Source organism: Scyliorhinus canicula, chromosome 13 (genome assembly GCF_902713615.1).
Source record: "Scyliorhinus canicula chromosome 13, sScyCan1.1, whole genome shotgun sequence".
NCBI lineage: Eukaryota > Metazoa > Chordata > Chondrichthyes > Carcharhiniformes > Scyliorhinidae > Scyliorhinus > Scyliorhinus canicula.
The window spans coordinates 3,688,072-3,800,162 of record NC_052158.1 but is presented as its reverse complement, the minus strand read 5'-3'; the positions used below and the strand labels follow the sequence as shown (position 1 = coordinate 3,800,162).

The window sequence follows — 112,091 nt, the reverse complement described above, 5'->3', positions numbered from 1 at the left end:
TCCGCTGTTGAGTTTTCTCCCCTGACTCTGCGTCAATTCTGAACTGGGGAGGGTACCAGGGCGTCGCCATCTTTTCTCCCTCTTCGCATTCTTCCAGAAGTTTCTCTGGCCCTCAGCCAATGAGGTCACTGGGTTGCGGTTGCAATATCCAATGGATACCGATTGCATCTCTGCGGGAAACCAGGCACCGCCACACCCCCCCCCCCCCCCCCCCCCCTCTCCTCCCCCCACCGGTATATCTTCAGGTACATTGTCTGCACGTAACCTTGTTCCACATAAGGTAACAGTGGAAAACCTAAATGCCAGAAAGTCTGGCTTCATCTGGCCAATGCACAACAATCGATCCATTTGAATGGGGCCGATTGTTTTCCGATCTCCTGTTTATAGAACAAGCCCAGGCTTGCCCCAGCTGTGCGTATTCAGGCCCCTGACCTTCCTGTTGCTTGCCATTTTAACAGAAGACCCTGCTCCCATGCCCACATGTCTGCCCTTGGCCTGCTGCAATGTTCCAGTGAAGCTCAACGCAAACTAGAGGAACAACATCTCATCTTCCGGTTAGGCACGCTACAGCCTTCCGGCCTGAACATCGAATTCAACAACTTCAGATGATTAGTTCTACCCCACCTCGACTCCTGTTTTCATTTCATTTTAACTGTCTTTTACCATTTCTTTCTTTCTTGACTTTCTTTATATATATTTACCCCCCACCCCCCCCCATCTTATCCACCTTTCCTTACCCTTTCTCCCCTTTGCTTCCCGCTTCCCCTCACCCCACAGCGGGGCTGTACGTCATGGTCAGCGGTGTCCTGGATGGGGCACCAGTGGTCCTGGTAAACGTGTAAGTGCCCAACTGAGACAACACGGAATTTCTAAAGAAAACCATGGCCGAAATCCTCGACATAAATACCCACAGACTAATCATAGGAGGGGACTTTAACTGTGCATAGGACCCTCTGACAGGTTAAACCCTAAAACAGGAAAAATGGCAAACATGGCGAGAGAACGAGGGACATTTATGGAGCAGATGGGGGCGGTGGACCCATGGAGGTTCATGCACCCGAGTGAAAAGGAGTTCTCATTTTTTTCACAAGTTCACAGGGTCTATACCCGCACCGACTTCTTTGTGGTGGGGAAAGCGGTGTTTCCAGGGATAGTGGGAGTGGAGTACTCCGCGATTGTTATCTCCGACCATGCTCTACACTACATGGATGTGAGGCTGGAGACGGGCTGTGCCCAACACCCCCCGTGGAGGTTTGTCACGGTCCTCCTGGCTGACAAGGTATTCTACCAGAAAATATCTCAGTCCATAGACGAGTACACAACTAACAACTAAAAAAGGGGAGGTCTCCCCCTCCACCTTCTGGGAGGTGCTGAAGGCTGTGATCAGAGGAGGAATTACTGCCTGCAAGGGACGCAGGGACAGGGAAGAGAGGGGGGTCTTTCTATGAACACAGAGAAAAAGCCAGCCACCTGCTGGACCACCAGCTGGAGAAAGCAGGCAGCCACGAGGGAAACAGCCCAGGTGAAGGATAACAAAGGTAGACTGGGAACCAAACCAAAATAAGGTCAACGGAGCATTTGAGACCTTCTACCTGGGGCTGTGCACCTCTAAGCCCCCCTACAGGGACTCGAGGATGAAACAGTTCCTCGATGGACTGGACATGCCAGCTGTGGGGGATGATGGGAGAGGGGGCTGGAAGCACCACTAGAACTGATATGGTATTATACATGCCAGTAAAGTAAGGGTTAATAAAATGTAATGATGTGGAGATGCCGGCGTTGGACTGGGGTGAGCACAGTAAGAAGTCTTACAACACCAGGTTACAGTCCAACAGGTTTGTTTCAAACACGAGCTTTCGGAGCGCAGCTCCTTCCTCAGGTGAATGGCGAGGTATGTTCCAGAAACATTTATGTAGACAAAGTCAGAGATGCTGGACAATGCTTGGAATGCGAGCATTTTCAGGTAATCAAATCATTACAGATCCAGGGAGAGGGATAATCCCAGGTTAAAGAGGTGGGAATTGTCTCAAGCCAGAACAGTTGGTAGGATTTTGCAAGTCCAGGCCAGATGGTGGGGGGTGGATGTAATGCGACATGGATCCAAGATCCCTGTTGAGGCCGCACTCATGTGTGCGGAACTTGGCTATAAGCTTTTGCTCGGCAATTCTGCGTTGTCGCGTGTCCTGAAGACCGCCTTGGAGAACGCTTACCCGGAGTTCAGAGGATGAATGCCCTTGACTGCTGAAGTGTTCCCCGACTGGAAGGGAACATTCCTGCCTGGTGATTGTTGCACGATGCCCGTTCATTCGTTGTCGCAGTGTCTGCATGGTCTCACCAATGTACCACGCTTCGGGACATCCTTTCCTGCAGCGTATGAGGTAGACTACATTGGTCGAGTTGCACGAGTATGTGCCGCGTACCTGGTGGGTGGTGTTACCACGTGTAATGGTGGTATCCATGTCGATGATCTGGCACGCTTTGCAGAGATTGCCATGGCAGGGTTGTGTGGTGTCGTGGTCGCTGTTCTGAAGGCTGGGTAATTTGCTGCAAACAATGGTTTGTTTGAGGTTGCGCGGTTGTTTGAAGGCCAGTAGTGGGGGTGTGGGGATGACCTTGGCAAGATGTTCATCTTCATTGATGATGTGTTGAAGGCTGCGAAGAAGATGTCGTAGTTTCTCCGCCCCAGGAAAGTACTGGACGACGAAGGGTACCCTGTCAGTGGTGTCCCGTGTTTGTCTTCTGAGGAGGTCGGTGCGGTTTTTTGCTGTGGCGCGTTGGAACTGTCGATCGATGGGTCGAGCGCCATATCCCGTTCGTACGAGAGCATCTTTCAGCATCTGTAGGTGTCTGTTACGCTCCCCCTCGTCTGAGCAGATCCTGTGTATACGGAGGGCTTGTCCATAGGGGAAGGCTTCTTTAATGTGTTTCGGGTGAAAGCTGGAGAAGTGGAGCATCGTTAGGTTGTCTGTGGGCTTGCGGTAAAGCGAAGTGCTGAGGTGACCGTCCTTGATGGAGACGAGTGTGTCCAAGAATGCAACAGAATTTGGAGAATAGTCCATGGTGAGTCTGATGGTGGGATGGAATTTATTAATAAAACGTACGCAGAGATCCGCTAGAGGGAGCTAGTCTCAGAAGTACATAAGGGATGATGGGACAGAAGGTTGGAGTAGGAGGTAGGAGCAGGAGCTGGCTAGGAGGAGTGGAGATAGTGAGAGCGCAAGAGAGTAGTTTAATCTGTTAGTGAGTTGGATGTCGATGAGTATAGTGAGCATAGTTTATGTGTCATCAATTAGCTGATTGTTTCTTCGAGAGAAGTGTCAAATCCAGTTAGTAGTGTTCAATAAAATAGTTTTGTTGGTTCACAAGACTCATTGTTCTCTGATTAAGACTACACATCAAAGCCATCCAGATAGAGCAAGGCAGAAAACAACACAACTGGGAGAAGTCATGGAGAGCTTCAGCTCCATGCAGGCGGGGAAGGTGCCAGGACCAGATGTGTTCCCGGCTGACTTCTACAAAGAATAAATGATAGCCCTGGCGAGGTGCACCCTGCCTCCAATGCTGGCACAAGTCACTATATCGCTGATACCCAAGAAAGACAAAGACCCAACCGAATGTTCTTCCTACGGACCCATTTCACTGCTCATTGTGGATGCAAAAGTACTCGCAGAAATCCTGGCCAGGCGATTGGGGAACTGCCTATCAGAAGTGGTCGCAGAAGGCCAGACGGGCTTTGTTAAGGGTAGACAGCTAACAGCGAACATCAGTTGACTTTGAAACATGATGATAACTCCATCTGGGGAGTGAACACCAGAGGTGGTGCCTCCTTGATGCAGAAAAGGCCTTCGACAGAGTCGAGTGGAAGGACATCATTGAGGTACTGGTGCGGTTTGGGCTGGGGACAGAGTTCACCTTGTGGGTGAAACTCCTGTACAGAAGCCCCATGGCGAGGGTTTGGACCAACACCACCAGCTCTGAATACCTCCAGCTGCACGGAGGCACAAGGCAGGGATGCCCGCTGACACCGTTCCGATTTTCCCGGGCAATCGAGCCGCTGGCGAACACCCTCAGAGCGGGGAAAACCTGGAAGGGCATCCGAAGAGACAGAGAGCAGAGTCTCACTCCACACGGGTGACCTGCTCCTTGACATCTCGGACCCGCAAAGCAACACGGATGGGATCATGAAGCTTCTCTTCGGGCTACAAGCTCAACCTGAGCAAGGGTGAAGTCATCCCGGTGAACCCGAGAGGGGGAGGGGCAGAGCTGGAGGGACGTACATTCAAACCAGCCCAATGCAAATTCCTCTATCCGGGAATCCAGATTGCCCACCACTGGATACGGATCCACTAATGGAACCTGACCAGTCTGGTGGAGGAAATGAAGAAGGACCTGCAGAGGTGGGACACACTCCCACTCTCCCAAGTGGGGAGGGTGCAGATGGATCCCCAAAAAGGTCCTACAGAGAGACAGAAGCACGGGGGGGGGGGGGGGGGGGGGGGGGGGGGGGGGGGGGGGGCTGGCCCTCCCAAACCTACAACACAACCCACTCCCACAGCAGAAAGAGGAGGGGATGGGTGAATGAACCGGAATGGGGATGGAGGAGAGCTCCTGTATGGACATGCCCTCCGAGCCCTCACCACGCGGCACTACCATCCTCTACAGCCAAACACTCAACAAGCCCAGTGGTGGTAGCCACACTCCGAATCTGGAATCAAATCAGACAGCTCCTCGGCTTCACCAAAATGTCCACTATGGCCCCATCTGTGGCAACCACAGGTTCGCGCCAGCCATGCCAGATGCCACCATTTACAGGTGCAGACAGGACGGGGGAACGCTGACTGTTAGGGACTTTGACATGGACGACAGAGCAAGGGGGGTGGAGTGCATAGGGGCAACTGAAGCATCAAAGAACAGGAAGAGGGAGGAGAAGAGGGAGGGGTGAAGGGGAGGGAGGGGGTGATGGGAGCAGCTGGAATAGAGAACGGAGGTGGGCCGAGAACAAGGCCACAAAGAGTGGCCCTACGGTAGGGATGATGGGTCCCAGACCAGAATGGGGGCCGCAACATCCTCATTTTCCAATTTAATTTGAGGTAAGACAAATTCACAGTCATCTGGATTTGGTTCGTCACTTTGAGTCAGAATCATTAAAACCTCCTCCTTTTTCTCTCCTTCCCTTTCAAAGTACCTTTTAAGCATATTCACATGACACACTCAGTGAGTCTTCCTTCTATCTGATGTTTTTACCACATAATTCACCGCACTTAATTTCCTTTCAATCCGATAAGGTCCACAAAACCTTGCTTTTAAAGGCTCACCTACCACTGGTAACAATACTAAAACTTTATCTCTACTGGCAAAACTACGAACTTTGGATTTCTTGTCAGCTACCCATTTCATCACATTTTGTGCAACTTTTAAATGTTGTCTAGCCAATTCACCTGCTCTATTTAATCGTTCCCTAAAATTTGACACATAATCCAATAATGTAATTTCCGATTTCTCACTCACCAATTTTCCCTTAATCAATTTAAGTGGTCCTCTTCCCTCATGACCAAAAATTAGTTCAAAAGGACTGAATTTGGATGACTCATTAGGTGCATCCCTAATTGCCAACAGTATGAATGGAATTCCTTTATCCCAATCCTCTAGATAATCGTGACAATAAGCCCTCAACATTGTCTTTAGTGTCTGATGCCACCTTTCTAATGCTCCCTGCGATTCTGGATGGTACGCAGTTGATTTAAATTGTTTTATTCTTGAGCTATCCATAACTTCTTTGAATAACTTTGAGGTAAAATTTGACCCTTGATCCGATTGTATTTCTGTGAATAGTCCATGTCTGGTAAAGAATTTAAGTAACTCCTCCACAATCTTTTTAGCTGTAATATTACGTACTGGAATGGCCTCTGGAAACCTTGTAAACACATCCATCATGGTCAAAATATATTGATTCCCACTTATTGTTTTAGGAAGCGGTCCTACACAATCAATTAGGATCCTTGTAAAAGATTCCTCAAATGCTGGAATTGGTATTAAGGGCACTGGTTTTATCACTGCTTGAGGTTTCCCTATCACTTGACATGTGTGACTAGATTGACAAAATTTAACTCCATCTTTATGTAATCCAGGCCAATAAAAATATTTTTGGATTTTAGCTTGAGTTTTCCTTATTCCCAAATGACCTCCCACTGGTACCTCATGTGCAACTCGCAACACCTCCTTTGTCTGCCCTACCGACAATACTACTTGATGAACCTCTGCCCACTTTTCATCCGCCTGCATATGTAAAGGTCTCCATTTTCTCACCAAGACATCACTTTCACAGTAATATCACTCTGGTATACACACTGATTCCTCTTCTGTGTATGCTTTCTGATACATCCGGTTTATTTCTACATCTTTCTGTTGTAACTCCGCCAATTTTGCTGAACTAAAAATATCCACCTCATCCTTCACCTGTTCTTGTTCAACCATCTGATCAAAAATCGTTTCTGATAATTGCACTTCAACTTCATCTTCACTCTTTGATTTCTCCTCTTGTCTTAACCTGTGACTTTGCGACCCTGTTACTACACAATGCGGAAAAATCCCAGGGTATTCGTCCTTCAACACTTCAGTTGCCTGATTTTCCACTGGCTTACCAACCACAGTAGGCATCACTCCTACCTGCGATCCAGCTGTATCACTACCCAAGATAAACTGTATTCCTGGACAAGATAGTTTCTCTATTACTCCTCCTACCACTTCACCACTCGCCACTGGACTTTGCAACCTTACCTTATATAATGGAACACCACTCCTCTCACCCTGAATTCCACATATTACCACCTTTTCTGGCAACATTCTTCCACTCAAGAAAAAGATAATATTGAGGAGGAGAATGCTGAGACCCAGGCTATTAGAATAGATGGCACTGAGGTGCGTAGGGAAGAAGTGTTGGCAATTCTGGACAAGGTGAAAATAGATAAGTCCCCGGGGCCGGATGGGATTTATCCTAGGATTCTCTGGGAAGCCAGGGAAGAGATTGCTGAGCCTTTGGCTTTGATTTTTAGGTCATCATTGGCTACAGGAATAGTGCCAGAGGACTGGAGGATAGCAAATGTGGTCCCTTTGTTCAAGAAGGGGAGTAGAGATAACCCCGGTAACTATAGGCCGGTGAGCCTCACGTCTGTGGTGGGTAAAGTCTTGGAGAGGATTATAAAAGATACGATTTATAATCATCTAGATAGGAATAATATGATTAGGGATAGTCAGCATGGTTTTGTGAAGGGTAGGTCATGCCTCACAAACCTTATCGAGTTCTTTGAGAAGGTGACTGAACAGGTAGACGAGGGTAGAGCAGTTGATGTGGTGTATATGGATTTCAGTAAAGCGTTTGATAAGGTTCCCCACGGTCGGCTATTGCAGAAAATACGGAGGCTGGGGATTGAGGGTGATTTAGAGATGTGGATCAGAAATTGGCTAGTTGAAAGAAGACAGAGAGTGGTAGTTGATGGGAAATGTTCAGAATGGAGTTCAGTTACGAGTGGTGTACCACAAGGATCTGTTCTGGGGCCGTTGCTGTTTGTCATTTTTATAAATGACCTAGAGGAGGGCGCAGAAGGATGGGTGAGTAAATTTGCAGACGACACTAAAGTCGGTGGAGTTGTAGACAGTGCGGAAGGATGTTGCAGGTTACAGAGGGACATAGATAAGCTGCAGAGCTGGGCTGAGAGGTGGCAAATGGAGTTTAATGTGGAGAAGTGTGAGGTGATTCACTTTGGAAAGAATAACAGGAATGCGGAATATTTGGCTAATGGTAAAATTCTTGGTAGTGTGGATGAGCAGAGGGATCTCGGTGTCCATGTACATAGATCCCTGAAAGTTGCCACCCAGGTTGATAGGGTTGTGAAGAAGGCCTATGGTGTGTTGGCCTTTATTGGTAGAGGGATTGAGTTCCGGAGCCATGAGGTCATGATGCAGCTGTACCAAACTCTGGTACGGCCGCATTTGGAGTATTGCGTACAGTTCTGGTCGCCTCATTATAGGAAGGACGTGGAAGCTTTGGAACGGGTGCAGAGGAGATTTACCAGGATGTTGCCTGGTATGGAGGGAAAATCTTATGAGGAAAGGCTGATGGACTTGAGGTTGTTTTCGTTAGAGAGAAGAAGGTTAAGAGGTGACTTAATAGAGGCATACAAAATGATCAGAGGGTTAGATAGGGTGGACAGCGAGAGCCTTCTCCCGCGGATGGAGGTGGCTAGCACGAGGGGACATAGCCTTAAATTGAGGGGTAATAGATATAGGACAGAGGTCAGAGGTGGGTTTTTTACGCAAAGAGTGGTGAGGCCGTGGAATGCCCTACCTGCAACAGTAGTGAACTCGCCAACATTGAGGGCATTTAAAAATTTATTGGATAAGCATATGGATGATAAGGGCATAGTGTAGGTTAGATGGCCTTTAGTTTTTTTTTCTCCATGTCGGTGCAACATCGAGGGCCGAAGGGCCTGTACTGCGCTGTATCGTTCTATGTTCTATGTTCTAACTCCTCATCTTTTGCCATTAAAGATTGACTAGCTCCCATATCTCTTAAAATTGTGACTTCTTTACCTGCTCCTCCTGATACACATGAGTAAACTTTACCCACACAAGTAAATTCTTTAAAGAGATCTGGCACCTTCTGATCAATCACGTCTTGATCAGGCTGTACAATCTTTTGCCCCTCCTTCGCTTCACTTGGTCTTTCCTTTACCACTTTAACAAACTCCACTGTCTTATCCTGTTTTACCACTTCAGCTTTCCCAGTTCTTTTCTTCAACCACCAACACTGTGACTTTACATGGCCTAGTTTATTACAGTGAAAACATTTGAAATTTTAATTTCTTTTCCACCCTCCTGGATTTCTTTTTTAGTCTGAGGTACACTCTCCTTATTATCTCCCATCAGATCACCTTTACCTTCACCACTTGAGTATTTCTCACATCCCCAGTTTCTATCCCTCACAGGCTGAAACTGATGTCGGAAACCAATCTTTGATTTATGAACTAATTCATAATCATCTGCCATTTCTGCTGCTAATCTCGCAGTTTTAACCCTCTGCTCTTCCACATGAGTTCTCACTATGTCAGGAATTGAATTTTTAAACTCCTCCAAAAGTATAATTTCTCTGAGAGCTTCATACGTTTGGTCTATTTTCAAAGCCCTTATCCACCTATCAAAATTACTCTGTTTGAGCCCTACAAACTCCATGTATGTTTGACCAAATTCTTTCCTTAAATTTCTAAACCTTTGTCTGTAGGCTTCAGGCACTAGTTCATATGCATCTAAGATGGATTTCTTCACTTCCCCATACGTCCCAGATACCTCCTCCGGTAGTGATGCAAACACGTTACTATCCCTACCTCCCAGCTTTGTTTGAATCGGTAATACCCACATGTCCTGTGGCCATTTCATTTGTTTAGCCACCTTCTCAAATGAAATGAAAAAGGCTCCCACCTCCTTCTCATCAAACCTTGACAATGCTTGGACATATTTAAACAGATCCCCACCAAGCCTTCGACTATGACATTCTTTCTCACTATCCCCATCACTATCCTCCAACTGTACGTTTCCCTTTACGTCTGCCAATTTTAACTGACTGTCATGTTTCATGGCTATTTTGTGAAGTTCAAAATCTCTCTTTATCTTTTTCCCTGATCTGTATCTCCCTTTCTCTTTCTTTTTGTTCTGCTCGGGTTATTCTTTTTTCCCTCCTTTCTTCTCTCTCCATTTCTTTGTCTTCTCTATCTCTTTCTCTTTCTTTTTCCACTCGCTCTCTTTCTTTTTCCTCTCTTTCGTATTCAAGCTGCTTTAATTCTTTCTCATGTTCCATTTATTTAATTTTAATGGAATTTTTGCCATTTCCAATGAGTCAAACTCTATCTCAGGCAACTTTAAATGCTTAGCAACCACCATAATTACCTCATCTTTTCGCATTTTGTCAGGTAATGTTAAATGCAATGTTTTTGCCAAATCTAAAAGTCTGTTTTTAGACTCTGTCTGTAAGGTACTGCGTGTGACCGTCTCCACCACCCAAAACTTCAGAACCTCTGAAAGAGCCATTGTCCACAAACACACTCCCTACTTAAACTAGAATAGCGTACCTGAAAAGCACCTACAATATGCTCACCCCTCACCTTCTTTAAGTTCACAAAGCCAATCCAATAGATAGGCTTTTCTCCCGGATGAGCCCCAATTTGATATGTACCAGGGTTTAGAAAACCCCAAAGTGTATCATGGAGTTCATCTTACCCACAACTTTTAATAGATTGTGGTATGGGGAGCACACGGCCCACTCTACAGGGGTGGGTACAGCAGGAATGGAGAAGTATTTTTAAAGCAAAACAATGTTTATTCTATGAACTCAAGTTAACCTTTTTAAACTTACTGTGAACATCTGAGCAACCATTAATTCAAATACAACCCCCAAAGATTACAACACGAAGTAATCTTTAAGCTGTCCTTTCAACATCCATAAGACTTTAAAAAGAACCTTTAAACAGAAGCACATCAGGTTAAAGTCACTACTGAGAGCAGTTATTAGTTTTAAATCACAAAAGGATTGATTTACAGTCTTTAGATTACAGAGAGAGAGACTAATACCCCTTCTGGCCGTGACTGCAGCTATCCAGCTCTGAAAACAAAACTAAAACCCACCCTGCAGCAAACAGTCTAAAACGAAAGTAAAAAGCTGACAGACAGCCCAGCCCCACCCACTCTCTGACACCACTGCAGCAATAAACGCCTATTTCTTAAAGGTACTCTCACTACAGATATTTATATACACACCCATTTCTTAAAGGTACTCTGTCATGACATAGGGAAGTGTTCTACGTAATGGTGGGATGGCAGGATTGGGCTGGAGTCAGGGCCACCACCTCCTGAAGCAGGCCCAAGGGAGGAATGGAGGAAGCCGATGCTGAAGTGGACGGGATTGAAGATCCACTTCTATCTGCTGGGACATCAGCTCAGTTCCGAACATGAGGGTCAGGCAGCACTTACCACTCACGTCGCTCCACCACTCCCCACCCTCCACCCCCCAAGACCTCTCCATTCCCGCATACCCACTCCATATCCCCATGACCACATGCACTGTCAGGGGGGTAGTGCACCGGGCATCACCCTCTCACCCTGAGTGACGCACTCACCTGAGCTCCTCTGGGAGGTTTGCTCACCAGCAGCACGCTGTGGGAGAGCAGGCGTAACTCACACCGGTCGGCCCTCACGCTGATGTGAATGGACTTTCTTACTGGAAAAGTGGTTCAGTTGAGGGGCCGTATCAATGTACCTGAGCAGTTGAGTGGACAGTCCGTAGATTTGTCCCTGCACATTGTTAAAGGAAATTATCCAGCATTAATGTGGAGAACCTGGCTGGAAAAGATTAAACTAAACTGGGCCCAGGTGAATCTCACGTCAGATTCCGGAGCAGGTCACCGAAGATTTTAAAGAAACAAACCATTGTCTTGAATGGAGAGTATGAGGGAGATCTCAGTCAAGTTAAAGATTCAGTCAAGCAAGATGCTTAAAGGTGAGGTAAGTGCCTCTGCCTCTGATTGATGGTTTATTCACTGGGTTGGCTGGAGGCCAACGCTTCAGGAAAATTGACCTCAGTCAAGCTTCTCTCCAGATGAATGTGGATCCAGATTAACAACTATCTTTGACAATCGTGACACACAATGGGCTGTCCAGATATTAAAGTCTTCAATTTGGTGTCACGTCCACACCTGAGATGTTCCAACGTGTCATGGATCAAATTCTAAGTGGATTAGGAGGCCAGTTTTACTGAGATGGCATCTTAGTTCCTGGAAAGAATGAGGAAGAATCTCCACAGCCTAGATGCTCCACTCCAGGGCCTAGAAGATTATGGATTAAGAATGTGGAAAGACAAATGTGAATTTTGCCAATCTTCTATTGAATATCTGGGTCACGTCATAGAAACAAAGTGACTGCACTAATCACCTTCAAAAGTCAACACCATTACTGAGACATCTACGCCTCAAAATGTCAACATTTATTCTTTTTTGGGATTATTAAATGTTTTTGATCATGTTATGGTGATACTGCAGTGTAAAGATGTAGCTGGGATTTCTTCTGTGTTTCCATTTCTCACTCGGCTCCTACACTTGACTCCAGCGCCTTTTGTGACCGGTGATCACAGTGAAAATTCAGCCCAGAGAGTTGAACTTTCCCTTGCAGTTCATTGTAGTGCCAGTTTCAGCCAGAGGATGGTGATGTCGAGCTGTACGAAAAGCAGTAAAGTTGTGCAGCGCAGTATCGCCACCTGCTGCTGGATACCTGAACTTCCCACTTCCATGTTCCTGTCACACACCGAGTTCCTATCGAGAAATTCCACACAGCCAGTCTGGACAACGTTCAAAAAAGCCCAGTTTGGGAAAGTGAAATTTCCCAGTTTGGGATCTTGCTGTGTGTCAGGAGCTGAATTCACAAATCTGGGCCTGTATTCCGAGTACAGAGAGGATAAGAATGTCCTCCTGGTTTAATAACTGGGACATTGGTGGATAGTTAGAATGTGAGAATGAAAGTGAAATTAGACAGAGCAACACCACCTCCCCCTGGCTGAGAGTGGTATTGTAGTGTATAAATAACGTTTAATTGATGCAACAACATTACTTGTCAGCAAAACAGTAAACCTAAACCCACAAACTGTCTATGGATTTATTTTTATCCCAGTAATTTCTCAGAATCCTTATGTTATTCAGTCCCTAAAATTTATTTCAATGTTCAATTAGTTCACACAATTTCATTTCAGTCACTAATATCTGATGATCTCTCTCCAGGGTTCCTCTGTTTTGTTCTTTATTCAGGTAAATGAATAAAAACATTTTAAGAATAAAAATCTTGTTTTGCATGGAGCAATACTGCCACCCGCTGGCTGAGATCGGGACTCCACAGATTTATTTTTCCTGCATTAGTGACCTTGGTCACTTGGTGGCGCTAGAACACAGTTGAATGCCAGAGGTGAGGTGAGAGTGACTGCCCTTGACATCAAGACAGGTGAATCATTCACCATATCGCTATCAACCTGCTGGAACTCTCTCACTCAATGCATTTGTTTCACAAACATTCACAGCAATGGGCATTCTAGCATCGCTGAACTGAAAAGTAAGATTGTTTCACATTGGCTAATATAACACGGCAAATGGGAGTAGGGTTAAAGGGAGTTGGTTCAGCTCAGTTGGCTGGATGGCTGGTTTGTAATGTAGAGCGATGCCAGCAGTGTGGGTTCAACTCCCATATCAGCTACGGTTATTCAGGAAGGTTCAACCTTGCTCCTCGCCTGAAATGTGGTGACCCTCAGGTTAAACCCACCACCAATCAGCTCTCTCTCAAAAAGGGGAAAGCAGCCTCTGGGACTGCAGCAACTTGTGTTTCTATTCAGTGTCTGAGAACCCTGAGGGGTGGGGAAGCTGACAACTTAACTTCAGTTTCAAATAAAAAAGTTAACTTTCTTCAAAGCTGCCTTTTACTCTGCTTAAAACAGAGATTTAGTGCCTTTTAACAGTGATATAAAATAAACTAAATTCACACCACACACATCATTTAAAGGAAAATTCTCCATTTGTTTCATGACTTCAAAGGTCAATTAGCATCTAAAAAATTTCACAGCCACATTGATTGAGAGATAAATATTGACCAGGACACGGGGAGGAACTCTCCCCCACTCAAAATGATTCAGTGGGATCCTATATATCCACCTGAGTAAGCAGGCAGAGTCTTAATCGCCCAACATTCAACATCGTAGCTAATAGGGTGGTTTAGCTTAGTGGGCTAGACAGCTGGTTTGTTAATGCAGAACAAGGCCAGCAGCACGGGATCAATCCCTGTACCAGCCTCCCTGAACAGGTGCTGGAATGTGGTGACTAGGGGCTTTTCACTGTAACTTCATACTTGTGACAATAAAAGATTATTATTCAGATATTGAAGCAGTTCATGTCCAAATGCAGCAATCTCCAGGCTTTGTAACAGTTTTTATTCTTCCATTATGGGTTCTGGACATCGCTGGCTAGGTCAGAATTTATTGTCCATCCCTAGTTTCCCTTTGACAAGGTGGTGGTTGAGCTGCCGTCTTGAAGCCGCTGCAGTCCCTGGGGTGCAGGTACACCCACCGTGCTGTTCGGGAGGGAACTCCAGGATTTTGACGCACGTTAGTGAAGGAAATTCTGATATGTTTCCACGTCAGGATGGTGAATGACTTGGAGGGGAACCTTGGGGGTGATCCCAGGTATCTGCTGCTCTTGTCCTTCTAGATGGTGGTGGCCATGGGTTTGGAAGGTGCTGCCTGAGGAACCTCGGTGAGTTCCTGCAGTGAATCTTGTCGATGGTGCACACGGCTGACACTGTCCATCGGAGGTGGAGGGAGTGAATGTTTGTGTCCAAAAAGGTTACTGGGTTACGGGGATAAAGGGGATAGGGTGGTGGTGTGGGGCTCTTTCCCAGAGCCGGTGCAGACTCAATGGGCTGAATGGCCTCCTTCTGCACTGTAAATTCTATGATTCTATGGGTTTTGCTTGATTGGAGATAAAAAGATACCAGTTAGGAGTTAAAGTGTTTCACTTTCTTGTTAAGCATTGTAAGCTATTTTTTATATGACGTTAAAGTTAGTTTAAGACTGTGTTAGTAATAAAGTTTGTTTCAATATAACATATCCTTAATTGTGTGGAGTCACACTTCGAGCAAAGTATCCTTTCCTCGCATCTTACAAATTAAATGAAACATTGGGGTTTCTGTCTGGATCCCAGCAACTATTGGGGTCTGGTCTGAGATTGTCATACCTGTATCGCTGTTCCAATTTCAAAACCCATTTCCTATTCTGACAAAACTTTTCTGAGGATTTGTTAAACATTTCTACAGGTCTCCCAGTTAATTTCCAGCAATTAGCTTTAGTTTGTCCAGGTTTATTTCAATGTAAGTATATGACCATTTTCCCACATGTAACTAGCTGTGTAAATATCAGCCAAAAGCGCTACTTCTTGGGTCTTTAATACTTAATGCTCATCGAAATTGATTATAATGGTTACTGGAATGTTGTTTCAGAATTCTTCTGGAATGTACGGAAATTAATGTTAAATGATTAGTTTGGTTAAGTTATAATCAAACAATTAATTGATTAAAATGTGAGTATCGTGTGACTTATCTTAAAAGCTGTCAGTGTTATTTGCAGGGTGCTGTTATATCAATGCAAGGTTTGCAATTGTTCAAGTTTGAACGAACAACAATATCCTGTCACTTTGCTGATTATTGCTACTCATGACTATCGTCCATTTTACTGCAAAACTCCGCACAGGCAGTGATCCCAAACCCATGGCCACCACCATCTAGAAGGACAAGAGCAGCAGATACCTGGGATCACCCCCACCTGGAGGTTCCCCTCCAAGTCACTCCCCATCCTGACTGGGAAATATATCGGCCGTTCCTTCAGTGTCGCCGGGTCCAAATCCTGGAGCTCCCTCCCTAACAGCACGGTGGGTGTACCTACACCTCAGGGACTGCAGCGGCTTCAAGACGGGATTTTCACAGTAACTTCATTTACTTGTGACAATAAAGATTTTTTTTAAAAGTCCAGGCTAATGTTTATTTTCCCTCCTTTGTTTCTGATCCAATTCTCTTTCAGTTGTGAAGAAAGGTCCTGCCTGAATTGTCAGATCAGCGAGTGTTTGAGCATTTTTTGTTTTTGGTATTCCTGCCAGTACCAGGTATCCAGCAGCAGGTGGCGATACTGCGCTGTAAAACTTTACTGATCTTTGTACAGCTCAACATCACCATCGTGTGGCTGCAATTGGCACTACAATGAACGGCAAGCAAAAGTTCAGGATATTTAATTTCGTTTTTATTTTAATTCTCTGACATTTCTATTTGTGTTGTTCTTATTTACAGTCTGATTGAGGTTTTACAATTTGGAAATTAAATGACTCATTTAGTACAACCTGTTGTCAAGAGTGATTCCTGACGCCCGACCCCTGACCTTGTGAGGTCAGTGATGATGTCACCACCCCGAGGCCCCGCCCCTTTCCCGATCAGGATCAGAACCGGAGCAGATTCTCAGAAAGTGGTTTACATCCTGAGTCCCAAAGAAAGGATAAAGTTTCTCAGTGAATTTATTCCCAGTGAAGGTGTGGAGATGGGACTTGGTGTCCACGTTGTAAAATGAAACTGTCCCAGACTCATAACTGAGATAAACTCCCACCTTCCCGGGGATCTGACCGACAGGGAGAGGGGATTCAGGAGAGGAATTTATATAAATCTGATCCTCAAACTGCCAAATGGTCCAGAATCCAGTCTCTGGGCTCAGGCTGAACCCTCTCTTCCTTTCCACAGACTCTGCGGCTACTCCCAGACTCTAGCCCCAATTCCCCGTCACCTCCACCTCCCAGTAATGTCTCCCCGATGTGAATCCCTCTGATCCCAGCGCACAGAGACAGTGTGTAAACCTCTTCCTGGTGTCAGGGAGACTCCTCTGGGTCCCGGTCCGTCTCAAACTCTTCAGATCCTCAGACACCTCGAGCCGGGGATTCGCTGTTTCCACATCCAGGGTCACAGAGACTGGGTGAAAAAACAGAAAATTAGAGACACACTGGGGATCGGGGAGACTCACTGGGGATCCGGGGGAGAGACTCACTGGGGATCGGAGGGGGGAGACTCACTGGGGATCGGGGGAGAGACTCACTGGGGATCATAGGGGGGAGACTCACTGGGGATCGGGTGGGAGGGACTCACTGGGGATCGGGGGGAGAGACTCACCGGGGATCGGGGGAGAGACTCACTGGGGATCGGAGGGGGGAGACTCACTGGGGATCGGGTGGGAGGGACTCACTGGGGATCGGGGGGAGACTCATTGGGGATCGGGGGGATACTCACTGGGAATCGGGGGGAGACTCACTGGGGATCGGGGGAGAGACTCACTGGGGATAGGGGGGAGACTCACTGGGGATTGGGGAGACTCATTGGGGATCGAGGGGAGAGACTCACTTGGGATCGGGGGGAGAGACTCACTGGGGATCGGGGGTGAGACTCACTGGGGATTGGGGGAGAGACTCACTGGGGATCGGGGGAGACTCATTGGGGATCGGGGGTGACTCACTGGGGAACGGGGGCGACTCACTGGGGATCGGTGGAGACTCACTGGGGAGAGGGGGAGAGACTCACTGGGGATCGGGGGTGACTCACTGGGGATCGAGGGGAGACTGACTGGGGATCAGGGGGGAGACTCACTGGCGATCGGTGGAGACTCACTGGGGATCGGGGGGAGACTCACTGGGTATCAGGGGAGAGACTCACTGGGGATCAGGGGGAGAGACTCACTGGGGATCAGGGGGAGAGACTCGCTGGGGATCGGGGGGCGACTCACTGGGGATCGGGGGGAGACTCTCTGGGGATCGGGGGGAGACTCACGGGGATCGGTGGAGACTCACTGGGGATCGGGGGGAGACTCACTGGGTATCAGGGGAGAGACTCACTGGGGATCGGGGGAGAGACTCACTGGGGATCGGGGGAGAGACTCACTGGGGATCGGGAGAGAGACTCACTGGGGATCGGGGGAGAGACTCACTGGGGATCGGGGGGGAGAGACTCACTGGGGATCGAGGGGAGAGACTCACTGGGGATCGGGGGGAGAGACTCACTGGGGATCGGGTGGAGAGACTCATTGGGGATCGGGGGGAGACTCACTGGGGATCGGGGAGAGACTCACTGGGGATCGGGGGGAGAGACTCACTGGGGATCGGGTGGAGAGACTCATTGGGGATCGGGGGGAGACTCACTGGGAATCAGGGGGAGACTCACTGGGGATCGGGGGGAGAGACTCACTGGGGATCGGGTGGAGAGACTCATTGGGGATCGAGGGGAGACTCACTGGGAATCAGGGGGAGACTCACTGGGGATTGGAGGGAGAGACTCACTGGGGACCTGGGTGAGGAGGCGAATCAGGCTGGACCAATTGATCCGGTGACAGCGATGTGATTTGGCGAAGACAGACAAGGCACAACGAAAGATGAAAGTAAATTACTGAGGATGCTGGAATCTGAAACCAAAAGAGAAAATGCTGGAAAATCTCAGCAGGTCTGGCAGCATCTGTAGGGAGAGAAAAGAGCTAACGATTCGAGTCCAGGTGACCCTTTGTCAAAGCTGGACATCTGGACTCGAATCGTTAGCTCTTTTCTCTCCCTACAGATGCTGCCAGACCTGCTGAGATTTTCCAGCATTTTCTCACAATGAGGATTTGGATCATCTAGTTCAGTAATTGAGTTTTTGCCGCGTTAATCCAGGACCTCATGGCCGCACTCCTGCTGCTCACTCCTACTTCACCAAGTTCACTCAGTTCTCCTGTGTAATGACAGAAAGTTTAGTTTTCGCTGGGGGCGGGGAGAAGCAGCCTCCTCTTCGTTCTTCTCGCGCCCAGCAGAAACAGGACAGAAGTGGGGGTGTTTGCTGACACTGGACTTCTCTCGGATCCTGAAGCAGACCATGTCCATATGCAGCAAGTTCTGAAGAATGTTCGGGCTTGGGTTGATAAGGGATAAATGAGGAATTTCTTCAGCCAGAGGGTGGTGAATCTGTGGAACTCTTTGCCGCAGAAGGCTGTGGAGGCAAATTCACTGAGTGTCTTTAAGACAGAGAGATAGGTTCTTGATTAATAAGAGGATCATGGGTTATGGGGAGAAGGCAGGAGAATGGGGATGAGAAAAATATCGGCCATGATTGAATGGCGGAGCGGACTCATGGCTGTCACCTAATCTGTCTCCTATCTTGTCATCACTCTCTTCTTCGCACATGTGTACCTTCATGACCATCATCCTCTGTCCTCATCTCTTGACCTTAATCTCTGTGCACTCATGTCCCCACTTCCTATACCTATTCTCTTGACCAGTCCCTCACTGGACTCTCCCTCTCTGTTCATACTCTCTATCCCTCTGTCCCTCACTCTCTCTGTCCCTCACTCTCTCTGTGTCCCTCTCTCTCGCTGTGTCCCTCTCTCTCTCACTGTGTCCCTCTCTCTCGCACTGTGTCCCTCTGTCTCTCTCTGTGTCCATCTGGTTTAGCACACTGGGCTAAACAGCTGGCTTGTAATGCAGAACAAGGCCAGCAGCGTGAGTTCAATTCCCGTACCGGCCACCCCGAACAGGCGCCGGAATGTGGCGACTGGGGGCTTTTCACAGTAACGATAAGCAACAACTTGTGACAATAAGCAATTATTATTATTAGATCAGTTGCTTGGTGTAGTGCGGAGATTAACTCACCTCCTGACTCTCCAAAGCTTGTCCGCGGTCTACAATTCAGGAGTCTGATGGAATACTCTCCACTTGACTGGATGAGTGCGGTTCCAAAAACACTCAAGAAGCTCAACAACATCTGAAAGAAAGGAGACCACTTGTTCAGCATCCAAAACATAGAAAATAGGAAAAGAAGTAGGCCATTCTGCCCTTCAAGCCTGCCCCACCATTCAATTTGATCATGGCTGATCTTCTATCTCCTGCAGTCTCCCCATATCGCTGACACATTTAGAGTCCAGAAATCTATTTTCTTCTTATATTCAGGTGACTTGGTCTCCCACAGCCATCTGTGGTAGAGAATTCCACAGGTTCACCACCCTGTGTGAAGACGTTTCACCTCATCTCAGGCCTAAATGGCCAATTACATATCCTGAGACTGTGACCCCTTGTACTAGACACACCAGTTCGGGGAAAACAACATCCCTGCACCTAGTCTGTCCGGTCCTATCAAAACTTTATTTCTTTCAATTATATCTCCTCTTTCTTCTAAACCCAGTGAGTAAAGGCCTAGCCAACCCAATCTCTCCTCGTGCTTCAGTCCTGCCAACCCCGAAATCAGTCTGGTGAATCGTCACTGCACTTGTGTCATGTGACAGTACCTTTAAGAAATGGGTGTTTATAAATGGGTGTGTATATAAATATCTGTAGTGAGTACCTTTAAGAAATAGGGTGTTTATTACTGCAGTGATGTCAGACAGTGGGTGGAGCTGGGCTGTCTGTCAGCTTTTTACTTTTGTTTTAGGCTGTTTGCTGCAGGGTGTGTTTTAGTTTCGTTTTCAGAGCTGGATAGCTGCAGTCACAGCCAGAAGGTGTATGAATCTCTCTCTGTAATCTAAAGACTGTAAATCGATCCTGGTGATTTAAAACTAATAACAGTAGTACCTTTAACCTGATGTGCTTCTGGTAAAAGGTGTTTTAAGTCTTATGGATGTTAAAAGGAAAGCTTAAAGGATTACTTAAGTGTTGTATTCTTTGGGGGTTGTATTTGAATTAATGGTTGCTAAATTGTTCACTGTATGTTTTAAAAAAGGTTAACTTGAGTTCATAGAATAAACATTGTTTTGCTTTAAAAAATACTTTTCCATTTCTGCTGTACCCACACCTGTAGAGTGGGCCGTGTGCTCCCCATACCACAATCTATTAAAAGTTGTGGGTCAGGTGAACTCCATGATACACTTTGGGGTTCTCTAAACCCTGGCTCATAAAACTTGTTTATGGCAAATATATAATTTCATAGATAAGGAGATTAAAACTGCACACAATACTCCAGAAGCTATCCCACCAAGGCCTTGTACAACTGCGATGTCTTCTTTGTTCTTATATTCAAGTCCTCTTGCAATGAAGGCCAACATACCATTTGCCTTCTTAGCTGCTTGCTGTACTTGCATGCTTGCTTTCAGTGGATGAGTGCAGCTCTAACAACACTCAAGAAGCTCAATATAATCCAGGGCAAAACAGCCCACTTGATTGCTTTTAAAAATAAATTTAGAGAACCCAATTATTTGTTCCCAATTAAGGGGCAATTTAGTGTGGCCAATCCACTTGCCCTGCACATCTTTGGGTTGTGGGAGTGAGACCCACACAGACACGGGGAGAATGTGCAAACTCCACACGGACAGGAGATTCAGCTCTCAGAGCTCTTTCTCGGTGCATCGGAAAGGCTGGACGTAGGAGGAACCAAACAGAAGATCGAAGCTAGCGGGAGAACACAAACAGGTAAAGAAGAGAGATTGTCACGGAGGCATGGAAATCTGATCAAGCGACCAGGAGAATCCACAGTGACCCAAGCTGGGAATCGAACCTGGGACTCTGGCGCTGTGAGGCAACAGTGCTGACCACTGTGCTACCATGCCGCCATGGGGAAATCCCTCTTTAATTCCATTCTGCATGTATTATGGCAGTTGGTTACCTCTTTAATCAGCGTAACGAGCCAATTAGCTTAGCATTGCATGAGTCAGCTCTTGATTTTCAGACCCGCCCGCTAAAGTATTTTATCCCAGACTGGCCTATCACCGAGAATGCAACCTGATGTTGTCGCTCCCGATAATATGTCGGTCCATGCACATCTCACTCGTTAGCAGCACATATTATTCAGCCCTATCTTGGCGCTTTTAGGAGTTTTTTGAGGTTTTAAAATATTGTGACAAAGTTGTGTTGCAAAGTAGAGACTGAAACTATATTTTATTGAAAAGCAGCAATTCAGCAGTCTTCAGACTTGCGGAACGAGGAAACACAGATGCAATTGCGAACCATTCAGTCTTTGTCCTCTGGATTCATCGACGTTGTGTTGCACAGACACTGGAGGGCTCCTCACTGACAGCGAACACATCAGTTGTTCAATCATCCCACTCTGTATTAAATCGTTCTCCTAAATATGAATTTTGGGTCATTGTTCATATGGTGCAATGTCAAAAACATGTTAACAAGGGCTGAGGCAGTCACCAAAATCAGTTTGATGGTCTGTAGTGTTTTAAATAACTAGAAGGTACCTGGCTGTCAAATTAACAATATTGCACCATGTTGGGCGGCAAGGTAGCACAGTGGTTAGCACTGTTGTTTCACAGCTCCGGGGACCAGGTTCGATTCCCGGCTTGCGTCACTGTCTGTGCGGAGTCTGCACGTTCTCCTTGTGTCTGCGTGTGTTTCCTCCGGGTGCTCCGGTTTCCTCCCATAAGTCCCGAAAGACGTGCTTTCGTGACGTAAGACCTGCCCCCCACGCCTCCGCCTCGGGCTCGCCCCCCCCCCCCCCCCCCGCCTCCGCCTCGGGCTCGCCCCCCCCCCCCCCCGCCCGCCTCGGGCTCGCCCCCCCACAAGGTCGCCGAAGTTCAGCTTGCCCGGGGCGCCAGCAACCCTAGGGCCGGCGCTGCCGGTACCCAGGTGGCACCAGCAGGGCCAGGGCACTACAGACTGACACACCCAGCAGCCACCTGGTGACCTCCCTGAGAACCTCTATGGCAGCAGCGTCATCAGAGCGGGGTGGGGGGGGGGGTGGGGAAGGACGCGGGCGCTGATTGGTGGGTCGGCGAAGGGGCGGTGTTGGCGTTCAAACCTCAACTGGAAGAAAACGCGCCAGCGACTGAAAGATAAGTGAGGGGGGGGGGGCGACAGCCGGTGATTGGCGGGGAGGGTGAGGGGAGCGCCACGGCGGGGGCGGTGCAGGGGGAAGGTTAGACTGTGATTGGAGGGGAAAGGGGGTGAGCATCACGAAGGGGGCGGGGCCGGTGGAAATTGAGACTGTGATTGGAGGGGAAGTGGGTTGGCATCACGGAGTGGGGCAGGAGGAAAGTCAGACTGTGATTGGAGGGGAAGGGGGTTAGCATCACGGAGGGGGCGGGGCTGGGGAAGGCAGACTGTGATTGGAGGGGAAGGGTTTGAGCATCACAGAGGGGGCGGGGCAGGGGAAAGGCAGACTGTGATTGGAGGGGAAGACGGTGAGTGTCTGGGAGAAAGTCAGACTGCAATTGGAGAGGAGGAGAAGGTGAATGACACGGTGGGCTGGTCAGGGGGAACATTAGACTGTGATTGGAGGGGAAGGGGGTGAGCATCACGGAGGGGGCGGGGCAGGGGGAAAAGCAGACTGTGATTGGAGGGGAAGACGGTGAGTGTCAGGGAGAAAGTCAGACTGTGATTGGAGAGGAGGAGAAGGTGAATGACACGGATGGGCTGGTCAGGGGGAACGTCAGACTGTGATTGGAGGGGAAGGGGAGGTTGGCGTCACGGAGAGAGTGGGGCATGGGGAAAGCCGGACTGTGATTGGAGGAGGGGGGGGGTGGGCGCCGCGGAGGGGGCGGGGCAATGAGGAAAGTCAGACTGTGATTGGAGGGGATGGGGAGGGGAGAGGCACGAAGACACCAGGGTGCTGGAAGTCAGACTGTGATTGGTGGGGAAGGGGGGCGGGAAAGGGGAACGTCAGACTGTGATTGGAGGAGGAGGGGCAAGGTAGCGTCACGGAGGAGGCGGGGCACGGCGAAGGTAAGACTTATTGGGGGGGATTGGGAGAGGGATCGCCATGGAGGGGGCGGGTCTGTGAGAAGTGAGGCTGTGATTGGAGGAGGTGGAGGTTAGCGTCATGGAGGGGCGGGGCATGGGAAAAGTGAGGCTGATTGGAGGAGGGGAAGGTGAGCATCACGGAGGGGGCGGGGCAGAGGGAAAGTCAGACTGTGATTGGAGGAGGGGGAGGTGAGCATCACAGAGGGGGCGGGGCAGGGGGAAAGTCAGACTGTGATTGGAGGAGAAGGTGGTTGGGCGGGGTCCGGCGTGGGGGGAAGGGAGGGAGAGCACGAGGATGTTGCACTCCCCAGTGAAAAAACAGGAATGACTGAGGGAGGAGGGAAAATGCCAGAAGGAGGCCATTCGGCCCGTCCTGTCTGTACTAGCCCTCCAAACAAGCACCATGTCTTAGTGCTGTTCCCCTGCCTTTTTCCAAACCCCTGTACATTGTTTCCATTCAAATAATCACCTAACGCCCTCCTTAATGTCTGGGTTGAACCTGCCCCCAACACACTTCCAGGCCGCACATTATGGGGAGAATATGTTTCAGGCAAGTCTGAACCGGCCCTTGGAAAGAGCACCGTACCCGAGCCCACACCTCCACCCTATCCCCGTAATCCAGTAACCCCACCCCATCTTTCTAGACACTAAGGGAAGCACGGTAGCATTGTGGCTAGCACAATCGCTTCACAGCTCCAGGGTCCCAGGTTCAATTCCGGCTTGGGTCACTGTCTGTGCGGAGTCTGCACATCCTCCCCGTGTGTGCGTGGGTTTCCTCCGGGTGCTCCGGTTTCCTCCCACAGTCCAAAGATGTGCATGTTAGGTGGATTGGCCATGCTAAATTGCCCTTAGAGTCCAAAATTGCCCTTAGTGTTGGGTGGGGTTACTGGGTTATGGGGTAGGGTGGAGGTATTAACCTTGGGTAGGGTGCACTTTCCAGGAGCTGGTGCAGACTCGATGGGCCGAATGATCTCCTGCACTGTAAATTCTATGATCTATGATCTAAGTGCAATTTAGCATTGTTAAACCACCTAACCTGCACATCTTTGGGCTGTGGGAGGAAACCAAAGCACCTAGAGGAAACTCACGCAGACACGGGGAGAACGTGCAGACTCCGTACAGACAGTGACCCAGCGGGGTATCGAACCTGGGACCCTGGAGCTGTGAAGCAACTGGGCGAACCACTGTGCTACTGTGCTGCACGAGGTGTGCTGGGCAAATCAGAAGCCATTCGCCAGCAAGTAGAGACTTGCCTAAAAATAATGTGGTGCTGAAGATTGTGAGTGCTTCCTGCAGCTAGGTAGCAAACTAACCCCGAAATGCTGTTCACCAGATACATATCATTCATATTCAGTTGTCAAACACGTCAGCACTTTGAAATGCAAACGCATTACAATTATGCTCCCAACATTGGACGTACCAAACGCAGACTAGTGATTCAAAACAAACCTGTTGGACTTTAATCTGGTGATGTTAGAAATTTGCATAAGGAGATACCCAGGGACCTGGATTTTCAGCTGGTTAATTTATGCAGCTGGTCAGTGTCAGAGTAAGTTTGGGAAACTCGATTATTGATCTATATCCATATATATTGGGGTTCCCAGTCTCACAGCAGATGGCCGACGTTCTATTATTGTTTATTTCTCTAGAGAGAGAGACGATGATTGGGGTCTCTCTCTGTCCAGAATTATTACTATATTCTGATTTAGATTTCAGAGTTCCTCATGTGGCCCTGATTGCCCAGTGGGTAAATGCACTGACTGGTGTGTCATGTGAGAGTACCTTTAAGAAATGGGTGTTTATAAATGGGTGTGTATATAAATATCTGGAGTGAGAGTACCTTTAAGAAATGGGTGTTTATTACTGCAGTGATGTCAGAGAGTGGGTGGAGCTGGGCTGTCTGTCAGCTTTTTACTTTTGTTTTAGGCTGTTTGCGGCATGGTGTGTTTTAGTTTCGTTTTCGAAGCTGGATAGCTGCAGTCACGGCCAGAAGGGGTATTAGTCTCTCTCTCTGTAACCTAAAGACTGTAAATCAATCCTTTGGTGATTTAAAACTAATAACTGCTCTCAGTAGTGACTTTAACCTGATGTGCTTTTGTTTAAAGGTTTTTTTAAAGTCTTATGGATGTTGAAAGGACAGCTTAAGGATTACTTAGTGTTGTATTCTTTGGGGTTGTATTTGAATTAATAGTTGCTAATATGTTCACTGTATGTTTTAAAAAGGTTAATTTGAGTTCATAGAATAAACATTGTTTTGCTTTAAAAAATACTTTTCCATTTCTGCTGTACCACACCTGTAGAGTGGGCCGTGTGCTCCCCATACCACAATCTAGTAAAAGTTGAGGGTCAGGTGAACTCCATGATACACTTTGGGGTTCTCTAAACCCTGGTCCATAACAGGTGTGATACTGAGACTGAGAGAGCAGGGAGGTCTCCAGCCTGCGTTGAGTGAATTGGTCTGAGCCAGAATAGTGGTGTGGCTACAACAGTTGTCACAGATAATTGTCGGTGATAGATTTCTATTATAAATGGTTAAATATTACAGCACATAAATTGTCCATTCAGTCCCATGTACATCTCTGCTGAAGTGTGTGAATCCTGGGGATGAGCATGGGCTTTCCCAGTCAGTCTGAGTCTGGAGTCTTGGGAGCACATTTTTTGCACTCTGTATTTAGTTTATTTGTTACGATAAACAGTTTGTTTAGTTACTAAACTTGTGGTCATCAATCTCTGATCTCACACCGTCAAACCAGTAGCTTATGCCCGGTTCAATGTAGAGCAGTGTTTTTCAAAGATTTTTCCAGGGACCCATTTTTACTAACCGGCCGACCTTCGCGACCCACTGCGGCCGACCTTCGCGATGCACGCCGGCCGACCTTCGTGACCCACCATTTTCTCTTACCTTGTTTGCTGCTGGCAAAATATCGCAATCGCACCCAAAGCCCGTGATGTCGACATTCAGGGAGCGTGACCTGCTCTCTGCCTCCCTTCAGGCAGGAACATTAAATTACAACTTAAAGAAGAATCTTCTCCTGCGTCTCCGTTTGCGCAAATTTGTGCGCAACAGGCGGATTTTAACAATGCCGGCTGCAAGCCGCCTTCAAAATGACGGCAGTGCACCCACAATTTTTTATATGGTCGTGTGGTGAATGTAATATATATATGATAATTCACACTGTCTTTGTAAGCGCAGTAGCGCTATCCTACCACTAGGGGGAGTAGCTCTGGGAGTACTCAGGAACTTGTACTGGGCTCCACCCTTGGCTCCGCCCATGACTCCTCCCCCTAGTGCAGCTGTATAAATACCCTTGTCCAGAGTCAGCCTGAGTTCACTAAGAGTTCATCAACGGGTAACAGGCTGGCTCTGAAGTAAGTCGATTAAAGCCTAGATTCATATCGGAAACACGTGTCTGGTGAATTGATGGTTCCATCAGGTCGCAGCCGTCATTTTGAAGGCCGCTCGCAGCCAGCATTGTTAAAAGCCGGCTATTGTGCGCAAATTTGCGCAATCGAGAACGCCGCGATGGACGGCTACGCAACCCTCCCGTCACCGCCCCGTGGGTCACAACCCCGACTTTGAAAATGCCTGATGTGGAATACAGGAGGGCATCCAGACGCAGCACTGGGCAGAGCTAAAAATGAGGTGTCAGCCTGGTGCACGATAACACAGGCCTACTTGCGTGGTGAAGGGCATAAGCAGCAAGTAATAGGCAGAGCTAAGCGATTCCACAACCAACAGGTCTGGTCTGTCGCACTCCTGAAACACTTCTAAAAATCATCTTCAATGACGGGAGAGCACAGCACATCAGTGCAAAAGATAAGGTTGAAGCATTTCCAACTGTCTTCAGCCAGACATGTCGAGTGGATAATCCACCTCGGCCACTTCCGGAGGGCCCCAGCATCACAGAAGCCAGTCTTCAGCCAATTCGATCCACTCATCGTGATATCAAGAAACCCTTTGTTGACAAACGAAGGCTCGGGGGACGATTCTGGCCCTGAAAAAAATCCCCATCAGTCGGCTTTCCACCAAGCGTGAGGACATGCGGGTGGTATAGAATGTGGAATTTCTGCTTCATCCCTCACATTGTTCACGTTGCTTTCATGGCCCACACCTGGTAAACCCTTCACCATATCGCTACCAGCCTGCTGGAACTCTCTCACTCAATGCACTTGTTTCACAAACATTCACAGCAATGGGCATTCTAGCATCGCTGAACTGAAAAGTAAGATTGTTTTACATTGGCCAATATAACACAGCAAATGGGAGTAGGGTTAAAGGGAGTTGGTTCAGCTCAGTTGACTGGACGGCTGGTTTGTAATGCAGAGAGATGCCAGCAGTGTGGGTTCAACTCCCATATCAGCTATGGTTATTCAGGAAGGTTCAACCTTGCTCCTCACCTGAAATGTGGTGACCCTCAGGTTAAACCCACCACCAGTCAGCTCTCTCTCAAAAAGGGGAAAGCAGCCTCTGGGACGGCAGCAACTTGTGTTTCTATTCAGTGTCTGAGAACCCTGAGGGGTGGGGAAGCTGACAACTTAACTTCAGTTTCAAATAAAAAAGTTAACCTTCTTCAAAGCTGCCTTTTACTCTGCTTAAAACAGAGATTTAGTGCCTTTTAACAGTGATATAAAATAAACTAAATTCACACCACACACATCATTTAAAGGAAAATCCTCTATTTGTTTCATGACTTCAAAGGTCAATTAGCATCTAAAAAATTTCACAGCCATATTGATTGAGAGATAAATATTGACCAGGACACGGGGAGGAACTCTCCCCAACTCAAAATGATTCAGTAGGATCCTATATATCCACCTGAGTAAGCAGGCAGAGTCTTACTCGCCCAACATTCAACATCGTAGCTAATGGGGTGATTTAGCTTAGTGGGCTAGACAGCTGGTTTGTAATGCAGAATAAAGCCAGCAGCATGGGTTCAATCCCTGTACCAGCCTCCCCAAACAGGTGCCAGAATGTGGCGACTAGGGGCTTTTCACTGTAACTTCATACTCGTGACAATAAAAGATTATTATTCAGATATTGAAGCAGATCATGTCCAAATGCAGCAATCACCAGGCTTTGTAAAAGTTTTTATTCTTCCATTATGGGTTCTGGACATCGCTGGCTAGGTCAGAATTTATTGTCCATCCCTAGTTTCCCTTTGACAAGGTGGTGGCTGAGCTGCCGTCTTGAAGCCGCAGCAGTCCCTGGGGTGCAGGTACACCCACCGTGCTGTTAGGGAGGGAATTCCAATTTCAAAACCCATTTCCTATTCTGACAAAACTTTTTTGAGGATTTGTTAAACATTTCTACAGGTCTCCCAGTTAATTTCCAACAATTAGCTTTAGTTTGTCCAGGTTTATTTCAATGTAAGTATATGACCATTTTCCCACATGTAACTAGTTGTGTAAATATCAGCCAAAAGCGCTACTTCTTGGGTCTTTAATACTTAATGCTCATCGAAATTGATTATAATGGTTACAGGAATGTTGTTTCAGAATACTTCTGTAATGTACGGAAATTAATGTTAAATGATTAGTTTAGTTAAGTTATGATCAAACAATTAATTGATTAAAATGTGAGTATCGTGTGACTGGTTTAGCTCACTCGGCTAAATCGCTGGCTTTTAAAGCAGACCAAGCAGGCCAGCAGCACGGTTCGATTCCCGTACCAGCCTCCCCGGACAGGCGCCGGAATGTGGCGACTAGGGGCTTTTCACAGTAACTTCATTGAAGCCTACTCGTGACAATAAGCGATTTTCATTTCATTTCATTTTCATTTCATTTCACTTATCTTAAAAGCTGTCAGTGTTATTTGCAGGGTGCTGTTATATCAATGCAAGGTTTGCAATTGTTCAAGTTTGAACGAGCAATATCCTGTCACTTTGCTGATTATCGCTACTCATGACTATCGTCCATTTTACTGCAAAACTCCGCACAGGCAGTTATCCCAAACCCATGGTCACCACCATCTAGAAGGACAGGAGCAGCAGATACCTGGGATCACCCCCACCTGGAGGTTCCCCTCCATGTCACTCCCCATCCTGACTGGGAAATATATTGGCCGTTCCTTCAGTGTCGCCGGGTCCAAATCCTGGAGCTCCCTCCCTAACAGCACGTTGGGTCTACCTACACCTCAGGGACTGCAGCGGCTTCAAGACGGGATTTTCACAGTAACTTCATTTACTTGCGACAATAAAGATTTTTTTTTAAAAGTCCAGGCTAATGTTTATTTTCCCTCCTTTGTTTCTGATCCAATTCTCTTTCAGTTGTGAAGAAAGTTCCTGCCTGAATTGTCAGATCAGCAAGTGTTTGAGTATTTTGTGTTTTTGGTATTCCTGCCAGTACCAGGTATCCAGCAGCAGGTGGCGATACTGCGCTGCAAAACTTTACTGATCTTTGTTCAGCTCGACATCACCATCGTGTGGCTGAAATTGGCACTACAATGAACGGCAAGCAAAAGTTCAGGATATTTAATTTCGTTTTTATTTTAATTCTCTGACATTTCTATTTGTGTTGTTCTTATTTACAGTCTGATTGAGATTTTATAATTTGGAAATTAAATGACTCATTTAGTACAACCTGTTGTCAAGAGTGATTTCTGACCCCCGACCCCTGACCTTGTGATGTCAGTGATGATGTCACCACCCCAGGCCCCACCCCTTTCCCGATCAGGATCAGAACCGGAGCAGATTCTCAGAAACTGGTTTTCATCCAAAGTCCTGAAGAAAGGATAAAGTTTCTCAGTGAATTTATTCCCAGTGAAGGTGTGGAGATGGGACTTGGTGTCCACGTTGTAAAATGAAACTGTCCCAGACTCATAACTGAGATAAACTCCCACCTTCCCGGGGATCTGACCGACAGGGAGACGGGATTCAGGAGAGGAGTTGATATAAAACTGATCATCATCCCACTCAATGGTCCAGAATCCAGTCTCAGGGGTCAGACTGACCCAGCCCTTCCTCTCCACAGACTCTGCGGCTACTCCCAGACTCCAGCCCCGATTCCCCGTCACCTCCACCTCCCAGTAATGTATCCCCGATGTGAATCCCGCTGATCCCAGCACACAGGGCCAGTGTGTAAACCTCTTCCTGGTGTCAGGGAGACTCCTCTGGGTCCCGGTCCGTCTCAAACTCTTCAGATCCTCAGACACCTCGAGCCAGGGATTTGCCGTTTCCACATCCAGGGTCACAGAGACTGGGAGAAAAAACAGAAAATTAGAGACTCACTGGGGATCCGGGGGGGAGGCTCACTGGGGATCTGGGGGGGGGGAGAGACTCACTGAGAATAGGGGGGAGACTCACTGGGGATCGGGGGGGAGACTCACAGGGGATCGGAGGGAGACTCACTGGGGATCGGGGGGAGACTCACTGGGGATCGGGGGAAAGACTCACTGGGGATCGCGGGGAAAGTCACTGGCGATTGGGGGAGACTCACGGGATCGGGGAGAGACTCACTGGGGATCGGGGGATACTCACTGGGGATTGGGGGAGACTCACGGGATCGGGGGAGAGACTCACTGGGGATCGGGGGGTGGGGACTCACTGGGGATTGAGGAGAGACTCACTGGGGATCTGGGGGAGACTCACAGGGGATCGGGGGGAGAGACTCACTGGGGATCGGGGGAGAGACTCACTGGGGATCGGGGGGTCTCACTGGGGATCGGGGGGACACACTGGGGATTGGGGGAGAGACTCACTGGGGATCGGGGAGAAACTCACTGGGGATCGGGGAGAGACTCACGGGATCGGGGGAGAGACTCACTGGGGATCAGGGGGAGACTCACTGGGGATCGGGGGGAGAGACTCACTGGGGATCGGGGGAGAGACTCACTGGGGATCGGGGGGAGAGACTCACTGGGGATCAGGGGAAGATTTCACCATTTTTGATTTGATTTCCTGTTCCTCAACATCAAAATAAGCCGACCTGATGTGTTTGTGTGTGTGTGAGAGAGATCATCAAAATAAACCAATCTCTTCTCAAATTTAGAAGAAGATCTCAACACCGAGTTATTTCCGTTCTGCTCCGGCGAAACAAATATGGCGGATTCTCCGCTTCACGACACCGGAAGTGCGATCGGGCGGAGAATTGGGCGTAATGCACAAATCGAGGTTTGTGCCCGGCACTGATTCCGACGCCAGGCTCCAGTCCCTCCCTGGCGGTGAAATCAAAGTTTCTGCCCTGCAGCGGGCCCATGTAAAACCTCATTTACATAGATTTAAATCTAATCAGCGGATTGGACACAGTATGCTCCGCCCTTCCACGATGCTCCGCCCTCTCAGGCAGAAGTCACGTGGGTGTGAATTAGTGCAAATATTTCCAAACGGGGACTGGGCTCCATGGCTGCTGAGGGGCAGAGAGAGGGTAATAAACTCTCAAAAAGCCTCAATAATTGTCGGACTTCCTGGGGGGGGGGGCTGCCTGGGCCGGGGGGAGTAACAGCAAACCCCACTGGAGGAAACAGGACACGGGCCAGAGAGCCTGTCGCTGACACGGGTTTCGTCACCCACCGGTACCCCTGTCGACAGGGATGGTCGGTGAGGATAGAGCCTCCCCACATCACAGGCCCGGTGCCCCTCACTGATGGGGACAGGGGTGCAGTGCGGACGGCAACATATCGGGCGGAGCGGCTGAGGGGTGGGGGTGGGGTTTGTGGGGACATGTGGAGGGTGGAGCTGAAGTACAACTCAGGGTCACCGTGTAACCTGTTGGATCGGGATGGGTTCAGGAATACTCATCGTGCTAACATGTCTTCTCTGGGGCAGCACGGTGGTCTAGTGGTTAGCACAACCGCCTCGCGGCGCTGAGGTCCCAGGTTCGATCCCGGCTCTGGATCACTGTCCGTGTGGAGTTTGCACATTCTCCCCGTGTCTGCGTGGGTTTCGCCCCCACAACTCAAAAACGTGCAAGCTAGGTGGATTGGCCATGCTAAATTGCCCCTTAATTGGAAAAATGATTGGGTACGCTAAATTTATTTTTTAAAAAATATTTTTTTAAAAAAACATGTCTTCTCTATTCCGCTTTGCGGTGAATGAATTTTGGAGTCCAGCCAGGAATGCTCGCTATCTACCTGGCCACAGCTGCCGTTACGGACACACGGAGGCTGGAGGCACAGGGCCTGCTCAGGGAGGACCCTGCACAAGAGGAGCCGGCCCCAGATGAGCAGGGCCCAGCCGGTGAGGCTCGAGGGCCGTCCGTTCAACAGGCCGAGGAGGAGGTGTGAAGGAGGCGCCGCATCAGGGCACGTGTTTACCATCGGCGCCTGTCCTTCGAGGAGCTGCCGGACCGCCTGTGCCGCCGAAGACATCGGCTAACCAGTGAGACCAGGTGCCACCTGTGCCAGGCAGTGGTGCAGCTGGCACCGCTGGGGTTTGGAGGAGGTCACCCGCTCCCGGTGGTCGTCACGGTGACGGTCGCCCTGAACCTCTCTGTCTCTGGGACTTTCCAGGGGCCGAGCGGGGACCTGTCTGGGATCTCGCAGACATCGGCTCACAGGTACATCCGCGCGGTGACGGATGCCCTATGCACCCGGGCAGCGGACTATATAACCTTCAGTCTGGACCAGGCACACCAGGATGCCCGGGCAGCAGGATTTCCCTCCATCGCTGGCATGCCCCAGGTCCAGGGGGTGATCGATGGTACGCATGTCCCCCTACAAGTACTGGATCATCAGGGGGGCCCTTCATCAATAGGAAGGGTTTCCACTCCCTGAATGTGCAGTTGGTGTGTGACCACCAGCTGTACATCACACACGTCTGCCCCCGATACCCAGGCAACGGGCACGACGCTTACATCCTGGCGCACTCGTCAGTTCCCGGCACCTTCGAGGTGCTCCCTCAGGTGAGGGGTTGGCTCTTTGGCGACGAGGGTTAACCGCTGAGGTCATGGTTAATGACACCAGTCCAGAGGCCCCAGACCGACGCAGGGACCCGTTATAACGAGGCCCATGCAGGACCTGTAGCGTCATTGAGCCCTGTCCCACCTCCCATACCAACCCACCCACTTCCATGTGATGCCCCCTTCCCCATAGCCGCTGACACCTTCCCCGTCCCTCCTCCCTTCACTGCACCTTCCCCGTCCCTCCTCCCTTCACTCCACCTTCCCCGTCCCTCCTCCCTTCACTCCACCTTCCCTGTCACTCCTCCCTTCACTCCACCTTCCCCGTCCCTCCTCCCTTCACTCCACCTTCCCCGTCCCTCCTCCCTTCACTCCACCTTCGCCGTCCCCCTCCCTTCACTCCACCTTCCCCGTCCCTCCTCCCTTCACTCCACCTTCCCCGTCCCTCCTCCCTTCACTCCACCTTCCCAGTCTCTCCTCCGTTCACTCCATCCCACTACCCCAGCTCCCCCTCCATCCCTCCGAGGGCCCTACCAGTATCCCCACAGGGTGTTGGCGCTGGGTTGGCAGTATCAGCGGGTCTTGTCCATGGGACGGAGGATGATGACGACTCGCTGGGAGATGAGCTCTGGATCTCCTCATCGTTTGACACAGTCTGACTCCTGCCTTTAGGATCACATTCCACTGTCCGCCCGGGTCATCCCTGCATGTGTGCCGGCCAATCCATCTCACAGGCCCATATAGCTTGTGGGGAGGGGGTTTCGGGAGATAGTGAGTGGTAACGGCTCACTCACTGGATAAGCTGACATACACGGCGGCCTCACACTTCTGGCCCCGTTTCCTGCCACCTCTCACTGAGGGTGACCCCAGGTTCAAGTGTCCTGGGGCCCTGCCCCCACCATACATCCCAGAAGCTCGATACCTGTCCGGGCTACAGCTGCTTCCTGGGATCGGGCAGCCCTCCAACCGCCCGCTCCCTCGGGAGTCCCTGCCTCCACCTGATGTGCTGCAGCCTGTGTGAAGTGAGCACCAGAAGGTGACCCAGAAGCCTCTTCACTAAAATGCCCCCCGAGGTGATAGTCTCTGCGATGGTGGAGGGTGCAGGTGACAGCAGTGACGAGGAGTCGGTGTCTTCCCCGGACTGGTGCTCCGGGGAGTTCTGGGGATGTGGCTGGGGGTCAGCTATCCCGGACGGCCCGGACTCATCTGATGGTGATCCCGCAAGACAAAAGACAAGAGACACGGTGAGATCTTGGGAAGGAGAGGTCTGTGGGAGAGGGGGTCACTCAGTTGCTGTTGGGACATCAGCTTTGCATTGGGCTCTCACTTGGTTACCACATGCCGACCTCTGTTTCTGAGACGGCCCTTTCCTCTGCCTCGCCCGCGAGCTCCATCGCCTTCTGTTCCCCGGGGGTTTGCACTCTCAGGTCTGGGATGCCCCCGCCGGTTTTCTGCCGCTCCCGGTGATTGTGGGTCACCTTGTCCTCGGGAACACATAAAGGACATGGTGAGACGCATGGAGGTGAGTTCTACGGGAGGTCTGTAGCTGGTGGCATGTGTGTGCCAGGCACCAGGCCAAAGAGGACAATACAGGTGTTGGGGTTTGGTGCAGGGTGGGGTGTGAGGGAGATGCAGGCAGGTGGGTTGTGAGGAGTGAGGGACAGGAGTGATGCCAGGGACACAGAGGTGGTGACTCACCCGAGCTGCCCTCAGGAGATCGTTCATCGTTTTTCGGCCCTGGGCCCCAGTCCTCCTGGTGAGGTTGGCAGCACTGACCATCTCTGCCACCTCCTCCCAGGCCCTGTTGACGATGGTGGGCTTGGGTCTCCTGCCCACCCTGGGGAAGAGGGTGTCCTGCCTCTGCTCCACCACGTCCAGCATGCGATTGGCCACGGACTCAGAAAGTCTGGGGGCAGGTCTCCGTGGAGCCACCTTCTTGGCTGGAATGGGAGTGTTTGGGGAGCGGAGCGTTTATAAACAGCTCCAGCTTGTCAGGCTCTCCAGCGCTAATTCAGGCCCCAGCGAATCAGACACCAGCGGGAATGGGAATTGCTCTAATTCCCGTGGGAAGAGCACTGGCTCATTTGCATGTCCTGACTCGCTTCCTGAATAGCGCCCCCAAGGGAACGGGAAGAGCCGTAATTCAGTCCCCACGACAACACTCAGGGCGCGATCCAATGGCCACGCTGCGCCCGAAAAGCAGCTCACCGCGGCTCAGCGTGGACGATAAAAGCCAGGAGACCCCGCTCTCGGGATCTACCCGGCTCACAACGCCCCGTGACATCTAACGTGATCTCTCGAGACGTTGTGATGTGAATCCAGCCCATTGTGGGCGGGGTCACTTTGCAGAAATTGACATATTAAAGCGAGGCAGCTGGTCTCACTTTAATATGCAGATTCCTCAGTTTCCCGAGGTGTGGGATCAATCTCCCTTCCCCTCGGAGACCTCGGGCGGGCGCCGTTCGGTACTGATTTCCACAAACAGGTACCAGGCAGAACGGCATCGTGGGGGGTCTCCCAGGGGATCAGAGGCCCCCAGGGGCACGCCCACTGGGCAGGGTACCTGTCACGATATGCAGACATGCAGATAATGATATACAGACTGAAGGACCTCAATAAGAATATAATGCGTGAACACTACCCCATCCCAAAGCGGGAGTAACTCACCAGTCAGATGGCACACGCACGTTCTTTCACCAAGTTAGATGCGTCACATGAATTTTGGCAAATCCAGCTGGATGAGTCCAGCAGGAGGCTCTGCACCTTCAACACACCTTTTGGCAGACACTGCTATAACCGCATGCCGTTTGGCATTGTCTCGGCATCAGAGATCTTCCATCGCATCATGGAGCAGATGGTGGAGGGTATTGAAGGGGTTCGTGTGTACGTGGACGACATCATCATATGGTCCACGACCCCTGAAGAGTATGTTTCCCGTCTCCAGCAGGTATTCCGCCGTGTCCATGCCAATGGCCTGAAGCTGAACAGGGCCAAATGTTGCTTTGACATGTCGACACTCAAGTTCCGAGGTGACCAGATCTCTCAGCAGGGCGTGCGCCCGGACACAGACAAGGTCAAGGCCATCAAAGCCATGAAGGTCCCTGAAGACAAGAAGGTGGTGTTGCGCTTCCTGGGCATGGTCAATTTTCTGGGCAAGTTCATCCCAAACATGGCCTCACACACCATGGCCCTACGAAACCTGGTGAAAAAGTCCACTGCCTTTGAGTGGAAGGCAGCCCATCAGGCAGAGTGGTTGGAGCTGAAAGCCAAGCTCACCACTGCACCCGTTTTGCCATTTTTCGACCCAGACAGGGAGACGAAGATCTCGACAGGTATGAGCCAGGATGGCATCGGTACGGTGCTGCTTCAACGCGATGACCCTTCATCCTGGGCACCAGTAGCCTGTGCATCGAGGGCCATGACGCCCACCAAAACAAGGTATGTGCAAATAGAGAAGGAATGCCTGGGTCTTCTCACTGGCAATCTCAAGTTTCACGACTATGTCTACGGCCTGCAGACATTCACTGTCGAGACGGATCATAGGCCTCTGGTCCACATTATCCACAAGGACCTGAACGACATGACGCCTCGGTTGCAACGCACCCTCCTTAAACTCAGAAGGTACGACTTGGCAAGGAGCTCATCATCGCTGATACATTGTCCCGCTCCCTCACATTGCCTAGTGAACCGCTGGAAATCATCCGGCAGATTGAATCACAGGTCCAGCTTTGTGCTAGCACCCTCCCGGCGTCTGATGAGAAGGTGGTTCGTATCCGTGAGGAGACAGCCAAAGACCCCCTCTTGCAGCGTGTCATGCACCACCTCGCCAATGGCTGGCAGAAAGGGCAGTGTCCTCAATTTTACAATGTAAAGGATGACCTGATGGTGATTGATGGTATCATCCTCAAACTGGACCGGATTGTCATTCCACTCAGTCTCCAGAGCTTGGTGCTCTGCCAAATCCATGAGGGACACCTGGGTGTCGAGAAGTGCAGATGCAGAGCCGGACAGGCTGTCTACTGGCCCGGTATTAGCCAGGACATCTTGGACATGGTCCTCAACTGTGCGAACTGTCAACACTTCCAGCCAGCACAGAGCAAGGAGACGCTCCAGCAGCATGAAATCTAGACCTCCCTGTGGTCCAAGGTTGGCATCGACCTCTTTTGTGCGAATGGTCGTGACTACGTTTTGATTATTGACTATTTCTCGAACTACCCTGAAGTCGTGAAGCTCTCAGACCTCACATCTCGGACCATCATCAAGGCCTGTAAGGAGACGTTTTCCCGGCATGGTATCCCACACTGTCATGAGTGACAATGGCCCGTGCTCCAGCAGCCACGAGTGGTCTATGTTGCCAAGTCATACCATTTCAAACATGTAACTTCCAGCCCACACTATCCACAGTCCAATGGGAAGGTGAAAATGGGGTGCACATTGTGAAACAGCTCATCTGCAAGGCCGCGGATTCTGCTTCTGATATCTACCTTGCGCTGCTTGCGTACAGGGCATGTCGCCGGCTCAACTCCCAATGAACAGGGACCTGCGGACGACACTTCCAGCCATACACTTGCCCAACCTGGCTCACCTCCCGGTGCTGCAGAAGGTGCAGCAGCTCCGAAACCAGCAAAAGCAGGGCTATGATGCTCATGCCACTGATTTGCCCGTGTTATCCCCGGCAGACACTGTCAGGATCAAGATACCGGATGGTGGCTGGTCAGCTCCAGCTGTCGTTATTCGACAGGCAGCGCCCCGCTCGTATGTTGTACGTATGGCTGATGGTTCTGTTGTGAGATGAAACAGACGGGCACTGTGCAAAGTTGCCTGCCCGTAACCGCTTTCTTCTCCATTTCCGTCTGTTGTTTTTCCACCTCCTGATACCTCGAACTACGAGGCCAGCAGTCAGGCTTCTATCCCGCCTGTCAAGGCCCCGTCGTCCCCACCACCACCTCTCCGGTGGTCGACAAGGATCAGACGCAAGCCCCAGAGACTGGACTTGTGAACATTTGTTTTGTTTGCTCTGTTCTGTTTTCTCACATTAGACAGCTGTCTTCACATGTAAATACGTTCACATATGCCACCGCTTGTAAAGATGTTAATATATGCCACCACATGTAAGTATGTTCCCATATGCCATAAAAAAAGGGGAGATGTCGCGATATGCAGTATGCAGATAATGATATACAGACAGGCAGCTAATGAACACAGAGAACAGGACATGACCAATGAGCAGGCAGGACACTGAGGGGTGGTATCTCACTGTAAAAGGCACGAGGCACTCACACTCCGCCTCTTTCCACTGATGAACATCTACAGAGTGAGTCAGGGTGTATGTACAGTATCACACCTTCAGCACGTGGCTAAGAGCTAGTCTGGTTCAGTCAGACAGAGTAACCACATTTAGGTTGGCAGAGAGTCAAACTCATAGAGAACTGTGCTAACTGTGCTACTGGTTCAATTAATCAGATTGAACTCACTTCAGGGTCTGGAGTATCTTTTGGTGAAAGCTGCATCCAGTTGCAGCCTGTGTTATCCCAGAGTACATAACACATCAGTACCCTGACACTGCTGGTGCCACCCAGGCACCCTACCACTACCAGCCTGGCATTGCCAAGGTGCCCAGGTGGCACGGCCAACCTGATTCTCCACAGACAAACCTCTACCTTAATCCTCTCCCTGGATGTATAAAAGATATTCATCCAGAGTGAGTGCAATGTTTCCTCAAGACAATTGAGAAAATGGGCTTTGCTGACACTTTCAGGAAATGGATTGCAATCCAGGGCTTGTTCCCCAGGTCCACAGTGAAGACCAGCTGACTCCATCCCCCTCACCACTCCTCCTCCCTCAACAGGCAGACAAAGCCTCATTCCCAGGCTTCCTGTCCTAACCTTGGCCATGGACATGAGTCTGGTCCACAAGGTGGAGATGTATCAGGAGGATGAGGATTGTAGAGGAGGAAAGGTTCAGCTGGGAATGGCGGAGTTTCCACTTGCTGAAGTTTGTAAAGTATCGATGGGTTCTGGAGACAGAGCTGCATCTGAGAGTTCCTGTATTGGTGATGTTTAGGGAGCTGACAGTTTCAGCTGACCAAGCTGAGAATGATTTTTAGAAAGTGGATTAGTTGCATGAATCAGACTTTAATTCCAATCAGGACCATTTTTATCCACATTTCTTTACAACAAAGCCCTTAAACATTCTCTCTGCCGACGGATTCTCCGTTGCGCCGGCAGCGGGTTTCCCGGCGGTGTGGGGTGGCCACAATGGGCAATCCCATTGGCAGGTGGCAGAGACGGAGAATCCCGCTGCCGGTGAGGGCCGCCGCCCAGGAAAAGGGAGCTGGTGGACCGGAGAATCCCGCCCGGTGTCTGTGATATTTATATGGATAATGATTCAAATATAAGATATAAATCAGGACAGAGGGACTTCCGGTGGCGACCATGGAGGAGTAGGTCGCACATTTGACAGCTCCCGCCTGTGACGGACGTTTGGACCTTTTCCCCTGTTTCTTCTGGATATTATTGGATAAATCAGTGAAGAGTGAGACAGGAGAAATCCCCCTCCGGTGTACGGAGAATTGGACCAGAAGTGGCCGTGTGAGAAGACAAAGTCCTATAAGGAAGACGCGAGCAGAGCCAGCAACGCGGGAAAACATGGCGGAGAAGCAGCTGGTGGAGTTTTTTGAAGATTGCTTCACCAAGCTGAAGGAGAACACGCTGGGCCCGATTAAAGCTCCGATTGATCAAGTCGTGCAGAATCAGGACCCACGGGACAGCGATCCAGGAGGTGGAGAAAAAGGTGTCCGAGCACGAGGAATACATAACCGTGCTGGAGACCAAGGTGGGGATGATGAACGACCGCCAGAGAAGAATGCAGGAGAAGCTGGAGGACCTGGAGAACAGGTCCAGGAGGCAGAATCTTAGAATTGTCGGCCTCCCTGAAGGCAGTGAGGGATCGGATGCGAGGGATTATGTGACGGACATGTTGGAGAAGTTGATTGGGGCTGAGGCGTTCCCTCGGCCCCTGGAAGTGGACAGAGCTCACAGAGCCCTCGCGAAGAAGCCCCGAGCGAACGAGCCGCCGAGGGCGATGGTGGTACGCTTTCACCAATTCCTGGACAAGGAACACGTTCTGCGGTGGGCCAAGAAGGAACGGAGCAGCAAGTGGGAGAATTGTGAGCTGTGCGTTTATCAGGGCCTGGGCGCGGATTTGGCCAAGAGGCAAGCTGGATTTAATCGGGCAAAAACGGCCGTCTTTAAGAAGGGGGTGAAGTTTGGGATGCTGTACCCAGCCCGTCTGTGGGTCACACATGAGGAACGGGAATTCTACTTTGAAACACCAGACAAAGTATGGACTTTTATTAAAGAAAAGAGGCTGGAGGTGAATTAAAGAACACTGAAGCCTTGGAGATTACTGTGGTGGTGATTTGTTGTGCTGGGCTGTATCAGTATCAGTAGTGCTGTGTGTAACAAGGGGCTGTTTGGATGGCTAAAGGTAACTTTGTCTTGCAGGGAGCTGGTTAGAGGGGGGTGGTCTCTGGGGTTGGTTCTGTTTTTTGGGTTTTTGTTTCTAAAGTGGCCGTTCCTTCACTGTTTTTTCTGATGTTTGTTTCCTGGGGAATGTGATGCTTTTAATATGTTTGTCCAAGTGGGGGGAGAGGGGAGAGAACAATGGGGAGACAGACTGCTTGGTGCCAGGGGCGGTGCTATCAAGTCAGCATGGGTCAGCTCACTCTCGGAAGCACAGTGGGGGGTGAGCAGGTGTTAAGCTGGAGCTGGACTTGGGGGGTTGGGTTGCTAGTGTTGTTGCGAGGGGGGGAGGGAGGTGGGTGGAGCTGCTTTGCTGACTGGGAGAAACTGTTGCTAAGGGACAAATGGGAGGTTGGGAAAGGCGAATGCCCGAGGACGGGGGGGCTCGAGGAAGCGGAGGGCGCGATCTAGAGGCTGGCCTAAAAAGAGTGATGGCTAGTCAGCAGGGGGAGGGGGAGGGGCGGTAAGCCCCCCGACCAGGCTGACTACATGGAATGTCAGAGGGCTGAATGGGCCGGTCAAGAGGGCTCGCATGTTTGAGGGGGCTGAAGGCGGACATGGCAATGCTACAAGAGACACACCTAAAGGTTACAGACTAGATGATTTAGGTCGTGTGGAGACTTAGGCGGAGCGATGGCAGATGGAGTTTAATCCGGGCAAATGTGAGGTAATGGATTTTGGAAGGTCCAATGCAGTTTGGCTATATCCAGTGAATGGTAGAACCCTCAAGACTATTGAAAGTCAGAGAGATCTAGGTGTAGAGGTCCACAGGTCACTGAAAGAGGCAACACAGGTGGAGAAGGTAGTCAAGAAGGCATACGGCATGCTTGCCTTCATTGGCCGTGGGCATTGAGTATAAAAATTGGCAAGTCATGTTGCAGCTGTATCGAACCTTATTTAGGCCACACTTGGAGTATCATGTCAATTCTGGTCGCCACAGTACCGGAAGTATGTGGAGGCTTTAGAGAGGGTGAAGAAGAGATTTACCAGGATGTTGCCTGGTATGGAGGGCATTAGCTATGAGGAGAGGTTGAATAAACTCGGTTTGTTCTCACTGGAACGACAGAGTTTGAGGGGCAACCTGATCTGAGGTCTACAAAATTATGAGGGGCATAGACAGAGTGGATAGTCAGAGGCATTTTCCCGGGGTAGAGGGGTCAATTACTTGGGGGCATAGGTTTACGGTGCGAGGGGCAAGGTTTAGAGGAGATGTACGAGGCAAGTTTTTTACATGGAGGGTAGTGGGTGCCTGGAACTCGCTGCCGGAGGAGGTGGTGGAAACAGGGACGATAGTGACATTTAAGGGGCATCTTGACAAATACATGAATTGGATGGGAATAGAGGGATACGGACCCAGGAAGTGTAGAAGATTTTAGTTTAAACGGGCAGCATGGTCAGCACAGGCTTGGAGGGCCGAATGGCCTGTTCCTGTGCTGTTCCTGTGCTGTGCTTTTCTTTGTTCTTTGTTCAGACAAGATTGAGAAAGGGGTGGGTAAGCCAAGTATAGGGGCTGCTTTAGCACAGGGCTAAAGAGTTGGCTTTTAAAGCAGACGAAAGCAGGCCAGCAGCACAGTTCAATTCCCGTACCAGCCTCCCTGAACAGGCGCCGGAATGTGGCGACGAGGGGCTTTTAACAGTAACTTCATTTGGAGCTTACTTGTGACAATAAGCGATTTTCATTCATTTCATTTCCACTCAGGGCTGGACTCAAAGACCAGGGGGGTAGCGATCTTGATCAACAAACGAGTGGCATTCGAGGCTGAGAGAATCGTGTCAGACAAGGCGGGGTAGGTACATAATGGTGAGTGGGAAGTTGGAGGGGGTGTGGGTGGTACTTGTGAACATATATGCTCCGAATTGGGACGATGTGGAATTGATGAGGTGGGTGTTTTGTAAGGTCCCAGACTTAGAGTCACATAACTTGATCATGGGAGGAGACTTTAACACAGTCATTGATCCGGAATTGGAGCGGTCAAAATCCAGGAGAGGGAGGAGGCCGGCAAAGGAATTGAAGGGGTTTATGGAGCAGATGGTGGGAGTAGACCCATGGAGGTTTGCACGGCCCAGGGTGAAGGAGTTTTCCTTTTTCTCACATGTCCACAATGTATGCTCTCGCATCGACTTTTTTGTTCAGGGCAGGGCGCTAATACCGGAGGTGGTGGATACTGAGTACTCGGCAATCGCAGTGTCGGATCAAGCCCCGCATTGGGTGGATCTTTTTAAAAAATAAATTTAGAGTATCCAATTCATTTTTCCCAATTAAGGGCAATTTTGCGTGTTCCATCCACCTACCTTGCACATCTTTGGGTTATGGGGGCGAAACCCACGCAAACACGGGGAGAATGTGCAAACTCCACACGGACAGTGACCCAGAGCTGGGATCGAACCTGGGACCTCGGCGCCGTGAGACTGCAGTGCTACCACTGCGCCACCGTGCTGCCCTCATTGGGTGGATCTACAGATTAGTGTGGAGAGAGGGCAATGCCCACTGTGGAGGCTGGATGTGGGGTTGCTAGCGGATGAAGCGATCTGTGGGCGGGTTAACAAGTCCATCCAGAACTACCTGGAAACAAATGATACAGGGGAGGTCTCTGCAGCCACGGTTTGGGAAGCTTTGAAGGCAGTGGTCAGAGGGGAATTAATCTAAATACGGGCCCACAGAGAAAAGGGGGACCAGGCTGAGAAGGACAGGTTAGTGGAGGAGATACTCCAGGTGGACAGGAGATACTCGGAGGCCCCGGACACGGGGCTACTGAGGGAGCGGCGGAGGTTACAGGCGGAGTTTGGGCTGTTGACCACAGGGAAAGCGGTGGAACAGTTGAGGAAGGCAAGGGGGCGATTTATGAGTACGAGGAAAAGGCAAGCAGAATGTTAGCGCACCAGCTCAGGAAAAGGGAGGCGGCCAGGGAGATAGGTAAAGTAAAGAGTAGAGGCAGGAATACTGTCCTGGACCTAGCAGGGGTAAGCGAGGTGTTAAAGGACTTCTAGAGTAAATTATATGAGCCAGAACCCCTGGCTGGGGTGGAGGGGATGAGGCAGTTTTTTGATCAGTTGAGGTTTACGAGGAGAGATGAGGATCTGGTGGAGGGGCTCGGGAGCCCCAATTGAGATTGAGGAATAATCAAGGGGCTGGAGGGCATGCAGTCGGGCAAGGCCCCGGGGCCTGATGCCTACTCGGTGGAATTTTCTAAGAAGTTTTCAGAGATATTGAGCCCACTGCCGGAGAGGACATTAAATGAAGCAAGAGAGAAGGGAGTCCTCCCCCCAACAATGTCGCAGGCCTCGATTTCATTGATCCTGAAACGGGAGGAGGATCTGGAGCAATGCGGGTCATACAGGCCAATTTCTCTACTGAATGTGGATGCCAAACTGCTGGCTAAGATACTGGCCACAAGGATAGAGGACTGTGTCCCGGGGGTGATAAGGGAAGACCAGACGGGATTTGTAAAGGGCAGGCAACTCAAGGCCAATGCTCGAAGGCTTCTGAATGTTATTGTGATGCCCTCGGAAGGAGAGGAGGTGGAGGTGGTGGTAGCGATGGATGGGGAGAAGGCTTTTGATCGGCTGGAGTTGAATTACCTGTGGGAGGCGCTGGGAAAGTTTGGGTTCGGTGAGGGCTTTATTGACTGGGTGCGGTTGCTCCAGGTCTCGCTTTACTCAGATGACCTGCTCATGTATATTTCAGACCCGTTGGAGGGGATGGGGGAAGTGATGCGAATCCTGGGGGAATTTGACAATTTTTCGGGGTATAAATTGAACATGGTGAAAAGCGAGATGTTCGTGATCCAGGCAAGAGGACAGGAGAAGAGACTGGGAGAGCTGCTGCTTAGAATGGTAGGGAGGAGCTTTCGGTATCTGGGAATCCTGGGGGCCCGGGAATGGGAGGCACTGCACAAGTTAAACCTATCCCGGTTGGTAGATCAAATGGAAGGGGACTGTAAGAGATGGGACATGCTCCCGCTATCACTGGCGGGGAGGGTGCAGACCGTGAAAATGACGGTGCTCCTCAGGGAGGGGTCGGCATGGGAGTGGATGGAGGCGGCGTCATGTAAAGATACCAGTTTGGGAGCACTGATAACGGCACCTCTTCCGTTCTGGCCGGCCCGATACTCCACAAGTCCGGTGATGGTGGCGGCTCTGAGAATCTGGGGGCAATGGAGGAGATATAAGAGAGTGGAGGGAGCATCGGTTTGGACCCCGATTTATAATAATCATCGGTTTGTTCCGGGTAGGCTGGGTGGTGGGTTCCGGAGGTGGCAAAGGGCAGGAATTAGAAGGATGGGGAATCTATTTATAGATGGGAGCTTTCCCAGCTTGAAAGCCTTGGAGGATAAATTTGAATTGCCAGCAGGGAATGGGTTTAGGTATTTGCAGGTGTGAGACTTCCTGAGAAAACAGGTGCCGGCCTTTCCGCTGCTGCCGCCATGGGGGATACAGGATAGAGTAGTTTCCAGTACCTGGGTGGGAGAGGGGAATGTCTCAGATATTTACCAGGAGCTTTCGGAGGCGGAGGAAACTCCGGTGGAGGAGCTTAAGGGCAAGTAGGAGGACGAGCTAGGAGGAGAGATAGAGGCGAGTCTATGGGCAGATGCCCTAAGCAGGGTTAATACCTCCTCATCATGTGCCAGGCTCAGCCTGATACAGTTCAAGGTAGTCCACCGGGCACACATGACAGTGGCTAGGATGAGTACGTTTTTCGGGGTAGAGGATAAGTGTGCGAGGTGCGCGGGAAGCCCAGCCAATCATGTCCACATGTTTTGGGCATGCCCGAAGCTTAGAGGGTTTTGGCAGGGTTTCGCTAAGGCAATGTCCACGGTACTAAAAACATGGGTGGTGCCGAGTCCGGAGGTAGCGATCTTTGGAGTGTCGGAAGAGACAGTAGTTCAGGGGGCGAAAGAGGCCGACGTCTTGGCCTTTGCCTCCCTGGTAGCCCGGAGATGGATTTTGTTAATGTGGAGGGACTCGAAGCCCCCGAGTATAGAGACCTGGGTTAGTGACATGGCTGGGTTTCTCAGTCTCGAGAAAATAAAGCTCGCCTTTAGAGGGTCAATGGTCAGGTTCACCCGGAGGTGGCAGCCGTTCGTCGACTTTCTCGGGGAAAATTAAAATGTCAGCAGATGCAGAATTCCAAGCAGGAGGCGGAAGAGAGGGTCGGATTGTGGTTTTATGGTTGGGGTGTGTGAAGATTGGGATGGGGGGAGGTAAATGTTTATTATACCATGTTGATGTTATTGTTGATGTTATTATTATAAAAGTTTTCAAATACATTAATATTTTTTTTTTAAATAAATAAATCAGGACAGAGGAACTTATCTGAGTTTTACCAGGGTTAATGACATCCAGCATTTCTCTCCACACTGGGAACGGTAAAGGGCTGTTGAATTTTCCGATGGACAGGACACCATCTGCTAGTGACAGCTTTTTACCCTCATCGCTAATCCTGTAAATATTAAAGAGTTGATTATAAATTGACCATAAACACTTTGCTGAGTAATTTTACCAACTTGCCCTGAGTTTCAGTAAAGTTCATGTCCTACCTCCTCTTCCCAGATCCTTCCTCCTGAAATAAACAAAACACAAATCTGAGTTGACAGAGACGGACTGTCTATATCCAGAAAGCAGAAATGACCCTCTCATTGTTACAAGCTGCTGAGAATTGTCAATTCCCATTGCTGCAGACATGGAATAGAAAGAGGATGTTCCACAAAGGATATTGAAGCACAGGAGAAAGTATCAAAAAGATTGACAGCAACTGAGAGGCTTCAACTAACAGCAAAGATTGATCAACTTTACTGTAGAAAAGAGAAGAGCTGATAGAGATCTTTCAAATGATGAAAGGGGTCGGGTTTGAGAGATTCAGTGAAGATGTTTCCACTTGTAGAGAATCCAGAAAAAGGGACAGAAATGAAAAATGAAATGAAATGAAAAATGAATATCGCTTATTGTCACGAGTAGGCTTCAATGAAGTTCCGATGAAAAGCCCCTAGTCACCACATTCCGGGAGGCTGGTACGGGAATTGAACCGTGCTGCTGGCCTGCTTGGTCTGCTTTAAAAGCCAGCGATTTAGCCCAGTGAGCTAAACCAGCCCCAACATACTATAGTTACAAATACATCCAATGGGGAGTTCAGGAGAAACTTCTTTCCCGGAGAGTGATGAGAATGTGGAACTCACTATCACACGGGGTGGAATTTACTCCAGTCTGTCACAGCAGTGAGCATGGTGTCCGGACATAGGGGGCTGGATTCTCCGATCCTGCGGCTATCTCTGCAGGATCCACCTGGTCTTATGACCAGAAAGTCGGCGCCACCACCGCACCGATCCTCTGCCCGGTGGGGGGGCTCACAGCCGCGCAGGGTGAAGCCCCCAGCTTTACCTGCGGATCGGGCTGGGGAATGGCTGAGTCCGTGGCCGCGTATGTGCACGGCAGCGGCCTGCAGCAGCCACGCTGGGCAACACGGCGCCGGCTGCCTGCAGACCCGACCTGCCAAAAACTGCTCCCCCGTAATCAGCCTCGCCAGCTCCCACTCCCTGTCATTCTGGAATGCTCCATGTGCCTATCCAATAACCGCTTGAAAGTTCCCAAAATGTCCGACTCCACGATCACAGCAGGTAGTCCATTCCACACCCTAACCACTCTCTGAGTAAAGAACCTACCTCGGACATCCCTCCTATATCTCCCACCCTGAATCTTATAGTTATGCCCCCTTGTAACAGCTACATCCACCCGAGGAAATAGTCTCTGAACGTCCACTTCTATCTATCCTCCTCATCATCTTATAAACCTCTATTAAGTCGCCTCTCATCCTCCTCCGCACCAAAGAGAAAAGCCCGAGCTCCCTCAACCTTTCCTCACAAGACCTATCCTGCAAACCAGGCAGCACGGTAGCATGGTGGTTAGCATAAATGCTTCACAGCTCCAGGGTCCCAGGTTCGAATCCCGGCTGGGTCACTGTCTGTGCGGAGTCTGCACGTCCTCCCCGTGTGTGCGTGGGTTTCCTCCGGGTGCTCCGGTTTCCTCCCACAGTCCAAAGATGTGCGGGTTAGGTGGATTGGCCATGCTAAATTGCCCGTAGTGTCCTAAAAAGTAAGGTTAAGGGGGGGGTTGTTGTGTTACGGGTATAGGGTGGATACGTGGGTTTGAGTAGGGTGATCATGGCTCGGCACAACATCGAGGGCCGAAGGGCCTGTTCTGTGCTGTACTGTTCTATGTTCTATCCTGGTAAATCTCCTTTGCACCCTTTCCAATGCTTCCATATCCTTCCTATAGTGAGGTGACCAGAACTGCACACAATACTCCAAATGTGGTCTCACCAGGGTCATGTACAGTTGCAGTGTAACCTCACGGCTCTTAAACTCAAGCCCCCTGTTAATAAACGCTAACACGCTATAGGCCTTCTTCACGGCTCTATCCACTTGAGTGACAACCTGCAGAGATCTGTGGACATGAACCCCAAGATCTCTCTGATCCTCCACATTCCTCAGAACCCTGCCTTTGACCCTGTAATCCGCATTCAAATTTATTCGACCAAAATGAAAATGAAATGAAATGAAAATCGCTGATTGTCACAAGTAGGCTTCAAATGAAGTTACTGTGAAAAGCCCCTAGTCGCCACATTCCGGCGCCTGTTCGGGGAGGCTGGTACGGGAATTGAACCATGCTACTGGCCTGCCTTGGCCTGCTTTCAAAGCCAGCTCTTTAGCCCTGTGCTAAAGCAGTCCCTATACTTGGCTAACCCACCCCTTTCTCAATCTTGTCTAATCACCTCGCACTTATCAGGGTTAAACTCCATCTGCCATTTTTCGGCCCAGCTCTGCATCCGATCAATGTCTCTTTGCAGCCTACAACAGCCCTCCACCTCATCCACTACTCCACCAATCTTGGTGTCATCAGCAAATTTACTGACCCACCCTTCAGCCCCCTCCTCCAAGTCATTGATAAAAATCACAAATAGCAGAGGACCCAGCACTGATCCCTGTGGTACACCGCTGGTAACTGGTCTCCAGTCTGAAAATTTTCCATCCACCACCATCCTCTGTCTTCTATCTGATAGCCAGTTACTTATCCAATTGGCCAAATTTCCCTCTATCCCACACCTCCTTACTTTCTTCATAAGCCAACCATGGGGAACCTTATCAAACACTTGGAACACTTCCTCAGTGCTTCCCCCCTACCCCCTCCTCTAACCAAAAAAAAAACCAACAACCGCGGTCGTTGGGAAGCGGGAGCGGTCTCCGGATTTTCAGCAGGAGCAGGGGCCTGTCGTGAAGGTGAGTGAGTGCCTTTAAATTTGCTTAACTTTCAGCAGGAGCGGCCTCCGGATTTTCTGCAGAATGTTTGAGGTGAGGGACGCCGTCAGTGTCCCTGCTGATTTCATCTGTGGGAAGTGCACCCATCTCCAGCTCCTCAAAAACCGTGTTAGGGAACTGGAGCTGGAGCTGGATGAACTTCGGATCATTCGGGAGGCAGAGGTGGTCATAGAAAGAAGCTTCGGGGAGGTAGTTACGTCAAAGAATAAAGATAGATGGGTGACGGTGAGAGGGGCTGGGGGAAGCAGTCAGTACAGGGATCCCCTGTGGTCGTTCCCCTTAGTAACAGGTATACCGCTTTGGATACTGTGGGGGGGGTGGACTTACCAGGGGTCAGCCATGGGGTACGGGTCTCTGGCACAGAGTCTGTCCCTGTTGCTCAGAAGGGAAGGGGGTAGAGGAGAAGAACATTAGCATTGGAGACTCCATAGTTAGGGGGATAAATAGGAGATTCTGAGGGAACGAGAGAGACTCCCGGTTGGTGTGTTGCCTTCCAGGTGCCAGGGTCCGCGATGTCTCGGATCGTGTTTTCGGGATCTTTGAGGGGGAGGGGGAGCAGCCCCAAGTCGTGGTCCACATAGGTACCAACGACATAGGTAGGAAAAGGGATAGGGATGCAAGGCAGGAATTCAGGGAACTAGGGTGGAAACAGATCCAGGACAAAGGTATTGGGTGGGATTCTCCCCTACCCGGAGGGGCGGGGGGTCCCAGCATAGCGGAGTGGCGCCAACTGCTCCGGCGTGGGCCTAGTGGTTGGCACCACGCTGATTGGCGCCAAAACCAGCACCAACGGCCTTTGACGGCCGCCGCCCGGGCTGGCCAAAAGGCCTTCGCCGGCTCGCGCATGTGCCGGTGGTGATGTCACTGGCAGCTGCTGCTGACATCACCACCGGCGCATGCGTGCTGGAGGGATTCTCTTCCGCCTCTGCCATGGTGTCGGCCGTGGTGGCGGTGGAAGAGAAAGAGTGGCCCCACGGCACTGGCCCGCCCCGCCGATCGGTGGGCCCCGATCACGGGCCTGGCCACCGTGGGGGCACTCCCCGGGGTCCGATCGCCCCGCGCCCCCCCAGGACACCGGGGGCCCGCTCGCGCCGCCGATCCCGCTGCCACCAGAGGTGGTTCAAACCTCGGCGGCGGGAGAGGCCTCCCAGTGGCGGGACTTCGGGCCATCGCGGGCTGGAGAATCGCCACAGAGGGCTCGCCGCTCGATGTGGCGCGATTCCCGCCACCGCCAATTCCCGGGTGGCGGAGAATTTCTGCCACGGCGGGGGCGGGATTTTCGGCAGCCCCGGCCGATTCGCCGACCCTGCGTGGGGTCGGAGAATTTCGCCCATTATCTCTGGGTTGTTACCCGTGCCACGTGCTAGAGAGTCGAGGAATAGGGAGAGAGAGCAGTTGAAATGTGGCTGCCGGGATGGTGCAGAAGGAAGTTTTCAGATTCCTGGACAATTGGGGCTCATTCTGGGGTAGGTGGGACCTCTACAAACGGATGGTCTACACCTGGACCAGAGGGGTACTAATATCCTGGGGGTGGGGGAGGTTTGCTAATGCTCTTCGGGAGGGTTTAAACTAGTTCAGCAGGGGATTGGGAACCTGAATTGTAGCTCCAGTACACAAGAAGCTGAGAGTAGTGAGGTCATGAGTAAGGTTTCAAAGTTGCAGGAGTGTACCGGCAGGAAGGAAGGTGGTTTAAGTGCATCTACTTCAATGCCAGGAGCATCCGGAATAAGGTGGGTGAGCTTGCGGCATGGGTTAGTACCTGGGACTTCGATGTTGTGGCCATTTCGGAGACATGGATAGAGCAGGGCGAGGAATGGTTGTTGCAGGTGCTGGGGTTTAGATATTTCAGTAAGCTCAGGGAAGGTGGTAAGAGAGGGGGAGGGGTGGCATTGTTAGTCAAGGACAGTATTACGGTGGCTGAGAGGACATTTGATGAGGACTCGAATACTGAGGTAGTATGGGCTGAGTTAAGAAACAGGAAAGGTGAGGTCACCCTGTTAGGGCTTTTCTATCGGCCTCCGAAAAGCTCCAGAGATGTAGAGGAAAGGATTGCAAAGATGATTCTGCAAAGGAGCGAAATTAACAGGGTAGTTGTTCTGGGGCACAATGCAAATGTGGAGCATGTTCAAGGAACAGCTACTGCGTGTCCTTGATACGTATGTACCTGTTAGGCAGGGAGGAAGTGGTCGAGCGAGGGAACCATGGGTTACTAAAGCAGTTGAGACACTTGTCAAGTGGAAGAAGGAGGCTTATGTAAAGATGAGACGTGATGGTTCAGTTAGGGCGCTTGAGAGTTACAAGTTAGCTAGGAAGGCTCTAAAGAGAGAGCTAAGAAGAGCCAGGCAAGGACATGAGAAGTATTTGACAGGTAGGATCAAGGATAACCCTAAAGCTTTCTGCAGATATGTCAGGAATAAAAGAATGACTAAGGTAAGAGTAGGGCCAGTCAAGGACAGTAGTGGGAAGTTGTGCGTGGAGTCCGAGGAGATAGGAGAGGTGCTAAATGAGTATTTTTCGTCTGTATTCACACAGGAAATAGAAAAAGTTGTCGAGGAGAATACTGAGATACAGACTACTAGACTGGAAGGGCTTGAGGTTCATAAGGAGGAGGTGTTAGCGATTCTGGAAAGTGTGAAAATAGATAAGTCTCCTGGGCCGGATGGTGTTTTATCCTAGGATTCTCTGGGAAGCTAGGGAGGAGATTGCTGAGCCTTTGGCTTTGATCTTTAAGTCATCTTTGTCTACAGGAATAGTGCAGAAAACTGGAGGATAGCAAATGTTGTCCCCTTATTCAAGAAAGGGAGTAGAGATAACCCCAGTAACTATAGACCAGTGAGCCTTACTTCTGTTGTGGGAAAAGTCTTGGAAAGGTTTATAAGAGATAGGATGTATAATCATCTAGAAAGGAATAATTTGATTAGAGATAGTCAACATGGTTTTGTGAAGGGTAGGTCGTGCCTCACAAACCTCATTGAGTTCTTCGAGAAAGTGACCAAACAGGTGGATGAGGGTAAAGCAGTTGATGTGGTGTATATGGATTTCAGTAAAGCTTTTGATAAGGTTCCCCATGGTAGGCTATTGCAGAATATACAGAGGCATGGGATTCAGGGTGATTTAGCAGTTTGGATCAGAAATTGGCTAGCTGATAGAAGTCAAAGGGTGGTGGTTGATGGGAAATGTTCTGATTGGTGTCCAGTTACTAGTGGTGTACCACAAGGATCTGTTTTGGGGCTGTTGCTGTTTGTCATTTTTATAAATGACTGGAGGAGGGCGTAGAAGGATGGGTGAGTAAATTTGCAGATGACACTAAAGTTGGTGGAGCTTGGCTGACAGGTGGCAAATGGAGTTTAATGCAGAAAAGTGTGAGGTGATTCATTTTGGAAGGAATAACAGGAAGACAGAGTACTGGGCTAATGGTAAGATTCTTGGTAGTGTGGACGAGCAGAGAGATCTCGGTGTCCATGTCCATAGATCCCTGAAAGTTGCCACCCAGGTTGAGAGGGTTGTTAAGGAGGCGTACGGTGTGTTAGCTTTTATTGGTAGAGGAATTGAGTTTCGGGGCCATGAGTTCATGTTGCAGTTGTACAAAACTCTGGTGCGGCCGCATTTGGAGTATTGCGTGCAGTTCTGGTTGCCACATTATAGGAAGGATGTGGAAGCATTGGAAAGGGTACAGAGGAGATTTACAAGGATGTTGCCTGGTATGGAGGGAAGATCTTATTAGGAAAGGCTGAAGGACTTGAGGCTGTTTTCATTAGAGAGAAGAAGGTTAAGAGGTGACTTAATTGAGGCATACAAGATGATCAGAGGATTAGATAGGGTGGACATTGAGAGCCTTTTTCCTCGGATGGTGATGTCCAACACGAGGGGACATAGCTTTAAATTGAGGAGAGATAGATATAGGACAGATGTCAGAGGTAGGTAAGGGTGTGGAATGCCCTGCCTGCAACAGTAGTGGACTCGCCAACACTAAACGCATTCAAACGCATTGGATAGGCATATGGACTATAAGGGAATAGTGTAGAGGGACTTTAGAGGGGTTTCACAGGACGGCGCAACATCGAGGGCCGAAGGGCCTGTACTGTGCTGTAATGTTCTATGTTCAAACGCCTTACTAAAATCCATGTATACGCCATCAACTGCCCTTTCTTCAACTACACACTTAGTTACCTCCTCAAAGAGTTCAATCAAATTTGTGAGGCAAGACTTACCCTTCATGAATCCATGTTGACTATCCCGGATTAAGCTGCATCTTTCCAAATGGTCATAAATCCTATCCTTCAGGACCTTTTCCATTAACTTATCGACCACCTAAGTAAGACTAACCGGCCTATAATTACCAGGGTCATTCCTATTCCCTTTCTTGAACAGAGGAACAACATTCGCCACTCTCCAGTCCTCTAGCATTATCCCGTGGACAGTGAGGACCCAAAGATCAAAGCCAAAGGCTCTGCAATCTCATCCCTTGCCTCCCAAAGAATCCTTGGATATATCCCATCTGGCCCAGGGGACTTGTCGACCCTAAGGTTTTTCAAAATTGCTAATACATCCTTCCTCAGACAGTCTACCTCCTCCAGCCTACCCGCCTGTATCACACTCTCATCCTCAAAAACATGGCCCCTCTCCTTGGTGAACACTGAAGAAAAGTATTCATTGAATGCCTCTCCTATTTCTTCCGACTCCATGCACAAGTTCCCACTACTGTCCTTGACCGGCCCTAACCTCAGCCTGGTCATTCTTTTATTTCTCACATAAGAGTAAAAAGCCTTGGGATTTTCCTTGATCCGACCCGCCAAGGACTTCTCATGCCCCCTCCTAGCTCTCCTTAGCCCTTTTTTTTAGCTCATTCCTTGCCACCTTGTAACCGACCCAACTGACCCTTGTTTTCTCATTGTGGTAGTCACCACTGTTGTATTATATTGTATATACTGGTATTACGGTAAGGCCCCTGTACTACAGGTACGGGGGTAGATCCCTGCCTGCTGGCTCCGCCCAGTAGGCGGAGTATAAATGTGTGTGCTCTCCGAACAGCAGCCATTTCGCCAGCTGCTGTAGGAGGCCACACATCTCTGTGTAATAAAGCCTCAATTACTCTCTACTCCCGTCTCGTCGTAATTTATAGTGCATCACTCATCCTTACATACGCTTTCTTTTTCCTCTTGACAAGACATTCAACCTCTTTTGTGAACCATGGTTCCCTCACACGGCCATTTCCTCCCTGCCTGACAGGGACACACCTATCAAGGAAACGCAGTATTTGTTCCTTGAACAAGCTCCACTTTTCATTTGTGCCTTTCCCTGACAGTTTCTGTTCCCATCTTATGCTCCCTAATTCTTGCCTAATCACATCATAATTACCCCTCCCCCAATTATAAACCTTGCCCTGCCGTATGGCCCTATCCCTCTCCATTGCAATAGTGGAAGACACCAAATTGTGGTCACTATCTCCAAAGTGCTCTCCCACAAACAAATCTAACACTTGGCCTGGTTCATTACCCAGTACCAAATCCAATGTGGCCCCCGCTCTTGTCGGCCTATCCACATATTGTGTCAGGAAACCCTCCTGCACACACTGTACAAAAACTGCCCCATCATAACTGTTCGACTTATAGAGGTTCCAATCAATATTTGGAAAGTTAAAGTCACCCATGACAACTACCCTGAGACCTCCACACCTATCCATAATCTGTTTTGCAATTTCTTCCTCCACATCCCTATTACTATTTGGGGGCCTATAGAAAACTCCTAACAATGTGACCGCTCCTTTCCTATTTCTAACTTCGGCCCATATTACCTCAGTAGGCAGATCCCCTTCGAACTGCCTTTCTGCAGCCATTAAACTATCCTTGATTAACAATGCTACTCCTCCACCTCTTTTACCACCTTCCCTGCTCTTACTGAAACATCTATATCCCAGAACTTCCAACAACCATTCCTGTCCCTGTTCTAACCATGTCTCCATAATGGCCACAACATCGTAGTCCCAAGTACCAATCCACGCTCCAAGTTCACCGACCCTCAACAGTATCCAAAACGGTATACTTGTTACTGAGGGGAACGACCACAGAGGATCCCTGCACTGACTGCTTCCTCCCAGCCCCTCTCACCATCACCTATATATCTTGATTCTTCGGAGTAACTACATTCCTGAAGCTACTATCTATGACCACCTCTGCCTCCCGAATGATCCGAAGTTCATCCAGATCCAGCTCCAGTTCCCTAATGCAGTTTCTGAGGAGCTGGATATGGCTGCACTTCCCACAGGTGAAATCAGCAGGGACACTGACGGCGTCCCTCACCTCAAACATTCTGCAGGAGGAACATTGCACTGTCTTCCCTGCCATCCCCCCTAGATAACTTTTTAAAATAATATTTATTGTTACAAGTAGGCCTACATTAACACCGCAATGAAGTTACTATGAAAAGCCGCTTGGTGCCACATTCCATCGCCCCTTCAGGTAAACTGAGGGAGAATTCAGAATGTCCAATTCACCTAACAGCACGTCTTTCAGGACTTGTGGGAAGTAACCGGAGGACACCGAAGAAACCCACGCAGACACAGGGAGAACGTGCAGACTCCGGACAGACGGTGACCCAAGTCAGGAATCCAACCTGGGACCCTGGCGCTGTGAAGCAACAGTGCTAACCACCGTGCAAACCACTGTGCCACCCTATGTTTTTTTATTAAATCCTCGAGTCAAGACCATCAGTCAGAGGAAACGGGAGCGTGAATCTCTTACAGTCCCTCAATCAGGTACACAGTGCAACTGAACAAGGGCATTCCCGCTACATCCTCAATCCCACCACCTCTCCCTCACCCCCTCCCAGAATCCCACCAGTAATCCCAACAGGGTTTGATTTTCAGGCTTCCCGTATTGTGAGACCCCTGCTCATTGCTGGGGGAATACCAGTGACAGCAGGATGAGAACATTAATTGCCCTGTTAAGGGGCTGAATTGGTTACAGGAAGGCTGTCCCACAAGACTTACCACCACGGACTTAATCTGTGTAGAGATGGAAAGACAACAGAAACTCCACACAGTGTCATTCCCCATGTCCCCTTCCACTCACCCCACACCCTGACTAAATGTACCCTGGGGGGGACAGCATTTAATTCCACCCACCCAGGGAAAGGCAGGGATACATTTAAGGAGAAGCTGGATAAACACATGAGGGAGAAAGGAACAGAAGGATATATTGACAGGGAAATGAAGTAGGATGGGAGGAGGCTCGTGTGGATCATGTTGTGACTGTGAACTTTCACTGAACTAAACTGAAATATAATCCCTCACCTTCAGAAATCTCACTCCGTCTTTTTGTTCCAACTGTTTCTCCAACCTTGAGAGTTTCTCCTGAATAGATTTAAATTCTCCTGAATTTCACAAAGATTTTCCTCCATTGTTTTTAGAATTTGTTTCCTCTTCTTCCCTGAGATCTCGGATTAAACGCTGCTCTTTCTCAGTGAGAATCTGGTGCATTTTAGTGAACTCGGATGTGATGTGGCTCTGCAGACTGACCGACTGTTTCTATAAGAAGAAACATTAAAAATAATATGTTTCTGTCATAAAACAACAAAATAATGAATTAAATTTGGAAGCTCAGCACAGGGAGACTTTACCCTAATTTGGGAAATCTTCTGTTTCTGCTGCTGCTCCATTTCTAGAACCGTCGATTTCTTCTGTGTGAGAGAATCTAAGGAAGATTTCACCCCATCCTGGGATTGGGAGAGAAAATCAGAAAATAAAAGTGTTAGACCCTGAAAATGTGATCAAATAATCAGTGGATCAAATCTGTTTCCTTTTACCTTGTAGATTTCAACAGCTTCTTTAATCGGGATGAAGCGGTGTTCTCTGTGTTCCTGTGAAACTACACAATTCACACAGATCAATTTCTTGTCAATTTCACAAAACAGCTTCAGTTCTTCCTGATGTTCCTCACAGTGAAGTTTACTTTCCTTCTCTTTCTGATTCAGCTTTAATTTTCGAGCTTTCTCAGCCAGATTCACTAAGACCCGATTGGCTCTGAGGTTTCTTTCTGGAAACTCCTGTCGACATTCCGGGCAGGAGATTCTCTCCTTTTCCCAACACTGGGTGATACAGGAGCGGCAGAAGTTGTGTCCACAGTCCAGTGAAACCGGATCAGTGAAGAAATCAAGACAAATGGGACAAATTAAATCCTCGGACAAACTCTGCTCGTGCTGTCTGGAAGCCATGTTCACACTCAGCACTTCCTGATTCAAACCACTTTCAGTTCCAATGTTCCTGCTCTGCTGCTGAACACATTCAGTTCAGTAACTCCCTCATGACGTTCACTGCAATCCTCAAGGAATTATTGTTATTTGCTGCTCTCGGTCCCATTGCTTTGGGAGTTGGAGATAAAACCTGGAGCGGAATTCAGAATAAACCGGGTTAGAGGGAGTGACAGGGAATAATTGAACCCAGGCGATGAGAGTGATGGTCTGTTGGTGGTGGGGGTGGGTGGAGAGAGGATGGGAGGAGGTGGGGATTTTGTCCTGTGAGTGAATGGCAGCCTGCTGCTCTCCTTCATTAACTTCTGTCTCAAAGCAGCCCCAGGCATGGATGGTCAAACTGTGTTTTACTTTGTGGGAAACACAAACTGAAACATATTGTCCAGCTCCTCCTGACCTGTCCCTTTACGTAAACCCAGCCTGACTCCAACTCAAGTTAGATGTTTGGTATTTATTTGTTATGAATTTTGACTGAAACTTATATCACTGTGAAAATGAAGATTTTTTCATAAAAATCAGCGTTGGAGAATTACACGGTTGTCTGAAATTTTTCCAAGAATATTTGAATTAAAAACGAGTCTGAAATGTCTCTGCTGCTGGCTGACTCCTCCCCCAGCCCTAAGGGCTTTTCATGTTGATGATGGGGGTGTTGGTTTGTTTGAACAAGCTGCACAGTGAGTATATGGAAGTGGGTGCGGTTTGTACAGAGCCGCTCTCTGCTCTGAGCTGCTGTAATGTGTGTCACAGTGTAGCAGCTGAAAGGCTGCAGCTTTTAACTTTAGACTTGTCCTTTTCCTCGATACTGAACAAGCTGGAGAGCCTCAGCAGCTGTTTCTACACCCAGACCATTGGCCTGTCTCCTTCCGCACTGTCAGCCAATGAAGACTTTACTATTTGACCCATGGCTGGGGTTTCAAATCAGAGTTTTCCTTCTGCAGGGCAGGCTGCCAATCAAAGCTGCCAATGGGGAACGATCTGGTTTTGAGGAGGCAGACACTCACTTTCACATCTCTGCCCAAACAGGGATCAGCGTGTGAAGCTGGGCACAGGCAGTTTGATTCAGACGGACTATTCCACACACTGACCAGATTGGACTTTCTGTGAATGACGAGAATCTCAACTCTCTTCAGCATCCTGGTCATTCCTGACCCTTTTTCCCAATCCATCAGGAATTAACTCCGTGCTGCTCTTTGACACATTGGGTGGGATTTTTCTCTCTGTGCACAGAGAGCTGGGGCAGGATTCTCCGCCCCCCGCAGGGTCGGAGAATCGCCCGGGGTCGCCCCGCCGTGGCCCGAATTCTCCGCCACCCGGGAATCGGCAAGGGCGCGAATCGCGCCACGCCAGTCGGCGGACCCCCAGCGGCGATTCTCCGGCCCGCGATGGGCCGAAGTCCCGCCTCTGACAAGCTGTTCCCGCCGGCGGGAATCAAAGCACGTCTGGTGCTGGCGGGATTGGCGATGCGGGTGGGCGGCGGGGTCCTGGGGGAAGGAGCGGGGCGATCTGGCCCCGGGGGGTGCCCTCACGGTGGCCTGGCCCACGATCGGGACCCACCGATCAGCGGGCGGGCCTGTGCCGTGGGGGCACTCTTTTACTTGCACCTCCGTCACGGTCTCCACCCCGTGCATGCGCCGGTATGACGTCAGCAGCCGCTGACGCTCCAGCGCATGCGCGGAATTACGCCGGCCCCATCCCCTGGGGATACGGGGAACCCCCGCCCCTACAAGCACAAGGAAAAACCCGCCCCCCACCAAACCTCACACATAAACGTAAAAACATATAAAAAAGGAGCAGGAGGCCATTTGGCCCTTCGAGTCTGCTCCACCATTCAATATGATTGTGTCTGATCCTCTATCTCAATGCCACATTCCCGCTTTCTCCCCAAACCCCTTGATGCCATTGAAATGTAAACAATTATCTGTCTCTTTCTTGAATATTTGGGTTTATTGTCCCGTGTACTGAGGTACAATGAAACATATTGCTCTGTGTACAGTCCAGACAGATTGTTATATACATGAAAAACATACGATAGATACACAATGTAAATGCATAGACATTGGGTGAAGCATACGAAGTGTAGTACTACTGAGTCGAGACGATGTGTGGAGAGATCAGTTCAGTCCACAGGTGAGTCATTCAGGAGTCTGGTAACAGCGGGGAAGAAACTGATTTTGAATCTGTTAGTGCGTGATCTCAGACTTTGTTTCTTCCGCCTGATGGAAGAAGAGAGAATAACCTGGGTGGGAGGGGTCTTTGATTATGCTGCCCACTTTCCTGAATTCCCACTCATCGTTGTTTGAGATCTGACCCACTGTGGTCGTGTCATCAGCAAACCTGTGGATGGAGTTGAAGCCAAATTTTGCCCCACAGTCGTGTGTGCTGAGGGAGTATAGTCGGGTGCTAAGTACGCAGCTTTGCGGGCCCCGGTATTGAGGACTACCAAGGAAGAGGATTTGTTGTTTATTCTCACTGATTGTGGTCTCTGGGTCAGGAAGTCGAGGATCCAGTTACAAAGAGAGGAGTCAAGTCCTAAGTTTTGGAGTTTAGATATGAGCTTGGCTGGGATTATGGTGTTGAAGGCGGAGGTGTAGTCAATGAATAGGAGTCTGACGTAGGAGGCCTTGATGTCGAGATGCTCCAGGGTAAGTGTTGGGTCAGGAGTGCAGAGCCAGGGAATATTTCAGGGACTTGTGGTAACCTCCTGTGGTCAGGAATTCCACAGATTTACAACCCTTTGAATGAAGAAATATTTCCTAATCTCAGTCCTGAATGGTCTGCCCCGTATCCTGAGACTGTGTCCCCTGGTTCGAGATTCCCCAACCAGGGAAAACATCCTCTCTGAATCCAGTCTGTCCAGACCTGTTAGAATTTTATACCTTTCAATCAGATCTTATAATAATAATTATATTAATAATAAGCGTTATTATCACAAGTAGGCCGACATTAACACTGCAATGAAGTTACTGTGAAAAGTCCCTAGTCGCCACATTCCGGCGCCTGTTCAGGTACATGGAGGGCGAGTTCAGAATATCCAATTCACCTAACAAGCATGTCTTTCGGGACTTATGTACAATTCTTGGTCAGTTTTGCCCTTGCAGCACACATTTAGTTTAACAAAATGTTTTCCCCAGGGCAGCACGGTGACGCAGTGGTTAGCACTGCTGCCTCACGGTGCCGAGGTCCCAGGTTCGATCCCGGCTCTGGGTCACTGTCCGTGTGGAGTTTGCACATTCTCCCTGTGTCTGCGTGGGTCTCACCCCCACAACCCAACGATGTGCGGGTTAGGCGGATTGGCCACGTTAAATTGCCCCTTAATCGGAAAAAATGAATTGGGTACACAAAATTTAGTTTTCCCCAATTAAAGGGCAATTTATCGTGACCAATCCACCTGCATTGCTTTGGGTTGTTGGGGGTGACGCCCACACAAACACACAGATCTCCCATCATCCTTCCAAACCCGAGTGAACACAGGCCCAGTCGAACCAATCTCTCCTCATTGCACTGTCCCCCCAACGCCAGTATCAGCCGAGTGAACCTCCGCTGCACTCCCTCTGTGACAAGTAAATCCTTTCCCAGGCAGGGAGACCAAAACTGCTGACAATACTCCAGGTGTGGTCTCACCAAGGCCCTGTATAACTGTAGCGACACATCCCTACTTCTGAACTCCAATCCTCTCACAATGTAGGCCAACAAACCATTCACCTTCCGAATTGCTTGCTGCAGCTGCCTCTCCACTTTGATTGGCTGCTGTACAAGGACCCAGATCCCTTTGTACATCCACACTTCCCAATACATCAGCATTTAAATAATCCTCTTCCTTTCTGTATGTCACACCGCAGTGAATAACTTCACATTTAGCCACGTTGTCCTACATCTGCCATGTGTTTGTCCACTCACTCAACTTGTCTAAATGGACTTGAAGCCTCCTTGCATCCTCCCCACAATTCACAATTCCACCCAGTTTTGTGTCAGCAACAAACTTGGAAATGTTACATTTGGTTCCCTCATCCAGGTCGTTTATATATATCGTGACGAGCTGGGTCCCAAACACTGACCCCTGTGGTACCTCACTCGTCACTGCCTGCCACTCGGGAAACGATGCATTTATTCCCACTCTCTGTTTCCTGTCTGTCACCAATTCCCGAACCACGTCACTACATTACCCACAATCCCATGTGCTTTAATTTTGCCAACTGACCTCTTGTAGCCAAATGGCTGCCGGGACATTGAACCTAAAAGTTGGCCAACGGGGAGGATGCTGGGATTTAAAAGCAGACTTGTCCAAAGTCTGCAGAAATCCGCAGTCTGGCAAAAGCAGACAGAGCGCAGCCCCACCGGACTTCAGCAGTCAGGTGCTGACTGGAAGCATCAGAAGGAAGGAGCGCTAATGGGCACAAGACAAACATAATCTCAGCAGAGACAAAGGAGGCATTTGTATCTGAACCCTCTCTCCGGACAGAACGGCACCTGGGTGGAGGAAAAGGACAACCTTCCCCACACATCCAAACCAATTCAGGGCTGCACCCTGATTGGAGGACACGACAGAACTTTCTGGAAAATACCAGAAAGGTCTATATACTGGAGGCTGACCCTGAATCTCTCTCTCTCACCCATTCCATCGAGCAAGAAACCTCCACCCAAGACTGACAGACACTCTACCCAGAGAGTCAGCTGAGGTAGAGAGAGAGAGACAGAGAGACAGAGACAGAGAGAGAGACAGAGAGAGCCAGGCAGAGAGAGAGAGAGGCACAGAGAGAGAGGAGGGGGAGAGAGAGAGAGAAAGGAGGGAGAGAGACAGAGAGAGCTAGACAGAGAGAGCCAGATAGAGAGAGAGAGGCACAGAGAGAGAGAAGGGGGGAGAAAGAGAGAGAGAAGGAGAGAGAGAGACAGAGAAAGAGACTTTTACATCCTGCCAACTTTTCCAGAACCTTACAGGTCCATGCACAACACGGGAAGGTCTCAGGCAGATAGAATTATTGTAGTCAATGTTTAATGAATTTACTTTAGTTATTTGAGGAATAAAGTTGTGACAGTTTCATCAGAACCTGATGTGTGTGGTTTCTTGTTGGTTTCAATATGACAGATACCTGGGTAAATGTCTTTAAGCAACATAAGTGTGTGACTGCAGGCATTTTGCGAGGGTTTACACTCTTATGAGGGACCTTATCAAAAGCCTTTGGAAAATCCAAATATACCGCATCCACTGGTTCTCCCTTACCTATTCTACCATTCACATCTTCAAAAACTCCAGTGGATTTGTTAAACATGATTTCCCTTCATAAACCCAATCTGGCTTTGTCCAATCCTGTTAATACTTTCCAAATGTTCTGTTATTACATCTTTTATAACAGACTCTAGAATCTTCCCCACTCCTGGTGTCAGGCTAACTGCTCTGTCATTCTCCCTTTTTACTCTCCCTCCCTTTTTAATCAGTGGGGGTATATTTGCCACCCTCCAATCTGTAGGAACTGCTCCCGGGTCTATAGAATTTTGGAAGATGGTCACCAATGTGTCCAACATTTCCAGAGCCACTTCCTTTAATAATCTGGGATGGAGATTATCAGGCCCTGGTGATTTGTCAGCCTTTAACCCCATTCATTTCCCCAGCACCATTATCTTACTGATACTGATTTCCTTCAATTCCACCCTCTCACTGGACCCCTGCTTCCATCACATTTCTGGGAAGTTATTTCTGCCTCTTTGTGACCCCACCCCCCCTCCCCTCCCCCCGTCCCCCCATCCCCTCCCCCCGGGGTCTATACTTACTCTGTGCCCCTGGCAGGATCCCCTCGACTGCTTCAAGTTTTTAAATACCTGCTGTGACCCTCACCGATGTGATGTCAGCGAGGGGGGAATTCTTTATCTGGGGGAACAGATGGCGGGGAAACCCTTTATGTACTTGTACATTTATTAAAATTAATTTAAATCAGGTTCCCGCCCAATCGTCACGTCACCAGCGAGGGGCGGGAAAATCAGAGAACAAAATCTCGCCGCCGAGATTCTCGTTCCCGCGGCCTCGGGAGATTTTCCATGAATGTCGTCCTTCTCGCCCGTGGGGAAGACCAGCAGAAAATCCCCCCATTGTGTTTGTCAATGTAAAGAGCGGCTGGATTTGTTTATTCTCAGTATCAGCTCGAGGTGATACCAGCACATTCACTATTGTGAAAGATCTTGAGGAACAAGTTCTGTGAGTTGGGGGATTTGAGATGATTAATAATGATAATGGAGCATCATTTTCAGGCCTGGTTCAATCCGTGCCTCACTGTCTCAGTAAATAGTTCTGCATTGTTCGCTCATTTAACTTGGATGTTACACAATGGTTCCTACATGGTTCCCTATTGCTCACACTCTCACATCTCGTGTCTCCGGGTGTTCCAACCAATCGGGGACGATGGAGACCGAGTGGTCACGTGACAACGTGATGATGCGGCTTCACACGAGGTCACGGGGCAGGAGGACGGGAATTATCCCTGGGAACGCGGGAAGACCACAAGTGTTGAAGCAGCTGCTGAGCGAGTGAATAAAATACTCTTTGTTAAAAGTCCTTGTTGTCAGTGATTCAGGGAACCCAACACATGGACAGTATCCATGGCCAGGATATTTCAGATGTTGGGGTTTCTCACCGACACTACCTGTCCCAGGGCCATGTCACACTCGAATGAGGGTTAATTGGCTGGAAACGGGTCTTCTGACCCTCACTCGGGAGGAAATCCCACCCTAAAGAGATATTGACCAATCTGATTGGCCGGTGTTGTGCTATGCTGCTTCATGTAGCATAAGCTGCTTCCTTGATGTATGCTTTGACAAAGGAAACTCCAGACTCTTCATGGTGCGTGAGACACCCTCTGTGTGGAGTCAGAGACTCTTCGTGGTGCGTGGATCACCCTCTGTGTGGAGTCTGAGACTCTTCGTGGTGCGTGGACCACCTTTCGTGTGGCATCAGGCCGCTCTCTGTGGGCTTCGTCTTCTTTGTGGGTATTTGACAGGTTGCTGTTATCCAATGTCTCAACGATCTGCCATGGCAACATGGTATTGGATTCAAGTACCATGAGTAGAGTCGGGTTGAGCTTTGCAACCGTGTTGCTGATGCTGTGATCAGCATATCCGAATAACTCAGCTATGTCTGAGTAGTATTCTTCGATAAACAATTATCTTCTTGTGTTTCGGTATTGTCATTGCGCTCTCTGTGTCCAAGGAAGAAATCATCTTCTGAGTCGTCGTCTTCAAGGACCAAATCATCTCTTGGGGCGGTGCTAACTGCTTGTTGCAGGGTTCTGCGGAGGTTGATTTAAACTACTTGTAGAAGTTCAACCATTGTTCTGTCTTTCGAGGTGAAAGAATGGTGTTTTGCGGCATTAAAACTCTTTAATTTTCGGACATTTCCCCTTTAAATGGGCGTGGTCTGGGGCCTCTGACATCATGACGCTCGTGACGTCATGTGTTGGACTCAATTGCGCATGGGCACGCCGTGTTCCTTTACCGTGCGCTCCTTTCGGAACTGCGCATGCGCGGCTTCTCACGCATGCGTAAAACACCGTTTTGCCGGTTCGTGTCTTCTTGGGAACTGCGCATGTGCGGACTGGGCTGGCTGGATATGCGCGAGATGGCTGTCAATCAAAATTGCCGTTTGCTTCTGTTGTAACCCTACCTCTGCCTCGTGATGAGTATTGGCGCCAGTTTTACCGACTTCTTTTGTGTTTACCTCGCAGTAGCTTTCAAATTTGTCCAGGACTGTCTGGAATTGCGTTCTGTCCTGCCCTTTGGAGTATTTAAAGGAGCAGAAGATCTCTGTTGCATGTTCACCGGCAATGGTGAGTAGAAGAGCAATCTTCTCAGCATCGGCCATGCCAGCTAGGTCGGATGCCTGCACGTAAAGCTGAAATCGTTGCTTGAATGCATGCCAGTTGGCACTGAGATTGCCGTGGTACCTGAGTGGATTAGGAATCGGAATCTCGATCATCGTGCCTGGATTCGGTTGCTGGTTGTCACGGATCTGGGGCGGGATTCTCCCCTACCCAGCGGGACGGGGGGTCCCGGCGTAGGGGAGTGGTGCCAACCACTCCGCCGTCGGGCCTCCCCAAAGGTGCGGAATTCTCCACACCTTTGGGGGCTAGCCCCGCTCCGGAGCGGTTGGCACCACGCCGACTGGCGCAAAAACCGGCGCCAGCGGCCTTTCAGGCCCGCCGCCCAGCACCGGGGCTGGCCGAAAGGCCTTCGCCGGTTCGCGCATGCGCCGGCAGTGACGCCAGCCTCCAGCTGCCATTGACGTCACCACCGGCGCATGCGCGCTGCGGATTTCTCTTCCGCTTCCGCCATGGTACCATGTTGTGTTCTGCTGCTCCGTGCAGCATTAGCTGCTTCCTTGATGTCTGCTTTGACAAAGGAAGCTCCAGACTATGAAATTAGTTCAACTTGTTTATTGACTTATTAACACAGTTCTTAAATGAGTTCGACTCTCTGCTAATCTAGCTGTAGTAACTCAGTCTATCTTTACTAGCCTGCTCGAAGCCACGTGCTGGGTGTGAGGCTGTTGATCAACCCTGAACAGAGAACATAGAACATAACAGCGCAGTACAGGCCCTTCGGCCCTTGATGTTGTGCCATCCTCTACATTATTCCCTTATCGTCCATATGCCTATCCTATGACCATTTGAATGCGTTTAGTGTTGGCGAGTCCACTACTGTTGCAAGCAGGGTACACCACACCCTTACTACTCTCTGAGTAAAGAATCTACCTCTGATATCTGTCCTATATCTATCTCCCCTCAATTTAAAGCTATGTCCCCTCGTACTGGACATCACCATCGAGGAAAAAGACTCTCAATGTCCACCCTATCTAATCCTCTGATCATCTTGTATGCCTCATTTAAGTCACCTCTTAACCTTCTCTCTAACGAAAACAGCCTCAAATCCTTCAGCCTTTCCTCATAAGATCTTCCCTCCATACCAGGCAATATCCTTGTAAATCTCCTCTGTACCCTTTCCAATGCTTCCACATCCTTCCTATAATGTGGCGACCAGAACTGCACGCAATACTCCAAATGCGGCCGAACCAGAGTTTTGTACAACAGCAACATGACCTCATGGCTCCGAAACCCAATTCCTCTACCAATAAAAGCTAATACACCGTACGCCTTCTTAACAACCCTCTCAACCTGGGTGGCAACTTTCAGGGATCTATGGACATGGACACCGAGATCTCTCTGCTCGTCCACACTACCAAGAATCTTCCCATTAGCCCAGTACTCTGTCTTCCTGTTATTCCTTCCAAAATGAATCATCTCACATTTCTCTGCATTAAACTCCATTTGCCACCTGTCAGCCCAGCTCTGTAGCTTATCTATGTCCCTCTGTAACTTGTAACCCGCCCTCGTCCTCTAACCTAATAATAAGACCCATTGGTGTGAGCAGGTAAGTGCTATATTATATTATTATTTTTTATTTGTTTTATATTTGTTTACCAGAACTTGGTTGAAATTAAGTGGGATGGCAGGGAAGGTAGTGCAATGTTCCTCCTGCAGGATGTTTGAGGTGAGGGATGCCATTAGTGTCCCTGCTGATTTTACCTGCAGGAAGTGCAGCCAGCTCCAGCTCCTACAAGACCGAGTTATGGTACTGGAGCTGGAGTTGGATGAACTTCGGATCATTCGGGAATCAGAGGTGGTCATAGATAGGAGCTTCAGGGAAGTATTTACACCAAAGACTGGAGATAGATGGGTAACTGTAAGAGAGACTGGGAAGAAGCAGTCAGTGTAGGGACCCCCTGCGGTCGTTCCCCTGAGTAACAAGTATACCGTTTTGGATACTTGTGGGGGGGGGGGGGGGGGGGGAACTTACCAGGGGAAAGCCATGGGGTACGGGCCTCTGGCACGGAGTCTGTCCCTGTTGCTCAGAAGGGAAGGCGTGATAGGAGCAGAGCATTAGTAATCGGGGACTCAATAGTCAGGGGCACAGATAGGAGATTTTGTGGGAGCGAGAGAGACTCACGTTTGGTATGTTGCCTTCCAGGTGCAAGGGTACGTGATGTCTCGGATCATGTTTTCCGGGTCCTTAAGGGGGAGGGAGAGCAGCCCCAAGTCGTAGTCCACATTGGCACTAACGACATAGGTAGGAAAGGGGACAAGGATGTCAGGCAGGCTTTTCGGGAGCTAGGATGGAAGCTCAGAGCGAGAACAAACAGAGTTGTTATCTCTGGGTTGTTGCCCGTGCCACGTGATAGTGAGATGAGGAATAGGGAGAGAGAGCAATTAAACACGTGGCTACAGAGATGGTGCAGGCGGGAGGGATTCAGATTTCTGGATAACTGGGGCTCTTTCTGGGGAAGGTGGGACCTCTATAGACAGGATGGTCTACATCTGAACCTAAGGGGCACCAATATCCTGGGGGGGAGATTTGTTAGTACTCTTTGGGGGGGGTTTAAACTCATTCAGCAGGGGCATGGGAACCTGGATTGTAGTTTTGGGGTGCGAGAGATTGAGAGTAGAGAGGTCAGGAGCACAGATTTGACTTCGCAGGAGGGTGCCAGTGTTCAGGTAGGTGGTTTGAAGTGTGTCTATTTCAATGCCAGGAGTATACGAAATAAGGTAGGGGAACTGGCAGCATGGGTTGGTACCTGGGACTTCGATGTTGTGGCCATTTCAGAGACATGGATAGAGCAGGGACAGGAATGGTTGTTGCAGGTTCCGGGGTTTAGGTGCTTTAGTAAGGTCAGAGAAGGGGGCAAAAGAGGGGGAGGTGTGGCGCTGCTAGTCAAGGACAGTATTACGGTGGCAGAAAGGATGCAAGATGGGGACTCTTCTTCCGAGGTAGTATGGGCTGAGGTTAGAAACAGGAAAGGAGAGGTCACACTGCTGGGAGTTTTCTATAGGCCACCTAATAGTTCTAGAGATGTAGAGGAAAGGATGGCGAAGATGATTCTGGAAAAGAGCGAAAGTAACAGGGTAGTTGTTATGGGAGACTTTAACTTTCCTAATATTGACTGGAAAAGATATAGTTTGAGTACATTGGATGGGTCGTTCTTTGTAAAATGTGTGCAGGAGGGTTTTCTGACACAATATGTTGACAGGCCAACAAGAGGTGAGGCCACTTTGGATTTGGTTTGGGGTAATGAACCAGGCCAGGTGTTAGATCTGGAGGTAGGTGAACACTTTGGAAACAGTGACCACAATTCGGTGACCTTTACGTTAGTGATGGAAAGGGATAAGTATACCCCGCAGGGCAAGAGTTATAGCTGGGGGAAGGGCAATTATGATGCCATTAGACATGACTTAGGATGTGTAGGTTGGAGAAGTAGGCTGCAAGGGTTGGGCACATTGGATATGTGGAGCTTGTTCAAGGAACAGCTATTGCGTGTTCTTGATCAGTACGTACCAGTCAGACAGGGAGGAAAGGGTAGAGCGAGGGAACCGTGGTTTACCAAAGAAGTGGAATCTCTTGTTAAGAGGAAAAAGGAGGCCTATGTGAAGATGAGGCGTGAAGTCTCAGTTGGGGCGCTTGATAGTTACAGGGAAGCGAGGAAGGATCAAAAGAGAGAGCTAAGACGAGCAAGGAGGGGACATGATAAGTCTTTGGCAGGTAGGATCAAGGAAAACCCAAAAGCTTTCTATAGGTATGTCAGGAATAAAAGAATGACTAGGGTAAGAGTAGGGCCAGTCAAGGACAGTGGTGGGAAGTTGTGTGTGGAGGCTGAGGAGATAAGCGAGATACTAAATGAATACTTTTCGTCAGTATTCACTCAGGAAAAAGATAATATTGTGGAGGAGAATGCTGAGACCCAGGCTATTAGAATAGATGGCATTGAGGTGCATAGGGAAGAAGTGTTGGCAATTCTGGACAAGGTGAAAATAGATAAGTCCCCGGGGCCTGATGGGATTTATCCTAGGATTCTCTGGGAAGCCAGGGAAGAGATTGCTGAGCCTTTGTCTTTGATTTTTAGGTCATCATTGGCTACAGGAATAGTGCCAGAGGACTGGAGGATAGCAAATGTGGTCCCTTTGTTCAAGAAGGGGAGTAGAGATAACCCCGGTAACTATAGGCCAGTGAGCCTAACATCTGTGGTGGGTAAAGTCTTGGAGACGATTATAAAAGATACGATTTATAATCATCTAGATAGGAATAATATGATTAGGGATAGTCAGCATGGTTTTGTGAAGGGTAGGTCATGCCTCACAAACCTTATCGAGTTCTTTGAGAAGGTGACTGAACAGGTGGACGAGGGTAAAGCAGTTGATGTGGTGTATATGGATTTCAGTAAAGCGTTTGATAAGGTTCCCTACGGTCGGCTATTGCAGAAAATACGGAGGCTGGGGATTGAGGGTGATTTAGAGATGTGGATCAGAAATTGGCTAGTTGAAAGAAGACAGAGAGTGGTAGTTGATGGGAAATGTTCAGAATGGAGTTCAGTTACGAGTGGCGTACCACAAGGATTTGTTCTGGGGCCGTTGCTGTTTGTCATTTTTATAAATGACCTAGAGGAGGGCGCAGAAGGATGGGTAAGTAAATTTGCAGACGACACTAAAGTTGGTGGAGTTGTAGACAGTGCGGAAGGATGTTGCAGGTTACAGAGGGACATAGATAAGCTGCAGAGCTGGGCTGAGAGGTGGCAAATGGAGTTTAATGTGGAGAAGTGTGAGGTGATTCACTTTGGAAAGAATAACAGGAATAAGGAATATTTGGCTAATGGTAAAATTCTTGGTAGTGTGGATGAGCAGAGGGATCTCGGTGTCCATGTACATAGATCCCTGAAAGTTGCCACCCAGGTTGATAGGGTTGTGAAGAAGGCCTATGGTGTGATGGCCTTTATTGGTAGAGGGATTGAGTTCCGGAGCCATGAGGTCATGTTGCAGTTGTACAAAACTCTAGTACGGCCGCATTTGGAGTATTGCGTACAGTTCTGGTCGTCTCATTATAGGAAGGACGCGGAAGCTTTGGAACGGGTGCAGAGGAGATTTACCAGGATGTTGCCTGGTATGGAGGGAAAATCTTATGAGGAAAGGCTGATGGACTTGAGGTTGTTTTCGTTAGAGAGAAGAAGGTTAAGAGGTGACCTAATAGAGGCATACAAAATGATCAGAGGGTTAGATAGGGTGGACAGCGAGAGCCTTCTCCCGCGGATGGAGGTGGCTAGCACGAGGGGACATAGCCTTAAATTGAGGGGTAATAGATATAGGACAGAGGTCAGAAGTGTGTTTTTTACGCAAAGAGTGGTGAGGCCGTGGAATGCCCTACCTGCAACAGTAGTGAACTCGCCAACATTGAGGGCATTTAAAAGTTTATTGGATAAGCATATGGATGATAAGGGCATAGTGTAGGTTAGATGGCCTTTAGTTTTTTCCATGGCGGTGCAACATTGAGGGCCGAAGGGCCTGTACTGCGCTGTATCGTTCTATGTTCTATGTAACATCCTTCTGTACTGTCCACAACTCCACTGACTTTAGTGACATCTGCAAATTTATTCACCTATCCTTCTACCCCCTCCTCCAGGTCATTTATAAAAATGACAAACAGCAGCGGCCCCAAAATAGATCCTTGTGGTACACCACTAGTAACTGGACACGAATCAGAACATTTTCCATCAACCACCACCCTTTGTCTTCTATCAACTAGCCAATTTCTGATCCAAACTGCTAAATCACCCTGAATCCCATGCCTCTGTATTTTCTGCAATAGCCTACCATGGGGAACCTTATCACACGTGTGGCTGAAATTGGCACTACAATGAACTGCAAGGGAAAGTTCAGGATATTTAATTTCCTTTTTATTTTAATTCTCTGACATTTCTATTTATGTTGTTTTATTTACAGTCTGATTGAGATTTTACAATTTGGAAATTAAATGACTCATTTAGTACAACCTGTTGTCAATAATGATTTCTGACCCCCGACTCCGGACCCTGTGACATCAGGGAAGATGTCACCACCCCGGCTCCGGATCAGAACCGGAGCAGGTTCTGAGAAACTGGTTTACATCCGAAGTCCAGAAGAAAGGATAAAGTTTCTCAGTGAATTTATTCCCAGTGAAGGTGTGGAGATGGGACTTGGTGTCCACGTTGTAAAATGAAACTGTCCCAGACTCATAACTGAGATAAACTCCCACCTTCCTGGGGATCTGACCGACAGGGAGAGGGATTCAGGAGAGGAATTTATATAAAACTGATCATCAAACCGCCCAATGGTCCAGAATCCAGTCTCTGGGATCAGACTGACCCAATCCTTCCTCTCCACAGACTCTGCGGCTACTCCCAGAATCCAGCCCCGATTCCCCGTCACCTCCACCTCCCAGTAATATCTCCCCGATGTGAATCCCTCTGATCCCAGCACACAGGGCCAGTGTGTAAACCTCTTCCTGGTTTCAGGGAGACTCCTCTGGATCCGGGTCCACCTCAAACTCTTCAGATCCTTAGACACCTCGAGCCGGGAATTCGCTGTTTCCACATCCAGGGTCACAGAGACTGGGAGAAAACACAGAAAATTAGAGACTCACTGGGGATCCGGGGGAGAGAATCACTGGGGACTGGGGGGAGAGACTCACTGGGGATCGGGGGAGAGACTCACTGGGGATCCGGGGGAGAGACTCACTGGGGATCCGGGGGAGAGACTCACTGGGGATCGGGGGGGAGACTCACTGGGGATCGGGAGCGAATCACTGGGGATCAGGGGAGAGACTCACTGGGGATCGGGGGAGAGACTCACTGGGGATCGGGGGAGAGACTCACTGGGGATCGGGGGAGAGAGACATGATGTGTTGGGTAAGCTGGTTCTGCGAGGATTGCGTTTACTGCAGCAGTGAGAGAGACAGACATCCAACACTTGAAGAAATGCAACTCAATTTTATTGAACTCTTAACTATCATACATACTTTAACTGTGGGTTGACACTATGCTGAGTTGACTGGAGACCTGAGGCTCACCTGACCAGACTATCTTACTAGCACATAGTGTAAGTTCTAGTTGTTTCTCATGGGCTCTGACTGTCTCAGAGGCTGAATCCCGAGAGAGCGGGAAAACTGGTGCCCTCTGGCTTTATAGTGTTCGTGTCCTGTCTGATGATTGGCTGCTGTGTTCTGTGTGTTCATTGGTCATCCTGTGTGTCAATCACTGCCTGTCTGTGCACCATCGTATACCTGTGTGTATATTATGACATCTCCCCTTTTTTTTACTTTTAAAAAATGTGTGTGTTGGACAATAAATAGTGAGTGTGTGTGTATACAGGAGCCTGACTATATACAAAGTTTGTTAACGTATTTACATAGGAAGGTGTCTAGTGCAGATAGAGGGCAGATAACAAATTTGGAAGGAACAATATGTACAGATGTGTAAACGGATCACAAGGTAATGCAGCATTCAGTCCATAAATTCAGTCTCTGTGGCGGGCGACGAATTCTCGGTCACCACCTCAAGGGTGGGTCAGGGGCCGCCTGCACTTGAACGGGCGGAACAGCCTCCAATGTAGAGGTCGGTAAAATAACTGGCAGATCGGTGGCGCCGTGGAAGGGCGTGTCCTGAGGAACCAGCATGCGAGGCGGGACATCACGTTCAGGTGGCGGGCGTGGAAGTAGCCGCAGTGCCCGCCTATTACGCCGAAAAAAGGAGCCATCAGGCCTGCGAACGAGGAACAATCTCGGGGCCACTTGTGGTAGACCAGCCACCCTCAGGTAGCTGAACACGGACATGGTCAGCAGGGACCAGGGGGATCTGTGGCGTGGGTGGCGCACGCTGACTTGCATTGGGCCCGAGACTGTTGCATCCTCTGCAGGACCGGAAACTTGTCACGGTCCAGAATGGGAATAGCCGGCACCGTTGTCCATAGTGTGCGGTACATTAGGAGCTGTGCTGGGGACAGGCCAGCGGACAAAGGAGTCGCCCTGTAGGCCAACAGCATCAGGTTGGAATGAGAACCCGAATCAGCAGCTTTGCACAACAGTATTTTAACGATGTGGACCCCCTTTTCAGCCTTCCCATTGACTGGGGTTAGTGGGGGCTTGAAGCGACGTGCCTAAAATTGTACAGCCGGGCAAAATCCGTCCACTCCTGGCTGAAGAAGCAAGGGCCATTGTCAGTCAGAACTGTAAGTGGAATGCCATGCCGGGCAATAGTCTCCTTGCCCTGATTACTGTTGCTGATGTGAGGTCAGTCAGTCTGACCACCTCGGGGTAGTTGGAAAAGTAGTCCACTAGGGGGACATAGTCTCGGCCCTTTGCATGAAAGAGGTCAACAGCAACTTTGGACCATGGGGAGGACACCGGTTCATGCGGCTGCAGAGTCTCCTTCGGCTGAGCCGGCTGGAACCTTTGGCACGTTGGGCAATTGAGGACCGTGTTGGCGATATCCTGACTGATGCCTGGCCAATATACTGCCTCTCGGGCTCGACGGCGACACTTTTAGCCCCCCAGGTGACCCTCGTGGATTTGGCTGAGGACCAGCTCTCGCATGCTCTGTGGGATTACTATCCTGTCCAGCTTCATTAGTATGCCATCCACTACCGCTAGATCATCCTTTACATTATAGAACTGTGGGCACTGCCCCTTTTGCCAACCATCCGTGAGATGTCGCATGACCCGCTGGAGTAAAGGATCCCTGGATGTCTCCTGACGAATTTGCACGACCCTTTCATCAGTGGCCGGAAAGTTGGAGGCAGAAAACTTCACCTGCGCGTCTATCTGACAGACAAAGTCCGACTGCTCACATGGCGTGGTGATGGATCGAGAGAGTGCATCGGCCACAATGAGCTCTTTGCCCGGGGTGTAGAAATCGTAGCGGCGGAGTTTGAGGAGGATACATTGTAGCCGTGGCGACATGTCATTGAGGTCTTTTTGGATGGTGTGAACCAATGGCCTGTGGTCCGTCTCGACCGTGAATTTGGGGAGTCCATACACATAATCATGGAATTTGCCAATCCCTGTGAGGAGGCCCAGGCATCCTTCTTCAAACTGAGCGTATCGTTGCTCAGTAGGTGTCATGGATCTCGAGGCATATGCGACTGGAGCCCAGGAGGAGGAGTCGCCCCGTTGGAGGAGCACTGCCCCAATGCCAGCCTGGCTCGCATCGGTGGAGATCTTCGTTTCCTTGGTGGGGTCGAAAACGCCAGGACCGGGGCCTTGGTGAGTTTCGCCCTGAGCTCACGCCACTCTTGCTCATGAGCGGGGAGCCACTGGAAGTCCGTAGTTTTTTTAACGAGATTGCGGAGGGCTGTGGTGTGTGATGCAAGGTTGGGGATAAAGTTCCCAAGGACGTTGACCATCCCTAGGAAGCGGAGGACCGCCTTCTTGTCCTCCGGGGTCTTCATGGCGTTGATCGCCGACACCTTGTCTGCATCTGGCTGCACACCGAACTGCGAAATATGGTCGCCCAGGTACTTGATTTCTGATTGACCGAACGAGCATTTGGCTCTGTTGAGTCGGAGGCCATGCTCGTGGATCCTATGGAACACTCGCTTGAGGCGATCGATTGGCTGCTGAGGAGTTGTGGACCAGATCATGATATCATCGACGTACACTCGCACCCCCTCGATGCCCTCCATCATTTGTTCCATTATGCAATGGAACACCTCTGAGGCTCAGATGATGCCAAAGGGCATCCGGTTATCACAGTAGAGACCGAACAGGGTGTTAAATGTGCACAGCTTTCGACTGGATGCGTCCAGCTGTATTTGCCAAAACCCCTTGGAGGCATCCAGCTTCGTGAAAAACTTGGCATGAGCCATTTCGCTGGTTAGCTCTTCTCGTTTAGGAATTGGGTAGTGTTCCCTCATGATGTTATGGTTCAAATCTTTGGGGTCGTTACAAATGCGAAGTTCCCCTGACGGTTTTCTGACACAAACCATGGAGCTAACCCAGTCCGTGGGTTCTGTGACCTTAGAAATGATGCCCTGGTCCTGGAGGTCTTGCAGCTGCTGCTTGAGGCGTCCTTGAGAGGTGGCGGCACCCGACGTGGTGCATGGACCACAGGTGTGGCATTCGGCTTCAACAGTATCTTGTATCTGTAAGGGAGCGTGCCCATACATTGGTTCCTACAATTTCAAAACACAGCGTCGCTTTTGAAGAACGATGGGACACTGCAAGCTGGCATGAGCCACTGGCAGCAATGGCATTGCCATTGTAGTCGAGGAGCTGGCAGGCCGGTGGAAGGCTGCTTGGTCTGACGTAGATGGTGTCAAGGTCAGACTTTGAAATGAGGTTCGCTGAGTCGCCCGTGTCCAGCCTGAAGCGAGTCTTGTTAACCGTGAGGGTGGCACACCACTCGTCGCCCAGATCAATGCTAATTACTGTGAGTTGTTTCACCATCTTTGCTGAAGGCAGCGTATGCTTGATGATGATGCCCACCCGGAATGGGGATGTGAGGCCCTCAGTGTCGGGATCTGGAAGAATATCGGAGTCGGAGTCTGCAACGGGTTGCTGAACTGAACGGATGCTCCTACGCTGTGGCTGGGATCGCTGTGTGTTGGGCAGTGGAGCAGGTCTGCAAAGGGCTGCGTAATGGCCCAAGCGTGCCACACTGGAGACAGCGTCGAGATTTCGCGGGACATTGCCGCTTTAAATGGGCGGAGCCACAGTTGTTGCACATCATGGTGCCGACGGCAGGACGTTCCGTGCACCACCGCGCATGCGCAGTGCGGTCGAACGACTTGCGCACTTGCGCAGTTCGGTCATCAGCCTCGCCGTCCCCTTGGTCGTGGCGGGCATGCGCAGGAACCCGGGAAAAGCGCGCAAAATGGTCGCCCTCATCCAGACTGAGGCCCTGGAGCTGTTTGATGGCCTGCACCCGTTCTGCCTCGTGGGGGTTTAGCTTTGCCGTTTCTGCCGCCCTGATGTGGGAGTACCGGTTGTTATGCTCATGGAGAACGCACGTTTCGATGGTGATGGTGAGGGTGAGCTGCTTAACTTTAAGGAGCTGCTGGCAAAGGGAATCGGAGTGGACCCCGAAAACGATCTGATCCCGGATCATGGAATCGGAAGTGGAGCGTAGTTGCAGGACTGTGCGAGGATGCGGAGATGGGTTAAAAAGGACCAAAAAGGTTCATCCTTACCCTGAAGCCTCTGCTGGAAAACGTACCGTTCAAAGCTCTCATTGACCTCAATGTCGCAGTGGCTGTCGAACTTCAGCAGGACTGTTTGAAACTTTGTCTTGTCCTCACCTTCAGCAAAGGTGAGGGAGTTAAAGATGTGGATAGCGTGGCCCCCGGCTGTAGAAAGGAATAGTGAGATCTTCCTGGCATCTGATGCGGCTTCGAGGTCGGTGGCTTCAAGTTAGAGCTGGAACTTCTGCTTGAAAATCTTCCAGTTAGCACCGAGGTTGCCGGAGATGCGGAGCTGTGGAGGAGGGCGGACGCTGTCCATGCTACCGGATGGCTGATCGCTGGTCAAAGGCAGATTATCTCAAGGTAGGTCCGTCAAACTCGAGCATTACTCACTGGTACCATGATGTGTTGGGTAAGCTGGGTCTGCGAGGACTGCGTTTACTGCAGCAGTGAGAGAGACAGGCTTCCAACACTTGAAGAAATACAACTCGATTTTATTGAACTCTTAACTATTATACATGCTTTAACTGTGGGTGGACACTATCCTGACTTGACTGGAGACCTGAGGCTAACCTGACCAGACTATCTGACTACCACATGGTGTTTGTTCTTGTTGCTGCTCACGAGCTCTGACTGTCTCAGAGGCTGGATCCCGAGAGGGCGGGAAAACTAGTGCCCTCTGGCTTCATAGTGGTCGTGTCCTGTCTGGTGATTGGCTGCTGTGTTCTGTGTGTTCATTGGTCATCCTGTGTGTCAATCACTGCCTATCTGTGCACCATCATATACCTGTGTGTATATTATGATAAATATCACTGACCATGATCAGAGACCAAATCGTTTTTGGGGTTCACTCTGTTCCTCTGAGAGAGCAGTTTCTGAGGATCAAGTGTATGACCCTACTAGTCGCGATTGAAACATGCACAGTGCATGAGCACGCCAAAACTCGCTATTCCCAGCACAAAACAGCAGTGGCAGCGAGAGCGACCTCTGAGGCGTCGCTCTCCACCTGAAAGGGGACGGATTCATCCACCGCCCGCATGGCGGCTTTGGCGATGTCCTCCTTGATGCAGTTGAAGGCCTGGCGGGCCTCAGCTGACAGTGGGAAGAGTGTGGCCTTAAATAGTGGGCGGGCTTTGTCCGCATACTGGGGGACCCACTGGGCTTAATAAGATAAGAATCCCAGGCACCTCTTGAGGGCCCTGGGACAATGAGGGACAGGGCATTGTAAGAGGGGGCACATACGGTCCGGGTCGGGGCTCAGGACTCCATTTTCCATGACATAGCCAAGGATGGCTAGTCTGGTAGTGCGGAAAACGCATTTCTCCGTATTGTAGGTGAGGTTGAGTTTCTGGGCGGTTTGGAGAAATCGGTGGCATCGTGGTCCTGCTGATCAAGTACGGAAACGTGGCCCGCAGCCCGTACTGGTCCACCATTCGGTCCATTGCTCATTGGAACACCGAGACCCCATTCGTGACGCCAAAGGGGACCTGGAGGAAGTGGAAGAGGCGGCCATCTGCCTCGAACTCCGTGTAGTGGCGGTCCTCCAGGAGGATTGGGAGCTGGTGGTATGGAGACTTCAGATCCACCGTGGAGAATATGCGATCCTGGGCGATCTGATTGACCATGTCTGCAATTCTGGGAAGGGGGTACGCATCGAGGTGCGTGAACCGGTTAATGGTTTGGCTGTAATCAACCACCATCCGGAACTTTTCCCCGGTCTTGGCGACCACCACCTGAACTCTCCAGGGGCTGTTACTGGCCTCTATGACTCCCTGACATAGGAGCCGCTGGACTTCGGCTCTAATAAATACCTTGTCCTGCAGGCTATACCGCCTGCTGCGAGTGGCTACGGGTTTGCAGTTAGCAGTGAGATTAGCGAAGAGTGGAGGGGGGTCAATTTTCAGTCGCTAGACTGCAGATAGTGAGTGGAGGTAGGGGTCCGCCGAAGCTGAGTGTGAGACTCTTGAGATTACATTGGAAATCGAGCCCGAGTAAGAGTGGGGCGCAGAGGTTGGGGAGTACGTACAGCTGGAAATTAGAGTAGCTGGCGCCATGAATCATTAGAGTCGCGACGGTGCGCCCTTGTATATGGACTAAGTGTAAGCTCGAGGCGAGGCAGATAGTTTGCCGTGCAGGGAAAATAGGGAGCGAACAGCATCTTACCAGGTCAGGATGTACGATGCTCTTGGTGCTCCCGGAGTTGAAGAGGCACGATGTCCTGTACCCATTGATTTTAACGGACATCATCGAGCTCTGGAGATGTTTCGGACGCAACTGGTCCAACGTGACTGCGTTGAATTGCGGGTCATTGGCGGCTCGATCAGCAGTGATGGAGTGGCCCCGTGATTTCTGTCCGCGGAGGTCGTAGTCGTCGAGTTGAGGTTCGGTTGATGGCCAAGATTACGGCCCCCGTTGATCGCACGTGGCGGGTGAGGAAGAAGATGGCGTCCAAGATGGCCGCCCCGTGGATCGCACATGGCCGGCCGCGTGGACATGGCCGGCCGCGTGGGGGAGGATTGCCAAGATGGCGGTCCCCATGAGTCACACATGTCGGGTGGAGTCGGAGTCGGCAGACCCACTGCAGCATTACGGGGCCTGCGGGCCTGCGAGTTTGGGAGGCGAGTGCTCTGGACTGCGGGGGAGTTAGAAAGTTTTGATTTTGCCAGGAATACTCGGGCATAGGGCCCTTTGCGACCGCAGCTGCTGCAGGTCGTGTTGCGGGCCGGGCAGTGCTGCCGTGGGTGTTGGGGCTGGCCACAAAAATGGCCGCTGGCGCTCCATAGTGGGTGGGTGGCCGCGCGGCGCATGCCTGGGGCAGTCGAAGGTCGAGGGCCCACGATGGGGTCGCTTGGTCTGCGGGGAATGAGTTCAGACTGCGGAACGCGACCTCCATAGCCGTTGCTAACACTACAGTGTCCTCCAAGTTCTGGGCCCCTTTCTCAAGTAATCGCTGGCGCACATAGTTAGACCTGAGCCCTGCAACGTATACATCACGGACAGTGAGTTCCATACGCTGGGCGGCCATTACAACCTGAAAGTTGCAGTCCCGAGCAAGGGCTTTTAAGTCGAGCAGGAAGTCTTCCAGCGACTGCGGGGCGCTGGCGGCGGGTAGTGAAAATGTGCCCGGCGTAGACCTCGTTTATCGGCCGCACGTACAATCGGTCGAGCATAGCAAGGACCTCAGTATATGAGGTGGTACAATTGAGTTGCGTAGAGATGCGATGGCTCACCCGTGCGTGCAGTCGGCTGAGTTTCTGCTCCTCTGTCGTCTCGGGTGTGCTTTATTCAGCCAGGTCGGCTTTGAAACATCGAAGCCAGTGTAGGAAGATTTCCTTTGCCTCTGCAGCCTGCGTGTCGAGTTCTAGTCGATCAGGTTCGAGGCTGATTCCATAGTAGTTTTCTTCAAGTTTTCTCAGACTATTAAATTGATGAGACCATCAATTCACAAGAGACACGATTAGAAGTAAACTGTGGTTTTAATAGTCTTACAACTGAGCCTGCCTGCGACCAGAAGAACTGAGAGCAGGCTCACGGCTGCAGCACTTTATACTTCCGGTAGTGGGAGGGGCTATGGGTGGAGCCATGGGCGGAGCCGAGGGTGGAGCCCTGTACAAGCTCCTCATCTCCCCCTATGGACAGAGCCGCGCAATGGCTCACAGACAGAGCCCACAAGGACACAACACAATGCCATACAGTGTGAATTCACCACAGTCAGCAAAGCCCATTTTCTCAATTGTCTTGAGGAAACATTGCACTCACTCTGGATGAATAACTTTTATACATCCAGGGAGAGGATTAAGGTAGAGGTTTGTCTGTGGAGAATCACATTGAATAACCACCTCCACATGTGGCCTCATATCAAATATTATGGCCGGGATTCTCCATTTGGGAGAGTAAGGGCGCGATTCAACTAAAAGGGAACAAAGTCCCGGAGCGAGCGTATTTAACCGCGTGTTTCCTGGAGCTCACAGTGCCGAGAAACACATGGCTATAAAACGCCACCCACGTTGGGTAAGGTGCCTAAGTGGGGAACGCGGGCCGAGGCCGCACATCGTCCCGTTTTGTGCAGTGAGGAGCTGCGCTCGCTGACCCCCGGCCACATCCCCAGAACTCCCGGAGCACCAGTCCGGGGAAGACACCGACTTCTCGTCACTGCTGTCACCTGCACCCTCCACCATCGCAGAGACTATCACCTCGGGGGGCATTTTAGTGAAGAGGCTCCTGGGTCACCTTCTGGTGCTCACTTCACACAGGCTGCAGCACATCAGGTGGAGGCAGGGACTCCCGAGGGAGCGGGCGGTCGGAGGGCTGCCCGATCCCAGGAAGCAGCTGTAGCCCGGACAGGTATCGAGCTTCTGGAATGTATGGCGGGGGCAGGGCCCCAGGACACTTGAACCTGGGGTCACCCTCAGTGAGAGGTGGCAGGAAACGGGGCCAGAAGTGTGAGGCCGCCGTGTATGTCAGCTTACCCAGTGAGTGAGCCGTTACCACTCACTATCTCCCGAAACCCACTCCCCACAAGCTATATGGGCCTGTGAGATGGATTGGCCGGCACACATGCAGGGATGACCCGGGCGGACAGTGGAATGTGATCCTAAAGGCAGGAGTCAGACTTTGTCAAACGATGAGGAGATCCAGAGCTCATCTCCCAGCGAGTCGTCATCATCCTCCGTCCCGTGGACAAGACCCGCTGATACTGCCAACCCAGCGCCAACACCCTGTGGGGATACTGGTAGGGCCCTCGGAGGGAGGGAGGGGGAACTGGGGTAGTGGGATGGAGTGAAGGGAGGAGGGACGGGGAAGGTGGAGTGAAGGGAGGAGGGACGGGGAAGGTGGAGTGAAGGGAGGAGGGACGGGGAAGGTGGAGTGAAGGGAGGAGGGACGGGGAAGGTGGAGTGAAGGGAGGAGGGACGGGAAGGTGGAGTGAAGGGAGGAGGGACGGGGAAGGTGGAGTGAAGGGAGGAGGGACGGGGAAGGTGGAGTGAAGGGAGGAGGGACGGGGAAGGTGGATTGAAGGGAGGAGGGACGGGGAAGGTGGAGTGAAGGGAGGAGGGACGGGGAAGGTGGAGTGAAGGGAGGAGGGACGGGGAAGGTGGAGTGAAGGGAGGAGGGACGGGGAAGGTGGAGTGAAGGGAGGAGGGACGGGGAAGGTGGAGTGAAGGGAGGAGAGACGGGGAAGGTGGAGTGAAGGGAGGAGGGACGGGGAAGGTGGAGTGAAGGGAGGAGGGACGGGGAAGGTGGAGTGAAGGGAGGAGGGACGGGGAAGGTGGAGTGAAGGGAGGAGGGACGGGGAAGGTGGAGTGAAGGGAGGACGGACGGGGAAGGTGGAGTGAAGGGAGGAGGGACGGGGAAGGTGGAGTGAAGGGAGGAGGGACGGGGAAGGTGTCAGTGGCTATGAGGAAAGGGCACCACATGGAAGTTGGGGGGGTATGGGAGGAAGGACAGGGCGGGGAGCTGCCGGTGACCAGGCCTCTTAGTTGACCAATTGAGAGGTGATGAGGTTGTCCCGTGTGCGGCGGCCCTGGAGCACACGTTGGGCGGCCTGTCCTGTCAGCCCGGGCGTCCTTCCTCCTCCAGCATGTCGCCCTCTGCTGGCTGATGTTATGAAGGACACAGCAGGCCAGCAGGATGTTAGAGACCCTCCTGGGGCTATATTGGAGAGTCCCACCAGAGCGGTCCAGCCATTGAATGGCTTCTTGAGGATGTCGATGCTCCGCTCAATGACGCTCCAGGTTTCTGCATGGGCCTCGTTATAACGGGTCTCCGCGTCGGTCTGGGGCCTCTGGACAGGTGTCATTAACCATGACCTCAGCGGTTAACCCTTGTCGCCAAAGAGCCAACCCCTCACCTGAGGGAGCACCTCGAAGGTGCCGGGAACCGACGAGTGCGCCAGGATGTAAGCGTCGTGCCCGCTGCCTGGGTATCGGGGGCAGACGTGTGTGATGTACAGCTGGTGGTCACACACCAACTGCACATTCAGGGAGTGGAATCCCTTCCTATTGATGAAGGGCCCCCCTGATGATCCGGTACTTGTAGGGGGACATGCGTACCATCGATCACCCCCTGGACCTGGGGCATGCCAGCGATGGAGGGAAATCCTGCTGCCCGGGCATCCTGGTGTGCCTGGTCCAGACTGAAGGTTATATAGTCCGCTGCCCGGGTGCATAGGGCATCCGTCACCGCGCGGATGTACCTGTGAGCCGATGTCTGCGAGATCCCAGACAGGTCCCCGCTCGGCCCCTGGAAAGTCCCAGAGACAGAGAGGTTCAGGGCGACCGTCACCGTGACGGCCACCGGGAGCGGGTGACCTCCTCCAAACCCCAGCAGTGCCAGCTGCACCACCGCCTGGCACAGGTGGCACCTGGTCTCACTGGTTAGCCGATGTCTTCGGCGGCACAGGCGGTCCGGCAGCTCCTCGAAGGACAGGCGCCGATGGTAAACACGTGCCCTGATGCGGCGCCTCCTTCACACCTCCTCCTCGGCCTGTTGGACGGCCGGCACTCGAGCCTCACCGGCTGGGCCCTGCTCTTCTGGGGCCGGCTCCTCTCGTGCAGGGTCCTCCCTGAGCAGGCCCTGTGTCTCCAGCCTCCGTGTGTCCGTAACGGGAGCTGTGGCCAGGTAGATAGCGAGCATTCCTGGCTGGACTCCAAGATTCATTCTCCGCAGGGGGAATAGAGAAGACATGTTAGCACGATGAGTATTCCCGAACCCATCCCGATCCAACAGGCTACACGGTGACCCTGAGTTGTACTTCAGCTCCACCCTCCACCTGTCCCCACAAACCCCACCCCCACCCCTCAGCCGCTCCCCCCGATATGTTGCCGTCCGCACTGCACCCCTGTCCCCATCAGTGAGTGGGACCGGGCCTGTGATGTGGGGAGGCTCTATCCTCACCGACCATCCCTGTCGACAGGGGTACCGGTGGGTGACGAAACCCGTGTCAGCGACAGGCTCTCTGGCCCGTGTCCTGTTTCCTCCAGTGGGGTTTACTGTGGGTCTCCTCACTGGGTGGGCCGTGTGTTATCCCACCAGCAGGGTGACACCTGGTTGTGGGGTGGAGAGGGTCACCGTGTGCCACCAATCGCCTCCATGCTTAGAGGCTTGTGTGTGGGCAGGTCCTACAGATGGGGGTGAGGCAGGGAAGTGTGTGTCTGCTGGGAGCTTAGCTGCAGTGTGATGTGGGTCCTGGGTGTGACACACAGGTTGTTACAACCTGTCCGGGGGCAGGGTGGATGGGAGCAGGGGCGCGGTGGGCAGGCAGGGCTTGGAGACAGCTGGTGGTCCTGAGGGGTGGGCTGGCTGATAGTGTGACTGGTGAGGCCTCTGCCCTGAGAGGGGCAGTGTGCCAGGGAGGGTGCCAAATGCCACGGTGCATGTGTCCTTTGTTTGGGGTGAGCTCTGCTATTCCCCTGCTTCCCCTGCAGTGGGGCTGAGCTTCTGATGAGGGAACTGAGGAGTGGCAGCACCTGGTGTGTGACTGATTGAGCTTGGCCACGCCCATCCCGGTGATGGCTCAGCCGGGGTCTGAGGCTTTCCAGAGGGGCGGCCTGGGTGGGCTCCCAAATGACCAGAGGCTCTGTGAACATTTCCAGGACACAGTGAGCAGTCAGCAGAGTGAGCAGCCAGGGGCCTGTGAGAAGCAGCAAAGGGGTGTGTTTAAAACCCAGACTGCAGCAATGGGGGTCTGAGCCAGGCCACCCCGATCCCGAGGGGGACACCCCGAGTGCACAGACCTGTCACCAAGTCGCTCCCCGTTACTCCCCCCGGCCCAGGCAGGCACACCCCCCCCAGCAAGTCCGACAATTATTGAGGCTTTTTGAGAGTTTATTACCCTCTCTCTGCCCCTCAGCAGCCATGGAGCCCAGTCCCCGTTTGGAAATATTTGCACTAATTCACACCCGCGTGACTTCTGCCTGAGAGGGCGGAGCATCGTGGAAGGGCGGAGCATACTGTGTCCAATCCGCTGATTAGATTTAAATCTATGTAAATGAGGGTTTTACATGGGCCCGCTGCAGGGCACAAACTTTGATTTCACCGCCAGGGAGGGACTGGAGCCTGGCGTCGGAATCAGTGCCGGGCACAAACCTCGATTTGTGCATTACGCCCGATTCTCCGCCCGATCGCACTTCCGGTGTCGTGAAGCGGAGAACCCGCCATATTTGTTTCCACGGAGCAGAACGGAAACATCTCAGTGTTGAGATCTTCTTCTAAATTTGAGAAGAGATTAGTTTATTTTGATGATGTCACCCCACACACACACACACACACAGTCTCACACACACAGTTACACACACACAGACACATCATGTTGGCTTATTTTGATCTTCAGGATCAGGACATCAAATCAAAAATGGTGAATTCGTCCCCGAGCCGCAGGGAGTCTCTCCCCCCCGATCCCCAGTGAGTCTCTCCCCCCGATCCCCAGTGAGTCTCCCCCGATCCCCAGTGAGTATCCCCCGATCCCCAGTGAGTCTCCCCCTGATCCCCAGTGAGTCTCTCCCCGATCCCCAGTGAGTCCCTCTCCCCCGATCCCCAGTGAGTCCCCCCCCGATCCCCAGTGAGTCTCTCCCATCGATCCCTAGTGAGTCTCCCCCCGATCCCCAGTGAGTCTCCCCCCGATCCCCAGTGAGTCTCCCCCCCGATCCCCAGTGAGTCTCTCCCCCCGATCCCCAGTGAGTCTCTCCCCCCGATCCCCAGTGAGTCTCTCCCCGATCCCCAGTGAGTCTCTCCCCCCGATCCCCAGTGAGTCTCTCCCCCCGATCCCCAGTGAGTCTCTCCCCCCGATCCCCAGTGAGTCTCTTCCCCTGATCCCCAGTGAGTCTCTCTCCCTGATCCCCAGTGAGTCTCCCCCCCGCTCCCCAGTGAGTCTCTCCCCCCGATCCCCAGTGAGTCTCTCCCCCCGGTCCCCAGTGAGTCTCTCCCCCCGATCCCCAGTGAGTCTCTCCCCCTGATCCCCAGTGAGTCTCCCCCCGATCCCCAGTGAGTCTCCCCCCGATCCCCAGTGAGTCTCTCCCCCGATCCCCAGTGAGTCTCCCCCCGATCCCCAGTGAGTCTCTCCCCCCGATCCCCAGTGAGTCTCCCCCCGATCCCCAGTGAGTCTCTCCCCCGATTCCCGGTGAGTCTCCCCCCGATCCCCAGTGAGTCTCCCCCCGATTCCCAGTGAATCTCCCCCCGGATCCCCAGTGAGTCTCTAATTTTCTGTTTTTTCTCCCAGTCTCTGTGACCCTGGATGTGGAAACAGTGAATCCCTGGCTCGAGGTGTCTGAGGATCTGAAGAGTTTGAGATGGACTGGGACCCCGAGGAGTCTCCCTGACTCCAGGAAGAGGTTTACACACTGGCCCTGTGTGCTGGGATCAGAGGGATTCACATCGGGGAGACATTACTGGGAAGTGGAGGTGACGGGGAATCGGGAATGGAGTCTGGGAGTAGCCGCAGAGTCTGTGGAGAGGAAGGACTGGGTCAGTCTGATCCCAGGGACTGGATTCTCGACCATTGAGCGGTATCAGGATGAGTTTAATGTAAATTCCTCTCCTCGATCCCGTCTCCCTGTCGGTCAGATCCCCGGGAAGGTGGGAGTTTATCTCAGTTATGAGTCTGGGACAGTTTCATTTTACAACGTGGGCACAAAGTCCCATCTCCACACCTTCACTGGGAATCAATTCACTGAGAAACTTTATCCTTTCTTCGGGGCTTGGGATGAAAACCAGTGTCTGAGAATCTGCTCCGGTTCTGATCCTGATCCGGAAAGGGGCGGGGCCTCGGGGTGGTGACATCATCCCTGACATCACAATGACTTGACCCGGTGATTAGGATCCGGGACAGAGGTCAAGGGTCAGAAACCGCCATTGACAAAAGGTTGTCACTAATTGTGTCATTAAATAAAAACAATACATAAAGAAATGCCTGAAGACTGAAATACAAAGTAATTGATATATCCTGAACTTTCACTTGCAGTTCATTGTAGTGCCAGATTCAGCCACACGATGGTGATGTTGAGCTGTACAAAGATCAGTAAAGTTTTACAGCGCAGTATCGCCACCTGCTGCTGGATACCTGGTACTGGCAGGAATACCAAAAACACAAAATGCTCCAACACTCGCTGATCTGACAATTCAGGCAGGACCTTTATTCACAACTGAAAGAGAATTGAATCAGTAACAGAGGAGGGAAAATAAACATGATCCTGGATTTCCATGTTCCTGTCACACACCGAGTCCCTATTGGGAAATTCCACACTGCCGGTCTGGAGAATATTTTTAAAAAGCCCAGGTTGGGAGAGTGAAATTTCCCAGTTTGGGATCTTCCTCTGTGTAAGGAGCTGAATTCACAAATCTGGGCCTGGATTCCGAATACAGAGAGGATAAGAATGTCCTCCTGGTTTAATAACTGGGACATTGGTGGGTAGTTAGAATGTGAGAATGAAAGTGAAATTAGACAGAACAACATCACCTCCCTCTGGCTGGGAATGGTATTGCAGCAATAAAATTAGATTTTTAAAAACCAGTCCAGCAGCTCCTGGTGAGACTGGAACAACCTGTTTCCCTGTTCAATTAACCAGCAGATCAAATTAATAATAAAAACAGAAAGTTCTGGAAAAATGTTCAGCAGGTCCTGGTCTCTGGAGAGAGAAACAGAGTTGACGTCTCGAGTGGAATATGAATCTTTTTCAGATGATTTCCAGCATTCGCAGTATTTTGTTTTTATTACAAAGATCAAATTGTTAGATTGTATAAATATAGTTTACTTGATACAACAACATTTCTTGTCAGCAAAACAATAAACCTAAACCCACACACTGTCTGTGGATTTATTTTTAACCCAGTAATTTCTCAGAATCCTTGTTATTCATGCCCTCAAATTTATTTCAATGTTCAATTAGTTCGCAAAACTTCATTTCAGTCACTAATATCTGATGATATCTCTCCAGGGTTTCTTTGTTTTGATTTTTATTCAGGTAAATGATTTTAAACATTTTAAACGTAAAAATCCTATTCTCCATGGAGCAGCACTGCCACCCGCTGGCTGAGATCGGAATTCCACAGATTTATTTCCCATGCATTACTGACTTTGGCCACATGGCGGTGCTAGAACACAGCTGTTTCTTTTTGGGGAGACGATTCTGTTGACTGTTTACGAACTTACAGTAACGAGCAAAGGGAGCATCACTGTTTGTGTCAGTGAATGGCTCCATTAGGTTAGCACTGTTGCTTCACCACACCAGGGTCCCAACTTGGGTCACTGTCTGTGCGGGTGCTCCGGTTTCCTCCCACGAGTCCCGAATTCTCCCTCTGTGTAGCCAAACAGGCGCCGGAATGTGGCGGCTGGGAGATTTTCACAGTAACTTCATTCCAGTGTTAATGTAAGTCTACTTGTGACAATAATAAAGATTAATATTACTATTATATCAAGAAACGGCTGAAGGCAGTGGATACTGCAAAGGCTCTGGACCCTGACAATATCCCGGCAATAGTATTGAAGACTTGTGCTCCAGTACTTGCCGCACCCCTAGCCAAGCTGTTCCAGTACAGCTACAACACTGGCATCTACCCGGCAATGTGGGAAATTGTCCTGTTCATAAGAAACAGGACAAATCCACCCCAGCCAATTTCTGCTCTCTCAGTTTACTCTCCATCATCAGCATTCATTTAATTTCTTTTTCATTTAATTTCATTTCAAGTGATGGAAGGAATCATCAACAGTGCTATCAAGCGACACTTACTCGGCAATAACCTGCTCACAGACGCTCAGTTTGGGTTATGCCAGGGTCATTACAGCCTTGGGTCAAACATGAACAAAAGAGCTGAATGCCAGAGGTGAGGTGGGAGTGACTGCCCTCGACATCAAGGCAGCTTTTGACCGAGTGTGGCATCAAGGAGCCCGAGCTATACTGGAGTCAATGAGAATAAGGGGGAAAGCTCTCTGTTGGTTGGAGTCATACCCGGCACAAAGGATGATGGTTGTGGTGGTTGGAGGTCAATCTCGTCAGCTCCAGAACATCACTGCAGGAGTTCCTCAGGGTCGTGTCCGAGGCCCAAACATCTTCAGCTGCTTCATCAATGACCTGCCTTCCATCAGAAGGTCAGAAGTGGGGATGTTCGCAGATGACCGCTCAATGTTCAGCTGTGTTTTTGACTCCTCATAATGAAGCAGTCTATGTTCATGTTATGTTATTGTTATTCCAACTAAAGTTTTCCTGTGTAAAGGTGAAAAGCCGTGTCTTTGGCCAATCTAAACACTTCAAACCATTTTGTCCGAGTTTATTCTAAAATCATCCCAGAGTCAGTGACAGTAACAAGACAGAGCAGCGAGTTAAAGTTTGGGAATGGGATGGAAGTATAGGCGAGATAAATGATGTCAAAGTGAAACATCCCCTTTTAACCATTCGGTGATGCCGGGTGAGACTCTGTCCTGGGAACAACACCAACCAAAGCTTCTTCTGTGGAGGATTCACTGTCACTCTCCCCCAAAGTGTGATATTCCAGACAGTGGTGAAGGATAGAACTGGAGCTAATCTTTACACACTTATATATCATTTATTTACAGAATTAGACAATACAAGCATCTACCTCCGAACCCAAAAAGGACAGTTTCAGTCTGCATCTGTTTTTTTCCTCTTTTGAATAAATCCTAAACGATAAAGTTCCCCATTTGAAAGGGGGAAGAATAACCCATTGTGGCAAAGATCCAAAACTTTAAAATAAACTTTAAAACTCAAATTAAAATGACTTTCCCAGGGTTGATAATGAACACCAGCCACCATCCCATCCCCCCACCATCACCCCCACCGCTGCCCCCCCCCCCCTCCCACCCCCTACCCACTGGCCGTGGGTGCCATCAAGCGTCCCAGTGGAATGTGTGCTCCCACTCCTCGAGGGACACCCAGGCATGGATGGAGCTGTGGAAGAGAGGCAGCAAATTACACCGAATAATCCTCTCAACTGCCCACTGCCTGGACCTGTTAATGGCCACCTTTACCAGGCCCAAGAGCAGGAGAACAAGGGGGTCCTCTGCTCGATCTCCTCAGCACTGGGTGGTCAATGATCAGGAACGTGGGACTGAACTGTAACCAGACATTGAGGATCAGCCCCTTTAGGTAATGGAAGAGGAGCTGGAATCTCACACACTCTGTATAAATATTAAACACAGACTGCTCCAGGCTACAGAAATTATAGGCCGTGAATTGGCCTCAGTCTCTATTGCCCGGGTTACCGTGTGTAACACCCACCACACAGAATCCACAATGGGCAAGGGGAGGCCTCCCACATCGGGAGCATCCCACCAGGAGCCCCCGCCTCCTCCGGACTCCAGGACGGAACGTCACGGCATCGACAGATGGCCACTGAGGGTGGGGCTATGGAAGAGACGGCGAATGGGCCTTCCCTTCCCCCACCCAGTGTGTGGGCTTCCCTTCCCCCACCCAGTGACCCAGTGTGCGGGACCTTCCCCTCCCCCACCCAGTGTATGGGGCCTTCCCCTCCCCCACCCAGTGGCCCTGTGCGTGGGACCTTCCCCTCCCCCACCCAGTGACCCAGTGTGTGGGACCTTCCCCTCCCCCACCCAGTGACCCAGTGTGTGGGGCCTTCCCCTCCCCCACCCAGTGACCCACATGTGGGTTTCCCCTCCCCCACCCAGTGTATGGGGCCTTCCCCTCCCCCACCCAGTGGCCCTGTGTGTGGGGCCTTCCCCTCCCCCACCCAGTGTGTGGGGCCTTCCCCTCCCCCACCCAGTGTGTGGGGCCTTCCCCTCCCCCACCCAGTGACCCAGTGTGTGGGGCCTTCCCCTCCCCCACCCAGTGTGGTGCCTTCCCCTCCCCCACCCAGTGACCCAGTGTGTGGGACCTTCCCCCCCCCCCCACCCAGTGTGTGGGGCATTCCCCTCCCCCACCCAGTGTGTGGGGCCTTCCCCTCCCCCACCCAGTGTGGTGCCTTCCCCTCCCCCACCCAGTGACCCAGTGTGTGGGACCTTCCCCCCTCCCCACCCAGTGTGTGGGGCCTTCCCCTCCCCCACCCAGTGACCCAGTGTGTGGGGCCTCCCCCCCTACCCAGTGACCCAGTGTGTGGGGCCTTCCCCTCCCCCACCCAGTGTGGGGCCTTCCCCTCCCCCACCCAGTGACCCAGTGTGTGGGACCTTCCCCCCCCCCACCCAGTGACCCAGTGTGTGGGACCTTCCCCCCTCCCCACCCAGTGTGTGGGGCCTTCCCCTCCCCCACCCAGTGACCCAGTGTGTGGGACCTTCCCCCCCCCCCCCCCACCCAGTGACCCAGTGTGGGGACCTTCCCCCCTCCCCACCCAGTGTGTGGGGCCTCCCCTCCCCTACCCAGTGACCCAGTGTGTGGGGCCTTCCCCTCCCCCACCCAGTGACCCAGTGTGCGGGACCTTCCCCTCCCCCACCCAGTGACCCAGTGTGGGGCCTTCCCCTCCCCCACCCAGTGTGGGGCCTTCCCCTCCCCACCCAGTGACCCAGTGTGCGGGACCTTCCCCTCCCCCACCCAGTGACCCAGTGTGTGGGGCCTTCCCCTCCCCCACCCAGTGTGGGGCCTTCCCCTCCCCCACCCAGTGACCCAGTGTGTGGGACCTTCCCCCCCCCCCCCCCCCACCCAGTGACCCAGTGTGCGGGACCTTCCCCTCCCCCACCCAGTGACCCAGTGTGTGGGGCCTTCCCCTCCCCCACCCAGTGTGTGGGGCCTTCCCCTCCCCCACCCAGTGACCCAGTGTGTGGGGCCTTCCCCTCCCCCACCTACAGGAAACAGTCTTTATTGGGATGAAGGGATAAAACCCTCATCCTCCTGGATTGTTACTGTCCGGGGACAGATTTTCAGGGGTTCGGTGTTTTTACCCCCATCAGTGATACCTGGACTGAAATAAGGATAGAGTTTCTCAGTGAATGTCCCAGTGAAAGTGTAGATATGGGACTTGTTATCTGAGTTATAAAAGGAAACCATCCCTCCCTCATAATCCAGACAGACTCGAATCTTTCTTGGCTTCACACACAGATCGAACCAATTCTTCGCACAGTATTTATTCCCGTCTCTCAGCGCCAATCTCCAGAATCCGTTATCTGGATTCAGGGCAGTGATTTCCCCCTTCCTATTGACCGATTCCTTGGCCACACCCACATCCCACTCAGTCTTGTTTCCCACCTCCACCTCCCAGGAATGTTTCTCTGATGTGAATCCCTCTGATCCCAGGACAATGACATAGTAATCAAATCTCTCCGGATTGTCGGGAAGCTGCTCCCGTTTCCCGGTGTTTCTCACAGTGCTCAGGTCCTCAGACAGGAAAAGGGCAGGATAGGCTGTATTAGGGTCGAAGGTCACTGGAGCTGGGAACAGATGGACACGGATAAAATGTTAGTCACTCTCACTGTAACTTTCACAGCCGGTTAGTGATTAGGGAAAATCAGCAATGAACCAGAATTAGAAATTCATCCCCCGGGGAAGAGTTTAAACAGAGCACAGGGAAAACGGGAAGACACGGGGAACCGGGGAAGGTTTTACCCGGAGACCACACCCTGCAGAGAAGCTGAGGAAACCCCGTTATAGAGAGAGAGTGAGAGAGAGACAGAAAAGGAGAGATGGAAAACACAAGAGTAAGAGAGAGAGGGAGAGAGAGAGGGAACTTGAGGGACAGCAAGGAAAGAGAGAGTGAGCAAGTGGGAGGGAGAGATAGAGAGGGAGAGGGAGAGATAGAGAGAGGGAGGGAGAGATAGAGAGAGGGAGGGGGAGAGAGAGAGTGAGAAAGTGGGGGAGAGCGCGAGGGAGAGATAGAGCGAGGGAGAGATAGAGAGAGAGAGAGTGAGAAAGTGAGGGAGGGCGCGAGGGAGAGATAGAGTGAGGGAGAGATAGAGAGAGCAAGGGAGAGAGGGAGAGAGAGAGAGTGAGAAAGTGAGGGAGAGCGCGAGGGAGAGAGCGAGGGAGAGAGCAAGGGAGAGAGCGAGGGAGAGACAGACAGCGAGGGAGAGACAGACAGCGAGGGAGAGTGCGAAGGAGAGGGTGAGAGCGAGGGTGTGGGAGAGAGCGAGGGAGAGGGAGAGAGCGAGGGAGAGAGCGTGTGCGAGAGAGAGAGGGAGAGCGCGAGGGAGAGAGAGGGAGAGGGCGAGGGAGTGAGCGAGGGAGAGAGCGTGTGCGAGAGAGAGCGAGAGTGAGGGAGTGAGCGAGGCCGAGGGAGAGAGCGAGAGCGAGGGAGAGAGTGAGGGAGAGAGCGAGGGACAGAGCGAGAGAGAGAGCGAGAGAGAGAGCGAGCGAGGGAGAGGGAGAGAGCGAGGGAGAGAGCGAGGGAGAGAGCGAGGGAGAGAGAGAGGGAGAGAGAGAGGGAGAGAGCGAGGGAGAGAGCGAGGGAGAGAGAGCGCGAGAGCGAGGGCGAGGGAGAGAGCGTGGGAGAGAGCGAGGGAGAGAGCGAGGGAGAGGGAGAACGAGTGAGAGAGAGAGAGAGAGCGAGGGAGAGAGCGAGAGCGAGGGAGAGAGCGAGAGCGAGTGCGAGGGAGAGAGCGAGAGCGAGAGCGAGGGAGAGAGAGGGAGAGCGAGGGAGAGAGAGCGAGGGAGAGAGAGAGCGAGGGACAGAGCGAGGGACAGAGAGAGGGAGAGAGCAAGTGAGGGAGAGGGAGAACGAGGGAGAGAGAGAGCGAGGGAGAGAGTGAGAGCGAGGGAGAGAGCGAGGGAGAGAGCGAGGGAAAGCGCGAGGGAGAGCGAGTGCGAGGGAGAGAGCGAGGGAGAGCGAGTGCGAGGGAGAGAGAGGGAGAGCGAGGGAGAGAGCGCGAGGGCGAGAGCGAGGGAGAGAGCGAGAGGGAGAGTGAGAGCGAGGGCGAGAGCGAGAGCGAGAGGGAGAGCAAGAGAGAGGGAGAGAGCGAGAGAGAGGGAGAGAGCGAGAGCGAGGGAGAGAGACAGACCGAGGGAGAGAGAGAGCGAGGGCGAGAGAGAGAGCGCGGGAGAGGGAGAGAGAGTGAGAGCGAGGGAGAGAGAAGGAGAGAGCGAGGGAGAGTGGGAGAGAGCGAGGGAGAGCACGAGAGTGTCTGTGTGAGTGTGTGTGCGGGTGTGTGTGTGTGTGTGAGAGTATGTGTGTGGGTGTGTGTGTGAGTGTATATGTGAGAGTTTGTGTGTGAGAGTGTGTGTGTCTGTGTGTGAGTGTATGTCTGTGAATATGTGTGTGTGTGAGTGAGTGAATTAGTGTGTGAGTGTGTGTTTGAGTGTGTGTGTTTGAGTGTGTGTGTGCCTGTGAGTATGTGTGTGTGTGAGTGAGTGCGTGTGAATGAGTGTGTGCATGTGTGAGAGTGAATGCGTGTGTGTGAGTGTGTATGTCTGTGTGAGTGTGTGCGAGTGAGTGAATTAGTGTGTGTGTGTATGAGTTTGTGTGTGAGTATGTGTGTGCGTGTGTGAATGAGTGTGAGTGAGTGCGTGTGAGTGTGTGAATGAGTGTGTGAGTGTGAGTATGTGTGCGTGTGTGTGAGTGTGTGTGTGAGTGTGTATGTGAGTGTGTATGTCTGTGAGTATGTGTGAGTGAGTGTGTGTGAGTGAGTGAATTAGTGTATGTGTGTGTGTGAATGAGTGTGAGTATGTGTGTCTGTGTGAGTGTGTGTCTGTTAGTATGTGTGTTTGTGTGAGTGAGTGTGTGTATGCATGTCTGCGTGTGAGTGTGCATGTGTGAGTGAGTGAATGAGTGTGTGTGTGAATGAGTGAGTGTGTGTGTGTGAGTATGACTGAGTGTGTGTGTCTGGGTGAGTGTGTGTCTGTGAGTGTGTGTGTGTGAGTATGACTGAGTGTGTGTGTCTGGGTGAGTGTGTGTCTGTGAGTGTGTGTGTGAGTATGACTGAGTGTGTGTGTCTGGGTGAGTGTGTGTCTGTGAGTGAGTGTGTGAGTGAGTCAATGATTGTGTGTGTGAGTATGTGTATGTGTGCATGTGTACGTGTGTGTGAATGAGTGTGTGTGTGTGTGGGTATGTGTTTGAGTGTGAGTATGTGTCTGTGAGTATGAGTGTGTGTGAGTGTGTGTGTGTGTGTGTGAGTGAGTGAATGAGTTTGTGTGAGAGTGTATGTGAGAGTGTGTGTGAGTGTGTGAGTGAGAGTGTGAGTGAGTGTTTGTGAGTGAGTGTGAGCGTGTGTGTGTGTGTGTGTGTGAGTGGGTGTGTGAGTGTGTAGAGGGTGGGGTGAGTGTGTGTGAGTGAGTGTAGAGGGTGTGGTGAGTGAGTGAGTGTGAGTGTGTAGAGGGTGGGGTGTGTGTGAGTGAGGGAGTGAGTGTGTGAGTGTGTAGAGGGTGGGGTGAGTGAGTGTGAGTGTGTGTGTGTGTAGAGGGTGGGGTGGGGTGAGTGAGTGTGAGTGTGTAGAGGGTGGGGTGAGTGTAGAGGGTGGGGTGAGTGTGTGTGTGTGAGTGAGAGTGTGTAGAGGGTGGGGTGAGTGAGAGTGTGTAGAGGGTGGGGTGAGTGTGAGTGTGTAGAGGGTGGGGTGAGTTTAAGTGGGGAGGGGTGTTAGGAATTAGATAATAGTCAATCTGTTGTATTTGCTGCACATTTAATTATAGTTCGTGTTATCAATAAAATTAATTGTGTTTATATTTACAAACCTGGTGACTGTAATTATTGGGTGGTTAAGGAACAAAGCCTTTCGGGGCTGAAAGGTAATTTTGGGAGGGCGCGTGGTCCTGGTCAGGAGCACGGACGATCGGGGGCACTCAGACTATTTAGGCCTCACGGTAGCATGGTGGTTAGCATCAATGCTTCACAGCTCCAGTGGTCCCAGGTTCGATTTCCGGCTGGGTCACTGTCTGTGTGGAGTCTGCACGTCCTCCCCGTGTGTGCGTGGGTTTCCTCCGGGTGCTCCGGTTTCCTCCCACAATCCAAAGATGTGTGGGTTAGGTGGATTGGCCATGCTAAATTGCCCGTAGTGTAAGGTTAATGGGGGGATTGTTGGGTTACCGGGTATACGGGTTACGTGGGTTTAAGTAGGGTGATCATTGCTCGGCACAACATCGAGGGCCGAAGGGCCTGTTCTGTGCTGTACTGTTCTATGTTCTATTTGGTCTGAATCCGCCATGGAGCACGGCAAGGCCACTGATGGCCGCCGCCATGCACATGCCCGACCTCTGACCCGGAAGTGCGGGGTCCGTATCAGCAGCAAAAGCTGCAAGCTTCCTGACGGGTCACTGCTAGCCCCCTGCAGGGCGAGGAATATGTGGCCCTTTCACGCCAGTTTTTCTGTCCTGAAAGGCCACAGTATTTATGACGGCGTGGGAACATAGTCCCAAAAATGGAGAATCCCACCCTGGGGGCGCGATTCTCCGCTCCCCACGCCGGGTGGGAGAATCAGGGGAGGGCCGCTCTGGCACCTCCCGCGATTCTCCCACACCCCCCAAAATGGCGTGTCGCAAACTCGGAGAATCGGCGCTCGCCGTTTTTCCCGGCGACCGGCGATTCTCCGGTCCGGATGGGCCGAGCGGCCTGACGACCCCTACGGGTTCACGCCAGCGGCAACCACACCTGGTCACTGCCGGCGTGAACAGTGGGGACAGGTAAGTGTGGGGCCTGTGGGGGGTCGGAGAGAGGATCGAGCACCACGGGCGTGCTTATGCGGTGACTGGCCCGCGATCGGTGCCCATTGATCGTCGGGCCAGCATCTCTAAGAGACGCACTTTTTCCCCTCCGCCGCCCTGCAAGATCAAGCCGCCACATCTTGTGGGGCAGCGGAGGGGAAGACGACAACCGCGCATGCGTGGGTTGGAGCCAGCCAGCCTGCGCATGCATGGCTGACGTCACTTAGGCGCCGCCGGCCACGTCATTCTCGGCACGCCGCTTTGACGCAAGCATCAAGGCCCGGTGGCCGAGTTTCCCGCAACGCCGCTCCTCGCCCCCCGGGGTGGAGAATTGGGGGGGGGGGAGCGAGGAGCGGCCTCCGACGCCGGAGTGAAACACTCCAGGTTTCACTCCGGCGTCGGCCATTGCGGAGAATTCCGCCCTGGGTGTTTTCCAATGAATTATTTATTAACTTAAATTGTGTTGTTATTCTGGGTCAAGTGGGGCTGAATTGACGGCGCACTAGCCCAGGGGGTCGTAACAATATCTGATCTGACAATTCTGTATTTTAACAGAAAACTGACTGAAGTAAAATCTAATCTGTTACAAATACAATTCTATATTTAATATAAAGAGACCGATCCCTTCCACTAATAATAGAGAGAGCTGTTTAATAGCTGGGGTCAGGAAGCTCACACCCACCTGTATTAATCACCGTCAGCATCTTTTTCCACACTCTGTACTGCAGTGAGCCAATGTACTTCCCCACATTTATTAAAGGGTAAACCTCCTGTGGCTCTGGGAGAGTTCGCTTCAGTCTGAAACAGGAGGTAAAGGTCAGTGTTGGATCATTCCAGGCTGGCCGAGAAATATGTTAGAAATTAAAATCAAATCAAGGGGGTGATTTTACCTTCTCTGTAAATCCGGAAATTTCTGTGGAACAAGAACAATTATTACTGTTTGTGTTTGGAGAACATTTTATCACAAAAGGTAAAGTAACAGACTGGATTCCACAGAAAAGTACATTTTAAATATAGAAAGTTATTGGACTGCCTCTTGCTGTCCTCACTGGACTGTGAGTTACTCCACAATATTACAAATGACTCGATCTTACTGCACAACACAACTCACAGAGTTACAATCCAATTATAAAATCCTCATCAATGTCCAATTACTGGAATTAATTTATCAACACTCACTTGGTAGAAAGATCTTGAATATTGCTGAAAATACAGACATGTTCCTGATGGAAAATGACCAGATGAACAGGAATTCCATTGTCATAAGGTACAGGTTATTAAACAGACAGGGTCAATGATATACATGTTGGAAATGCTGAGCAGTTCACGGAGAGAAAAATGTCCAGGTTGTGGACAATTCCGGGTTGTGGACAATTCCGGTTTGTGGACAATTCCGGTTTGTGGACAATTCTGGTTTGTGGAGAATGCCAGGTTGTGGACAATTCCGGGTTGTGGACAGTTCCGGGTTTGTGGACAATTCCGGGTTTGTGGACAATTCTGGTTTGTGGACAATTCCGGTTTGTAGACAATTCCGGGTTTGTGGACAATTCCTGGTTTGTGGACAATTCCGGGTTTGTGGACAATTCCTGGTTTGTGGACAATTCCGTTTTGTCAACAATTCCGGGTTTGTGGACAATTCCGGTTTGTGGACAATTCCGGGTTTGGGGACAATTCCGGATGGTGGACAGTTCCGGGTTTGTGGACAATTCCGGGTTTGTTGACAATTCCGGTTTGTGGACAAATCCGGTCTTTGGACAATTCCAGGTTTTTGGACAACTCCGGGTTTGGGGACAATTCCGGGTTTGGGGACTATTCCGGTTTGGGGACAATTCCGGGCTGTGGACAATTCCGGTTTGGGGACAATTCCGGGTTTTTGGAGAATTCCGGTTTGTGGACAATTCCGGCTTGTGGACAATTCCGGTTTGTGGACAGCCGGATTTGGGGGGGTGTACCTGGGGGGACAGCCGGATTTGGGGGGGCTGTACCTGGGGGGACAGCCGGATTTGGGGGGCTGTACCTGGGGGGACAGCTGGATTTGGGGGGGGGGGGTGTACCTGGGGGGACAGCCGGATTTGGGGGGGGGGGGGGGTGTACCTGTACCTGTACCAGTCTCCAATAGAAATCACTGACTATCCGAGAAACTGGGCAAAATCTGCAATGTTAGTTTAACCTTCAGTCTTGGGACTCATCAAACTCTAAAAGCTAGTGATTCAAATCAAACCTGTTAGACGTAACCTGGTGTTGTGAGACTTCTTACTGTGCTCACCCCAGTCCAACGCCGCATCTCCACATCAAGTTTAATCTTCAGTCTTGGGACTCATAAAACTTGTGTTTGAATCTTTGTCTGCAGTATCCTACAGATAGAGTGTCAGCCCACTCTGTGTAAGCTGATAAGCTGAAGCAGACAGAATGCATTCTAATGTCAGCTCCACTTGCTGTGAGTCACACTGAGCTCAATGAGCAACCAGCTGAGTGGGAACTCCATTGTCAGAGGGAGCGGCTTTCCACTCAGATCTGAAACCCAGCTCTCTTCTGTCTGCTCAGGTGAAGGGAAAAGATCCCAAGACTCTATTCCAAGAAGAGCACAGGAGTCTCTCAGTGTCCTGGTCAACATTTATCCCTCACCCAACACTGTTCAAATAGATTCATCAGTATCTCAGTACACAGCAGAGAATTCACTAAAGTAAATACTCAGGGGGTTCACTGAACTTCCTGGGAAATTCTGAAAATCAAATTGATCTTAATTTGAATGTTTTCAGTGTGGAGACTCTCCCCTCTCACTCTCTGAACATTGAACTATTTAACTGCTGGGAGGAAGCTTTACCTATCTGTGTATCTGACCCTGTGGAGAGCTCTCTCCTGGACAGAATCATTCCAGTTCTAGCCGGGGAGCAGCCAAGCATTGGAAACATGGTCCTGCCTGGCTGGATCCTGGGCTGTAGTTCCCAGTCTCAGACCAACAGCTCGCCTGGAAATGTCCACTCAGGGGAGAATGGTCTGACCATTCGGAGGGTTCCTCACTCTGAATGAAGCTGATTTTCTTCATGGTTTAATTTGATGAAACTATCCCTCTAGAATATTACAGTAAACAAGCTCCAGATTTAGTCATTTCCGTGTTAAAGAGCCGTTAGTGATCTTGGGTGTGACACAGAGAAACCCAAATGTCTCAGGTAATTGGGGTTGTTTTGGTCGGTGAGTTTTATATTCTGGATTTTGATGACACAACCTGCTCATTCTTCAAGACGGTGAAGGAGAGAAAAATAAATAAACAGTTACCGTTAAAAACTTGATGTTGTCCTGTTCCCTCAGCTCTTGTTCAATATCCTGAACAGTGACTGAAAGCGATGAGATTTCCTCCGTTATCTTCTCAATCCTCTCCTTCATCTCCTGACTCTTTTTCTCTTTCTCCAGTTTCAGATCTTCCAACTCAGTCCTCTCTTCCTCACGGAGAAACTGGTGAAGTTTTTCAAATTGGGCTTTAATCTGTTTCTCTGTCTTTACACTTTGGTCCTTTGGGAAATATCAGTGAGATTGAAAATTAAATGAAGATTTTTAAAAGGTTGGTCAGCCTGAACAGTTCTGTGCAGATCAGAATACTCCAGAGAAAAACATTCCTAATCCAGTTAATTCCAAACATTGTAATTTATTGAGACAAAGACATGTCTTTTATTTAAATTTTTTTTTTAGAGTACCCAATTCATTTTTTCCAATTAAGGGGCAATTTAGCGTGGCCAATCCACCTACCCTGCACATCTTTGGGTTGTGGGGGCGAAACCCACGCAAACACGGGGAGAATGTGGAAACTCCACACGGACAGTGACCCAGAGCCGGGATCGAACCTGGGACCTTGGCGCTGTGAGACTGCAGTGCTAACCACTGCTGCCAGATATGTCTTTTACACAGAACACTATTCCCTAATGCAGTGAAATCTAGTTAATTGATTAGATATAATAGATAATCGATTAGCAGATGATAATTTATTCAGGAGAGGGAGCTGTAACTGAGGATCGAGTTACTGATTTCTCTATTTGGTTTACTGGTGATTATCTTGGATTTTAAACCCCAGGTTTTGGACTCTCTGTCCAGTAGAAACATGTTCACTGGATCTACACTATCAAACCCTGAAATAATTATAAAGAACTCAGCTCACCTCACAGCTTCACTATTCCAGAGAAAAGAGCCACAGTCAGTTTAATCTTTCCTGATAGGTTTAACCTCTTAGTTAAGACTATAAGAAATAGGAACATGGAACAGGCCATTCGGCCCCTTGAGTCTGTTCCACCATTCAATCGGATCGTGGCTGATCCGACATTCCTCATGTCCACTTTCCTGCCTTTTCCTGGTAACCCAGATCAGGAATCTATCTGTCTCAGCCATACACAAGGGCTCTGCCCCCACAGCTCTCTGTGGGAAGGACTTCCAAAGACTCACAACCCTCTGAGAGAAGGAATTCCTCCTCTTCTCAGTCTGAAATTGGCTCCCCTTTATTCTGACACTGTGGCCTCTGGCCCTAGACGCTCCCATGCGGGAAACATCCTCTCAGCATTGACCCTGTCAGCTCCTTAACAATCCGATATGTTTCAATGAAATCGCCTCTCATTCTTCTGAATTCCAATGAGTAGAGTCCCAACCGGTTTAACCTTTTCTCATTGGACAATCCCTCCATTCCGGGGATCATCCTGGTGAACCTTCTCTGAACCGTCTCCAATGAAATAATGGGGGAAATTCCCCGGAAACATTTTGAAGTGTCATTTGGCAGGATGTTTCCCGATGGACGCGTTGGCGAGATCGCAGCCCGTGTTCAACGGCACTTAGTGCCAAAAATGGGCCCCCACCAGATACTCGCCATTATTGGCTGTCTCAGACTCGTGCCTCAGCGTCTCACCACTAACAAGGGGGAGCTGCTTTTAAACGCTCCCTCACCACTCACTCCCAGTCCACACACAAGCATGGCAGCGCACAGACCTGCTCCTCGCTTTGGAGATGCTGACCTGGCCAGATGCTGTGAATGAGAGTCGGGACTCCCTGGCCCGGATTCTCCCCTACCTGGCAGGGCGGGGCGGGGGGTCCCGTCATGTTGGAGTGGCCTGAACCACTCCGGCGTCGGGCTGCCCCAAAGGTGCAGAAGTCTCCGTACCTTTCGGGCCAAGCCCTCACATTGAGGGGATAGGCCCGCGCCTGAGTGGTTCCCACTCCGCCGGCTGGCGTGAACGGCCTTTGGCGCCACGCCAGCCAGGGCCGAAAGGACTTCGCCGGCCAGCGTAGGTCCGCGCATGCGCTGGAGCGACAGCGGCTGCTGATGTCATACCGGCGCATGTGCAGGGGAGGGGGTCTCTTCCGCCTCGGCCATGGTGAAAACCATGACAAAGGCGGAAGAAAAAGAGTGCCCCCACGGCACAGGCCCGCCCACCGATCGGTGGGCTCAATCGCTGGCCAGGCCACTGTGGGGCACCCTCTGGGGTCAGAACGCCTCGCGCCCCCCCCAGGACTCCGGAGCCCGCCCGCGCCTGCCAATCCCGCCGGTCAGGTAGGTGGTTTAATCCACGCCGGCGGGAGAGGCCTGTCAGCGGTGGGACTTCGGCCCATTGCGGGCCGGAGAATTGCTGCGGGGGGCCCACCGACCGGCGCGTCGCCATTCCCGCCCCCGCCGACCCCCAGGGGGTCGGAGAATCCCGCCCCCTGTTCCCCCGAGGGGGTCAGAGGACCAGCAGCAGGGTCAGCAATGCCAACGTGCGGCTCACAATGCTCTCTCTTTGCCTCCACAGGAGAAGATAGCCCATAATAAGTGGGAAGGGCCAAGACGGATGGGAGAGATGCGAGTCCTACCCCCGATTAGGAACAGGCCCTGGAGATCGCAGGTTTGACTGAGGAGAGAGCAGTCACTGACAGCGAGGTTGGCCTGTGCCACAGGGGTGAGGATCTATGGCCCCTTCACCCAGGTGACCTTCTCAAGTGAGACAAAGTAATCCTTCCCTCTCACCGACCACATGTCCACTGTCTCACAGGATCTCCATCTGATGGGACTCCCCCCCCCCCCCCCGCCCCCCCGTCACCCAAGAGACCACCTTGGAGGAGAGCTCCGAGCAGAACACCATTGAGGCATCACAGATATCACCTCCATCTTCCACTAGCGCAGAGATACACACCTCGGTGGCGACATTAGTGGACAGGCCTCTGGGGCACAATCTGGTGAGCACCTCACAGTTGCTGATACACATCAGGTGGAGGGAGGAACATTCAAGGGAGGCAGCAGTCAGAGGTCTGCTGATCCCAGGCCTCAGCTGGGCCCCAGCCAGATGGACAATGCCAAATTGCCTTTGGACAAGATTGTCCCAGAGCTGATGCAGATGATAGGCCAGAGCCACAACATTCAGTGGAGGATGGCAGCGACATTACAGCAACTGGGTAGCCGACTGGAGGAATCCCAAAGGCTTTGGCTGCTGTTGAAGGTGCTAAAAATATGTGGCACCCGGCCAACACTGCTAGGGTGGCGACTGCAGTAGAATGCTTGGAGCACGACATCTGCACCTTGAGTGGTGGTGCCCAGGGTGTGGGTCAGTCCGTGACGTCCATGGCTGAGGGCCTCAACATCATGTCCCAGTTGCTGAGGGACATGTTCCAGATGCAAGTGACACTCCAGAGCATGGCCTAGCCATTGAGGGCCATCGCTGAGGGCATCAACATCATGGTACAAATAATGGACAGCGACCAGGACTGGCAGAGCCCGATGACTCACATTCAACTTAATGCGCTCCTTAACTTCCTTGGTGAGCCAGGGTTGCTTTATCCCCTTTTAGAATCTTTCCTCCTTACTGAGATACATTTTTGCTGTGAGTCATGAATTCCCTCCTTAAATGTCTGCCACTGCTTGTTCACTGTCTTTCCTGCTGATCTATCTGCCCAGTCCATTTTAGCTGATTCTATCCTCGTTTCATTGTAATTCCCTTTATTGAAGTTAAACGCAATTGTTTCAGACCCGCGTTTCTCACTCTCAATCTGAATATTAGGGTGGGATTTACCGACCATCCCGCTGTGCATTTTTGCCGGGGGAGGTGACCGGTCAGTGGGATCTACCGGTCTCGCCGTTATAAATGAGATTTCCCACTCATGGCACCCCCCATCGCTGGGAAACCAGTGCACCTGCGAGGGAATGTGACTGCCCATTAGTTTGAACAGCCAGTAAATACCATCCTTAAATTCCATCATGTTATGATCACTATTTCTGAGGGGATCAGTTACTCTGAGGTCATTTATTAAATCTGCCTCATTACCAGATCCAAGATAGCCTGTTCCCTGGTTAGCTCCATGGCATATTGCTCTGGGAAACTATCCCTAATACACTATGAATCTGTTGTCATAGCTACTCTTTCCAACTTGACTAACCCAATCAACATGAAGATTAAAGTCAACCATAATTATTTCTCTATTCTTTTATATGCTCCTATTTTTAAAATTTATACCCTTTCTTACAGTGTGGCTGCAGTTTGGGGGTCGAGACACCACTCCTACCAGTGTCTTCTTTCCCTTGCTGCTTTTTACTTCCACCCAAATGGACTCGACATCATCCGAGTCGAGATTGTCTCTCACAACTGTGCTTGTTGAATCTCTTATTGACAGAGCTGCCCCACCACCGTTTCCTTCCCTCCTGTCCTTCTGAAAGGTCAAGTACCCCAGAATATTAAGTTGCCAGTTTTGATCTCCTTGTAACCACCTTTCCGTAATGGCTATGGGATCAGATCAATTTACCTTGATTTGCGCCATCAGTTCATCTACATTATTCCGAATACTTTGTGCATTAAGACAAGTTCTGGAACTATCTTTGTGATTTTCTTTTACACCTACTCCACTGTCACTTTGTAATTCTTTTAATAGAGACCAGGGGTGGCGAGGCTGATTATAGGGGGACAGTTTTTGGCAGGCTGGGGGGGGGGGGGGGGGGGGGGGGGGGGCTTTGGCGGGGGCTAGGGGCGAATTTTGTTCCTGGGGTGGCGAGGCTGATTACAGGGGGATAGTTTTTGGCAGGCTGGGGGGGGGGGGGCTTTGGCGGGGGCTAGGGGCACTGGTGGGTGGTGTTCCTGGGGTGGCGAGGCTGATTACAGGGGGACAGTTTTTGGCAGGCTGGGGGGAGGGGCTTTGGCGGGGACTAGGGGCACTGGTGGGTGGTGTTCCTGGGGTGGCGAGGCTGATTACAGGGGGACAGTTTTTGGCAGGCTGGGGGGAGGGGGCTTTGGCGGGGACTAGGGGCACTGGTGGGTGGTGTTCCTGGGGTGGCGAGGCTGATTACAGGGGGACAGTTTTTGGCAGGCTGGGTCCGCTGTGGCTGGCGCCATGTTGCATGGCGCAGTCGCTGCAGGCTGCCACCGTGCCCATCCGCTGCCACAGACCCGGCAATTCTCCAGCTATATCCGCATCAAAGCCGAGGGCTTTACGTTGTGTTCCTGCTAGGCCCCCCCACCAGACGGAGGATCAGTGCAGCTTTTGCGCTATTGTTTCGGGCGTAAAAAGCCACTGTTCTCACGCTGGAGTCAGCACGTAGTCTTCAAATTGGAGAATCCAGCCCCAGAATTCTGCACAGTACAATTCTGCCAATGTTTACAGAATGTAGAACAAAATAAGCTCAGAAATACCTGAATGTGAGTTAATGTTTTCTCATAATCACGTTTTACAGTGTTACATTCCTCCTTCTTGTCCTGGACTGGCTTGAGTGAGGTTCGCAGTTCCTCCTGAACAAAAACATAATTTGTACATCTTTCTGAAATAGAAAGCCCCAAATTAAATCTCATTCTATTCTTCACATTGTCATGTGATAGTACCTTTAAGAAATGGGGTTTATAAACTAACTGTAGTAGATGTACCTTTAAGAAATGGGGGTTTATCAGTGATGTCAGAGTGTGGGTGGAGCTGGGCTGTCTGTCTGCTTTTACTTTCACTTTGGGCTCGCAGCTACAGGATGTGTTTAGTTTTAGATTTGGAGAAGCTGTAGTCACAGCAAGATGTGTATGAATCTCTGCAAGCTCATTAATGTTCATTTGGTGATTTTAAAGTGGGAACTGTTCTCAGCAGTGAAGTTAAACCTGATGTCTTTCTGTAAAAAGGGATCTTTTTGTCTTATGGAAGTTGAAAGGAAAGATTAAGAGTTACTTAGAGAGTACTCTTTGGGGGATTTATTGGTGTTGATAGTTGTTAAGATGTTTACTGTGGGTTTATAAAGTGTTAACTGGTTTCATAAATAGTGTTTTAATTTAAATGTGCTGTAGATTTCTGTATCATCACACCTGCAGAGTAAGCCCGTGTGTTCCCCATAACTACAATCTATTGAAAGTTGTGGCTCAGGTGAACTCCATAACACACTTTGGGGTTTTCTAAACCCTGGCTCATAACAAATTGGGGGCTTGTCCGGGATAAAAGTTTATCTATTGGATTGGCTTAGTGAACTTAAAGACAGTGGGCGGAATTCTCCACTCCCCACGCGGCCTGGGAGAATAGCGGGAGGGCCTCCTGCAATTTTTTGCGCCTCCCGCTATTCTCACCCCCCTGCACGCCGAATCGGCGCTCGCCATTCTTAACGACAAACGGCGATTCTCTGAGGCCGATGGGCAGAGTGGCCGGCCGTTTACAACCTTTTCACGACGGCGGCAACCACACCTGGTCACCACCGTCGTGAAACAGGTGCCAGAAGCCCGTTTGGGGCCCAATTGGCGCGGGAGCAACAAGGCCATGCTCCGGAGGGAAAAGGCCTGCGATTGGTGCCCACCGATCGTCGGGCCTGCGTCCAAAATGGACACACTATTTTCCCTCCCCCGCTCCGCAAGATCAAGCCGCCACGTCTTGCGGGGCGGCTGAGGGAAAAGACGGCTCCGCGCATGAGCGGGTCAGAGCCGTCTGCGTGATGACATCATCCGTGCATGCGCGGGTTGGAGCCGTCCAACCGCCGCATGCGCGGCTGACGTCATACAGGTGACAGCCGCGCGTCATTCTCGGCACGTGGCCTTGACGACGGTCATCAAGGCCGCGCCATCGAGACCCCCGGGGCATGGCTCCTAGCCCCGCCCGGGGGGGAGAATCTGGTCCCGGGAGGGGGCGCGGAGGCTGCCATGGAAGACGGCCTCTTCCACGGCAGTCTTCCCGATTCTCCGCCGTTGCGGAGAATCGCACCAAGTGAGAAGTGAGCATATTGTGTTGGCTTTTCAGGTGTGGTATTCCAGTTTAAGTAGGGAGTGTGTTGTGGACAATGGCTCTTTCAGAGGCTCTGAAGCTTTTGGGGGTGGAGACAGTCACGCGCAGTACCTTATGGACAGAGACTAAAAACAGGCTTTTAGATTTGGCAAAAACATTGCAGTTAACATTACCTGACAAAATGCAAAAAGATGAGGCAATTATAGCGGTCGCTAAGCATTTAAAATTGCCTGAGATACAGTCTGACTCATTGGTCATGGCAAAAATTCACTTACAAGTTAAACAAATAGAACATGATAAAGAATTAAAGCAGCTTGAATACGAAAGAGAGAGAGAGGAAAAAGAAAAAGAGAGAGAAGAATGCAAAACAGAAAGAATAGCTCCAGCAGAACAGAAAGAAAGAGAAAGGGAGATACAGTTCAAGGGGAAAGAAAGAGAGAGAGAAAGAGAGAGAGGAAAAAGAAAGAGAGAGAGTCAGAACTTCAGAAAATGACCATGAAACATGACAGTCAGTTAAAATTGGCGGGTGTAAAGGGAAACGTACAGTTTGAGGACAGTGATGAGGATAAAGAGAAAGAGCGTCAAAGTTGAAGGCTTGGCAGGGATCTATTTAAATATGTCCAAGCATTGCCAAGGTTTGATGAGAAGGAGGTGGAAGCCTTTTTCATTTCATTTGAGAAGGTAGCTAAACAAATGAAATGGCCACAGGAAATGTGGGTATTACTGATTCAAACAAAGCTGGGAGGTAGGGCTAGTGACGTGTTTGCATCACTACTGGAGGAGGTATCTGGGACGTATGAGGGGGTGAAAAAATCCATCTTAGATGCATATGAACTAGTGCCTGAAGCCTACAGACAAAGGTTTAGAAATTGAAGGAAAAAATTTGGTCAAACATACATGGAGTTTGAAAGGCTCAAACAGAGTAATTTTGAGAGCTTTGAAAATAGACCTAACATATGAAGCTCTCAGAGAAATTATACCTTTGGAGGAGTTTAAAAATTCAATTCCTGATGTAGTGAGAACTCATGTGGAAGAGCAGAGGGTTAAAACTGTGAGGTTAGCAGCAGAATGGCGGATAATTATGAATTAGTTCATAACTCAAAGCTTGGTTTCCAACATCAGTTTCAGCCTGTGAGGGATAGAAACTGGGGACATGAGAAATACTTAAGTGGTAAGGTAAAGGTGATCTGATGGGAGACAATAAAGAGAGTATACCTCAGATTAAAAAAGAAATCCAGGAGGTTGGAAAAGAAATGAAAAGTTTCAAATGTTTTCACTGTAATAAACTAGGCCATGTAAAGTCACAGTGTTGGTGGTTGAAGAAAAGCACTGGGAAGGCTGATGTGGTAAAACAAAATAAGACCGTGGGATTTGTTAAAGTCATAAATGAAGTGAAGGAGGTGCAAAAGGTTGTACAGCCTGATCAAGAGGTGATTGAGAAGAAGGTGCCAGATGTCTTTCAAGAATTGACTTGTGTGGGTAAAGTTTACTCATGTGTATCAGGAGGAGCAGATAAAGAAGTCACAATTTTAAGAGATACGGGAGCTAGTCAATCTTTAATGGTAAGAGATGAGGAGTTATATAGTTTGGGAGGAAAATTGCCAGAAAAGGTGGCAATATGTGGAATTCAGGGTGAGAGGAGTAGTGTTCCATTACATAAGGTTATGTTGGAAAGTCCAGTGAAGGGTGGTGAAGTGGTAGTAGGAGTAATAGAGAAACTATCTTGTCCAGGAATACAGTTTATTTGGGTAATGATACAGCTGGATCGCAGGTGGGAGTGATGCCTACTGTGGCTGATAAGCGAGTGGAAAATTAGACAACTGAAGTGTTGAAGGACGAATATGCTGGGATTTTTCCGGATTGTGTAGTAACAAGGTCGCAAAGTCACAGGTTAAGACAAGAGGAGAAATCAAAGAGTGAAGATAAAGTTGAAGTTTAATTATCAGAAACGATTTTTCATCAGAAGGTTAAAAAAGAACAAGAACAGGTGGAGGATGAGGCAGATATTTTTAGTTCAGGAAAATTGGTGGAGTTACAACAGAAAGGTAGAGGAATAAAACGAATGTATCCGAAAGCATATAGAGAAGAGGAATCTGAGAGGACACCAGAGTGTTATTACCGTAAAAGTGATGTCTTGATGATAAAATGCAGACGGATAAAAAATGGGCAGAAGTTCATCAAGTGGTATTGCCGGTAGGGTATAGAAAGGAGGTGTTGCAAGTTGTACATGAGGTACCAGTGGGAGGTCATTTGGGAGTAAGGAAAACTCAAGCTAAAATCCCAAAACATTTTTATTGGCCTGGACTACAGTAAGATGCAGTTAAATTTTGTCGATCATGTCACACATGTCAAGTGATAGGGAAACCTCAAGCAGTGATAAATCCAGTGCCCTTAATACCCATTCCAGCATTTGAGGAACCTTTAATTGATTGCATTGGACCGCTTCCTAAAACGAAAAGTGGGAATCAATATCTTTTGACTATAATGAATGTGTCTATTAGGTTTCCAGAGGCCATTCCAGTACGTAATATTACAGCTAAAAAGATTGTGGAGGAGTTACATAAATTCTTTACCAGACATGGACTATTCACAGAAATACAATCGGATCAAGGATCAAAATTTACCTCAAGGTTATTCAACGAAGTTATGGATAGCTCAAGAATAAAACAATTTAAATCAACTGCGTACCATCCAGAATCGCAGGGAGCGTTAGAAAGGTGGCATCAGACACTAAAGACAATGTTGAGGGCTTATTGTCACGATTATCCAGAGGATTGGGATAAAGGAATTCCATTCATACTGTTTGCAATTAGGGATGCACCTAATGAGTCAACCAAATTCAGTCCTTTTGAACTAATTTTTGGTCATGAGGGAAGAGGACCACTTAAATTGATTAAGGAAAAATTGGTGAGTGAGAAATCGGAAATTACATTATTGGATACATGTCAAATTTTAATGAATGATTAAATAGAGCAGGTGAATTGGCTAGACAGCATTTAAAAGTTGCACAAAATGTGAAGAAATGGGTAGCAGACAAGAAATCCAAAGTTCGAAGTTTTGCCAGTGGAGATAAAGTTTTAGTATTGTTACCAGTGGTAGGTGGACCTTTAAAAGCAAGGTTTTGTGGACCTTATCAGATTGAAAGGAAATTAAGTGCGGTGAATTATATGGTAAGAAGTCCAGATAGAAGGGAAACTCACCGAATGTGTCATGTGAATATGCTTAAAAGGTACTTTGAAAGGGAAGGAGAGCAAAAGGAGGAGGTTTTAATGAGTCTAACTCAAAGAGACAAACCAAATCCAGATGACTTAGAATTTGACATACCTCAAATTAAATTGGAAAATCAGGATGTTCTTAAAAATTGGGATAAATTGTTGAGTTACCTTCCAGAAGAAAAACGGACTGACCTGAAAGAGTTATTGATATCACATGGGCACGTTTGTGGAGATAAGTTGGGAAGCACTAAAATGGCTATACATGATGTAGATGTGGGAAATGCTGTTCCAATCAAACAACATCCATGATGGAACCATCAATTCAGCGAACATGTGTAGTTGGATCTGAACAGAGGCTTTAATACACTTACAATAGAGCCAGCCTATTCGTCATTGAACTTCAGGTGAAATGGCAGGCTGGCTCTAAGGCACTGATCTTTATACATCGGTCCCAGGGGGAGGAGTCCTGGGCGGAGCCAAGGGAGGAGCCCAGTACAAACTCTCACGTACTCCCAGAGCGACTCTCCCTGGTGGTCGGATAGTGCAACTGCATTTACAATGGGTAGATAACGAACATATATACATGGAGTGATATTGGCAACTATATATAGTGTGAATCACATTCACCACATTCACCCCCTGTTAAAAACATCAAGTCCGGCGGGGGTGATGGCTCAACGAGTCAGTCTGTCCGGTGGACGAATTTTCCGTTTTGATCTGCGGAGCACCGGGGTTGCAGCCTCTTGCGGTGGCTGGACGGGCGTCGAGGTCTGGGGTACGGTTGCCGGCTCCAGGGCGAGTCTTGTCCGAGCCTCATATACCTCCTGGTCGAATGGAGACTGGGGGCGCGGGGGGCGAGCTGGTGCTGGTGCTTAGGACTGGTGGGGTGAGCTCGCAGAATCGGGGGCGCAAGGGGGCGGCCACATAGTGAATGGGGAAAGGAGTTCCTCGGTGGGGGTAGATGGGGTGCTGGATCCAGCGGGTGCCAGGTCCCAGAGGGATACTGTGTCCTGGCGACCGTCCGGGAACTCAACAAATGCGTACTGTGGGTTGGAATGAAGCAGGCGCACCTTTTCAACAATGGGGTCGGTCTTGTGAGCCCTGACGTGCTGCCTTAGGAGAACCGGGCCTGGCGTCCTCAGCCACACCGGAAGTGAGACCCCTGTGGTAGTGCCCCTGGAAAAAATGAAGAGCCGCTCGTGGGGGCTTTGGTTAGTAGCTATACACAGGAGGGATCTAATTGTGTGGAGCACGTCAGGGAGGACTTCCTGCCATTGGGAAACTGGGAGCTTCCTGGACCTGAGGGTCAGTAGGACGGTCTTCCAGACCGTCGCGTTCTCCCTCTCCACCTGTCCGTTCCCCCTGAGGTTGTAACTGGTAGTCCTGCTCAAGGCGATGCCCTTGTCGAGCAGGTACTGACGCAGCTCGTCACTCGTAAAGGACGCACCCCGGTCGCTGTGCACGTAGCTGGGGAAACCGAACAGGGTGAAGACACTGTGCAGGGCTCTAATGACTGTGTGGGAGGTCATATCGGGGCATGGGATGGCGAAAGGGAATCGGGAGAACTCGTCAATAATGTTAAGGAAGTAAAGGGAGGGGAGTGGCCCTTTGAAATCGATCGCAAGGCGTTCAAAGCCTTGACCAGGTGGGCCCTGTCTGGTCTATAGAAGTGCGGTTTGCACTCCGCACAGATCGGGAAGTCCCTGGTGAACACTTTACCTCCTCGTTGGAGAAAGGCAGGTTTCGGGCTCTGATGTAGTGGGCGAGCCGGGTGACCCCTGGGTGGCAGAGGTCATCGTGGATGGCTTTTAGGCGGCTGATTTGCGCGCTGGCGCATGTCCCGCGGGATAGGGCATCCGAGGGCTCGTTGAGCTTCCCCGCTCGATATTTGATATCGTAATTGTAGGTGGAGAGTTCAATCCTCCACCGAAGAATTTTGTCATTTTTAATTTTGCCCCTTTGCGAGTTGTCGAACATGAAGGCGACCGACCGTTGGTCGGTAATGAGGGTGAACCTCCTACCTGCGAGGTAGTGCCTCCAGTAACGAATAGCCTCCACAATGGCTTGTGCTTCCTTCTCGACTGAGGAGTGTCGGAGTTCTGAAGCAGATAGGGTACGGGAGAAAAATGCAACGGGCCTCCCTGCCTGATTTAAAGTGGCTGCTAGCGCTACCTCTGAGGCGTCGCTCTCAACCTGAAAGGGAGTGGATTCATCCACCGCCCACATGGCTGCTTTGGCGATGTCGTCCCTGATGCAGCTGAAGGCCTGGTGCGCCTCAGCAGACAGGGGAAATAGTGTGGCCTTGAAGAGTGGGCGGGCTTTGTCCACATATTGGGGGACCCACTGGGCGTAGTACGAAAAGAGCCCCAAGCACCATTTGAGGGCCTTGGGGCCATGGGGGAGGGGGAGTTCTAAGAGGGGGCGCATGCAGCCCAGGACTCCGTTCTCCACGACGTAGCCGAGGATGGCTAGTCTGTTTGAGCGGAACACGCATTTCTCCTTGTTATATGTAAGGTTTAATTTCTGTGCCGTTTGGAGAAAACGGTGGAGGTTGGCGTCGTGGTCCTGCTGGTCATGGCCGCAGATGGTAACATTATCCAGATACGGAAACGTGGCCCGCAGCCCGTACTGGTCTACCATTCGGTCCATTGCTCGTTGGAACATCGAAACCCCGTTAGTGACGCCAAAGGGAACCCGGAGGAAATGGAAGAGGCGGCCATCGGCCTCGAATGCCGTGTAGTGGCGGTCCTCCGGGCGGATTGGGAGCTGGTGGTATGCAGACTTCAGATCCACCGTGGAAAATACCCGATATTGGGCGATCTGGTTTGCCATGTCTGCAATTCTGGGGAGGGGATACGCGTCTAGGAGCGTAAAGCGATTGATGGTCTGGCTATAATCGACGACCATGTGGAATTTTTCCCCGGTCTTGATGACCACCACCTGAGCTCTCCAGGGACTGTTAC

At 50.5% G+C, this 112,091-nt stretch overlaps 2 protein-coding genes across 2 annotated transcripts; both read right to left on the bottom strand.

Annotated features, from left to right (window-relative positions):
* Positions 1–29,754: 29,754 nt before the first annotated feature.
* On the bottom strand, positions 29,755–56,336 carry LOC119975847 (E3 ubiquitin-protein ligase TRIM39-like). The gene is made up of 4 exons (XM_038815728.1): positions 56,252–56,336; positions 46,189–46,211; positions 45,976–46,091; positions 29,755–30,488 (listed from the first exon to the last, which is right to left on the bottom strand). Exons 3-4 carry the CDS (start codon positions 45,995–45,997, stop codon positions 29,860–29,862), a joined length of 651 nt encoding a protein of 216 aa, XP_038671656.1. The 5' UTR covers positions 45,998–46,091; positions 46,189–46,211; positions 56,252–56,336; the 3' UTR covers positions 29,755–29,859.
* A 29,822-nt stretch (positions 56,337–86,158) lies between these two features.
* Positions 86,159–104,526, bottom strand: LOC119975845 (tripartite motif-containing protein 35-like). The gene is made up of 5 exons (XM_038815726.1): positions 104,365–104,526; positions 99,014–99,247; positions 96,628–96,650; positions 96,420–96,535; positions 86,159–86,356 (listed from the first exon to the last, which is right to left on the bottom strand). Exons 1-5 carry the CDS (start codon positions 104,518–104,520, stop codon positions 86,334–86,336), a joined length of 552 nt encoding a protein of 183 aa, XP_038671654.1. The 5' UTR covers positions 104,521–104,526; the 3' UTR covers positions 86,159–86,333.
* Positions 104,527–112,091: the final 7,565 nt, after the last annotated feature.

What these genes read in the sequence shown, in the direction of transcription:
- LOC119975845 (XM_038815726.1), bottom strand. Translation starts at nt 104,520, where the DNA reads ATGAGATTTAATTTGGGGCTTTCTATTTCAGAAAGATGTACAAATTAT. An exon ending in ACAACATCAAGTTTTTAACG is followed by an intron (nt 96,651 to 99,013) that starts GTAACTGTTTAT and finishes CTTGTTCCACAG; the next exon opens with AAATTTCCGGATTTACAGAG. An exon ending in TTTCCGGATTTACAGAGAAG is followed by an intron (nt 96,536 to 96,627) that starts GTAAAATCACCC and finishes CTCCTGTTTCAG; the next exon opens with ACTGAAGCGAACTCTCCCAG.
- LOC119975847 (XM_038815728.1), bottom strand. Translation starts at nt 45,997, where the DNA reads ATGCTGGATGTCATTAACCCTG. An exon ending in GCTGGATGTCATTAACCCTG is followed by an intron (nt 30,489 to 45,975) that starts GTAAAACTCAGA and finishes TTTTTCTCCCAG; the next exon opens with TCTCTGTGACCCTGGATGTG.